Source organism: Coregonus clupeaformis, chromosome 25, assembly GCF_020615455.1.
Source record: "Coregonus clupeaformis isolate EN_2021a chromosome 25, ASM2061545v1, whole genome shotgun sequence".
Lineage (NCBI taxonomy): Eukaryota > Metazoa > Chordata > Actinopteri > Salmoniformes > Salmonidae > Coregonus > Coregonus clupeaformis.
Genome location: NC_059216.1, coordinates 32,805,236 through 32,949,414, shown reverse-complemented (window position 1 = coordinate 32,949,414; position 144,179 = coordinate 32,805,236). Strand labels below are relative to the sequence as shown.

The 144,179-nt window shown below is 43.0% G+C and overlaps 1 protein-coding gene across 3 annotated transcripts; it reads left to right on the top strand.

Annotated features, from left to right (window-relative positions):
• The first annotated feature begins 44,947 nt into the window (after positions 1-44,947).
• On the top strand, positions 44,948-100,921 carry si:dkey-87k14.1 (leucine-rich repeat transmembrane protein FLRT2). Of its 3 annotated transcripts, none has more exons than XM_045207558.1 (2): positions 44,948-45,079; positions 96,588-100,921. In XM_045207558.1, exon 2 carries the CDS (start codon positions 97,181-97,183, stop codon positions 99,224-99,226), a length of 2,046 nt encoding a protein of 681 aa, XP_045063493.1. In that variant the 5' UTR covers positions 44,948-45,079; positions 96,588-97,180; the 3' UTR covers positions 99,227-100,921. The 3 variants fall into 3 exon arrangements, with proteins under 3 accessions (XP_045063493.1, XP_045063494.1, XP_045063492.1); XM_045207559.1 differs by lacking the exon at positions 44,948-45,079 and adding an exon at positions 86,819-87,399; XM_045207557.1 differs by lacking the exon at positions 44,948-45,079 and adding an exon at positions 86,819-87,508.
• The last annotated feature ends 43,258 nt before the right edge of the window (positions 100,922-144,179 follow it).

Below are 144,179 nucleotides of genomic sequence, written 5' to 3'. Positions count from 1 at the left end.
GGGTGCTTTTTCTCCAGTGATGACTCTTAAAGACTGGAGAAGAGGACCCAATATTAATGGAAGGCTGAGATCTCTTCGCTGAATCAAAACAAACAGTGTCTCTAGTGCACCATATCCGACATAAAAAACGAAAAAACACTCCCTTGCTGTTTATTACCATGCAAGGACACATACGATCCACAAGCGAAATAACTTTTTGTACCTTTATGACTTTTTTAGGGAGTTTTAGTTTTATGATCTGTATTATCTGTAAGAGTGTAGGAGAAAAGATGAAAAGGGAAATACGTGTAAAAGGCAGGTGTTTGTGTCTATGTTATTGTCTTGAAATATACAGTGCATTCGGAAAGCATTCAGCCCCCTTCACTTTTTCCACATTTTGTTACGTTTTCAGCCTTATTCTCAAATGGATTAAATTGTTCTCATCAATCTACACACAATACCCCATAATGACAAAGCAAAAACCATTTTTTTGAAATGTTTGCAAATGTATATAATTTTTTTTTGAAATATCACATTTACATAGGTATTCAGACCCTTTACTCTGTACTTTATTGAAGCACCTTTGGCAGCGAATACAGCCTAGAGTCTTCTTGGGTATGACGCAACAAGCTTGGCACACATGTATTTGGGGAGTTTCTCCCATTCTTCTCTGCAGATCCTCTCAAGCTCCGTCAGGTTGGATGGGGAGCGTTGCTGCACAGCTATTTTCAGGTCTCTCCAGAGATGTTAGATCGGGTTCAAGTCCGGGCTCTTGCTGGGCAACTCAAGGACATTCAGAGACTTGTCCCGAAGCCACTCCTGCGTTGTCCACTTTGAAAAGAAGGTTGACGACATCCGATCCTCGTTTGTTAAGTCTAATGACACTGCTGGTCCTACTCACACTGCCCTACCCTATGCTTTGACTTCTTTCTCCCCTCTCTCTCCAGATAAAATCCTGTGACTTGTGACTGCAGGCCGCCCAACAACCTGCCCGCTTGACCCCATCCCCTCCCTCTCTTCTCCAGACCATCTCCGGTGACCTTCTCCCCTACCTCACCTCGCTGATCAACTCATCCTTGACCGCTGGCCATGTCCCTTCCGTCTTCAAGAGAGCGAGAGTTGCTCCCCTTCTCAAAAAACCAACACTCGATCCCACTGATGTCAACAACTACAGACCAGTATCCCTTCTTTCTTTTCTTTCCAAAACTATTGAGCGTGCCGTCTTTAGCCAACTCTCTTGCTATCTCTCTCAGAATGACCTTCTTGATCCAAACCAGTCAGGTTTCAGGACTGGTCATTCAACTGAGACTGCTCTTCTCTGTGTCACGGAGGCTCTCCGCACTGCTAAAGCTAACTCTCTCTCCTCTGCTCTTGTCCTTCTAGACCTGTCTGCTGCCTTTGATACTGTGAACCATCAGATCCTCCTCTCCACCCTCTCCGAGCTGGGCATCTCCGGCGCGGCTCACTCCTGGATTGCGTCCTACCTGACCAGTCGCTCCTACCAAGTGGCGTGGCGAGAAGCTGTCTCCGCACCACGTGCTCTCACCACTGGTGTCCCCCAGGGCTCAGTTCTAGGCCCTCTCCTTTTCTCCCTATACACCAAGTCACTTGGCTCTGTCATATCCTCACATGGCCTCTCCTATCATTGCTACGCTGACGATACACAACTAATCTTCTCCTTTCCCCCTTCTGATAACCAGGTGGCGAATCGCATCTCTGCATGTCTGGCAGACATATCAGTATGGATGACGGATCACCACCTAAAGCTGAACCCTGGCAAGACGGAGCTGCTCTTCCTCCCGGGGAAGGACTGCCCGTTCCATGATCTCGCCATCACGGTTGACAACTCCGTTGTGTCCTCCTCCCAGAGTGCGAAGAGCCTTGGCGTGACCCTGGACAACACCCTGTCGTTCTCCGCTAACATCAAGGCGGTGACCCGCTCCTGCAGGTTCATGCTCTACAACATTCGGAGAGTACGACCCTGCCTTACACAGGAAGCGGCACAGGTCCTAATCCAGGCACTTGTCATCTCCCGTCTGGACTACTGCAACTCGCTGTTGGCTGGCCTCCCTGCCTGTGCCATTAAACCCCTACAACTCATCCAGAATGCCGCAGCCCGTCTGGTGTTCAACCTTCCCAAGTTTTCTCACGTCACCCCCCTCCTCCACACACTCCACTGGCTTCCAGTTGAAGCTCGCATCCGCTACAAGACCATGGTGCTTGCCTATGGAGCAGTGAGGGGAACGGCACCTCTGTACCTTCGGGCTTTGATTAGTCCCTACACCCAAACGAGGGCATTGCGTTCATCCACCTCTGGCCTGCTGGCTCCCCTTCCTCTGCGGAAGCATAGTCCCCGCTCAGCCCAGTCAAAACTGTTCGCTGCTCTGGCACCCCAATGGTGGAACAAGCTCCCTCACGACGCCAGGACAGCGGAGTCACTCACCACCTTCCGGAGACATTTGAAACCCCACCTCTTTAAGGAATACCTGGGATAGGATAAAGTAATCCTTCTACACCCCCCCCCCCAAAAAAAAAATTTGTAAAGTGGTTATCCCACTGCCTATAGGGTGAATGCACCAATTTGTGAGTCGCTCTGTTTAAGAGCGTCTGCTAAATGACGTAAATGTGCCCTTGAGCAAGGCACTTAACCCTAATTGCTCCTGTAAGTCGCTCTGGATAAGAGCGTCTGCTAAATGACTAAAATGTAAATGTAATGTAAATGTCTTGGCTGTGTGCTTAGGTTCGTTGGAAGGTGAACCTTCGCCCCAGTCTGAGGTCCTGAGCACTCTGGAGCAGGTTTTCATCAAGGATCTCTCTGTACTTTGCTCTGTTCACCTTTCCCTCGATCCTGACTCGTCTCCCAGTCCCTGCCGCTGAAAAACATCCCCACACCATGATGCTGTCACCACCATGGTTTACCGTAGGGATGGTGCCAGGTTTCTTCCAGATGTGAGGCTTGGCATTCAGGCCAAAGAGTTCAATCTTGGTTTCATCAGACCAGAGAATCTTGTTTCTCATGGTCTGAGATTCTTTAGGTACCTTTTGGCAAACTCCAAGCAGGCTGTCATGAGCCTTTTACTGAGGAGTGGCTTCCGTCTGGCCACTCTACCATAAAGGCCTGATTGGTGGAGTGATGCAAAGATGGTTGTCCTTCTGGAAGCTTCTCCCATCTCCACAGAGGAACTCTGTCAGAGTGACCATCGGGTTCTTGGTCACATCCCTGACCAAGGCCCTTCTCCCCCGATTGCTCAGTTTGGCCGGGCGGCCAGCTCTAGGAAGAGTCTTGGTGGTTCCAAGCTTCTTCTATTTAAGAATGATGGAGGCCACTGTGTTCTTGGGAACCTTCAATGCTGCGGAAATGTGTTGGTACCCTTCCCCAGATCGGTGCCTCGACACAATCATGTCTCAGAGCTCTACGGACAATTCCTTTGACCTCATGGCTTGGTTTTTGCTCTGACATGCACTGTCAACTGTGGGACCTTATATAAACAGGTGTGTGCCTTTCCAAATCATGTCCAATTAATTGAATTTACCACTGGTGGACTCCAATCAAGTTGTGGAAACATCTCAAGGATGATCAATGGAAACAGGATGCACCTGAGCTCAATTTCGAGTCTCATAGCAAAGGGTCTGAACACTTATGGAAATAAGGTATTTCATTTTTTATTATTTTTATACATTTGCAAAAATGTCTAAAAACCTGTTTTCGCTTCGTCATTATGGGGTATTGTGTATAGATTGATGAGGAAAAAAATGAATTTAGTCCATTTTAGAATAAGACTAATTGTGGAAGAAATTGTGGAAAAAGTCAAGGGGTCTGAATACTTTCCGAAGGCACTGTATAAGCTCAACTTTCATTTTATCGGCATGGAAATTGGCACATCAAAGTTAAATCTTAACCATCCAAAATTAATTCATTTCAATTTGCTAACTGTCTCCTCTCCAAAGAGCCTCTTCAGAACAAAGAAAACAAGATTTACCGCACTTAAGTGGAGTGCTTCCCATAGATTTCCAGAGGATCTTTTCAATCGGCACAATGTTTTTTTTCTTCTTTCTTTCTCTCTTACTGGAAATGTGTTGAAAGGCCAAAAATAGGTGCAACCATTCAATGTGGTATAAATTAAATTCTAAGTATATAGGATTGAAATAATAAAACATACCTCTTACTCTTGACAATTGTATTACGACAGACTACTTCGAAAAATGCCCTTTGTTTACAAAATTGTTTCCAAGATACCCACAGAAGTATAACATTTCAAAGGTGCATTATTCTTCTCCATTTCTGCCTCTTTCTGCTAAAGATGGATGCTAAACAATTGATTCAGGGTGGAAGGAAGAATGTTGTCTTCCAGGTGAACCCCTCTTAAAATGTAATGCTGCATTATTGACTTGAACCTTTTTGAGATTTTCTCAAAAAATGAAATATCCAGAGGGGATAAAATAACAATTCCTTCTCACCCCTGAGTCAGTGCGGCTTTTACAGTGGGGAAAAAAAGTATTTAGGCAGCCACCAATTGTGCAAGTTCTCCCACTTAAAAAGATAAGAGAGACCTGTAATTTTCATCATAGGTACACGTCAACTATGACAGACAAATTGAGAAAAAAAAATCCAGAAAATCACATTGCAGGATTTTTTATGAATTTATTTGCAAATTATGGTGGAAAATAAGTATTTGGTCACCTACAAACAAGCAAGATTTTTGGCTCTCACAGACCTGTAACTTCTTCTTTAAGAGGCTCCTCTGTCCTCCACTCGTTACCTGTATTAATGGCACCTGTTTGAACTTGTTATCAGTATAAAAGACACCTGTCCACAACCTCAAACAGTCACACTCCAAATTCCACTATGGCCAAGACCAAAGAGCTGTCAAAGGACACCAGAAACAAAATTGTAGACCTGCACCAGGCTGGGAAGACTGAATCTGCAATAGGTAAGCAGCTTGGTTTGAAGAAATCAACTGTGGGAGCAATTATTAGGAAATGGAAGACATACAAGACCACTGATAATCTCCCTCGATCTGGGGCTCCACGCAAGATCTCACCCCGTGGGGTCAAAATGATCACAAGAACGGTGAGCAAATATCCCAGAACCACATGGGGGGACCTAGTGAATGACCTGCAGAGAGCTGGGACCAAAGTAACAAAGCCTACCATCAGTAACACACTACGCCGCCAGGGACTCAAATCCTGCAGTGCCAGACGTGTCCCCCTGCTTAAGCCAGTACATGTCCAGGCCCGTCTGAAGTTTGCTAGGGTGCATTTGGATGATCCAGAAGAGGATTGGGAGAATGTCATATGGTCAGATGAAACCAAAATATAACTTTTTGGTAAAAACTCAACTCGTCGTGTTTGGAGGACAAAGAATGCTGAGTTGCATCCAAAGAACACCATACCTACTGTGAAGCATGGGGGTGGAAACATCATGCTTTGGGGCTGTTTTTCTGCAAAGGGACCAGGACGACTGATCCGTGTAAAGGAAAGAATGAATGGGGCCATGTATCGTGAGATTTTGAGTGAAAACCTCCTTCCATCAGCAAGGGCATTGAAGATGAAACGTGGCTGGGTCTTTCAGCATGACAATGATCCCAAACACACCGCCCGGGCAACGAAGGAGTGGCTTCGTAAGAAGCATTTCAAGGTCCTGGAGTGGCCTAGCCAGTCTCCAGATCTCAACCCCATAGAAAATCTTTGGAGGGAGTTGAAAGTCCGTGTTGCCCAGCGACAGTCCCAAAACATCACTGCTCTAGAGGAGATCTGCATGGAGGAATGGGCCAAAATACCTTGTGTGTGAAAACCTTGTGAAGACTTACAGAAAACGTTTAACCTGTGTCATTACCAACAAAGGGTATATAACAAAGTATTGAGAAACCTTTGTTATTGACCAAATACTTATTTTCCACCATAATTTGCAAATAAATTCATTAAAAATCCTACAATGTGATTTTCTGGAAAAAAAATTCTCAATTTGTCTGTCATAGTTGACGTGTACCTATGATGAAAATTACAGGCCTCTCTCATCTTTTTAAGTGGGAGAACTTGCACAATTGGTGGCTGACTAAATACTTTTTTCCCCCACTGTATCAACACTGATAGTGTTAATGGTCATACAGTCAAAATCATGTTTTTCATGAAATTGGATGATATTTGAAGCAAACCAGATCAAAGTATGATGATTAAAGTATGAAAATGACCGTTGCTTCTACTGTGATCCATGTCAAACACTTGGATTCGTTATTAAAGGGACAACATGACATCACCTTTCCCCTTTCATCTGTGTCTGGTGTTAGCTAGTTACTGGCTAGATAGGTCTTCAGCCAGCATGGAACAAAAGGGGGGGAAGGGACGTTCATCAAGTCAACACCATCATCAACTGCTGTGAAACATCAAAACATACATGCCAAACGGGAGATGTATTTCAACAAAATGTAATTGATGCAATTTCAGTGTTGTTTGAGTTGTTTTGTGTATCACCAAATGTCCTTTTGATTATTGTACTGTAACACTGCTCACTGCATTCAAGTTGCTTGACATACTGTAAGTGTTTCAAAGAGCTGTCAGTCAAGGGAGCTTATGAATTATAAACTCCCCGCCCACTAAGCCTGTCTTTTCAAACTTCCTGGTAGTTAGCCATCAGAGCAAGTACTTTTCAGAATAACTGTTCGGTAGTGATGGGGAAACTAAGCTTCCTGAAGCATTGAGCGTTTCCAGCCAATTGTGTCGAAAATAGGTTCATTATGCGAGGCTTTGGTCAACACAGTGTACACTAGTGGCACCTGCTGGTCAAAACAATTTAGAACAGACAACTTACTATAGATGACGTCGCCCACGCCGTAGTGCGTGCGCAGTGTAGCCTTTTTGTCTTCTACCGAAACCAATACCAAACCAATCAGGTGGTTGTTCGACGAAACAAAGCTTCGGACATCATTGATCGCGTGCTTCTAATAAAGCGTTACAAGCATCGGCACACTGTTTCAAAATAAACTGCTTAGCGATTTTGACGCATGCCTCAGAGCGCTGGAATCAAACATAGCATCACTACTGTTCAGGAACTTTAAATTTAACACATATGGGTCCACACGTTTGAGAGTTAAATTAACTCTGTGCTTAGCGCTGACGCTGTTAAACTTTGTCAGTGTTAGGGAATTAACATTTTCAGTGTTGTGTAATGAAACCTCATATAGTATATTTAAATCTGGGACGTGTAGTTAGTATTTTTTACCATTACACCAAGAGAGCTTTATCACCACATGCTCTTTTGTAAGTGTTTATAACAACTTCATAATTGAGAACAGACATGGTTAAACTTTAATTAGCATAAACATAGACCACATAAACTGGTACAACACTTCCACTTACGGATGGCCAAAATAACTAATTGAAAGCCACGCACCCACTAACCCACGCCTCCAATATAATTTCCCAGTGTGCCTTGCCTTTTCGAGTGAATTGTAGTGTTAGCACCCATCACTTTATTTGTTAGTGACATAGACATGGTTGTTGAATTCGTGCATTTTCAGTCCTGTGAACTTCACCAAGTGAGTTCCTACAGTAGGCAAATGTTATCATTAAAATGAAACTGTTCATGACAATATAGTACATATATCATAAGACCTTATTTTCATGGCCAAGTTTTACCCTAACACATTGGTGTTAGGAACCTCCTGGTTTAAAGACCACATCAGGCCTGCAAATCACATTATGCTGGCTTGTAAAGTGATGTGTAGTTCCTATTGAAATCCAGCCAGAGTTAAGACATCCAAGAGTATACATTTTTATTCACCCACAACCTGCATTCAGAATTAATGACAGGGTTGGGAGCATTGATAAAGCAGACTACCTAGACCATTTAAACTGAAACAACCATTTCAGTAGCGGGTGCAATAACTAACTGAAAAATGTATGTTATTTATCTTGGTGTAACATAAGATTAATCAATCAATCAACGTACATGCAAAAACACAGATATTAAAAACAAGCCCCCAAAAATCTAGCTGCAGTAGAGCATGCTGGGAAATATGATAATGATGGTCATTGTTTTGATGGGAACGTTTTACTGTCCACAGAGAGTATTAACACCAACATTATTTATTCTACACCCCTGACTGAGTGTTAATTTCACTGTTAGAGAGTTCATCTAACTCCTGAATAAAAAAACTGTTGCACTGAAAAATCAACACTAGGTAACACTGGCACATTTTCTAGGTAGCATTTTGAACTGAAACTTTTCTATTGTTGTTCATAAATCAAATTAATTGTTTAGTGTTTCTGTATCAAAATTGACTTTTTAAAAGATCCAAGTCCTTTGGACCCCTGCCAAAAACACCAATTCCACCTATATTAATTTGATAGATAGGACCTTTAATTGAATCTAGGTTTCTCTGGAGACAAACTGTAATAAGTTATCCATACCACCACAGAGTGGATGGGGACCTGTATCAGTGTTTTGACCAGATAGACAGATCAATATATAGCTGCCCATGTACTTGCCAAATATTGTACTTTTCTATACCATGTATCGCATGACCGTTTGCAAAACCAAAGATACCTTATTTTTGTACATATAAAAATCTGCCAATTGTATGCAAAGTGTGCCAATAGTATACATAATTGATAGAATAGCAATACAGAGAGCTGTATTGGTGTGTATTCTCCAAAAAGTATAGTTATTCTAGTGCAAATAAAACATAAATAAAAATCTATGTTCCTCTGGAGACCTAATTTTAACAAATAAATATCCTCAGAGGTTGGAGAGGGACATGTTGGAGTGATCTTAACCTGATAGACAGACCACCTGCAGAGATGGAGCACCTTACGTACACGCCTATGGTTATAACTGGTTATATCTAGGTATGACTGTGCACAAAATCTAAATTACCTGAAATGTATGCTTAGTTGCAGTCAAAACAACTCATAAAGGTCTGTCAGTGGTATGAATACTTGGTAGAACTGTAATACAGAAACCAGCTACCCTCTGAATGTACACATACTGCTATATTGGTGTGAATTCTATGAAAAAAAATATTCTACATAAAATGTTATATAGATGCCAAAATTTCTATAATGTCCTCCAACTTGTTGTGGTATTTTGGTTGCTATGGCATTTGTTTTTAAGTGGATTTGAGGATTTGGTCATGCTTATTGAAGCATCCTGCAATAGGCCCTACTATTCCCTTTTTTTCTCTACACAGCAAATTCTTCAGTGTTAAATCAACACTGACAGTGTTAAATTTAATTCTGGTCCAGTGTCTATATGGGGCCACACTTTTCAGTGTTAACACACTGCTTAGTGTAAAGCCTTATTTTCATATTTCCAAATTTGCCTTGCCTTTCTGGTGAATTGTAGAGTTACCACCCATGATTGTATTTGTTAGTGACAGAGACATGGTTGTTGCAGTATTATTTTAATTTTTTTGATGGCATTCACCAAGTTAAGATCCTAAGCGAGTATTACATTTACATCATTTAGCAGACACTCTTATCCAGAGTGACTTACAAATTGGTGCATTCAACTTATGATAGCCAGTGGGACAACCACCTTAAAAAAAAAAAATCATAATAATTATGGGGGGTGGGGGAAGAAGGATTACTTTATACTATTCCAGGTATTCCTTAAAGAGGTAGGGTTTCAAGTGTCTCCGGAAGGTGGTCAGTGACTCCGCTGTCCTGGCGTCGTGGGGTGCCAGAGCAGCGAATAGCTTTGACTGGGCTGAGCGGGAACTGTGCTTCCGTACAGGTAGGGGAGCTAGCAGGCCAGAGGTGGATGAATGTAGTGCCCTCGTTTGGGTGTAGGGTCTGATCAGAGCCTGAAGGTAAGGAGGTGCCGTTCCCCTCACAGCTCCGTAGGCAAGCACCATGGTCTTGTAGTAGATGCGAGCCTCAACTGGAAGCCAGTGGAGTGTGCAGAGGAGCGGGGTGACATGAGAGAACTTGGGAAGGTTGAACACCAGACGGGCTGCAACGTTCTGGATAAGTTGTAGGGGTTTAATGGCACAGGCAGGGAGCCAGCCAACAGCGAGTATGTCATCATTCAATTATACAACACAAGTACTTAATGCCTTATTTTGAGGGCCTAGGTTTTACCTAATGCAGTGGCCTGAAGCTCATGGTTTTCAGGCCTGCAAGTCACATTATGCTGGCTTGCAAAGTGATGTGTAATTCCTGTTGGAATCCAGCCAGTGTGGGTCTTGCAAACACTTCACATTTTTATTCACCCGCCATCTGCAGTCAGAATAACTGCCTGGTTGGAATGACTAAGTTATGAGACTACCTTAAACCATCTAAACTGGAACAACCATTTCAGTAACGGGTGCAATAATTTCAAGTAATTGGATTAGTTTAGAAAAATGTATGCTATTTATATTTGAGTAGTAAAGATGAATAAATCAATCAATTTACATGCAAAGGAAACACTTTGAAGTTTGTGGAAATGTGAAATTAATGTAGGAGAATAGATCTGGTTTTGAATGACAGTCCTTAGTGCTTCACGTTGGTTCTATCACTTTAATTTAAGACCCTCAACTTAGCACACACCGATACTGGCAGAATGTACATTTACATTGACATACAGTATATTCATCACTTGTGGTAATGACAGATTGGTAATGATAAATTACTATACATTTTGCAGTGTGCAGACCTCCACAATCAACATGATGCCCCAAATAAACAATTTTGGAAAAGCCTAAATTAATTACGGGCAATGTTGACCACCCCCCTCCGTCCCGGCACTGATCCTTCTGGCGTTTCTTCATGTTCTTCTTCAGATAGTGTTTCAGTTCGTCTTTTTAATGGCACATGTTCAAAATGGATGGCCCTTGATAATGTCTCTCACCTGAGCCGCCACTGTCCTTTACTGTCCATTATGTCTTGTCCATTTTCCGACCAATACACCAGCAAGTTTGGATGGGATCTCTCTACATGCTCACTCCACATGGACCAATGTCGCACCCCTGAGAGAAAAGGCATGAGAGAAATGGTAGTTGATAGATTCGACTGGATGCTGTGTACAGGTTGCTGGCTCAGACTCAGACTCAGGTCTCACGGTAGAAGTGGTGAAGGACCATCCTGAACGCCATTTTCACATTTATTTCAGCCAGTTAGAGGGGTTCACACTGTTGTTGGCCAAATTATCTTCCATGCATCTAGACACCATCTGTGGTCACCTTCGCCATAACGAGAGAGAGAGAGAGAGAGAGAGAGAGAGAGAGAGAGAGAGAGAGAGAGAGAGAGAGAGAGAGAGAGAGAGAGAGGACAGACCAGAACAACAGTTTAGTTTAGGGCATTTCTGATTCAGGAAATCCAGACAAATGATTTCCTGTATGACAAATTATTACTACCACCAATATTCTTAATACAGATTTCTAAAACAAATGTCAAAGAGAATAACAATACACAGTTGAAACCATCCCCCCCCGCCCTTATGTATCCCATAAGGTAATGGTAAAATAGACTAGAGGCAGGGGCAGCGCTCTATCTCGTTCCTTCTCGTTGTCCGAATCACACATGGGACTATTGATAAATTATTAACTTATTCTATAAATTAGTGTTTACATAGCCCATTTAAATCACACCAAATGTCTCCAGTCTTTCTAGTGAGGGTGATCAGGTCTCACCAGGAAGTCAGAACAGAGGTCAGAGGTCAGTCAGCCCTATTAAGTGAGTGTTTGTTTTCCTGTAACTCAGACATTATTTAAAGATATTTCAAACATTTCAAGCATTTTGTGTATCAGGTTTACATCATTTCAGTATGTTTATTCTAATCAAAATAATTTACTTGTGTGCACCCAAAACTCTGACAATAGAAACTTCAAAACGTTTCATTTGTGTACAGCATCCTTTCTAACTGGTAACCACATACAGTGAAGGAAAAAAGTATTTGATCCCCAGCTGATTTTGTACGTTTGCCCACTGACAAAGAAATGATCAGTCTATAATTTTAATGGTAGGTTTATTTGAACAGTGAGAGACAGAATAACAACAACAAAATCCAGAAAAACGCATGTCAAAAATGTTGTATATTGATTTGCATTTTAATGAGAGATATAAGTATTTGACCACTCTGAAAAACATTACTTAGTACTTGGTGGCAAAACCCTTGTTGGCAATCACAGAGGTCAGACATTTCTTGTAGTTGGCCACCAGGTTTGCACACATCTCAGAAGGGATTTTGTCCTACTCCTCTTTGCAGATCTTCTCCAAGTCATTAAGGTTTCGAGGCTGACGTTTGGCAACTCGAAACTTCAACTCCATCCACAGATTTTCTATGGGATTAAGGTCTGGAGACTGGCTAGGCCACTCCAGGACCTTAATGTGCTTCTTCTTGAGCCACTCCTTTGTTGCCTTGGCCGTGTGTTTTGGGTCATTGTCATGCTGGAATACCCATCCATGACCCATTTTCAATGCCCTGGCTGAGGGAAGGAGGTTCTCACCCAAGATTTGACGATACCTGGTGCCGTCCATCGTCCCTTTGATGCGGTAAAGTTGTCCTGTCCCCTTAGCAGAAAAACACCCCCAAAGCATAATGTTTCCACCTCCATGTTTGACAGTGGGGATGGTGTTCTTGGGGTCATAGGCAGCATTCCTCCTCCAAAGAGCTCGATTTTGGTCTCATCTGACCACAACACTTTCACCCAGTTCTCCTCTGAATCATTCAGATGTTCATTGGCAAACTTCAGACGGGCCTGTATATGTGCTTTCATGAGCAGGGGGACCTTGCGGGAGCTGCAGGATTTCAGTCCTTCACGGCGTAGTGTGTTACCAATTGTTTTCTTGGTGTCTATGGTCCCAGCTGCCTTGAGATCATTGACAAGATCCTCCCGTGTAGTTCTGGGCTGATTCCTCACCGTTCTCATGATCATTGCAACTCCACGAGGTGAGATCTTGCATGGAGCCCCAGGCCGAGGGAGATTGACAGTTCCTTTGTGTTTCTCCCATTTGCGAATAATCGCACCAACTGTTTTCACCTTCTCACCAAGCTGCTTGGCGATGGTCTTGTAGCCCATTCCAGCCTTGTGTAGATCTACAATCTTGTCCCTGACATCCTTGGAGAGCTCTTTGGTCTTGGCCATGGTGGAGAGTTTGGAATCTGATTGATTGATTGCTTCTGTGGACAGGTGTCTTTTATACAGGTAACAAGCTGAGATTAGGAGCACTCCCTTTAAGAGTGTGCTCCTAATCTCAGCTCGTTACCTGTATAAAAGACACCTGGGAGCCAGAAATCTTTTTGATTGAGAGGGGGTCAAATACTTATTTCCCTCATTAAAATGCAAATCAATTTATACAATTTTTGACATGCGTTTTTATGGATTTTGTTGCTATTCTGTCTCTCACTGTTCAAATAAACCTACTATTACAATTATAGACTGATCATTTCTTTGTCTCTGGGCAAACGTACAAAATCAGCAGGGGATCAAATACTTTTTTCCCTCACTGTTTCCTGAGGCTGCATTTATTGTAGCCAGGGATTTTAACAAAGCAAATTTGAGGACTAGGATTCCAAAGTTCTATCAACATATTGACTGTTGTACTCGGGCTGCTAAAATCCTCGACCATTGCTAATCGAAATTCCGGGGTGGCTACAAGGCCCTCCCCCGCCTTCCTTTCAGCAAATCTGACCACGACTCCATTTTGCTCTTCCCTTCCTATAGGCAGAAACTCAAACTGGAAGTACCCGTGCTAAAGACTATTCAACTCTGGTCTGACCAATCGGAATCCACGCTTCAAGATTGTTTTGATCATGTGGACTGGGATATGTTCCGGGTAGCTGAAGAAAATAATTTAGACGAATACACTGAAACGGTGACTGAGTTTATCAGGAAGTGTATAGGAAATGTTGTGCCCACTGTGACTATTAAAACCTACCCTAACCAGGAACCTTGGATAGATGGCAGCATTCGCGCAAAATTTAAAGTGCGAAACACCGCATTTACCATGGCAAGGTGACTGGAAATATGGCAGAATACAAACAGTGTAGCTACTCAATCCGCAAAGCAATTAAACTGGCAAAACATCAGTATAGAGACAAAGTGGAGTCATAATTCAACGGCTCAGACATGAGACGTATGTGGCAGGGTCTACAGACAATCACGGACTACAAAAGGAAAACCAGCCACGTCGCGGACACAACGTCTCGCTTCCAGACAAGCTAAACACCTTCTTCGCCCGCTTTGAGGATAACACAGTGCCACTGACATGGCCCACTACCAAGGCCTGTGGGCTCTCCTTCTCCGTAGCCGACGTGAGTAAGACATTTAAGCATTTTAACCCCCGCAAGGCTGCCGGTCAGGGAGGTAACCAAGAACCCAATGGTCACTCTGACAGAGCTCTAGAGTTCCTCTGTGGAGATGGGAGAAACTTCCAGAAGGACAACATATCTGCAGTGTTCCACCAATCAGGCCTTTATTGTAGAGTGGCCTGACGGAATCCACTCCTCATTAAAAGGCATATGACAGCCCGCTTGGAGTTTGCCAAAAGGCACCTAAAGACTCTCAAACCATGAGAAACAAGATTCTCTGGCCTGATTTAAACTAAGATTGAACTCTTTGGCCTGAAAGCTAAGCGTCACGTCTGCAGGAAACCTGGTACCATCCCTACGGTGAATCATGATGGTGGTAGCATCATGCTGTGGGGATGTTTTTCAGCGGCAGGGACTGGGAGACTAGTAAGGATCGAGGGAAAGATGTACGGAGCAAAGTACCTGCTCCAGAGCGCTCCAGAGCGCTCAGGACCTCAGACTGCAGCGAAGGTTCACCTTCCAACAGAACAACAACCCTAAGCACACAGCCAAGACAACGCAGGAGTGGCTTTGGGACAAGTCTCTGAATGTCCTTGAGTGGCCCAGCCAGAGCCCGGACATGAACCCGATCGAACATCTCTGGAGAGACCTGAAAGTAGCTGTGCAGCAACGCTCCCCATCCAACGCTCCCGAGTGGTGTAGCGGTCTAAGGCACTGCATCTCAGTGCTTGAGGCGTCACTACAGACACCCTGGTTAGTTTCCAGGCTGTATCACAACCGGCCGTGATTGGTAGTCCCATAGGGCGGTGCAGAATTGGCTCAGCGTCGTCCGGGTTTGGCCCGTGTAGGCCATCATTGTAAATAAGAATTTGTTCTTAACTGACTTGCCTAGTTAAATAAAGGTAAGAAAAGAAAGAACAAAAAAAACTGAAAGAGCTTGAGAGGATCTGCAGAGAGGAATGGGAGAAACTCCCCAAATACAGGTGTGCCAAGCTTGTAGCGTCATGCCCAAGAAGACTCGAGGCTGTAATCGCAGCCGAAGGTGCTTCAACAAAGTACTAAGTAAAGGGTCTGAATACTTACGTAAATGTGACATTTCAGTTGTTTATTTTTAATAAATGAGCAAAAAATTCTAAAAACATGTTTTTGCTTTGTCATTATGGGTTATTGTGTGTAAGTTGATGAGAAAAGAAACAATTTCATCAATTTTAGAATAAGGCTGTAACGTAACAAAATGTGGAAAAGGTCAAGGGGTCTGAATACTTTCCGAATGCACTGTATATACATAGTGGTAAAGTGATTAGTCAACAGGAAAGATACAAACAGTAGCAGCAGCGTATTAACACACACATGAAAGTAACCATAAGAAATCATTTCTGATAAAAAACACAAATGCAAAAAATTGGTGGATATAGCATTTTGGGAAATAAACTCTTGTAGTGTGCATCTTCTCAATTCACATTTTGCCCAACACAGTGGCAGGCTCGAATGATCACTATCAAACACATCAGCATGTGGCCGCTCGAATGATCACTATCAAACACATCAGCATGTGGCCACTCGAATGATCACTATCAAACACATCAGCATGTGGCCACTCGAATGATCACTATCAAACACATCAGCATGTGGCCGCTCGAATGATCACTATCAAACACATCAGCATGTGGCCACTCGAATGATCACTATCAAACACATCAGCATGTGGCCACTCGAATGATCACTATCAAACACATCAGCATGTGGCCGCTCGAATGATCACTATCAAACACATCAGCATGTGGCCGCTCGAATGATCACTATCAAACACATCAGCATGTGGCCGCTCGAATGATCACTATCAAACACATCAGCATGTGGCCGCTCGAATGATCACTATCAAACACATCAGCATGTGGCCGCTCGAATGATCACTATCAAACACATCAGCATGTGGCCGCTCGAATGATCACTATCAAACACATCAGCATGTGGCCGCTCGAATGATCACTATCAAACACATCAGCATGTGGCCGCTCGAATGATCACTATCAAACACATCAGCATGTGGCCACTCGAATGATCACTATCAAACACATCAGCATGTGGCCGCTCGAATGATCACTATCAAACACATCAGCATGTGGCCGCTCGAATGATCACTATCAAACACATCAGCATGTGGCCGCTCGAGGCGCTGTGTAATGGGCAGGTCAGTCTCATTGTCTTCGCTTCTACAATTCTCCGTAGGTGTTACAATCCCATGTTAGTGGGCAAGTGGGCATGATTGTGGAAACCTAATTGTTTGACTTAATTAGCTATCACAGGCCCATTATCTATCACTGGCCCTTCGGAGAAGGTGATAGATAATTAAGTAAAATAATTAGGGTTACAAAACTAATGGAAAGGTGGCTCAGCTATGTCATATAACAGCAGAAATTGAAATGTTTCTGTGTCCACCATAAGCAGCTGTCTTTTCAACACCATGACTGCACTGTTTCACATTTACACTTCCTCAGACTTGTGCTCAGGTGGTGGTAGGAAACAGTGCCTTCCTTCTCTTCACAGCAAGTGTTCTCTTGAGTAATACTCTCCTGCCTGCAGGAGACAACCTGCTGGCGATTTAATCTTCCAAAGCATGGTTGGGAGCGATGAAAAAAAAAAAGTGCTTCCGTTGAGGAGGCTGCCTCCTGGTCGAGGCGCTTTCTTCAGACATAGCCCAAACTGTCATCAATCGTCTTCATTGCCTCTTGCTGATCAGGGCGTGAAGGCTGCCGAAGACTCTCTCACCCGGCACCCGGCAGTATTACGAGACTCACAGGTAGGGGCGGACTGTCCATCTGGTATTTCGGGCAAATGCCAGATGGGCTGGTCTATTTTTAGCTCAGTGGGCCTGTCTAACTTGGACTGTTTGCTCAAAATGATCGTTATTTGGCTAATACTGGGGGCCTCAAGGAAAAATATCTACCTGTACTCAGTGGTAGACGTAACATAGTAAAAGTAAATCCGGGACACTCCAATTAATATGATATGTTAAGTTTTGTATGGTATGTATTAATTTGTGGATGTACATCATCCATTTCGTATGATATGTTACAAATTACAATTCGTATGATATGTTAAAAATGCAATTCGTACAATATGTTACGAATCTGCAAAATGTGTGATACACTATATATACAAAAGTATGTGGACACCCGTTCAAATTAGTGGATTCGGCTATTTCAGCCACACCCGTTGCTGACAGGTGTATAAAATCGAGCACACAGCCATGCAATTTCCATAGACAAACATTGGCAGTAGAATGGCCTTACTGAAGAGCTCAGTGACTTTCAACGTGGCACCGTCATAGGATGCCAACTTTCCAACAAGTCAGTTCGTCAAATTTCTGCCCCGCTAGAGCTGCCCCGGTCAACTGTAAGTGCTGTTATTGTGAAGTGGAAACGTCTAAGAGCAGCAACGGCTCAGCCACAATGTGGTTGGCCACACAAGCTCACAGAACAGGACCGCTGAGTGCTGAAGCGTGAAAAATTGTCTGTCCTCAATTGCAACACTCACTCCTGAGTTCCAAACTGCCTCTGGAAGCAACAAGAACTGTTAGTCGGGAGCTTCATGAAATGGGTTTCCATGGACGAGCACACAAGCCTAAGACCACAATGTGCAACGCCAAGCGTCGGCTGGAGTGGTGTAAATCTCGCCGTCATTGGATTCTGGAGCAGTGGAAACGCGTTCTCTGGAGTGATGAATCACGCTTTACCATCTTGCAGTCCGACGGACAAATCTGAGTTTGGCGGAAGCCAGCAGAACGCTACCTGCCCCAATGCATAGTGCCAACTGTAAAGTTTGGTGGAGGAGGAATAATGGTCTGGGGCGGATTTTCATGGATCGGGCTAGGCCCCTTAGTTCCAGTGAAGGGAAATATTAATGCTACAGCATACAATGACATTCTAGGCAATTATGTGCTTCCAACTTTGTGTCAACAGTTTGGGGAAGGCCCTTTCCTGTTTCAGCATGACAATGCCCCAGTGCACAAAGCGAGGTCCATACAGAAATGGTTTGTCGAGATCGGTGTGGAAGAACTTGACTGGCCTGCACAGAGCCCTCACCTCAACCCCATCGAACACCTTTGGGATGAATTGGAACGCCGACTGCGAGCCAGGCCTAATCGCCCAACATCAATGCCCAACCTCACTAATGCTCTTGTGGCTGAATGGAAGGAGGTCCCCACAGCATTGTTCCAACATCTAGTGGAAAGCCTTCCCAGAAGAGTGGAGGCTGTTATAGCAGCAAAGGGAGGACCAACTCCATAGTAATGCCCATGATTTTAAATGAAATGTTCAACGAGCAGGTGTCCACATACTTTTGGTCAAGTAGTGTATGTTATGAATTCCAATTTGTTGTGGCCAATGTTAACTAGGCTAGGGGTTATGAGTTAAAAATAGGGTTAAGGTTAGGCGTTAGGTTAATGTCACGATCGTTGAACGGAGTAGACCAAGGCGCAGCGTGATGAGCGAACATACTTTATTATCAAAAGTGATAACACGAACAAAACAATAAACGAATACGTGACGTCCTAGGTTAAACACAACCAACACGGAACAAACCAAAAGGAACAAGATCCCACAACACCTGTGGGAACACAGCCTGTCTAAATATGGCTCCCAATCAGAGACAACCAGCAACAGCTGACACTCGTTGCCTCTGATTGGGAACCACTCTGGCCAACATAGAAATACAATACTAGAACTACAACACAGAACACAAACACATAGAATCTACACACCCTGGCTCAACATATAGAGTCCCCAGAGCCAGGGTGTGACAGTACCCCCCCCCCCAAAGGCGCGGACTGCGACCGCGCCTCAACATAAACCAAACAGGGGAGGGCTGGGTGGGCATTCCCCTCGGAGGCGGTTCCGGCTCCGGGCTTGCCCACCACCCTCCAATAATCCCCCCGTAGCGCCCCTGGTCCGGTCTGGCCCCGCTGGCTGGAGCTGGACTGGACATCGTAGGAGCGGATTGCTTAAGCTCCGGTGTGGAGCAGCTGACCGGTACCTGACCAGGCACCGGTGACCCAGGCACGGGTTGTGCCTGACTGATGACGCACACCCCTGGCTTGGTGCGTGGAGCAGGAACGGGCCGGACCGGGCTGACGATGCGCACCCCTGGCTTGGTGCGTGGAGCAGCAACGGGCCGGACCGGGCTGACGATGCGCACCCCTGGCTTGGTGCGTAGAGCAGGTACGGGCGGACCGGGCTGACGATCGCGCACCCCTGGCTTGGTGCGTGGAGCAGCTACGGGCCGGACGGGCTGACGATGCGCACCCCTGGCTTGGTGCGTGGAGCGGAACGGGCCGTGCCCGGGCTGGCGATGCGCACCCCTGGCTTGGTGCGTGGAGCAGGAACAGGCCAGACCGGGCTGACGATGCGCACCCCTGGCTTGGTGCGTGGAGCAGCAACGGGCCGGACGGGCTGACGATGCGCACCCCTGGCTTGGTGCGTGGAGCAGGAACGGGCCTTACCGGGCTGACGACTCGCACCCCTGGCTTGGTGCGAGTGGCAGGAACAGGCCGGGCCGGGCTGACGACTCGCACCCCTGGCTTGGTGCGTGGAGCAGGAACGGGCCTTACCGGGCTGACGACTCGCACCCCTGGCTTGGTGCGTGTAGCAGGAACGGGCCTTACCGGGCTGACGACTCGCACCCCTGGCTTGGTGCGAGTGGCAGGAACAGGCCGGGCCGGGCTGGCGACGCGCACCGTAGGCTTGGGTGCGAGTGGCAGGAACAGGCCGGGCCGGGCTGGCGACGCGCACCGTAGGCTTGGTGCGAGTGGCAGGAACAGGCCGGGCCGGGCTGGCGACGCGCACCGTAGGCTTGGTGCGAGTGGCAGGAACAGGCCGGGCCGGGCTGGCGGCAGCGCACCGTAGGCTTGGTGCGAGGGGCAGGAACAGGCCAGGCCGGGCTGGCGACGCGCACCGTAGGCTTGATGCGAGTGGCAGGAACAGGCCGGGCCGGGCTGGCGACGCGCACCATTAGCTTGGTGCGGGGAGCAGGAACAGGCCGGGCCGGGCTGGCGACAGCGCACCGTGAGGCTTGATGCGAGTGGCAGGAACAGGCCGGGCCGGGCTGGCGACGCGCACCATTAGCTAGTGCGGGGAGCAGGAACAGGCCGGGCCGGGCTGGCGACGCGCACCATTAGCTTGGTGCGGGGAGCAGGAACAGGCCGGGCCGGGCTGGCGACGCACACCGTAGGCTTGATGCGAGTGGCAGGAACAGGCCGGGCTGGGCTGGCGATGCGCACCGGAGGCTTGGTGCGAGGAGCAGGAACAGGCCGGGCCGGGCTGTGGAGACGGATAGGAGGCCTGGAGTGAAGAGCTGCCACAACCCGTCCTGGCTGAATGCCTACCTTCACACACTCTGTGTGAGGCATCAGCACAGGACATACAGGGCTGTGTACCCGTACTGGCATAACAGCACGTGACACTGGCGCAGGATATCCGGGACCGAGGAGAGGCACTGGAGGCCACGAGCGCTGAGCCGGCACACTCCGTCCTGGCTGCATGCCCACCTTCGCACGACACGTGCGGGGTGCTCGCACAGGACGTACGGACTATGCCGGACCACTCGTGGCACAGTACGCAGCTCCGCATACCCCGGAACCTGCCCAGCCTCATGCTGCCATGCCTGAGTACGGGGAGTTGGCTCTGCTCTCCATCCAGGCTCCGCCAACCTGCCTTCTGGCCCCCCAAACCCGGTGGCCTCCTCTCCTAATCTCCCATTTCGCCCTGTGGCAGCCTCCTGCTGCCCAGTCGCCCATGCCGTGTGCCCCCCCCCCTAAAAAATTTCTGGGGTTGCCTCTCGTCCGTCCGACGACGACACTGTTGACGCCGTTGCTCCTCTCTCGCCAGGGCCTTAACCTTAGCCCATGGCCCTTTTCCCCCGAGCATGTCCTCCCAGGACCACAATTGGCCCACCTGGGCCATCGCCAACCTCTCCAGCTCCTTACCCGGCGCTTCCTCCCATGTCCAGGCTGCCTGCTCCTGGACACGCTGCTTGGTCCTGGTTTGGTGGGATCTTCTGTCACGATCGTTGAACGGAGTAGACCAAGGCGCAGCGTGATGAGCGAACATACTTTATTATCAAAAGTGATAACACGAACAAAACAATAAACGAATACGTGACGTCCTAGGTTAAACACAACCAACACGGAACAAACCAAAAGGAACAAGATCCCACAACACCTGTGGGAACACAGCTTGTCTAAATATGGCTCCCAATCAGAGACAACCAGCAACAGCTGACACTCGTTGCCTCTGATTGGGAACCACTCTGGCCAACATAGAAATACAATACTAGAACTACAACACAGAACACAAACACATAGAATCTACACACCCTGGCTCAACATATAGAGTCCCCAGAGCCAGGGTGTGACAGTTAAAGGGTTAAGGTTAGGGGAAAGGTAACATGCTAAGTAGTTGCAAAGTAGCTAAAAAGTAGTAAGTAGTTGCAAAGTTGCAAAGTTGCAAAAATGTTAAAGTTGTCCGTGATGAGATTTGCGTTAGACGTTCACATTATATGCCCACCCGTCCACCCTGACCAAACAACCGTCTTTATTATTTAACCATTCCAAAAGTAACATATCATACTAATTTGAGTGCCCCCTAGATTTACATGTACTATGTTACATCTAGTCTATGAGACCAGGCTGAAAAAATGGGCCAGTGTGTTAGAAATGCCAGGGCCAATTTCTGGTCCCAGTCCTCCCCTGCCCACAGGCCACAGCAGGGTTATCTAACTTTAAGATTGCCTGTACACAACTGCTCTCCATAAGGAATAGAGTGCTCTTAGGTTTAAGCGTTGTGTTTGGCATCTATCTCTGAGGACCCCCGTAAGTGGACATCACCTTAAATCATCCAACAATGGTAGATAGGCCTACAGATTGCCTATGGTATTATGATTGTTGCCTACATAACACACATTTTAACCCTGGAAAGTCTATTACTAGGAAGTGGGGGACAAGAAAATGTATGTCACCTATTTTTTGGGTCCTCTTTGAGTGTCACAATATTTGTGCCTACAAAATAATGATATCATGCCCTTGTGAGGGCAAAATAAATATAGTCATATATTTAAAGATTTACTGACTGTAGAGATTAGTTCACTCTTTGAATATGTATTCAATACGTTTGTATCTTTGACTCTATTTCAAAACAATGTAAATGCACCATATTAATCAGACAACAAGTGCTGGGGAGTAGTGAACTACATGTAGTTCAACTAGTAATTTAAATGCATTTTGCTGTAGCTTGGTGGTAGTTCAACTACCACCTTTTCAGTAGTTAATTACTTTTGCCATGTAGTGGTGTAACTAACTACTGGAACTACACACTACTTTTTTTGCAAACATTAAATAAAATATTGGTGAAGTTGGCAAGCATTTCCTTTCTTTTTCGGCATCAGACCTGCCTAATTCTCACTTGAAACATAGTTTTTGTGTTTAATAGGCTAAATTACACATTAACATCTGACTCCAGAGTAATCTATTCTTGCAATTTCTAGTCTATGACATTTCAGATTTAGATATGATCATTTTTCACGAAGTAGTTTGGAAGTAGTGACATACACTTTCAAAGTAAACTATATGCTTTAGGGTAGCTTTAGTGTAGGTTAACTTCTTCCAGTGTGAAGTAATTTGTAGCTTGGTAAATTATATTTTCAGAATAGCTTCCCTAACACTGGTTAACTAAACACTATTAGATCATCTGGGAGAGCCTTTTAGGTCACAGTTTCCCTTCTGAACACTAGTTTAATAAGATGTTAGCTTCCCCTGCCAACAGAAGCTACTCTACAGATCAGCTGTGCAGAACTACAGAACAATAGCACTTACTGTTCAATTATTCACCACAGTAAAAAGCCATGGCGTGCTTGAAAACATTTCTGCTACTGAGAACAATGAGAGGGGTTTACAGATAAAGACACAGAAGAATACACCATCATCTGTATACTGTACACAATTTCAATACTTAAGGGATAATCAACTCTGGGCTCTATGCGTTCTGTGGAAAATAATGCAATACGTGGAAGGTGTGTTGTGCGTTGTTGCACTAACCTTCAATGGAGTTGCATTCTTTTCCACAGAACGCATAGAGCCCAGAGTTGATTATCCCGCTTATACCACGCCTATAATTTAACACACTTATTGCTAGAAATGTGTTCAACATCCACTGAAGTAGCTAGAAAGTTTACTAGATGGCTACAGTAATTGCCTTGGTAACCAAAGAGAGACTTGCTAGGTTAGCTAACCAAACCATCAGTCTTCAATGCCAATAATGTTTCCAATTAAACTTTTGCTTTCAAAAGCAGTTACATTTTACATACGCTCTTATCCAGAGCAACTTACATGAGCAATTAGGGTTAAGTGCCTTGCTCAAAGTCACATCGACAGATTTTTCACCTAGTCGGCTCGGGGATTAGAACCAGCGACCTTTCGGGTACTGGCACAACACTCTTAACCACTAAGCTACCTGCAGCCCCTGTTCAGACATAGATCATGTAAGAATGAACTTCATAGCCGTTGGTTATTGCCGTGCATTACAGATAAATAATGCACACTCTAGTCTAGAATCTAGTCTAGAATCTGTCGATGTGCCCTTGAGCAAAGGCACTTAACCCTAATTTGCTCCAGGGTTGCTGTACTACTATGGCTGACCCTGTAAAACAACACATTTCATTTGCTGCACCTATCCGGTGTATGTGACAATAAAACATGAGAAATAGAATGCCCTCAAAACAATCAGAAATGAGTATTCAACAACGCCGTTGTATAATTAATACTAATGCTTAATTGTGCTTAACTGACTTCCCTGTATAATGCATAACCAGCAGTCTACATCCATCATTACATGAGATAAAGACCATAGGATACCAGTACATATAGAGCAAAACATCATTCTCAACTCAAGAACAACAATCAAAAGGAAAGTTGCAAGAATTGATCCAGAAAATAGGTTTCCTTTTTTCTTATTTTTTACTGCTAAAGAAAGCAAACCCAAGGCCTCACAACCCTCTACATTCTCGTAGATCGAAATACTGAATGACAATTCAACATAAAAGAGTGAGGATGATAGAGCATAATAGGACTTGTTTTCTACTTCATCCACACAAACATAGTTGTCTATATCATCCAAACAGCAGCTCAGACATAACTAGCATTCCAGGGAGTCCACAACAAACACTTCTGACTAAAGGAACAGAAAGAGAGAGAACCTTCTCAGCATCAAGTTATTTGTCATTTGTTATTTGTCACTTCAAGTTATTGTTTCATTTGTGCTTTCATTTCATATTTTGTAGGTCACACAGTTACGAAAACTCTTGCTTCTTCAGTCCTGTTCAGTGGCGGCTCCTGAAAAAATTCTCAGGAGGGGCAATTTTTCTGATGATTTAGGTGACCTACACACATTTAAAAAAAGATATGTCCAGCAACAACATGAAGACAGGGGCAGCATATAAGTCAATACCAGAAGCATTTATTGACTGATCTCAAAAGTGTTGGCTTACCAGGGTTGGTGGAGCCCTCAGTTTCATCTTTGCCTCGCAAAGCTAACTCAAACACTCCGCAAAACTTCACACACTGGATTAGCCGGCTGAGGATGTGGCGGTTCTTGCTAATGTCGTAGTAAATATATTTGTTATAGTGAATATGGAATATGATATGTTGAGTAAAATGTTGTGCTAAGATCTATTTAGGTCAGGAGCTGGTTATAAGTTCTGTTCCTATCCAATAACAATGGACAAAAGGGTCCTATCTTGTCAGCCTTGTCAGCAGGTGGCCAAGGACAACACCCACGCCATAGGCCTCTCAGTTCTTCCAACTCACGAGTTCTTGCTCTGAGGACACACACACACACAAACACACACACACACACACATCATCACTGTTAAACACACACACACACACACACATCATCACTGTTAAACACACACACACACAAAAATCCCCTCTCTTAGGCTGAACATTTGAAGACAGAGAACCCGACTCAGAGCCAATGCAACAGTGACAGTAGCCTGCAGGGGACCTCGCCCAACTCATCAGGACCAATCAGAAGATCAGAACTACTAGATTGAACCTACTTCATTTATTGCATAAAATGTCTGCACACAATGTTTCGGGGCTCTCTTCAGATAATAATAATAATAATAATAATAATAATAATAATAATAATAATAATATGCCATTTAGCAGACGCTTTTATCCAAAGCGACTTACAGTCATGCGTGCATACATTTTTGTGTATGGGTGGTCCCGGGGATCGAACCCACTACCTTGGCGTTACAAGCACCATGCTCTACCAGCTGAGCTACAGAAAGTGGATACTCATGGATGCGCATTGCAATTGTAAAATGTCAACACAATTGGAGACACCACGTCATTTTTGGAGACATGTTATTGACAGTAAACTATTGTAGATGCGACTGCTAACTAACTAAAACATTTTAGCTGGCTAGCTAATCATCTTAGCTAAATGTGGGGCAAACAATTCAGTTATTTACCGTTAATTTGAGGGATTGGGGTGAAAGAAATCGAGTTACATAGTGATACTTTACGATATACTGTATTGACAATATCGCAATATTTTAGCGCTAGTTGGCTGTACCTGCACCAAAACACCATTATTGTTCCTTCATAGCTTGTTCTCAATCTTTTCACATTGGGAGCCAATTTGTTTTCAGCACTTTTATTTCCATGACTGATCAAAACTCGTTCTCATGGCTTTCTGATCCCTCTGCAACAGACATATAGTGCGCAATAAAATCACAGTATCGAATCGCAATACGTATAGAATCATGAGACTCGCAATGCTGATGCATATATCTTATCGTGAGGTTCCTGGCAATTCCCAGCCCAAGTTCATTTGCCACAACAAATCTCTTCGCTAGCAAACGCGATGTCTTCTCCAAAACGGCAATGTGTCTCCAGCAATGTTTACTTTTTTGACGTTCTATGGCATCTCCACTTTCCAAGCATATATGACCACATGTAATATTTTGGTAAGTGATGCAAATAGTGAACTATGTAGGGCCAGGATGTAAAACGAACGGGTCCGTGAACGCGATTCCAGATATATTTACCTCTGAATAAACTGCCTTTATTACACCATATCCACATCCAGTAAAGTTGTGATTATCAACACTAACCTCATCGTTGTGGCGGCGGACAGCTAGCCTGTATCCCTCGTCATCCAGTTGAGTGAGTGGCAATGTCTTTTTTCGTTCGTACCAATTTTTGGAAAATCCTCGGGTGTAGGACTTTCCGCCTTTAGTAGAAACCTGTTGAATTATTAAATTTGGTCTGGGAGGTCCTAATTGTTTCGTTGCCAATTTATCTTCATTTGTTCGCCGACAAAAAGGAACTTCTTTCAAACAATCCACTCTTTTCTCAGTTACGTTCATGGTTACGTAACGTATGACGAAGCGTAAGTGCAAGCCCACAGACACCCATTGAGATTGTATTGAAGGCTCTGAAATTTGAAAAAAATAGATTTTACATGGGAGTCTATGACAGAAGTTCTGGGCGATTTTCAATCTGACTGAAATCGCCCCAAAAGGGGGTGGAGCCATTTGAAGCACGACTTTAGCCTGATTCGACATTTAGTGGCAGTGTGGCACTGTGGCAGATCAGACGTATAGATTACAACACTGATAACTACTGTTGCCGTGATATAATTGATTAGAAAAAAAATCCCTTCCTTTTCCCGTTTGGCAGTGCGTCGCCCATATCGCCCTATTGAACAGGCCGTCCCTGGTCCTGTTTCTAGCATGATGACACTGTTTTTAGGCCTAAACCTGCATTATATATGTAGTTTATTATGGATTGTTTGGTTGCCTCCCACTCCTGTACACGTCAGCCTTGGAGCCCTGGTTGTACCACTGCTTACAACTCAGCCTTGGAGCCCTGGTTGTACCACTGCTTACAACTCAGCCTTGGAGCCCTGGTTGTACCACTGCTTACAACTCAGCCTTGGAGCCCTGGTTGTACCACTGCTTACAACTCAGCCTTGGAGCCCTGGTTGTACCACTGCTTACACCTCAGCCTTGGAGTCCTGGTTGTACCTCTGCATACACCTCAGCCTTGGTGGCCTGGTTGAACCCCTGCTTACCATGAACCCCTGCGGTGTGGCTCCTCTAGGTAATGAGTTAAGCCACTACTCATCTTTAATCGCCATGTTAATACCGTTGATATTTTTGGCGGCATTTCCTCTGAACGCCATGCAACATTACCATCGAGCTGAGTGATGCTACTTGTCGAAAGGTTCATTAACCACACATTAATATGTTTTGCATCTGCTAATATAATTTTTCACTTTTGCCCCCAAACGATCAAATTCCAGATAAATCAAAGAGAGTGTATTATAGTGCCTCACTGTAATTTATATAATTTTCCCATAATCATAATTCATGCTGTCACTGTAATTAGTTAACTATGTTTAATCACACGCAAAATTGATCCCTGGATAAGTCATGTTTCATGAAAATCCCCCCTAACTGCTGGTCTGCTATTCTGTTCATTAATGTGGCTTGCGAAAGCAGCCATACTTAATATATTGTACCACTTATTTCTAACATAGTTATTATTATTATTTACAACGTTACTCCTCTTACACCGTTTGAGCTAGAAACGCCATTCAGACTTCAAAATGTGCTTGCATATAACTTTTTAATACTATTTTTACTTTTTAAACTATTAAACTTATTAAACCATCCACTTGAATGGGATTTATTCAATGTTCTAAAGATTCCATTGTGACATCATGACTTCCAACATTCCATTCTGTGTGAATGCAACAATGCAACTTTTGACACAAATCAGCTACTTTGACCACTTTCCCAACAACTTGGACAAAAGGCTAGAAGATAGGAGTTCTTGGCCTACTTCCCTGCTAACCAAATCTGAAATCAGAACATAATTATCCTGTACCGATCAAACATTAAAGCTGTTTTAGTAAGAGCGTCAACAAAACCTTCTTTAACTTCTTATAAACAATTTGCATTTTTACCACTTTCCCAACAAGTTAGACAAAACGTTAGATGGTAATACCTCTACTTCTCTGCTATTCAAATCTGAAATTAGAACAGAATTATCTGCTACCAATCAAAGGTAAAGGCTGTTTGTCTGAGTTTAGAGTGACGAAAAGTAGCTAGATCTCTCATGTCTCGTCATTGATCAGCCCAAATGGAGCCGTTGCTATGAATATTCACAAAACCTTAGAGGGTATGCCATCTTGGTATACTTCTCTGCTATATAAATCTGGAATCAGAACATAATTATATTTTACCAATCAAAAGTTACAGCTGTTTGTTAGAGCATGTGTCAAACTCATTGCATCCTATCCACTGCCACAAAAATATGTTTAAAGAGCTAAAGCATGTCACACTATTTTTCTTCATGGAAAATTACTATCTAGTTTTTTATGTTGTTCCACTAATGACTATTTAGTGGTCAGTGGGAAAGGGAAGGGGAAACACAGTAGAGGGGGCGGGTGGATAGTATTGTTGTTCTGACTTCACATGGATTCAACTAAGTCATGTTGTTCCTTATCAATAATTCTCTTTGCCTTGTGTTGTGTACCTTTAAGGCAAACAGATGGAAGTTAGTTTATTCAGAAAGAGGGTGTGTGGAGGCTGAAGCATTTCTCATGAGCCTATTTCAGTGTCTTTCTCCCCTTAGTCTACAAATGTTCTATATATACTGTCTGGCATTCACTTATTTTGTTCATTCTTCTTTTTATTTTTCTCTCTCTTTTTCTCTTTCAAGTGCAAAAACAGCAATGACTATGTGACAGAGTTAACGAAAGACGTGCATACCATTGTGCAAGCTGCAACCTCTCAGGCACTGAGGGTTTTCCTTTTTACTCCTTCACTCTCATTCCTCTTTCAACACCCCACGCCTTCTCCCTCTCCCTTTATCAGTTTCAAAACATACAACTAATTAATTAGTCCCAAAAGACTCATAAAAGTCAGAGAGAGTTGAACCACCTCTGGTCTTGTTGGCGAAACAAGAATGCTGCGCATTGCAGATCTTAAGACGCACCTCTTGCTCCTCTCCTCTCGCGGGGCCTCTCTGCCCTCTGAAGTGTTGTCTGTCCCTGGGAAGCATTCCAAATGGCACCCTATTCCCTTAATAGTGCACTACTTAAGAAATAGGGTGCCATTTGGGACACAGATCTGCCCTGTCTGTGATCATAATAGCACTATGGACAAGAGACTGTGCCGGTTTCCTGTACCCTGCCTTCACTACATTCTTCTGCCTATGCTTATCACCCCAAGCACCTTTACAAAGGTGAGGACCTAAGGGGCAGGTCAACCTTTTCACATGGCAGGGCTAGAATGAACCCCAAGCAGGCAGGCAGGACTCCATGGCTGCAACTCCAATGGCATCATATATACCCTATGTAGCACATGAGTAGTACACTATATAGAGAATAGCCATTTGGGACGCAGCGCATAACACCAGGACCCTCAGGAAAAGATCCCCACGGCCCAAACAGCCAGCAAGGTGGGTTATTTATTTACCATGTACATTATAGATAAGGTTACAGTCAATATTATGTATAAATATTCAACTGCATTTTTTTTTGTTGGTGGATATGAAATACGGATTACTAAAATAGGAGTAGCTTTTCACCTGCCTAGTTGTTGGCTGCTGCATGCTCTCTCTTTCTGCGAGTTTTCTTTCTCTTTTTTTCCTCACCAGGGAAAAAGGGGAAACCATTTTGTAGAGCACTTTTCAACACAATACGCTGCTTCCACCGTAGGCTTAAGTTGAGCTCACCCTGAATCATGTAGTCATTTTCCAGGTTTCTTTATGAGCGCTTTGAAACAATATGCTGAGCTTCCTGTATTTTACAGGTTCAAAGGGGCTTTAAGTTAATGACAGTATGTATGCAGTGTGCATATGCACTGACGTGGACAAATTTACACATTATAAAATAGTGTATGGAGTTTGAATGAAGCCTCTCTCCAGGACTAGTACAGCCATCTTGTACAGTGTTTTTTGTCATTGACTGCTTAGACATACAAACACATTTTTGGCGCATACCAATTCAATGGCTAACAGCATGACTTTTCTCTGAGAATCATGAATAGGAATATGAGTTAACTACCCGAAAAAGCAATAGAACAGAAGAGAATACAATAATAACACGACGGACAGAGAATGTAAACAAGACAACCATATTTTTTTTTTTTTTTTTTTTTTTTACACATTATCCTTCCTCTTGCTCAGCTACTCAAACCCCATCGGTCATTGTTCCCGAAATACCCTTTGTCGGTCGTAGTCGTGTTTGTCTTATCTCAACAAAGATGCTTGGCCCTGTGTTGTCTCTGCTTGGAAAAAAACGTAGTCAGGAATGTGATTGTGGGGGAAGAGGTTAGACTGCCTGGAGGTGACTTGTCTGGACAGCCATCACAAACAGCATCAGCTATCTCTGTCTGAAGCACTGAGCAGGACCCAGACAACCAGGGCCTGATACCTCCTACAGGAACAGCTGATACCCCCAGCGCTGGGCTCGGAGCGGAGAGGAGAGGAGCCGGGGAAGCTTGGGACCAGACAGCTCTTGACGTGTTAGTCTCTGTCAGCACCAGGCTCCAGACAGGCCTGTAGCACATAGAGGCCTAGCTATGATGAGCAGAGCTGTCAGCCCCTGTGACTAGTCTCCTTGTCGTCTAGGTGCCTCTGATCTGACCGACGGAGGAGATGATTGGCAGTTTTAGGACTAGAACATACCGCTGCTGATCACCAGACAAAAGAGAGGAGGGAAAGGGGCATTAGAGACTATTTGCACTATTTAACTAGTTAGTAGCTTGTACCTTTGCTTGATGCAATGATCAAGGTGGTGAATGGTGACAGACAATTCAGTCTGGGCACAATTTCTGCCTTCAATGAGCGTGAAGACTAATCCTATATTCACTGGATTTCTTGGAAATTACAAAAAACAGCTATCTGAAATAGGAAAATAGGGCATACAATAATGAGGACTTTTTTATTATTATTTTGTGCCTGAATATAACATTATTCTTGAATCCTTCCCCTGAGCATATTGTCCTCTGAGGACTCTGAATTCCCATGTTACAAATTATGTAAGTTGCTGATGTGACATAATTGTATCCCTCGGCATTGTAAGCAGCATTTTGTGAGCAATCATTCCTTATTCCATGCACAATCGTAACCTGTGTCATACAATATGTACCATATTGTTCAATGAAAAAAAGATAACAGATGAATGTGTTTACAATAACCTCTTCTTGGATCCATTAGCCATTTTGAAGGTCTTGGTAGATATGATTATAGATAGACTGTTAAAATATCTAACATGCAGTCAAATAAATGTATTTATCAAAAGGTTTAGTTTAATGGCTTCCACATTCACAATGGCCTTGACTGCTGAAACAATTTAAACCAAACTGAAATCAAGGTGAATAAAACCAAATGTTATATATTTTAGCAATTTGCTGATTTAGCCCAGAGGGATGATACATTTCCAGCCGTGTGGAGAAATAATAAATGGTAGGAAAATATCTGAGACACAGTTTAAGAAACCAAGAGTGCAGATATAAAAACACAACTAAAAGAAAACACAGAGCGTGATGTACTTCTTGGATACGTTTAAGGCTCCTATCAGTGTTAAATAAGTTGTCTTTCCCAAAACAAACTTTCTATAGACAATACGTTTTATGTGTCTGAATCGTTATGAAAACATTATCTCAGAACATTTTTCTGTCCGTTTTGTGGTCCTGACACCTTAATCCGGGGACATAAAGTATTTATGAGTGTGATAAAAAAAAAATCCCACTGTAAAGACATGAAGTCACCCTACATGATTATGACCTGAGGAGGTTGTAGAGTAATCACTCCCCTGCCTTCCCCTTCCCAGAAATTATACCTTTAGCAAACATAAAGCTGTCCCACATTAGATTTTTCTCAGTTAACATCAATGAAAGATTCAGAACTTGTATCAAAGATAATATATTTGTATGGTATATTTTATCACTGAGAATAATACTAGGTAGCACCTTATAATAACTCCACGTAATACAGCATTTATAATGGATTGGTAAATTGTTTATTTATTAATCATTACTCCCACATTTGTAAATGTTAGTAACCTAGTTGTTCACAAATTTATAAACAACTTTCAAAGTAGTTAATCCTGATTCATCAGATCATTCATAAGATGTTTAACATTGGTCTTTATTAACCATTTACTAATTATTACTTTAAGTCTTTTTGCGTGGCCTAATCTAAAGTGTGGGCTATTTATACTTTATAAATACTTTATGTTTTGAGTGACCAGTGTAATTTCTCACAAAAAGATGGACATGACATTTGTAAATATTCCAGCAGTACCTTAAGCTCCTTTAAGGTGCAGTCAAAAACGTGATTTTCCTGTGTTTTATATATATTTACATAATATGAGATTGGAACAATATTGTGAAAATTATGATAATTCCCTTTTAGTGCTGTTTCAAAAGACTACTTGAAATTTCAGCCTGTTTTGGTGGGAGTGAGTTTTGGCCTTCCATGGTGACATGCAGTAAATTCATTTTTAGTCCGAAAATGCTAACATAAGCGGTTCGTGGTAGTGACTTTTCTACCAAAACAAGTGTGGATTGCAGTCACTTCTTAGAGCAGTCTAATCTCGGTTAACCCAGAACTAAAATCTTGCGTAATTTGGTCAGCTGCGTGATTAAGTTCGGGGTCCAAATGTGTTTGAAATTGGGAGTTCCCCAGTTTGCGAAGTCTCCATCCTCACAAATGGAAACTCTCAGCCAATTTCTCCACACTCGCAAAGCATTCAAAGTTTAAGAATCGCCTTCAACCCAACTCCTGGTAAGTCCAAATAATCAGTGATGAAAACCCAAACACCAGATCTACTGCTGCTCATTATTCCATCCCGTCAGTGACAGATTCTCCAGTTAACGTGTAGAATCTGTCCACAACCGGATAAGTTCTGTCTACTCAAACATTTTGAGAAAAAACAACATACAAAAAAATAAAAAAGTTCATAAACTGAAATAGCTGAAGTGAGCAGTACTACCTTCATATGAGTAATACAAATGCAGTTTTTTTTAGAAAGGTATACTTAAATTTAACGCCCCAACTAAGCCACGCCTCCAAAAAAAATCCAGTGTGACTTGGCTCTTCGATTCAGTCATAGAAGTCATATTTTCTTAGTGACAGAGACATGTTTGTTGAATTCATTCATTTTCAGTCCTGTGGCCTTCACCAAGTGAGTACCTAGGCAAATATTATAATTGAACCATTATATATACAGTTGAAGTCGGAAGTGTACATACACCTTAGCCAAATACATTTAAACTCAGTTTTTCACAATTCCTGACATTTAATCCTAGTAAAAATTCCCTGTTTTAGGTCAGTTAGGATCACCACTTTATTTTAAGAATGTGAAATGTCAGAATAATAGTAGAGAGAATTATTTATTTCAGCTTTTATTTATTTCATCACATTCCCAGTGGGTCAAAAGTTTACATACACTCAATTAGTATTTGGTAGCATTGCCTTTAAATTGTTTAACTTCGGTCAAACGTTTCAGGTAGCCTTCCACAAGCTTCCCACCATAAGTTGGGTGAACTTTGGCCCATTCCTCCTGACAGAGCTGGTGTAACTGAGTCAGGTTTGTAGGTCTCCTTGCTCGCACACGCTTTTTCAGTTCTGCCCACACATTTTCTATAGGGTTAGGTCAGGGCTTTGTGATGGCCACTCCAATACCTTGACTTTGTTGTCCTTAAGCCATTTTGCCACAACTTTGGAAGTATGCTTGTGGTCATTGTCCATTTGGAATACCCATTTGTGACCAAGCTTTACCTTCCTGACTGATGTCTTGAGATGTTGCTTCAATATAACAACATAATTTTCCTTCCTCATGATGCCATCTATTTTGTGAAGTGCACCAGTCCCTCATGCAGCAAAGCACCCCCACAGCATGATGCTGCCACCCCCGTGCTTCACGGTTGAGATGGTGTTCTTCGGCTTGCAAGCCTACCCCATTTTCCTCCAAACATAACAATGTTCATTATGGTCAAACAGTTCTATTTTTGTTTAATCAGACCAGAGGACACTTCTCCAAAAAGTATGATATTTTTCCCCATGTGCAGTTGCAAACCATAGTCTGGCTCTTTTATGGCGGTTTTGGAGCAGTGGCTTCTTCTTTGCTGAGGGGCCTTTCAGGTTACGTTGATATAGGACTTGTTTTACTGTGGATATAGATACTTTTGTACCTGTTTACTCCAGCATCTTCACAAGCTCCTTTTGCTGTTGTTCTGGGATTGATTTGCACTTTTCGCACCAAAGTACGTTCATCTCTAGGAGACAGAACGTGTCTCTTTCCTGAGTGGTATGACGGCTGCGTGGTCCCATGGTGTTTAAACTTGCGTACTATTGGGATGAACCAGACTATTGCAGGTCTACAATTTTTATTTTTTTACTTTTGACCCACTGGAATTGTGATACAGTGAATTATAAGTGAAATAATATGTCTGTAAACAATTGTTGGAAAAATTACTTGTGTCATGCATAAAGTAAATGTCCTAACCGACTTGCCAAAACTATAGTTTGTTAACAAGACATTTGTGGAGTGCTTGAAAAACGAGTTTTAATGACTCCAACCTAAGTGTATGTAAACATCCGACTTCAACTGTATCATAAGGCCTTATTCAGTGGCCTGAAACTCATCATTTTCAGGCCTGCAAGTAGGGTTGCAAAATTCTTCAAACTTCCCCCCCAAAAAATTCCAGTAATCTTCCAACCAGGATTTCAGGAAAACCGGGAAATGTACCAGAATTTTGCAACCCTAACTAAAAATCACATTGTGCTGGCTTGCAAAATGAAGTTTAATTCCTATTGGAATTTAGCCAGCGGTAGGCTATCCAACAGTTGAAATGTGTATTCACCTGCAACCTGCATTCATAATGATTGGATTAGTTTAGAAATAAAAATGTATCTTTGTGTAGCATAGCATTTAATCAATCAATCACTCAATGTACATGCAAAACAACAGATATTAAAAACAATTCCAAAAAAAATCTACCTGCAGTAGAACATGCTGGGAAAAAAGTTAATTTATCATCATATCTTTAAAAAATGTAGTTGGTGCGACTTCTCATTTAGTTTTGAGACAGTACCAAATAAACATTTTAAGTAAACATTACTTTTCATTGACTTTGAGTACAACATACTAGAAGTATTTGAGTTTAAAATGCCTTGGGGTTTACAGTGTGCTTAGGAAGGAGGTAAGGAAAAACATTTCTGAAAACATTATTTTGCTTAACTATCCCATTACGTTTAAAGAGTTACTAACTTTAAATGCCCAGTAAAGGTGCCACCATACAGTTGTGTGAACATAGTCTGCGGTTAAAAGACTGAAGCTCTGGAAGCATTTAAAGGTAATAAATGTAACATTTCTACCTGCAAATCATACATGTAACATTTCTACCTCACTTACATATCAGTAGTAATGAAGGAATAAAAATCCACTACAGAAAAACTGTCCAGTCCGGCTAGCTGTTGTGTGTAGGCTTCATCATCTGTGTTATGATTAGTTCATGTTTGCGAGGTTGACAACATTAGCAAAACATCCACCCTACAACTCTTCCTCAAGTCCTTGCAACAGTTGTTTCACAACAGTTTTTGTGATTAGAATGTTCAATATATTTCCTTGAACATCCTGTGTTGTGTGCTTATTATTTTACCATTTATGAGTTTTATTTTGACCCCAAGTTTTCTGAGCAAAAGATTTACATTGTTGGACATAAAACACTGTAAAAAAAACAGGAAATCATCTCCAAGTGATTTTAATTTTGGAAATCTGTTCCCAAGTATTCCCATGCATAATATGATGTGGTTGTATACAACTGTAAGCAAGGTTTGAAATTATTATGTTTTAGTCAAATATTATATCTGTTTGCAGTCTACAAATTATTTGAAATTACCATCCACTCAATAAAAAATTGACCTACGGCTGAATCTAGTTGATGATCCCTGTTCTAGGCTATTTTGAGACCTTAAGGAGCATCAGGTGCTGTTGGAATGTCTACCAACGGCCCACACATTAGATGAGGCCACACAAAAATACTTATTAACTAATGAATAGTAAATGGTTTATCAGAACCTATATTAAACATCTTATGATTGGAGTATTGATTAATGAATGATCAATAAACGATTTACTAATCCTTTATATTGTTTTATTGGGGCCTGCTGAGTGGCGCAGCGGTCTAAGGCACTGTATTGCTAGTGCTAGAGGCATCACTACAGACCTGGGTTCAATCCCAGGCTGTGTAGCAGCTGGCCATGACCGGGAGACCCATGAGGCGGCGCACAATTGGCCCAGCGTCGTCAGGGTTAGGGGAGGGTTTGGCCGGCCGGGATATCCTTGTCCCATCATGCTCTAGCAACTCCTTGTGGCGTGTCGGGCGCATGTCCGCTGACTTCGGTTGCCAGTTGTACAGTGTTTCCTCCGACACATTGGTGTGGCTGACTTCTGGGTTAAGCAAGCAGAGTGTCAAGAAGCAGTGTGGCTTGGCAGGGTCGTGTTTTGGAGGCCGCATGGCTCTCGACCTTCGCCTCTCCCGAGTCCGTACGGGAGTTGCAGCGATGGGACAAGACTGTAACTACCAATTGGATATCACTAAAAAGGGGTAAAAAAACATGTTTTATTACAAAAAGTGCTACCTAATACAACAATTATATTTGTTGGCAACAAATGTATCTGTCTGGCAAAAAAAAAAGATATGTCCATATCTTCTTTACACGTTATAGATACAGTACGTTATGTGTGAGAAGGCATGGCCATGTTTGGAGATCCATTTGTTTCTGACAAATTAGTTATTACCTCTCAGATTGAGTCTGGTTACCATTTACTGCTCCCTATTCTACAGGTGTTGTAATTCATGGTTAGTGTTGCAGGTAATAAATAAGCTTTTCTCTGCTAGTAAAGAACTCTCATGTCAGTCCCAAATGATGTAATTATCCAGCTATTCTAGCCCTCATAAATATGGCCCTTCATTACCAACCAACTCTCTGGTAGGCCTGCAGGGGCCAACTGCTAAGGACTATAAAGTTGTTTTTCATTTTAACAATATGCAAACTGGACTAATGCCGTACTGAACTATGTTTTTATCTATTTCATATTTATTGCAAACAAATGCATCATGGCAGTATCTCATCAATGAGATACTGCCACGATGATGGCTTACCTCATACTTACTACTGTTGGCTTATTCCTACTGTTGACGATAGGATACTTGCCTGTATCTTCTGTTGCGACTCATTCCAGGAATGGCTAAAGAAGTAGGGAAACATACATAGTGCATTTAGCTACAGTAGTTCAGAATATTCCTGAATAGTACAGCTGAATAGTCTGAAATAGTTTTCAATGCCAAGATGTGGAAAAACAAAGAAACCATGGAAAAAATGTTTGGGAGAAATCTTACTCTTGTTAATTTTCACCATAACATTTAGCCCTCATAATAACGACAGGGGTCATTTTGATCCCAGAGGCATATTTTGTGCATATACAAATCGGCCAATGGTATACAAGGTCTGCCAATGTAAGAATACTTGGTAGTTCCCTGTAGCTCAGTTGGTAGAGCATGGCACTTGCAACGCCAGGGTTGTGGGTTCGTTTCCCACGGGGGGCCAGTATGAAAATGTATGCACTCACTAACTGTAAGTTGCTCTGGATAAGAGCGTCTGCTAAATGACTAAAATGTCAATAGAACTGCAATGCAGAACTCAGATATGCTCTGAATCTACATAGAAAGCTGTATTGGTGTGTATTCTGTGAAAAGTATAGTTATTCTAGTGGAGATAATAAAAAAATATTCCAGGTTTCTCTGGAGACATAATATTAAGTTATACATATTCTTATATGGTGGACGGGAACCTGTTGAAGTGATCTTGACCTGATAGACAGATCACCTGCAGCGATGGAGCACCGTGTGTATTCACCTAAAGTTATAACTGGTTATAACAAGGTATACAGGTGTACAAAATCTAAAATACCTTAGATATATGCTTAGTTGCAGTCAAAACAGCTAATAAAAGTATGTCAGTGGTATGAATACTTCGTATAACTGTAATACAGAAACCAGCTATCCTCTAAATGTACACATCGTTTTTTTATTCTACTGAATATACACCAGAATTCCATTATTACACTCCAACATTCTGTATGTGCAACTTGTTATGGTATTTTGATTGATATAACATTTGGTTTGAAGTGACTTTGAGGATATGGGCATGCTTTTTTAAGCATCCTGCTATAGGCCCTACCACTCCCATTGTGTCACTAGCAGCAATGCTGGCTGTGGGGAAAGTAAATAAAGAAAACTAAGCCATATTTTTGGTTAATATCTGTCAAGATCGATGGATGAATCACTTTTTATCATTAAAATGAAGTATATTTCTCCTTTTGGTGTACCGCCCCTCTACATGGCAGTCATTTTTACCACATACATATGACAACATTTATATTTTCTTCAAAATTCTAAAAACAAAATTATACTACTATAAAATGGTGGTAAATCATCTTTTTATTACTAATGTGGATTGTACTTTGGAAAAAAGCTGCACATTATTTACGGAAACCATTGATATATTTGTTTTACAGATTATGCAAATGACCTGTAATTTTGCTACAATAACGGTCTGTTTTGGTTATTTTTTATTTCAGATATCATTATTTACATGTCTAATGATGTTTTGATAATAATTACTTTTATATTTTGCTATGATTGTTGCTTTTTCCAATTGTTTCTTTTTGGGGTCAAAATGTCCCCAGTTGGTAATCCATGTACAGTGGGGAGAACAAGTACTTGATACACTGCCAATTTTGCAGGTTTTCCTACTTACAAAGCATGTAGAGGTCTGTAATTTTTATCATAGGTACACTTCAACTGTGAGAGACGGAATCTAAAACAAAAATCCAGAAAATCACATTGTATGATTTTTAAGTAATTCATTTGTATTTTATTGCATGACATAAGTATTTGATCACCTACCAACCAGTAAGAATTCCGGCTCTCACAGACCTGTTAGTTTTTCTTTAAGAAGCCCTCCTGTTCTCCACTCATTACCTGTATTAACTGCACCTGTTTGAACTCTTTACCGGTATAAAAGACACCTGTCCACACACTCAATCAAACAGACTCCAACCTCTCCACAATGGCCAAGACCAGAGAGCTGTGTAAGGACATCAGGGATACAACTGTAGAACTGCACAAGGCTGGGATGGGCTACAGGACAATAGGCAAGCAGCTTGGTGAGAAGGCAACAACTGTTGGCGCAATTATTAGAAAATGGAAGAAGTTCAAGATGACGGTCAATCACCCTCGGTCTGGGGCTCCATGCAAGATCTCACCTCAAGGGGCATCAATGATCATGAGGAAGGTGAGGGATCAGCCCAGAACTACATGGCAGGACCTGGTCAATGACCTGAAGAGAGCTGGGACCACAGTCTCAAAGAAAACCATTAGTAACACACTACGCCGTCATGGATTAAAATCCTGCAGCGCACGCAAGGTCCCCCTGCTCAAGCCAGCGCATGTCCAGGCTCGTCTGAAGTTTGCCAATGACCATCTGGATGATCCAGAGGAGGAATGGGAGAAGGTCATGTGGTCTGATGAGACAAAAATAGAGCTTTTTGGTCTAAACTCCACTCGCCGTGTTTGGAGGAAGAAGAAGGATGAGTACAACCCCAAGAACACCATCCCAACCGTGAAGCATGGAGGTGGAAACATAATTCTTTGGGGATGCTTTTCTGCAAAGGGGACAGGACGACTGCACCGTATTGAGGGGAGGATGGATGGGGCCATGTATCGCGAGATCTTGGCCAACAACCTCCTTCCCTCAGTAAGAGCATTGAAGATGGGTCGTGGCTGGGTCTTCCAGCATGACAACGACCCGAAACACACAGCCAGGGCAACTAAGGAGTGGCTCCGTAAGAAGCATCTCAAGGTCCTGGAGTGGCCTAGCCAGTCTCCAGACCTGAACCCAATAGAAAATCTTTGGAGGGAGCTGAAAGTCCGTATTGCCCAGCGAAAGCCCCGAAACCTGAAGGATCTGGAGAAGGTCTGTATGGAGAAGTGGGCCAAAATCCCTGCTGCAGTGTGGGCAAACCTGGTCAAGACCTACAGGAAACGTATGATCTCTGTAATTGCAAACAAAGGTTTCTGTACCAAATATTAAGTTCTGCATTTCTGATGTATCAAATACTTATGTTATGCAATAAAATGCAAATTAATTACTTAAAAATCATACAATGTGATTTTCTGGATTTTTGTTTTAGATTCCGTCTCTCACAGTTGAAGTGTACCTATGATAAAAATTACAGACCTCTACATGCTTTGTAAGTAGGAAACCCTGCAAAATCGGCAGTGTATCAAATACTTGTTCTCCCCACTGAATGTAATTTGAAAAATATATAAATTTGGTTCAGCAGCTGTGAAATGCAGATTAGTTTCTGGGACATTTCGTGTTTCATTTTCCATTTTATTGGGATTAGTAATTAGGTGTACTTCAAATACAGAGGCCACCAGACAATACCCATCAGAACAAACAGTTAAGCCTGTTTAGGGTGCTTAGAAATAATGGGGATTTAATCGCTCATTATCCACTTGGCTAATGTTTCGGAATGAGCACAAGGACATTGTTTTGTCTCACCCGCATACTTAATGAGAAATGATCTGTGTCAAAAGAGTGACAACGGAGATCATAATGTCAATTTTGGCTCAGCGATACTGACTAACAGACAGCAATTTAAACATCACCCATGACACCACTCTCAAATTCTGAAGACAATTAAGAAAGTTATTCTGAAAAGTTAAGCTGGGTAATGTGTTTTATAGTTTTATGTCAATCAATACTGCTTGATGAGTTGATTTGATTTACCATGCCATTTGATGTTAATATTAGTGTAATATTGCCTTCTAATGTGCAATTAAGTTTTATCACTTGATCAACAATAAAGTATGAGCTCTAAATCCAGGATCGAGAAATGTAGGGGAGAACGGGGTTGGTTGTCACACTTTTTAACTCTTGTGTGTATTTCTCAGCACCTGTATATATTACAATATTCTTTTCAATATTAGGAGAAGGACCAAGGTCTTGGGTTGAAATTGGGACCCTACTTATCCTCATATCTTATTCCAACATGGAGTTTTTAGTCATCAAGCACACTTTTTCCAATTGTGACAACCAGCCCCATTGTGGGGTTGGATGTCACACATTATGGGGTGTGACATCCCCAATGCTAATTAAGAGGGTAGTTACCACATGGCTTGACCTAGGAGCTTTCCCTTTCCTTTTTTTCAACAAACATAATTGTTCATGGATACATAATTAAAACATTTACAAATAAAATACAAATATATACACTAAGAGGCCCATCTAGTACTGGGTTGGACCCCCCTTTGCCTCCAGAACAGCCTGAATTCTTCGAGACATGGAAACTTTACTCAAGTATCAAGGGACCTAACGTGTGCCAGAAAAACATTCCCCACACCATTACACCATCGACCACCAGCCTGTACCGTTGACATCAGGCAGGATGGGGCCATGTACTCATGCTGCTTACGCCAAATCCTGACTCTGCCATCAGCATGACCCAACAGGAACCGGGATTCGTTGAACCAGGCAATGTTTTTCCACTCTGCAATTGTCCAGTGTTGGTGATCGCATGCACACTGGAGCCGATTCTTCTTGTTTATAGCTGATAGGAGTGGAACACAGTGTGGTCGTCTGCTGTAATAGCCCATCCGTGACAAGGACTGACGAGTTGTGCGCTCTGAGATGCGGTTCTGCACACCACTGTTGTACTGCACCATTACTTGCCTGTTTGTGGCCCACCTGTTAGCTTGCACGATTCTTGCCATTTTCCTTCAACCTCTCATCAACGAGCTGTTTTCGCCTGCAGGACTGCCGCTGACTGGATGTTTGTTGTTTTTCACACCATTCTCAGTAAACCCTAGACACTGTCGTGTGTGAAATGTCTCTAACGTTCACAGAACTGCCTCCTGGGGGGAGAGAAAGGGGATTCCTGAGATGTTTGAATGAATAATTCTCACACTCGAGCAGAACATCTCTTTTCTTTGAATGCTTCTTCATTGATTCACATGTATAATGTATGTGATACTGTAGCTGATGTTCTCACACATACCACAAGTCAGACACATTCCTGAGGTTTATTAGAATAGTGACAGAGTGATATTTGTTGTATTGCATTTCCTGCAAAGATGATATAATCAAAGGTATGACCTGTCCTATACATTGCATGTGACACTACAACCTCCCTGAACGTCTGGGGGTCCTGCAGACATGTCCCCCAAAAAATATTACACAGATTGGACATTGTGGCGTAGTCGTCAGGATTGAAAACTGTGACATGTATTCCAGTTCTTTACTTTAAGGGGTTTATGACCCGTTGGTTAATTGGTTTTGGAATTTTGTTGATTCCACATTAATAATAACACATTTGATGACATGTCATACAGTTCATTTTAGTCCATTTTATACTTTTCTGAGATACATACTACTTACAATATTTTGTAAAAACATATAAGTTCCTTCTGGGTGACAACAAAAAGCATAAAGATACAGAACTGAAATAGAAATGTATATGGGTTAAAACTCCCTAATGGTTTTAAATGAGAGGACCAGAGAATGCTGGCGGGAGGAGCAATAGGAGGATGGGCTCATTGTAATGGCTGGAGTGGAATTAATGGAACAGAGTCAAACATGTGGTTTCCATATGTTTGATATGTTTGATACGGTTCCATTTATTCCATTCCAGCCATTACAGTGACCCCATCCTCCATACAATGCCTTGCAAAAGTATTCATCCCCCTTGGATTTTTCCCTATTTTGTAGCATTAAAACCTGTAATTTAAATTTATTTTTATTTGGATTTCATGTAAAGGACAAAAGCCCAGACCTCAATCCAATTGAGAATCTGTGGTATGACTTAAAGATTGCTGTACACCAGCGGAACTCATCCAACTTGAAGGAACTGGAGAAGTTTTGCCTTGATGAATGGGCAAAAATTCCAGTGACTAGATATGCCAAGCTTATAGAGACATACCCCAAGAGACTTGCAGCTGTAATTGCTGCGAAAGGTGGCTCTACAAAGTATTTGACTTTGGGGGGGTGAATAGTTATGCACGCTCAAGTTTTCAGTTTTTTTGTCTTATTTCTTGTTTGTTTCACAACAAAAAATATTTTGCATCTTCAAAGTGGTAGGCATGTTGTGTAAATAAAATGATACAAACCCTCAAAAAATCTATTTTAATTCCAGGTTGTAAGGCAACAAAATAGTAAAAATGCCAAGGGGGGTGAATACTTTCGCAAGCCACTGTAGCTCCCCCCACCAGCCTCCTCTGTTGAAGACACATAGCCTGCATCCCAAATGACACCCTATTCCCTATGTAGTGCACTACTTTTGACCAGACCCCTATGGGTCAAAAGTAGTCCACTATATAGAGAATAGGGTTACATTTGTGACAGCCATAGACAAGTGGGAGCCTGTGCTAGCAAGACCTTGTCAAAGCACTTTCTCTCACCCCGATAAATAATAAATATGTGCTAATACCTAATCTGTGGATCCACATGGCTCCATTATTCACATGCACAAACACAGAGAAGACATTTCTAGGCACACTGCCGTCCAGTCCTGTTGATTTTGAATTACAGTATCCCTGTTGACTAGAGATGTATCTCTGTTGACTAGAGATTGAAGAAAACACATTTTCTTTGTCCCACAACTACTAACAAGTCAACAGTGAGATTTATATATGTTCTGTGTGCGTCCCAAATTGCATCCTATTCCCATTTATGCACTGGTTTTGATCAAAAGTAGTGCACTATATAGGGAATGGGGTGACATTTGGAACGTAACATTTGTAATGACTAGTTAGCGTTCTCCAATGAAATACTAAACAGTTCCATAGCCATCAATACTAGGAGGGGTTATGACATGATGTCATTACCTTTAATGATGCAATACAGATGTGTTCCGCAGCATTCAGATGAGACACATGATGTAAAAATAGGTCATAGGTAAGTAATCTGAGATGATGTAAAAGCACATCACACTGTAATGAACCCGTATAAATCCCTTTCTAAATAACAGAGCTAACAAAACTAGCTAGCTACATAATAGACTGCTCACTTTGACCTCATAAAATCGACCGCTTATCTTGAAAAGTTTGTGTACCTCTTTTTTGGGAACCACTCATTGTTCTCAAGAGTACCATTTCTCCTACCTTAAGCTCTGTTGAAGTTGTGATTCTGTTCTAAAGCCTTGGGAGTTTTAGCATGCTGGATGGATCATCACATGGTCTCCATCTGTGAAATACAGAGACTCCTCAACCAGCCTGGCCACTCTCTCTTTTTCCTTCTCCCCTATGTTCTCTGGTCTTCCCCAGGCTCTCCTTCCTTCACGAGGCCTGGAAACCCGACCCTACTGCACCTGTGAGCTCATCACTAGCTGGGCCTAGGGGTTAAATAAAAAGGAGAGGAAGTAGAAATTCCAACTGGAGGTGTGATGCCTGCCTGTGGAGGGCTGGTCCAGGGCTGAGGGGGAGTTGAGCGAGAGGGACAGAGGGAGGGAGAGGGTTAAGTTACACAGGAGGAAGAGAAGGAAACGCTGAGGTGTTGATCTCACTGAAAAGTTGCCTGAGCCGCTGAGCAGTGGCCCCGGTCTCCTGCTCTCTCTCTGAAAGTTTACAAGTCAACTGTGCAGGACGAGGAAGGGGGAACGCCACAGAGGACTGCGGGACTGCATGAATTTAGGGTCCCAGACAGCAGCCCTAGAGAAGGTAAAGAGCCAGTCTACCTAGTTACCTGCTGTAATGATGGCATACCTATATTGGGAACCGTTAAATTGCTGCTGCATGCGCTTAAGGCTGGGCAATTAATTACAATCTTTATGATCACAATTTCAATGTTTAATAAGACACTTTTGGTAGAGGTGAGATAAACCTTATGTATAAGTATGTATAGTGAAAACATAATGAACGACAAAACTATCCTCAGAGTTATATTCAAAGTTACAATACATTGAGATCAAATGTGAAACAAGAAACCATATTCAAAGTTATATTCAAAGTTATATGAAGATCACATATAACACATCATGTATTACAAGGAATAACTCAAGCTGAAAGTGTTCATATATAATGCAATACACATGCAAGGGTAGTTTCATAGATAGTTTGAATTCTTGCTGGGCTGTCATGTATTATGTCCCAAAGACACAGCGTGAAACACATACTGTACTTCTTCAAACGTGTCTTAATATATTGTACAAGCCAGATTTGCCCTGTAGATGGAAATACGGTATCATCCTATCACTTTATTTATTTGGTTGAGTGAATTTCCTTCTCAATTCCATGCTAGTGTTTGGAGAATTTTTATTATGACATGTCTTAATCTGTGAAGCTTATATGGTGCTTGACTACCGTACCATTTGGTACCAGGTTAACATGTAGTTACAAATTTGAGTTCATTTGATGTAAGTACCATTACTATCATAAAATCTCCTATTGGAAACAGTACTGTAAAATACAGTGCTACCACAAAATGTAATTAATTGCAAAGACATAGATGTCATCTAGTCTGATGTAATGTATTGATGTTAGTTCTTTAAATCTGAACATGAATACAGAATAACTACAGACGGGCCGCAGTCCATGAAATCCGTAAAGCTGTTCGCCGTTTCCCCACTTCTGGGAATTTGTTCACTGTAAAGGGGTTACCGTGATTTTGACAGTAGCTTACAGTCAGCTCAGTGGCAAGTAAAATTCTGTATTTCATATTACAGTACATCTACTGTAATATAAGTACGGTATCAAAGCAAGTACTGTGTAATGACACACAGTACAATACCGTAAAATGTACTGTATTATACTGTAAAAAAGTCAATGTTACCGTAATCAGAATGAATGAATGAAATTCATTGAGGAGATGGGTTTGTATTTCACAGTATTTTACTGTAATTATAAGGGATTAGTGCAAGCAGGTTGGTTGCTAGGTAAAGTGTTTACAAACATTACAGCATACTAAAAGTCTAAGCCTTTGGAGGGTGTTTTACCAAGCTAACACATGGAATTGTTTTAAGATGGTCAGACCATGGATCATTTGGCTACTTGATTTAAAATTATTATTATATTATAAAATGTTACGACCCCTGTAGGTATAATTTTTATAATTTTTTATTATTTGGCCTTTATTACTATAGCCCATAAAAAATGCATTGAATAACAAAAAACAAAAAAAAGGTCAAATAGACAGTCAATAAATAAATCATAAGGAATAGGTTTTGAAGTGTCTGTCCTATATGTAGGAGATATAGGAAATATTGTAGTTTTTTGGACACATATTTAACCCCTTTTTTTTGTTGGCACAAAACTACCTCCATACTTCCGTTAATTTTTTTAACTGGTACCAGGTTACGTTCAGACGAGTCCCGTGACAGTTGTGGTGTCACGCTCTGGCTCCGGGACTTTGTGTGTTGAGCCAGGGTGTGTTCGTTTCGTGGTGTTTTGTTTGGTTGGGTGGTTCTATGTGTTGTATTTCTTTGTTGGGTTCAATGACTCCCAATCGGAGGTAACGAGTGTCAGCTGTCGGCTCGTTATCTCTGATTGGGAGCCATATTTATCTGTATGTTTTCCTGTGTGTGTTTGTGGGTTTTTGTTCCATGTTCAGTCATTGTCACTGTTGGACTTCACTATCGTCATTTTGTTTTGTTGTTTCGTGGTTGCTTTAATATAATAAAGTCAACATGTTCGCTCAACACGCTGCGCCTTGGTCCGCTTCCTTAGACGATCGTGACAGAAAAACCCACCATAAAAGGACCAAGCAGCGTGTCCAGGAGCAAAGAGACTGGACATGGGAGGAGGCGCCTGGTAAGGAGATCGAGAGGCTGGCGATGGCCCAGGTGGGCAAATCGTGGTCCTGGGAGGACATGCTCGGGGGCAAGGGACCTTGGGGAAGATCAAGGCCCTGGCGAAAGGAGCAACGGCGTCAGCAGGGTCATCGTTGGAAGGACCGAGAGGCAACCCCCAAAAAGTTTTTGGGGGGCACATGGCTTGACGGCTGGGCAGCAGGAGGCTGCCACAGGGGAGACGTGGAGAGAAGGCTATCGGATTACGGGAGCCATTGGCGAGTAGAGGAAGGGAAGTTGTTGCGGCACGGCGTGAGAGACTGATGTGTGTTACCAGTCCGGTCCGGCCCGTTCCTGATCCCCCAGTTAAAGCCAGTGGTGTGTGTTCCCAGTAATCGGACCGGCCTGTTCTACTCCACGCATCAAGCCCACGGTGTGCGTCGCCAGTCCAGCCCGGCCTGTTCCTGCTCCACGCACAGAACCTACGGTGTGCGTCGTCAGCCCAGCCCGGCCTGTTCCTGCTCCACGCACAGAACCTACGGTGTGCGTCGCCAGCCCAGCCCGGCCTGTTCCTGCTCCACGCACAGAACCTACGGTGTGCGTCGCCAGCCCAGCCCGGCCTGTTCCTGCTCCACGCACAGAACCTACGGTGTGCGTCGCCAGCCCAGCCCGGCCTGTTCCTGCTCCACGCACAGAACCTACGGTGTGCGTCGCCAGCCCAGCCCGGCCTGTTCCTGCTCCACGCACAGAACCTACGGTGTGCGTCGCCAGCCCAGCCCGGCCTGTTCCTGCTCCACGCACAGAACCTAAGGTGTGCGTCGCCAGCCCAGCCCGGCCTGTTCCTGCTCCACGCACAGAACCTACGGTGTGCGTTGCCAGCCCAGCCCGGCCTGTTCCTGCTCCACGCACAGAACCTACGGTGTGCGTTGCCAGCCCAGCCCGGCCTGTTCCTGCTCCACGCACAGAACCTACGGTGTGCGTCGCCAGCCCAGCCCGGCCTGTTCCTGCTCCACGCACAGAACCTACGGTGTGCGTCGCCAGCCCAGCCCGGCCTGTTCCTGCTCCACGCACAGAACCTACGGTGTGCGTCGCCAGCCCAGCCCGGCCTGTTCCTGCCACTCGCACCAAACCTACGGTGCGCTGTCGCCAGCCCGACCCGGCCTGTTCCTGCCACTCGCACCAAACCTACGGTGCGCGTGCCGCCAGCCCGGTCCGGCCTGTTCCTGCCACCCGCACCAAGCTACGGTGCGCGTCGCCAGCCCGACCCGGCCTGTTCCTGCCACTCGCACCAAACCTACGGTGCGGCGTTCGCCAGCCCGGTCCGGCCTGTTCCTTCTCCCCGCACTAGCCCTGAGATGCGTGTCCTCAGCCCGGTACCTCCAGTTCCGGCACCACGCACCAGGCCTACGGTGCGCCTCAGACGGCCAGAGTCTGCCGTCTGCCCAACGGCGCCTGAACTGCCCGTCTGCCCAACGGGCGCTTGAACTGCCCGTCTGCCCAACGGCGCCTGAACTGCCTGTCTGCCCAACGCCGTCTGAACTGTCCGTCTGCCAAGCGCTGCATGAACTGCCCGTCTGTACGGAGCCTGCGAAAGCCGCCCGTCTGCCATGAGCCTTCAGAGCCGTCCGCCCAGACCGGAGCCGCTAGAGCCTTCCGCCAGACAGGATCAGCCAGAGCCTTCCGCCAGACAGGATCAGCCAGAGCCTTCCGCCAGACAGGATCAGCCAGAGCCTTCCGCCAGCCATGAGCAGCCAGATCCGTCAGCCGGCCACGAGCAGCCAGATCCGTCAGCCAGCCATGAGCAGCCAGATCCGTCGGCCAGCCATGAGCAGCCAGATCCGTCGGCCAGCCATGAGCAGCCAGATCCGTCAGCCAGCCATGAGCAGCCAGATCCGTCAGCCAGCCATGAGCAGCCAGATCCTTCAGCCAGCCATGAGCCGTCCAGCCAGGATCCGCCAGAGCCAGCCAGCCAGGATCCGCCATTGAGTCCGGTGCTGTCCCTTGGCCGGTGCTGCCCCTTATCCCGGTGCTGCCCCTTAGTCCGGTACTGCCCTTAGTCCGGTGCTGCCCCTTAGTCCGGTGCTGCCCCTTAGTCCGGTGCTGCCCTTTAGTCCGGTGCCGCCCCTTAATCCAGTGGGGTTTAGTTGGGGGGTGGTCATGTGGAGGAGGCTACGTAAGCGGGTAGTGACTTTGGTGGGGGTGGGGACCACGGCCAGAGCCAGAACCACCGCCGAAGAGGTATGCCCACCCAGCCCTCCCTTGTTTAGCCTTATTGAGGCGCGGTCGCAGTCCGCGCCTTTAGGGGGTACTGTCACGCTCTGGCTCCGGGACTTTGTGTGTTGAGCCAGGGTGTGTTCGTTTCGTGGTGTTTTGTTTGGTTGGGTGGTTCTATGTGTTGTATTTCTTTGTTGGGTTCAATGACTCCCAATCGGAGGTAACGAGTGTCAGCTGTCGGCTCGTTATCTCTGATTGGGAGCCATATTTATCTGTATGTTTTCCTGTGTGTGTTTGTGGGTTTTTGTTCCATGTTCAGTCATTGTCACTGTTGGACTTCACTATCGTCATTTTGTTTTGTTGTTTCGTGGTTGCTTTAATATAATAAAGTCAACATGTTCGCTCAACACGCTGCGCCTTGGTCCGCTTCCTTAGACGATCGTGACATGTGGGGGTTGGAGAGCAAAATGGAGAACACCATCGTGAGAATCTCATATTTCCCTATTAGTTTGTAGCCCAAATGGTTCGGACGCTACTCTACATATTCGTTTGTAGCGTTTTTGTGAGAAGACTGATTTTCGGGATGTCTCATGGTCTGACAAACACCACTGTAGCTCAGCCACCTTCCACCGCAGATGCTGAAGGCCGACATAGGCGGATGCGGTGGATTGAGACGCAGCCAATAGCGTCAATAGACTCTTAAGGATTTTTATGAATATTTAGTGTTTTATAGTATATTACTTGCAAAACAGACTAAAAGGACATGGCAAAATGCTCAACCATTTAAAGAAGCACTATGCAGAAATCGCTCCTCCATTTCCTGCTTGCAAAATGTCTAATAGTTCACCTCATTTCAGTTTATGTGACAAAACAAGCAAGTATAGTGTAGAGAATCATTATAACATTTAAACCGCTGTGAAATATATTTATAATTTATAATAATGTACATGCGCGCGTGTGTGTGGGTTGTGGATGTGTGTGTGCATCTGCATGCGTTAATGCAAGTGTATTTGTGTGTGCATGTTGCATGTCTCTGCTTTACTACTGTGGTTGCTGTCCATCCACTTGTCTTTTACAGTGTATTGATCAAAGGTGAAACCACAGTTATGGTTTCTATCCCATCAGTATCTCTTTTTAGCTGTTTGCCCTGCAGTTCTTTTTACTGACTTTTATGAGTTCAAATACTACCTCAATCATTAAATCCTGGACAGAGCTGTTCAGAGAAATAGTACAATTCAGACAAACCAGAATTGGAATAAATACATCTCACAACTGCATTGTGATTCAATAGGATGGTTGTTGTTTTTCTATGAGGCTGATTGACCAGTGGAAGAGCTTTGAAAACATCTCAAAAACAGAAAGAGCTTTTATACTGTTCCACAAAAATATAAAATGGAATAGAAGGCAACATTTTACCAGCAGTTTTTGTTGGAGATTTAGATTTGTTATATCTAGTGCCTGAAGAAGTTTTGGAAAACGTATTTACTAAAAACAAGCAACAGTTTAAAATGAATCCTATGGCTCCCAACTATTTATATTGTGATGAAAATGCATTTATGTTGGCTACTACTACTCTGTATGTTGAGAAAAGCAACAACCCCTTCCGGGGCTTTCACTTTGCTTATGTCACAGAAGTCACAGTGGATTTATATGTTGTGAGACATGTGACAGTGACAGAGTGCTGACATAACAGTTTCATTGCTGGTCGGGTCATTGTGGACAGGTCACCTACACCACTGTAGTTGTAGAATGATAAAACATTGGAAAACACACACAAACGTTCACATACAGAAACACAATACACATGCATGCGCGCGTGCATGCACACACACACACACACACACACACACACACACACACACACACACACACACACACAAACAGTGAATACTTGCTGAACAAGCCCATTGACAGAAGAGTCATTGGGTACATAATGACTACAAAACTTATAGTACAGAATATATTTAGATCTCCTCTCCCTGGGCAGGGCTGGTTTGATGCTGGTTCCCCTGGCTTTGGAGACAGTTTAAAGTGGCTTACAGACCCAGGACAGAGCTGAGATATGTAATGTAGTAGCAATACTCTGTAGTAAATGAAAGAGAGAGCAACTGAGCAAGGTCTGGATGGTTCCAGGGGTATTCTCTTTCACAAATGAGGGGAGATGTATTGAGGCTAAGCAAGGACTTGGGCTGTTTAACTCCAAACTGTGAACAATGTCAAGGCATTATTTTTTTTTTGTCTCTTGTTAGCTGTTCACAAAGTGCCTTGTCCTCGTTTCCTGCCTATCGTTTATTTTTTTTGTTTGGCAAATTTTACTCCCCCTCAGGGCAGATCTCTAAAATGTACAGATGACTACGCTGAAGACCCACATGAAAAAATACTACAGTATACTATGGTATAAATACTATAGTATTCACTGTAGTGTTTATGCAGATTTTACTGTAGTATTTACTGTTGTATACTGTAGTATAATGTAGTATTTACTATAGTGTTTTGTTTTATTATCTTTGACATAAGTGGAGAGTTTCTCCTTCAGGAAACCTACTAGAGAAACAATAAAAAAGCAAAAAACATTTTCATAACGTATGTGTGTGTGTGTGTAGTATTTACTATAGTTAAATAAGGGTCGTTTTTGCAGACATTACTATAGTATTTACTACAGTGCTTATTTTGCGGATAAGACTAGTATTTGTCCAGTTTAGATGCTTTAGGTGGTCTCACATCTTATACTTCTCAACCCAGCAGTCATTCTGAATGCAGGTTGTGGTTGAAGGAAAATTCCTAATGTCAGATATCCCCACTCTGGCTGGATTGCAATAGGAATTACACATCACTTTGCAATCCAGCATAATGTGATTATCTGAAATGCTTATTGTATTGTGTTAAATAATTGTATTTTAATGATAACATTTCAGATTACAGTCTCTGTGAATTCAACAGCCATGTCTCTGTCACCAACAAATACAGTCACGGTTGGCAACTCTACAATTTACTTGAACGGCAATGCACTCTGGGAAATATGTAAATAAGGCTTTACACTACATTTACATTTTCATTTACATATTTTAGCAGATGTTAATTTAACACTGTATGTTAATTTAACACTGAAAAGTGTGGACCCATGTAGACACTGGACGTGTTGATTTAACACTGGAGAATTGACTGTGTACACTTGATTGAGGGATACTACAGTGTGTAGTATAGCATACTACAGTACACTACAGTTTACTATAGACTTTTATAGTAAGTACTGCAGTATTCTATAGAAAACTGTAGTATTTTTTCAGTACGAGACTGTATAATTTTACACCTAATTTTAGAGAGTTGTCTGGGTTTTTCTATGGAGCATATAGTGAGTAGATATCATCATATGAAGCAAAAATACCGGTCTCATATTTAGGTCTTTACACCTAGATAGAGCGTATCACCTGTAAAATACAAGATTGCTGTTAAATTGAATCGAATCGGCTGAACTGTATTCCATTGAGGAGATAGCTAGCTCAAAGGACCAGTTAATACATTTCTTAGCAGGGGGCTCCAGCTTCTGTCTTCGGTTTTTGGTACAACTATGCATTTATACTGTCAGCACCTCCCACTGAGACCTAGACTGTTGTTCTGAACAACCATTAGCCTTGATTCCTCTAGCCTCCAGAAGGGTTGAAAAATTACTTTAGCTTTCCCCAAATACTGGTTGGATGATTCTGGATTTCCTGCTTATTCCTTCCTGATTCTGGGAATCTTTACATTTACATTTTAGTCATTTAGCAGACGCTCTTATCCAGAGCAACTTACAGTTAGTGAATACATTTATTTTATATTTTATTTTTTTCATACTGCCCCCCCGTGGAAGTCGAACCCACAACCCTGGCATTGCAAACGCCATGCTCTACCAACTGAGCTACATCCCTGCCAGCCATTCCCTCCCCTACCCTGGGCCAATTGTGCGCCGCCCATAAGTCTCCCGGTCGCGGCCGGCTGCGACAGAGCCTGGATTCGAACCAGGATCTCTAGTGGCACAGCTAGCACTGCGTTGCAGTGCCTTAGACCACTGCGCCACTCAGGAGACTTTATCTTCTAACGTTACAGAAATTTGGCAAACCTAGCCGAAACTTAGAACGAGATCAACCCATCCGATGTAGCATTAGCTCTGTAATAACTGGGCAACGTTTAAAAATATTGTTAACGACCGCTGGTGTATTTCAGATTTTCCAAAAGCATGGACTCAGAACTGGTTCCAAGATGGTAAACATTAGACTCTTGCTTCGCTCCTAAAGAATTTGTTGTGGTGTAGGGGCACTTGGCTAAAAAAACATATTAGCATCAGTCCAGAGGCAGAGGAGGAGGGAAATTAAAACAGTAGAAAATGACTAAATTCACTTTAATGGGCATTTCAAGAGGTCTGGGAGAGTAGGGATTGGCAACTGGTGGGTTGTATTCTACTTTGTTTTACATGATGCTGCCAAGAAACAAAGAAAATTGGAAAAGTTGAGGTCTGCCAAGTGGGTGTGATGCTCTGCATCTTTATTAAAAGCTTATGTCTAAATCAGCTCCATTTGGATGAGACCTCATTCCTGCAGGCCACAATTTTTAACCCCCATTAGTGGTTAAACTTAACTCCTACATATGTTCAGCCTGTTGGCATCCTTGGAAACAGATTCAAAACTATAATTTAAACAATTTTATGGAACAAACAAAATGATGCAATGGTCTATAAGCAACATTTCCATTTTTACTTCCAGGCAAGAAAAAATAAAAACAACAACCACTAAGAGACAAAGGGATATAGAGATAGCCAAGATTAGAACAGTAGAGGCCACACTAAATAGAAAACATCTCGTGCAAATTCCCATTGACGGAGTTGCTGAGGATCTAGGGATCTGGTCAAAAGTAATGCACTAAATAGGGAATACGGTACCATTTGGGACACTCACAGGGCTTTCTCCTCCTGTCTTAAAGGGAAGGTGTGGGCCTGGTTGACCCAGGTCAAATTGCAATGCCATGCTTAGTTGATTACCTGGCGGAGGCTGCTGCTGTTTAGTAAGTGGATCCCCTAACCTTGTGTCTTTCACATTAAAGGGGCCTAGCGCTGGTGGCAGACCAGGCGGAAGACAAAGCATCGACCTCAACTGAGCTTGGGGGAAAAAATAGAGAAAAAAACATTGCTAAAGCTCTCTCGCAAGCACACACAGAAACAAACTCGCACACACCACACACGCACCAACAAACACACACACACAATCTCTGGTGGGACGTCTCGCTCCGCTCTCCTTTTCTCCTGTCATCAGGATTATTAACAAAAAAAATCCAGAATAGCCAATGAGAGCTAACTGTCAGTTGTGAGAGGGCCACACAAATGGTTCAGCCCTGGGTATGATATAATGGTGTAGACAGAGCCAGTGGGGGACAATCAGTGGTTTAAGAGAGTTACTGTGCAGCTAAGAGTATAATAATGCTTATTTTAGGTCCGTTTTAGTACATTATCGATCCCAGTTTGAACAAAATAACCTGTGTAAATTACTACATATGAAACCATTCAATTACGCAACCCAAAAGCATTATTGTAACAGGTCATGTAGTAGGCTACATTAATCTCTGAGAGGTAATCATTTTGATTGTGATTTGTAGCTGAAGGCAGTTGTTAGGGAGCAACGTGTACATAACATTGCACACTCCGTGGGGCATGTGGAGATGATTATGTTGATAGAGAACATCTATAGCCACATCTGAGAAACCAGATGTAATATATGGGTGTGGTTGTTGGCTCAATGGCACTGTTTGGTTGTTTTATTTATTTATACTGTACACACAAGAAAGCAAGCAAGAATGTACACACGAACACACATGCACTGATGCGCGCACACACACACACACACAACTGCATGTTCCGTAAAATGACATACCACAGAGAATGTTTTTGGGAAAAGCGTTGTTTGTTTATGCTTGTAAATACTGTTGTCTGGACAGAAATTAGAAGTTTGAAATAGTTGGACAAATTGAACTGTGAGAACCTTTTCAAAATATATCTCTGTTATTGTGGCACAGTTAAATCTTATCCACACCCACTGTTAGACCCTTATGAATACAGGGAGGAAATTATGGAATAGTAGGAAAATAAAGAATAAAAGCCACAACACATGTAAAGCAAATTTTCAAACTTTGTATTGTTCTGATTATATGCACATTTGTGCCAAATCCGAACTTGAGATTTGGAAGCATAACTCAGACTCTGAATTCTCCAATTGACATCAAAGATTCACGCAAAGGTCTAAGTTACATGTGCATATCTCAAGATACAATTTGGCCCATTAGACACGTTCATTTTTCTAAAACCTTTTAAAAGTTTGTTTTACCTCAGCATAAGTCCAGGATGAGATAAGTGTTGCCGAATTGACTTGCCAAAGTCTATGGGGGGATCACACACTTGGCTTACATCTCTTTTTTTGGTTATGTTCTCATGACTATTCAGTCATGTTAAGTATCAAATCATTAAAAGTCCATATCACAGTGTCAATATTAAGTCAAACTATATTATAATGTAATGACTTCAATATGGTATAATACAAGCCAGACTATGGCCTATAGCAAGTTCAGAACTACCTGGACCAGTGAAATTGTGAAAGTCTGCTCTGAGTTAGTTTGTACTCCCTTTTGCACTGCATTGCTTGTTAGCCAAGTAATTTGTGCTAGCCGAGGGTGGCTTGTCAGAACATAAGTCACAAAAGACTCTTGTGCGTGGTGCCCCAAACTGTCCTATTCCTATCTCATCCTCTGTTTGACGTAGTGCACACTTCCACTCTATTCTTTAACACGTTTTGTGAAGTAGTTCATACGTGCAGCAGCTCGTATATCTCGTGTCACGCATGTGCTGGGATCGGTCATGCCTGTGTGTAAGCCACTCACAGGGATAAGAGCAGAAGTGGGAACAACATCAATCTCCATTTGTTCAGCTGCTGGGAGACATGATTAAGTGGCACAGATATGATCCAGAGAGACGCCTCACTCTGAGCCCCCTAGACCCAACACACAAGCACATACACACACACATGCATGCACGCACACGCAGACACACACACACATGGACACACACACACTGTACCCACACATGTGCACGCAGCACACACACACACGACACACACACCAGCCACACACACAATGTGACGGCTTGAGTTTCAGACCCTTGGTAGATTGGCTGGCCGCTACTCCCTGTCCTGATTTATTGTTGCAAATTGAAAGATTCCAAGAAGTGAGTCAGTTTTTGTTGGCAAGGCAACTGGCCAGATCTGTTACAGGCTGCACCACGAACCCCCGCTCCTCACTATTTTCATGGTACACACTGTATCAGCCATGAATGATACCGCCACTGAAACAATATTAATTAATTGAGATTGCTGCAATACCTCAGGGTTTTGGCTCTGGGCCCTGGACCCTGGGGCTGTCCGGTTGGACCTCCAGTGAATTCTCCCAGGCCCTAGCCTGAGTGATGGCTGGGCTGGCAGGGATCAAAGCATAGGATTGTAGCTAATGTTGGTGAGATGTAGGCTACGGTACAGTAATCTGACCTCACTGCCAACACAGGTCATCACAGAAATGTTCCTAACACTGGCTGGGGGTTTCTGATTATATTGAGTACAGCTTAGCACAGCTTCCCTCCATGGCTCTCCACTGCCAGGACCTTGCTCTGCCCTGCCTAGGGCTTATGATGAGGGACAATAAAATAAGTAATGTCAAGTTTTTCCATGCAACATCAGCAACAACAAACAAATGGTCATAGGCACAACTCCTGGACCTATTTAGGACCACTCCCTGGTAAAACATTTTTTTTCAGCTTTGTTTATCCAGATTTGTTTGATTTCTTTGGTGATCTTGAACAGCCATAGTACATTAGTCACGTCCCTGGGTGTATCTGCTCTCACCAGGAAAAACTCTGGACCTTAGGCTACAATAAGAGTTTTACCCCATACGGTTACATTCTCAGGGATAACTCATGGAACTACTCATGGCCACTCCTAAAAAACACATTTGTTTTCAGCTTTATTTGTTTGTATTTGTTTTATTTATCTCCTTCTATGTATAAATACAGTTGTGCTCTGCAAGTCGAGTCCCTGGGCATTCTGCTGTGCAGAGAGGAGAGGCGAGGAGAGGAGGACCAAATCTGATTCAATCATCAACATCTATTTTTCACAAATTTGGACAGCACAGTACAGTACAGTAGAGCACATCAGAGTACAGTACATTACAGTGCACAGTACAGTAAAGAAAAGTATAGTATAGTAGAGTACAGTACAATACAATACAGTAGAGCACACTAGAGTACAGTAAAGGAAAGAAAAGTAAAGTATACTGTACTATATTGTTCCCTGCTGTACTCTACTGTGCTCTTCTCTGCTGAATTAAACTCTACTGTATTGTACTCTACTCTACTGAATTAAACTATACTGCTGTCACGATCGTCAGGGAGAGACCAATGCGCAGCGTGATGAATGAACATGTTTTACTTTATTTAATTAAAGCACGAACAAAACAACAAACGACTCGTAACGTCCACGGTAACAAAGACCGAACACGGAACAAAAACCCACAAACACAAAGGGAAAACATACAGTTTAAATATGGCTCCCAATCAGAGACAACCAGCCAACAGCTGACACTCGTTGCCTCTGATTGGGAGTCACTCAGGCAAAACATAGAAATAGACGAACTAGAACCCCCAACATAGAAACACACCACATAGAACAAACACACCCTGGCTCAACAACTAGAGTCCCATAGCCAGGGTGTGACAACTGCATTGTATGGTACTCTGCTCTACTGAATTAAACTATACTTTACTGTAGTGTTCTCTACTGTACTGTACTCTACTGTACTCTACTGTACTTTACTGTACTCTACTGTACTCTACTCTAATGAATTCAACTGTTCTGTCCTGTACCGTACCATACCGTTCCATGTTGTACTGTACTGTACTCTTCAATGTTCTACTATGCTCTACTGTACTAAACTGTGCCATGATGTTCATACTTGTGAAACATACGCTAGATGTCTATGATTTGTTCAGATTTGGATCTGGTCCACACCGACCAAATTCATACTTGTTTGGGGGCGGTGCTCATTAGAATAATACCCAGCATGCTTTGCAAGTGTTTGTTTTTGCATTTATATTTTGGTCATTCAGCAGACGTTCTTGTCCAGAGTGACTTACAGTCAACACATTCAACTAAGGAAAATAAACAACAACATATTACAGTCATAGCAAGAAAAAATATTATGTTATTGTAGTTGAAGTGGTCTGTTGATTTATTCTGTATGTTGGACTACTTTGAACATCATCGCTTACAGTTTTAAAGCTTTTGAAAAAGCTAACATACAGTAAGAGCATGTGATAGATGGCCGCAATAATAAATATTTTGTTGCAATCTTCAGTTGGCTCCTCTTTCCTATAAAATAATTATTGTGATATAATTCTTATTTAACTGAGAATGTATAGCAGTTAAATTTGGCCATAGAATCAATGACCAAAAAATATGTATTTTCAATGTCTGTAAAAGACATCGTTTCAACATCTGGAAAACAAGTATTTTTACACTTCATTCAGTACGCAAAATGCACCTGATTTCAACGTCCAGAAAATATGTACAGTATGTTCAACGTCTGGAAAATAAGTATTTTCAACATCCAGAAAATATGTATTTTTGTCGTCCGGAAAATACGTCTTCTTACCTTACATTCAGCACCTAATATGCCCGTGATGTCAACGTCTGGAAAATACATATAAAATATATTTTCAACATAATTTTGCTTATTGGGTCTTGGCTGCAGGTATAAAGATGTGGCCCAGGAAGCTACAAATCTCCAGTTACAAACTGGTGTCCATCACAACCTGGTCTATTAAATACCCCTGGAATGACATGGTGGAGTGCAGCTAGCGGAGACCAAGAGGGAGGACCGTGACCTCCCTCTTTATCGCCCGGAGGAAAGTGCTCCTGTTAATGCCATTTGTTTTTTTTTCGTCTTCCCTTTCCTTTCCGCCTGATGGAATGATATGAGTGGACACCAGAGTCCTATCAAAAGTAGTGTGCTCTATATAAAATAGGGTGCCATTTAGGTGCAACCCCAGGCAGAGTGACATGATGTATGGTGGTCTCTGAGAGGCAGGCTATTTTAGGGGGAGTGTGTCCATTAGCAAGGCTTTACTGACTGTGTCGTAAATTATGACACGGGGTCAATGCAAGCCATTTTATGTACAGGTAATCTACACGCACACAAATGAGCTAGCTAGCTAAACACAGGCCAGCTCTCTGTGTTTGCTGTCTACGCATTCCCATTGTCTGGGAGAGGACTATAAAAATATAACCTTGAAAAAGTGGGAAGAGCAGTCCACATTTTGAAGAGTAAGGGATTTTAGTTTGAAAAATCTTCATTTGGGAAACAAATAAATTCTGGTATGCATATCTAAGTAACTGTCCAAACAAAGTACAAGTTTTCAGTAGAGACACAGATTGAGAAGAGGAGAGTTGTTGCCTGTGTTCTCAAGCCAATTCATATGTGTTACAGGACATGGAAACAAACTCTGGTAAGCCACTATTTAAATAATTAAACCTTTCACATGTAAAACACATTGTAGAAATATTTTATTAAAAGCTAACCCAACAGCTCTTAGTCCATGTCCTGGAAATAGCTTTACTGTGACATATTGTAGATGAGATAAATGAATATGCATCTTGGCAGACTCAACTCAGTATGATTAAGTTATCTGCAGTGGCAGGATATTATCTGTGTTCTTAAAGGCCCAATGCAGCTGTTTTTATATCAATATCAATTCATGTCTGGGTAACAATTAAGTACCTTACTGTGGTTGTTTTCAATTAAAATGAAAAAAATTAAACATAAGGCAATTTCTCAAGCAAGAATTTTGCTAGGACTGTCTGGGAATGGTCTGAGTGAGGAGGAGAACATTGAAAATGAGCTGTTATTGGCAGAGAGGTTTGGAACTCTCCTTCTTATTGGTCTAATTTATCACATGGTGATGTCACATGTGACCAGAAGTCCCCACAACAATAGTAAACAAACAAAAAACTGAACAACTGGGGACATTTTGTTAGTCCCCACAAGGACAAATGCTATTTCTAAGGGGTTTAACGTTAGAATATGTTAGGGTTAGAATTAGGTTAAGCATTAGGGTTGGGAGCTAGAGTTCGTTTTAGGGTTAGGTTTAGGGTTAGAGTTAAGGTTTTGGGGTTAGGGTTAAGGTTAAGGTCAGGGTAAGGGTTAGGGTTAGGTTTAGGGTTTGGGGTTAGGGAAAATAGGATTTTGAATGGGACTGAATTGTGTGTCCCCACAAGGTCAGTTATATAAGACTGTGTGTGTGTGTGAGAGAGAGAATGGTGGAAGACAGACAGAGAGAGACAGTAGTAGAGAGAGAAAGAGAGAGCTATTCTCTCTCCATCAGGGGGAGATCCTAATCTCACCCTCGTTCTGGAAAACAGATGATTTGTCTGTTTTCATCTCAAAGTATAATCTCCTAGCTCGCCCTTTGCATTGTGATGAAAGCATTTTGTCTGCTTTGCTGTGCAGCATACTGATGAGAGAGACTTAGGCCTTGGCCATGCGCCTTGAACTGCCTGGAAGTCCCTCAGAGTGGAGAGTGAAAATCGTTAGGAATCTACCAGTTCGCTTGCATGACTGTAAGCAGAATGATAATCTATCCTCAACCCAAACTGTGGTATGGAGGAGGGAGAAGTATACCCAAAAGGATGTAGTTCTGTGTGTGTGTGTGTGTGTTTGTGTGTTTGTGTGTGTGTGTGTGTGTGTGTGTGTGTGTGTGTGTGTGTGTGTGTGTGTGTGTGTGTGTGTGTGTGTGTGTGTGTGTGTGTGTGTGTGTGTGTGTGTGTGTGTGTGTGTGTGCTGCGCATATTGATTGGTTTGGTAGAGTAGAGTGGTCTAAGGTCAGAAGTGGTAGAAAACCAAGCTATAAGCTGACAAATTAGTTTGCCATTTTGAGAACTTCAAGGGCAGCAGGGACAGTACTGAGACTAGAAAATAAGATCTCTGGCATATATATATTTTCCTCCATCTTGCTCCGCTTAGGGAAACTTTCTTGGCATAAAATTATTTCACAATAAGTTATGCTCTTTCCACCTTTAAGTTCTACCTCTAATGTTTTATGTAGAGAATTACACTTGATAAAATACACAGTGGCTTTCATGCATATGAAATAACCAATTTTACAACTTTAAGAACTGTGTGACAATTTACAGATAATCATGATACAAATTACAGTGTTTCCACCCACTGACAGGTGTTTGGTATGCGAGGCTGTATCTGAATACTTCCATAAGGTAGGAGGAAGGTAGTGCCACGCACAGACTGCTCTGTACAGAGTTATGTCAAAATATTAGTACGGGGAGTCTGACAACATCCACACTGTCAGGGGCGGGAATTGGATTCCAAATGTAGATGTACAAACTGGCAAAGAGAATGATTTCAACATCAGATGTTGAGAGAGAGAGAGAGATAGAGAGGGAGGTGAGGGGGAGGGGTGGGGGAGGTGAGGGGGTCGGAAAAAAGGTTTCATGACATGGCTGGCCATGTTTGTAATTACATGCTGTCATATAAAAACAGTTCATTAGTGGATGCTGTTGAAAGATGACTGGGGTATTACTTGCCTCCGCTGCCAAGACGGACTCTGATGGGAAATGTGGTACCCCCCTTCCCTCTCTCCCTCCCTCCCTCTTTCTTTCCCTCCGTTGGAACACAAAACACAATACCTGCGCTTGTTTGAGGCATTTAGACACCAGCCAGAGTGTAGAATAATAATAACACTACAGCTAAGCCCAGAGCCCAGTGATGTGGAGAGAGACAGAAGACAGGGGGGCTAGGGCTCCAGGTCTGGGCCTGCCTACGAGGTCTACTGTCAGAAAGCCCAAACTTAATGTTCCCACTACGCATGCAAAGAGGCCATTCTTTAAAAACAAGTCCTTCTTGTTATGAGGCCTAGCTATCAGTTGGACTGGACACAAGCCAATCCCTGACCCCCAGGGGGATTTTAGCCTGTCCCAGGAATGTGCCATGACTGGGAATGTGGAGTTCTAGCGTACCCCAACTGGAGTAGTCTAACGTTTCTATGGAACACAGAACACGGAACACACAGAACACATGGAACACGTCAGTGCATCCAGGGCAGCTATGGGTGCATCCCAAATGGCTCCCTATTGAAAATATATTGTAGTGTACTACTTTTGCACTGTGCACCTTATAATATAATAATAATATGCCATTTAGCAGACGCTTTTATCCAAAGCAACTTACAGTCATGTGTGCATACATTTTTACGTATGGGTGGTCCCGGGGATCGAACCCACTACCCTGGCATTACAAGCACCATGCTCTACCAATTGAGCTACAGAGGACCACCTTGTAGAGAATCAGGTGCCATTTGGGACGCAATCTATGTATTCCTTCCTGAACATGGCTAATGCATGTCTGAAACTCCCTGCCCTCCCTACTACATTGAAATACAGTATGCCACATGCAGTGTTATACTGTACGTCTAGATGTATGAGTCAATTTCTCTGTTGGCTGGACTTTAATATGAAAAGCCTGGATTGTGTTGATGTATGGCACGCTGTCTGTTGGACTTAGACTGTCCATGTTTCAAATGTCAACTTCGTATTAACACATACAAAATCGGACAACACTATTCCAGTGTAAATCCTCCCCACCAAATTTACCACCATGAATATAATTATAGTTACAAAGAAGCCATTTAGTATTTTAGTTTGTTGCCCTTGATACCATTTAAAAATTACATTTTGCAGTCATTGGACATACATTAATATTGCTCTCGAGCTAATCTTTCTGATCTGTAAATAATTACAGAAACATAACAGAACTTTATGAAGCCCTTTCAGAACCCTTTTTCCTCTTGCGATTCAGGTGGGCTTTAAACACACATTTAAATGGTATTCTCTCCACAGCTCCTGCAGCACTTTGGGGGCCTTATGGGCATTTAATGGGTCTGATAAATAGTGATCGCGGAGGGCTGATTTCTTAATGCTGATGTATGGTTGTGACAGGACAGGTGCTGGCTCCTCAGCTTCCTAACACCACTGTAATTAATCTCATGTGTCATGTGATGAACCTAAAGGCCAGGTGGAGCCCAGAACAGCCCGGAACACATGAATTATACAACGGAAAATCTCACTGGTAATGATTTCACACCCTGGAAGCGCACAAAGACACGTGGGCGCATGCGCAAGCACACACACACACACACACACACACACACACACACACACACACACACACACACACACACACACACACACACACACTCACTCACTCACTCACAGGTAGATGACTTGGGGCTCCTTGATTTACATTTCTCTTTCATCTCCCTTTTCTTAGAAGAACCAAGTACCAGGCCACACTTTGAATCATACTTTAGAATTGAAAAAGAAAAACATCCTTGATACTTATGCATTTTCATGGTTAATTCGTGCAGAAGGACATGTGATTCATTTGCGGCGGTATCCTTCCATTAATCTGCTGTGTGGGGTGGCAGCGTGACAGCCGCTGGTGCTCGGCCCTGTGCCACCTGAAGAAGAGTTATCTACTCAGGTCCCACCCTCTGGTTCATAATTGGAGAAGAAAGCTGTCCTGTTCATTAATATGCCTCACATTACCATCACTCACTGGCCTAGTTAATGTTTAGTGTGATGTACAGCAGGCCGAACCATAGCAGAGAATGTCCGGATTGATCCTGGATTGTCATTAAGCTGTGTTTACACTTGATATTGGATCATCATTTAGCTAGTGACTGTGTGTGAGAATTGAGGGAAAGCCCCTCGATTAGTTTCAGATTTTGTTCTGTTATTTAGCTGTGTTGATCCTGCATTGTCATAGCTGTGTTCATTCTGGATCGTCATTATGTTGTGTTGGTCCTGGATGGTCTTGTGATATCCAGCATTTTCAGGAAGTAAAAAATACAATAATGTTACTGTAGAACTGTAAGTAATGGATCTACTGTGCTGCACTGACAGTGGTGTCGTTGATTTAATTAATCTTGAGTTGGCCTGAGAAGAGAGCAACATGTTTGTTGATTTACATTTTCTCTCTCATGCTGGTGGTGGTAACATGTGGGAAGGTTTAAGGTCAGAACACAAACCGTCCTTCCAACTGCCCAGATGGGGCCCACAAACTGAGCAGGCTTTTACTGCTCCACTGACGCCATATGGAACAAGGAACGGAAAATGACTTATTTACAAATCAGCAGGTTTTCGTCCCTTTGGACACATCGTTCTGACGAGCTCCACGTTTCTTTGAGGTATAGTGAGGATAGAAGTAGGAAGTGTGATGGAAAGTTGACTGAGAAAGTTGTAACAGTTTAATGGAATCTAGAATCTGAGGTTTGCATCCCAAATGTCACCCTATTACCTATATAGTGCACTAGTTTTGACCAGAGCTGTATGGGCCCTGGTCAGATAGAAGTAGTGCACTAAAGGGAATAGAGTGCCATTTGAGATTCAGCCTGAAAAAGAACCAGTCAGTCGTATGAATCTGACTGGATCATGGAGAGAGAAAGGAACATTATGTCAGAGAAGAAAAGAGCCTATTGTGACTTCACTTCACTAGCACTTCACTTAGAACTGCAAAATCCATGAAAGTCACCAACTGACATTTTGGAACAGTGTAATTATGGGGTGAGCTGTTGCAACTCCTCTGTATTTTTAGTGGAAAGGAGGAACATGATGGAATGCTGTTTCCTTTGGCTAAAATTCCTTTCTGTATGATGCATGCATTTGATGCTAGTGCATGCATTTGATGCTAAAGGAATGATAATTGACAATGATAATAATAAATGCATCCATTTGAAGATTCACTAGGAGACAGCATGTTCTGGTTTCTTCAGTGTCTTGCACTTTCTCTAGCTTCCCCATTGCTTTCTTCAACTTTAATATAGAACTGATGTTCTCTCCCACACTCTAAAAATGTGGGGTTCAACAAGGGTTCTTCTAAGATCCTCAAAGTTATTCAAAGAACCTTAGGGTTCTTGGCACTGAAAAGGGCCCTCAAAAGGTTCTTCCATGAACCCTATAGGAGGTGGGGTTCATCAAGGAACCTCCTTCGTTGGTGGGGGTTCTTGCAGGAACCTAAATGCCCAACTGAAACATTTGGATTTGAATTTGAAAGGCCTGCAGGTGCAGGCACTTAACTGAAAAATGTAAAAATCTCCTCAATTTAAGGTAAGGTTTGACCCTTATGTGATCTAAATTGATATTGTTTTATGATACCATCTATCTTTTCATATTTGTGCAAATCTTTCTACAACAGAAAATTTACACAATTCAATGGATATCAATCAACAAAGAGGTAAGAATATGTATGCTATAAGTATATGTTGAAGGCTAGCTGTATTGGGTGCAGATGACTGAACTGCTCACTTTTGTGTCTGTAGGTATACAGACGAGGAGGCATACAAAGGTATGTCAATTGGTATTGGTATGTTATGCAGACCACATGTACCATCCTCCTCCCTTACCTCTTCAATGAATACCCCATAGGCCTCTACATTATGGACAGGATATATGTATGAAACCCATTATCAAAACAGTTTTTTTTTCATTCACATTTACCACAAAAACAAAGGTATGAATACTGTCGTGTGCATGTTTTGTTAAACATGTGTATCATTACTACTTTTTGGATTTACAGACTTCACCCTCATCAATACATTAACATAAACACGCCAGAGGATATATCCATTGGACTTGGGGCTCTGCTGGGAGTTTACCACATATTTGGATTTGTTTTCTTCTGCTTTGCCACTAAAATCATAATTAACACAGACAACTAAAATATTGTGTTATTGTTGTTATTGTTATGCGTATTATTATTAATATTATTAATTAATAATAATAATAATAGGGGAGAGGGGGTAGTTCAAAAATTAACCCCAAAAGGTTATTCAAAAGGTTATTTGAGGATCCATTAAAAGGGGTTCTTTGAAGATCCCTTTTAAAGGGTTCTTCGAAGAACTTATAGGGGTTCAATTTGAAGAACCCCTAAAGGATCCTCCAGGAACCTTTACTTTTTAAAGTGTAGCAGGCAGCAGGCAGCAGGTAGCAGCCAGTGTCTTCAATGGTGTGAGAGAGAGCACAGCTGACAGAGAGCCCAGCCGAAGGGGAGAAACCTGTCCATTGCTTGAAGCTATTTATCTGTTTACTCAACCTTCTTTTGAGAAGGCATGGCATGATTATAACAAAACCGCCATCAATCACAATACTGTATGTTCAGCGATTATCAACGACAATAGCACTTGTCGTTGGGCCAGTATGAAAAAAATAAAAAATAAATGTATGCACTCACTCTGGATAAGAGCGTCTGCTAAATGACTAAAATGTAAAATGTAAAAAAATTTAATGTTTGTATCATGGGGTGAAATGACATTACAACAACTGACAAAATAATTAAGCATTAGATTGGGCTGAGGAGTGTTGTTGTGTTCTAGTACATGGATTTCTGTGGGCCAGCCTGAGGGTGATGTTGGTAAAGTGGACTGCATGGTATTATTACTGTAGCTTACTTCTCATTCCATTACAACCAGTAGAGGTTGTATCTATTCAGAAAGGCTTTGTGTTCGGAACAGACCTCCATGTACTCAGGCTAGAGATAGAGTCTGTGTCCCAAATGGCACCCTATTCCCTTGATTCAACTTGTCAATAAGTCTACACCTGTTGTTTACGAAACATGTGACAAATACAATTTTATTTTATTTATAGTGCAATGCTTTTGAGTCAAACCGATGATCTGAGATTGAAGATGATCTAAGATAGATCTAAGATGGAACACACACAGCAGGGAACTCCTTTGATGTCGGGTGATGTCGAAATGGGTCAGACAAATAATGGTAATGGTCAGAAGAGAGCACAGAGAGAAAAGACACTGGCAGTACTACAAAGGATTTAGGATGTAAACTCAGAGTGGAATATTCCCAATCAGACTTGATATCAAAGACAAAGTATGGTGAGGAGATACAGAGAGAGCTTTTTTTGGAGAGAGTTGCGGCGATAGAGATGCGGGCAGAGATAGAATTCGACAAATAGGAATAGACATAATGAGTTGGAGAGAATGAGAGATGAATGAGAAAGAGGGATGTGTGGAGTGTTGGATAGAGGGGGGCGAGTTTGAGAGGGGGTGGTAAAAAGTTGATGCATAAAATTAAAAAAGAGAGAATTGAGTAGAGGGGATAGAGATTTGTAGAGAGGGAGTAAGAGTCGGAGGGACAAATAAAAAGAGAGGAGTGGTAGATGTAGTGAGAGAGAAAGCTAGAGAGAGAGAGACATGCCCACACCCCATTTAGGCCCCCTCAGATCAGACATATGCCCCTCCTACCCACCCCATGCCCCCCACTCCCGCAAAGAGGGCCTCAACAAGAAAGTCACACATACGCCCAGGCCGTGAGCAGGCAAACAGGCCCAACACCCACTCTTACACTAGCCCAAGCCAATGGCATGTACCAGATGCTCAGCAGGCTCTGCTCACAATTACTGGCCTGAGGCCAAACCACACGACCAACAACATTAGAAACTTTATGGAACACAAAGCCTTCACTATTTCATCCTGGAATATCCAAGGCCTGAGGTCATCTGCCTTTGGCGTAAAGAGCAGAAACCTGGACTTCACCAAAGAAATCGGAAATACAGACATTGTCATCCTACAAGAAACATGGTATAGAGGAGACGGACCCACTGGTTGCCCTTTAGTTTACAGAGAGCTTGTAGTCCCATTCACCAAACTATCAGGTGTGACTACCGTGTAGTTCAGTTGGTAGAGCATGGCGTATGCAATGCCAGGGTTGTGGGTTCGATTCCCACGGGGGGCCAGTATGAAAAAAATGTATGCATTCACTAACTGTTAGTCGCTCTGGATAAGAGCGTCTGCTAAATTACAACAAAAAAAAATAAACAGCGAAGGGACTCAGGAGGTATGCTAATTTGGTATAGAGCAGACCTAACCCACTCTATTAAATTAATCAAAACAGGAACATTTTACATTTGGCTAGAAATTCAAAAGGAAATTATCTCAACAGAGAAACATGTCCTCCTGTGTGCTACCTATATTCCCCCACTAGAATCCCCATACTTTAATGAAGACAGTTTCTCCATCCTAAAGTTTGGTCGCAAATGGGTCTTCCCTCAGCACACAGGGGGACAAACACCTACCTGGAGGTGACAACATTCCCTCCCCCATATGCCCCCCTAGGCACAACTACGACAACATAACCAGCTCTGTCGCACGCTGGGTATGTACATAATCAGTGGTAAGCTTCGAGAGGACTCCTATGGTAGGTACACCTATAGCTCATCTCTTGGCAGTAGTACTGTAGACTACTTTATCACTGACCTCAACCCAGAGTCTCTCAGAGCGTTCACAGTCAGCCCACTGACACCCCTATCAGACCACAGCAAAATCATAGTCTACTTGAACAGAGCAATACTCAATCATGAAGCATCAAAGCCAAAGGAACTGAATAATATTAAGAAATGCTATAGATTTACATTTCAGTCATTTAGCAGATGCTCTTATCCAGAGTGACTCACAGTTTTAGTGAGTTCATACATTTTTCATACTGGCCCCCCGTGGGAATCGAACCCAAAACCCTTGCATTGCAAGCGCCATGCTCTACCAACTGAGCTACAGGAGGCCTAGATGGAAGGAAAGTAGTGTCAAAACCTACCAAAAAAACAATTAGGCAACAACAAATTAAATCCCTTTTAGACAACTTCCTGGACAAAACATTCCACTGTAATAGTGAAGGTGTAAACTTGAAAGTAGAAAACCTAAACAGTATATTTGACCTCTCAGCTTCCCTATGAAATCTAAAAATCTCTAACAGAAAACCGAAGAAAAGTGACAATGGTGACAAATGGTTTTATGAACAATGCAAAAACCTAAGAAAGAAATTGAAAAACATAGAGACCCAGAAAACCTGACCCTATGCCTTCACTAAGGTGAATCACTAAAACAATACAGAAATACACTACGGAAAAAGAAGGAACAGCATGTCAGAAATCAGCTCAATGTAATTAAAGAATCCATAGACTCTAATCACTTCTGGGAAAATTGGAAAACACTAAACAAACAAGAACACGAAGAGCTATCTATCCAAAACGGAGGTGTATGGGTAAACCACTTCTCCAATCTTTTTGGCACTGTAACAAAGAACAAACAGCAAAAAAATATACTTGATCAAATGCAAACCTTAGAATCAACTATTAAAGACAACCAGAACACACTGGATTCTCCAATTACATTGAATTAACTACATGACAAAATACAAACCCTCCAACTCAAAAAGGCCTGTGGTGTTGATGGTATCCTCAATGAAATGATAAAATATACAGACCACAAATTCCAATTGGCTATACTTAAACTCTTTAACATCATCCTTAGCTCTGGCATCTTCCCCAATATTTGGAACCAAGGACTGATCACCCCAATCCACAAAAGTGGAGACAAATCTGACCCCAATAACTACCGTGGGATATGCGTCAACAGCAACCTTGGGAAAATCCTCTGCATTATCATTAACAGCAGACTAGTTCATTTCCTCAGTGAAAACAATGTACTGAGCAAATGTCAAATTGGCTTTCTACCAAATTACCGTACGACAGACCACGTATTCACCCTGCACACCCTAATTGACAAACAAACAAACCAAACCAAAGGCAGTCTTTTCATGCTTTGTTGATTTCAAAAAAAGCTTTTGACTCAATTTGGCATGAGGGTCTGCTATAAAAATTGATGGAAAGTGGGGTTGGGGGAAAAACATACGACATTATAAAATCCATGTACACAAACAACAAGTGTGCGGTTAAAATTTGCCAAAAACACACACATTTCTTTCCACAGGGCCGTGGGGTGAGACAGGGATGTGGTTTAAGCCCCACCCTCTTCAACATATATATCAACGAATTGGCGAGGGCACTAGAACAGTCTGCAGCACCCGGCCTCACCCTACTAGAATCTGAAGTAAATTGTCTACTGTTTGCTGATGATCTTGTGCTTCTGTCACCAACCAAGGAGGACCTACAGCAGCACCTAGATCTTCTGCACATATTCTGTCAGACCTGGGCCCTGACAGTAAATCTCAGTAAGACAAAAATAATGGTGTTCCAAAAAAGGTCCAGTTGCCAGGACAACAAATACAAATTCCATCTAGACACCATTGTCCTGGTGCACACAAAAAAACTATGCATATCTTGGCCTAAACAGCAGTGCCACAGGTAACTTCCACAAAGCTGTGAACGATCTGAGAGACAAGGCAAGAAGGGCCTTCAATGCCATCAAAAGGAACATAAAATTCGACATACAAATTAGGATCTGGCTAGAAATACTTGAATCAGTTATGGAATCAGTTATGCCCTTTATGGTTGTGAGGTCTGCGGTCCGCTCACCAACCAAGAATTCACAAAATGGGACAAACACCAAATTGAGACTCTGCATGTAGAATTCTGCAAAAATATCTTCAGTGTACAATGAAAAACACCAAATAATGCATGCAGAGCAGAATTAGGCTGATACCTGCTAATTATCAAAATCCAGAAAAGAGCCATTAAATTCTATAACCACTTAAAAGGAAGCGATTCCCAAACCTTCCTTAACAAAGCCATCACCTACAGAGAGATGAACTGAGTCCCCGAAGTAAGCTGGTCCAGGGGCTCTGTTCACAAACAAATACAGACCCCACAGAGCCCCAGGACAACAACAACAACAACACAATTAGACCCAAACAAATCATGAGAAAACAAAAAGATTTGATAAGAATTAACAAAAAAACAGAGCAAACTAGAATGCTATTAGGCCCTAAACAGAGAGTACACAGTGGCAGAATACCTGACCACTATGACTGACCCAAACTTAAGGAAAACTTTGACTATGTACAGACTCAGTGACAATAGCCTTGCTATTGAGAAAGGCAGCCATAGGCAGACCTGGCTCTCAAGAGAAGACAGGCTATGTGCACACTGCCCACAAAATGAGGTGGAAACTGAGCTGCACTCCCTAACTTCATGCCAAATGTATGACCATATTAGAGACAGATATTTCCCTCAGATTTCAGAGATCCACAAAGAATTCGAAAACAAACCCAATTTTGATAAACTCCCTTATCTACTGGGTGAAAAACCATAGTGTGCCATCACATCAGCAAGATTTGTGACCTGTTGCCACAAGAAAAGGGCAACCAGTGAAGAAGAAACAACATTGTAAATACAACCCCTATTTATGTTTATTTATTTTCCCATTTGTACTTTAACTATTTGCACATTGTTACAACACTGTATATACAGTTGAAGTCGGATGTATACATACATTTAGGTTGGAGTCATTAAAACTAGTTTTTCAACCACTCCACAAATGTCTTGTTAACAAACTATAGTTTTGGCAAGTCGGTTAGGACATCTACTTTGTGTAGTAATTTTTCCAACAATTGTTTACAGACAGATTATTTCACTTATAATTCACTGTATCACAATTCCAGTGGGTCAGAAGTTTACATACACTAAGTTGACTGTGCCTTTAAACAGCTTGTAAAATTCCAGAAAATGATGTCATGGCTTTAGAAGCTTCTGATAGGCTAATTGACATAATTTGAGTCAATTGGAGGTGTACCTGTGGATGTATTTCAAGGCCTACCTTCAAACTCAGTGCCTCTTTGCAAGCTGAAGAACAACATCCCAACCGTGAAGCACGGGGGTTGCAGCATCATGCTGTGGGGGTGCTTTGCTGCAGGAGGGACTGGTGCACTTCAAAAAGTATATGACATCATGAGGAAGGAAAATTATGTGGATATATTGAAGCAACATCTCAAGACATCAGTGAGGAAGTTAAAGTTTGGTCGCAAATGGGTCTTCCAAATGGACAATGACCCCAAGCATACTTCCAAAGTTGTGGCAAAATGGCTTAAGGACAACAAAGTCAAAGTATTGGAGCGGCCATCACAAAGCCCTGACCTCAATCCTATAGAAAATGTGTGGGCAGAACTGAAAAAGCATGTGCGAGCAAGGAGGCCTACAAACCTGACTCAGTTACACCAGCTCTGTCAGGAGGAATGGGCCAAAATTCACCCAACTTATTGTGGGAAGCTTGTGGAAGGCTGCCCGACAAGTTTGACCCAAGTTAAACAATTTAAAGGCAATGCTACCAAATAATAATTGAGTGTATGTAAACTTCTGACCCACTGGGAATGTGATGAAATAAATAAAAGCTGAAATATATCATTCTCTCTACTATTATTCTGACATTTCAAATTCTTAAAATAAAGTGATGATCCTAACTGACCTAAGACAGGGAATATTTAGTAGGATTAAATGTCGGGAATTGTGTAAAGCTGAGTTTAAATGTATTTGCCTAAGGTGTATGTAAAATTCCGACTTCAACTGTATACATATGACATTTAAAATGTCCTTATTCTTTTGGAACTTCTGAGTGTAATGTTTACCGTTAATATTGATTGATTATTTCACTTTTGTTTACTATCTACTTCACTTGCATTGGCAATGTTAACATATGTTTCCCATGCCAATAAAGCCCTTAAATTGAATTGAAATTGAATTGAATTGAGAGCTCCTCTTTGAACTGACCCGCCCTCTCCTTTGCTCTCCTGTCTGTCTGTAGCCCGGCAACTAACAGCCTGCCACCCAACTCACTGTCTGTTGTACCCAGGGCTCAGTTGGTGGAGCATGGTGTTTGCAACGCCAGGGTTGTGGGTTCGATGTAAAATAAGTTGACTCTGACTGAGAGAACTGGCATATTAAATCAATCAGCTTCTGATTGAACACTGCCACCCTTTCTCTCCTACTCCCCGGGATTGACACACGTTTGTTGTTTTTCCCTTTGAGGGGGCTGATGAGGTGTTATGGCTGTCTAGGTGTGTTTGCACAGCAAATTATCCAGTGTTACATCAACACTGACAGTGTTAAATTTAACACTGGTCCAGTGTCTTTTCAGGTCCATTAACACGCTGCTAAGTGTAAAACCTCAACTGTATTCCTTTATCCCTTTTTCTCGCCAATTGGAAGTTACAGTCTTGTCCCATCGCTGCAACTCCCCTACGGACATGGGAGAGGCAAAGGCCGAGAGCCATGTGTCCTCTGAAACACAAACCTGCCAAGCCACACTTCTTTTTGACACACTGCTAGCTTAACCCGGAAGCCAGCTTAACCCAGAAGCCAGCCACACCAATGTGTCAGAGGATACAAGGAGTCGCTAGAGTGCAATGGAACAAGGAAATCCCAGCCGGTCAAACCCTCCCTAACCCGGACAACTCTGGGCCAATTGTGTGCCACCTCATGGTTCTCTCAGTCACGGCCGGCTGGTGACACAGCCTGGGATCAAACCCGGGTCCGTAGTGACGCTTCAAGTATGGCGATGCAGTGCCTTAGACCGCTGCGCCACTCGGGAGGCCCACTTGGCTGTATTTCTTAGTGACAGAGTCATGGTTGTTACATTCATACATTTTCAGTCCTGTAGCCTTCACCAAGTGAGATCCTAAGTGAATATGTTATCATAAAAAATGAGTTATTTAACAAAATACAACACATATTTCATAAAGCCTTACTTTGTGGGCTTAGTTTTACCCCAATACAGTGGACTGAAACTCAAAAGGCCTGCAAGTCACATTATGCAGGCTCGCAAAGTGATGTGTAATTCCTATTGGAATCCAGCCAGAGTCGAGATGGCCAACATTTGGAATTTTTATTCACTGGGACCTGCATTCAGAATAATTGTTGGGTTAGGAAGATTAAGTTATACTGAAAAAAATATAAATGCAACATGCAACAATTCCAAAGATTTTACTGAGGTACAGTTAATGTTTTGAAATAAATTCATTAGGCCCTAATCTATGAATTTCAAATGACTGGGAATACAGATAAGCATCTGTTGGTCACAGATACCTTTAAAAAAAGTAGGGGCATGGATCAGAAAACCAGTCAGTATCTGGTGTGACCACCGTTTGCCTCATGCAGAGCAACACATCAACTTTGCATAGAGTTGATCAGGCTGTTGATTGTGGCCTGTGGAATGTTGTCCCACTCCTTTTCAATGGCTGTGTGAAGTTGCTGGATATTAACGGGAACTGGAACACACTGTCTTACATGTCAATCCAGAGCATCCCAAACATGCTCAATGGTTGACATGTCTGGTGAGTATGCAGTCCATGGAAGAACTGGGACATTTTCAGCTTCCAGGAATTGTCTACAGATCCTTGCGATATGAGGTCGTGCATTATCATGCTGAAACATGAGGTGATGGTGGCGGATGAATGGCATGACAATGGGCCTCAGGATCTCGTCACTGTATCTCTGTGCATTCAAATTGCCATCGATAAATTTCAATTGTTTTCGTTTTCTGTAGCTTATGCCTGCCCATACCATAACCTCACCACCACCACGGGGCACTCTGTTCACAACATTGACATCAGCAAACTTCTTGCCCAGATGATGTCATACACATGGTCTGTGGTTGTGAGGTTGGATGGACGTACTGCCAAATTCTCTCAAACGATGTTGGTAGAGAAATGAACATTACGTTCTCTGGCAACAGCTATCTCTGGTGGACATTGCTGCAGTCAGCATGCCAATTCAACGCTCCCTCAAAACTTGAGACATCGGGTGGCATTGTGTTGTGTGACAAAACTGCACATTTTAGAGTGGCATTTTATTGTCCCTAGCACAATGATAATGGTCATGCTGTTTAATCATCTTCTTGATATGCCACACCTGTCAGCTGGATGGATTGTCTTGGCAAAGGAGAAATGCTCACTAACAGGGACATAAACAAATTTGTGCACCAAAATTGAGGGAAATGTGTGCATATGGTACATTTCTGGGATCTTTTAGTTCAGCTCATGAAACATGGGACAACCACTTTACATGTTGCATATATATAAATGTTTTGTTCAGTATAAAAGACTACATAAACCATCTAAACTGGAACAACCATTTCAGTAACGGGTGCAATAAATCCAAGTAACAGATTGGATTAGTTCAGAAAAAGCTATGTTATTGATATTTGAGTATTACAATATTAATTATTCAATCAATGCAAGAACATGGATATTGAAACAAACAATAAAAAAAAAAATCAACCTTCAATAGAGCATGCTGGGATATATTATAATGATGGGCATTGTTTTGGTTTAACATTGGTTATTAACACCAACACTGTTTGTTTTTTTACACCAATGAGAGTTAATTTAAAATGTATGCACTCACTACTGTAAGTCGCTCTGGATAAGAGCATCTGCTAAATGAAAAAAATGTAAAACATTTAATGTGTGTGTGAGCGCGTGTGTGCGTGCGTATGTCTATTTAGAAAAACAAGAGAAAGAGAAAGGCACAGGGGAGCATTCATAGCGTTGACTCTCGTCAGAGAGACATAGAGCAATATGTCATTAATCTTCCCAACTCACATATGTACAGACAAAGAAATTAGGGTTTCTCAAGGGTTCTTTGGCAAGCGTGATTGTTGTACGTGGAACAATAATTGCTCAAATAACCATTTGAGCTCTTCAATGGTTCTTTACAGTTCACAAAAGGGTTCTTTGCTCTTTTAGTGATAATTTAAATTTACGGGAGGCAGCTCTTTTTGTGCATCCGGGAGTGAGTGTCATTCCAGTTTATCTAATGTGTTGTGTTATGCTGTTTCAAATTATATATGACTATGGCAAGTGATGGTGTTTTGTGAAAGACTCATGTATGGCCTTGTGTCACCTGGGAATGGTTGATTAAATTAGTCAGTGGTTCTCAATTTCCATCTCAGGTACCCCCAGCTATTCCAGATGTAGCTCACTTGATTCAACTTCTCAATTAACACAATAATAATGGCTATAGAATTTGAACAATATAATGAAGCTGACCAGAATCAAAAAACCTTCTATGGTTCTTTTAAAGCCCTCAAACTCAACTCTGGACGTCGAAGCCAGTTCCACTGCATTTTTTCATTGTTCCCCTCTAATCAGGGACTGATTTAGACCTGGGACACCAGGTGTGTGCAATTAATGATCAGGTAGAACAGAAAACCAGCATGCGCCGGACCTCGTAGGGTAAGAGTTGAGTACCCCTGTTCTAAAGGATCTACAAATAACATTTCAGATTGATAAAGGTTCTTTATAGAACCATTCTCCATAAAGGTTATAAAGATCCATAAAAAAGTGTTGTAACCATAGCGGAACCCTTTTTGGGGCTATATAGAACCTTTTTTAAATGGTTGTTTATAGCAGGGTTTCCCAAACTCAGTCCTGGCCCCAAAAACCATTTTACAACCATTTGTTTGTGTGTGTAGCCTTGGATGAATGGATTGTACACACAAAAAAATTAGAATTCCTCAAGTGTTCTTTGGGAAAGGTGATGGTTATACGTGGAACCATACTGACCCAAAGAAACCTTTGAGCCCTTCAATGGTTATTTGCAGTTAAAACATTTTTTTGTGATATTTCAAGTGTAGGGGCAATCAAATATTTTGGGGCGTGGTTTGTGCTCAGCTCCTTTTTGTGTCACCGTGAGTGAGTGTCATTACAGTTTATCTAATCTGTTGTGTTATGCTGTTACATGCAGTGTTGCCATGTTTGCATTTTTTCCACCAAATTGGGCTACTTTGAAAATTATGTCTCTTGTGAAAATGTATTGGTTGTGGGTTTTTGGACTATTTCTAAGTTGCACTGTGGCTGCCATGGCATTTCTCTTAAAAAAAAGATATTTCACTGTGACCTGCTGCTGACTGGCAGACAGTCAGGCAGGCTGTTGCTGAGTGGTGGGGAGGACCGGAGGAGTGTGGGTGTGTTGAGAGAGCACTACAGTTAGAGTCATGTGAGGGAGAAGAGGGAGAGCAGCACACGCACACGTTGTGACAACTCTTTACCAGTTGTAGGTAGGCTATTTAGATTGTCATTATGGAGACACCTATTTCCAAACCTTTTTCCATATTAATACGCTAGAACTGATGCACATCAAGAAATAATGCAGACAAAGCACTGGAAAACGACTTTGGGCGCACTAGAGCACATTACATAAATCAGCTCGGAGGTGGTTGCTGATTGGCTGAATGCCATGGTATATGAGACCGTATACCATGGGTATGACAAAACATTTATTTTTACTGATCTAATTAAGTTTGTAACCAGTTTATAAAAGCAATAAGGCACCTTGGTGGGTTGTGGTATATGGCCAATATACCACGGCTGTATGCATGCATAAGAACAGCCCTTAGCCATAGTATATTGGCCATATACCACATCCCATCGTGCCTTATTGCTTAATTCTAATGTTGACTGCTTAAAGAAAACGGTATCAAGCGAAGTGCTTTATGCATGCTCAGTTCTTGGGTCTTGGGGTCTGCCAGAGTGGAAATTTGAAATGGAAGTTATGGAACTCCCTCGAATGGTTCTTTTTATGCGGATAAGTCCTCAATGAAACTGACATTAGGCTAAATGTGGAAATTATACATCTGCCTTATCTTTTCTCTTGCCACATATTCAAATGTCTTTATTATGTCATGTCATGGCTTGCAATAATTCTTATTTTGAGGAAACCCGAATTTTGCTTCTAACGTCGTTACAAGTTCCTATGATATTCCTTCTTAATTGGCTCGATAACGTTATAGGAAAAGGGTTTATTGTATAGGTATGGCAATTAGATATGTAACATTTTATCTTGACCTGGCAACCCTGGTTACGTGTTATAGATGACTATGGCCAGTGATAGTGTCTTGTGTTAATTGAGTAATTCTCTTCTCAGGGACCATATGCTGTTCCAGTGCTACCACCTGATTACATTTGTTTAAGGTCCTGAACAGTCATTCTGATTCCCATGTAAAAAAGCCTTTTGAGTGACTAAAATATAATATTTTGGGGGGATATAAATGCTCAAAATAACTACCAGGAAGTAGTGATGGGGAAACGAAGCTTCATGAATCATTGAGCATATCCTGCCAATTGTGTTGAAAATAGGTTCATTACTCCAGGCTTTGATCAACACAGTGTACACTAGTGGCACCTTCTGGTCAAAAGTATATAGAACAGCCAAATTATTATAGATGACGTCAGCGAGTACACATGGTAGCCTTTTATCTTCTACCAAACCAATCAGGTGGTTGTTCGACAAAACGAAGCTTCGGATGTCATTGATCATGTGCTTCTGATAAAGTGATACAAGCATCGGCACACTGTTTCGAAGCAAACTAATTAGCGATTTCGATGCATGCCTCGGAGCTCCGGTATCAAACGTAACATCACTACCAGGAAGTTTGAAAAGACAGGCTGAGTGGGAGGGGAGCTTATATTAATCAGCTCGCCTTGACTGACATATCTTTGAAATGCTATGTCAAGCAACTAGGATGCAGTGTTGCAGTAAAATCATATCAAGTAAATTTGGTGATACACAAAGCAACTCAAACAACATTGAAATTGCATCTCCTGTTTGGCATGTCTCTTGTGATTCAAATTCTTTTGACCAGCAGGTGCCACTACTGTACACTCTATTGATCAAAGCCTCAAGTAATTTACCTATTTTTGACACAATTGACTAGAGAACCTCGATGTTTCAGAAAGCTTCATTTCCCCATCATTAGTTCACAGAAGCATTGACGGATGTGTTGCATGACAACTGAGTCCGAGTTTTGAACGACCCTTCCCCCCATTTTGTTCCATGCTGGCTGAAGACCTAGCTAGCCATTCACCAGCTAACACTAGACACAGATGAATGCTGAGACATATTAGTTTATTTACCATAGATTAATAGTGTAAACTTTTAAGTATATTTGCTGACACCCTACAGTACATTTTGGCATTATTTAGCTATATAAACCATGCCACTCCGCAAATAAGCCTTTTTCTGACGTTGGTTACAAGGCGGTAGTTATTTAAATTGGGTAAGAAAATGTCATCTTACCATTGGTGTTTTAAAATGAGAGTTAGGGTGATGTCACCCTTTCCCCTTAATAATCACACCTCCTGAATCTAAGTGTTTGACATGGGGGAGGGGACCAGTAACTTTATGATCAAACTTTATCAACGTAGAAGCAACAATCGTTTTTCATACTTTGGGCATCATACTTTCATCGGGATTCATCCAAATATCAACCAATTTCATAACAAACTTGATTTTGGCTGTTCATGAACTTTAATAAACACTATAATACAACAACCTATGTAATGTTAACACTATAATATGGCTATTAAACCAGAATAAATATAGAACCATTCTCCATTAAAGTTCTATAAAAAAACATAAAAAAGGGTTCAATATAGCTCCCAAAAGGGTTGTAAATATAGCGGAACCCTTTTTTGGTGCTACAGTTGAAGTCGGACGTTTACATACACTTAGGATGGAGTCATTAAAACTTGTTTTTCAACCACTCCAAAAATGTCTTGTTAACAAACTATAGTTTTGGCATGTCGGTTAGGACATCTACTTTGTGCATGACACAAGTAATTTTTCTAACAATTGTTTACAGACAGATTATTTCACGTATAATTCACTGTATCACAATTCCAGTGGGTCAGAAGTTTACATACACTAAGTTGACTGTGCCTTTAAACAGCTTGGAAATTTCCAGAAAATGATGTTATGGCTTTAGAAACTTCTGATAGGCTAATTGACATCATTTGAGTCAATTGGAGGTGTACCTGTGGATGTATTTCAAGGCCTACCTTCAAACTCTGTGCCTCTTTGCTTGACATCATGGGAAAATCAAAAGAAATCAGCCCAAAATTGTAGACCTCCACAAGTCTGGTTCTTCCCTGGGAGCAATATCCAAATGCCTGAAGGTACCACGTTCATCTGTACAAACAATAGTACGCAAGTATAAATACCATGGGACCACGCAGCCATCATACCGCTCAGGAAGGAGACGCGTTCTGTCTTCTAGAGATGAACGTACTTTGGTGCGAAAAGTGCAAATCAATCCTAGAACAACAGCAAAGGACCTTGTGAAGATGCTGGAGGAAACAGGTACAAAAGTATCTATATCCACTGTAAAACGAGTACTATATCGACATAACCTGAAAGGCCGCTCAGCAAGGAAGAAGCCACTGCTCCAAAACTGACATAAAAAAGCCAGACTACGGTTTGCAACTGCACATGGGGACAAAGATCGTACTTTTTGGAGAAATGTCCTCTGGTCTGATGAAACAAAAATAGAACTGTTTGGCCATAATGACCATCGTTATGTTTGGAGGAAAAAGGGGGATGCTTGCAAGCCAAAGAACACCATCCCAACCGTGAAGCACGGAGGTGGCAGCATCATGCTATGGGGGTGCTTTGCTGCAGGAGGGACTGGTGCACTTCACAAAATAGATGGCATCATGAGGAAGGACAATTATCTGGATATATTGAAGCAACATCTCAAGACATCAGTCAGGAAGTTAAAGCTTGGTCACAAATGGGTCTTCCAAATGGACAATGACCCAAGCATACTTCCAAACATCCTATAGAAAATGTGTGGGCAGAACTGAAAAAGCGTGTGCGAGCAAGGAGGCCTACAAACCTGACTCAGTTACACCAGCTCTGTCAGGATGAATGAGCCAAAATTCACCCAACATATTGTGAGAAGCTTGTGGAAGGCTACCGAAACGTTTGACCCAAGTTAAACAATTTAAAGGCAATGCTACCAAATACTAATTGAGTGTATGTAAACTTCTGACCCACTGGGAATGTGATGAAAGAAATAAAAGCTGAAATAAATAATTCTCTCTGCTATTATTCTGACATTTCACATTCTTAAAATAAAGTGGTGTTTATATACATTTACATTTACATTTACATTTACATTTACGTCATTTAGCAGACGCTCTTATCCAGAGCGACTTACAAGTTGGTGCATTCACCCTATAGCCAGTGGGATAACCACTTTACAATTTATTTATTTATTTATTTTTAGGGGGACCTTATGAGCATGGTTCTTTATAGAACCTTCAAAAAAAGGTTCCATATAGCACCAAAAAGGGTTCCACTGTGGTTACAAGCCAAATAACCATTATTTGGCACTATATAGAACCATTTGTTTTTAGTGTGTAGTATGGAAAACATGAGACAGTATAGGGTACAGTATATTGTTGTTCAAAAACGAGTGGAACATACATAATTTGGTTTCACATCAGAATATAATGTAATTTAAAAGTAATAACTTCACCCTTCATAGACATTGAACAAAAACGGAAAACATTTTATAAATCATCATCCTTAGTGTTTACTTTTATAGCAGATGTATATATTTTCTGGCAAGCTATTTTTGTCCTGATAAATAGCTGTGTGTCTCTACGTACTTGCAGGGTCACAATGATATGTTTTACAAACTGTTCATGGCACAACACTTCAAGGGGTCAACGGGAAGGTCTATGTCCATAAGGTTCGGTGTCCTTCAAGTGTGACATACTGTACCATGACTCTCCCTCTCTCTCCAGAAGTGGTACAATCCAGTACACTACTGCCACCTTCATATAGCATGTTGAACTTGCAGTACCTGTATATAGCCCACATACTGGCTTTATGTTCATGGTTCACATACAACCTTTGTCACAGATCTTCCTTTACCACCTCAAACCCTGTAGTCTCTCACATAAGAAGTGCCATATTGGTCTATATGAAATGTACAAATACCAGCTTGATGATGTTTCATTTGAAGTTGTGGCACACTTAACAAGACAGAAATCATTCTATAGAATCATTATGCTTTCTTGTTTTGAGTTAGAGAGTAAATAATCAATTTATTTAATATCAGACAGTGCTTTGAATATTGGACCCTGTGTTCAGCACCACTGTGTTGTTCATTTAGCAGCTGCCTCCGTTCTTAAAGGGGCAATCTGCAATTCAAACAACAGCAAGTTATAATATCATTAATTTAAACGTTTTAAAAAATGAACCTACCAATCCCAGATTGCCCCTTTAAAGCTTTCATTCTGTAGGCTACATAGTCTCATTATAACACAGATTATACCAACACCACCCAAACAAACTACCATGAGTGATTATTGTCAGTGAGGTCCTGATATGGCCCATCATCTCATGATTTAATAACCAACAGCCAGATTTTGATATAATTGTAATTATGGAAGTGGTCGGAGAGAGAGAGCAGATGTGCCGTTTGGCAGTTGAATTTAGTCACAAAGCCCCTGATAATGTCACATAGAGGCAGGGAACACATAATACTAATGATGATATTGACAGGTTAAAGACCTGTGTGTATGTGTGTGCCTGTGTGCGTGCATGTGTGTGTGTGTGTCATCTACATATGGTGAATGATCACACATGTATCAGATTGATCAATCAGTCTGCCTTTTGCATTGGTTATCCATATACCCTATCCATTGTCCCCTTCTCTACCCCTTGACATGATGCAATTGTATCTGTATTGATACCAGTAATTAAAAAGCAATGGCAACCATTTCCAGACAGGGTCATGTGGGGATGTAAATTGGGCTGGCAAAGCAGCATCAAGGTCACAGGAAATAGTTGCTTCATATCTGGTAAAACTACATAGGTGGAAATTTAACTGTGTTAAGCCAGGGAAATGCCAATGATAATGCTAATGAATTATGATTCGTGGATATTTGCCATTGGAATTGCTGATTGAGTGCCTAATCCAGAAATGATAGTAATACAGACAAGCGTCTCTTCTCTGCACTGTGGTAAAGGGATGTACACTGTTGGACATGAAGCTTTAGAACGGAATGTTTCTATGTGGAACTAAGAATGGGGCCATGTGGTGCTTCTATGACATGGGATTCTACTGACTATGTGTGTGAGGGGGCTGAATCAGTGCTGTGCAATCCAGGCAAAACTGGATATGGATCAGTCTTGGTCTAGTACTAAAATACTAATGTATTTGGATGTATCCAAATTACCCATGCCATTGGATTCTATGGTCTCCAGCAGTGCAGGACGCTTCTCAAGCCATCTAGTCTATAATAGAGCCTGTGTGCGTGTGAGCATCACAAGAGTCCCATGTTGCTAAGTTGGTAGAGCATGGCGCTTGCAACGCCAGTGGGGACCGACACAAAAAAGTACGGAACTGTATTCACTCACTACTGTAAGTCGCTCTTGATAAGAGTGTCTGCTAAATGACTAAAATGAAAAATGTAAGAGACATGCCATGCGAGAGATGAATAAAAAGGTCCTGAGCTGTCATTCTGAAAATTACTTTTTCTCTCATGGCTAACTACCAGGATGTTTGAAAAGACAGGCTGAGTGGGTAGGGAGCTTATATTCATGAGTTCACCTTGACTGACAGCTCTTTGACACGCCTATGTCAAGCAACTTGGATGCAGTGAGCTGTGTTGCTGTAAAATCTAGTGATGGGAATCCGAGACTTTCACCAAATTGTGCCGGAAAACGGTTCATTACTTGGAGCTTCATTATCTGTTCACAATGCACATTAAATAGCAGTGATTATTAGATAGATGTTTTTTTCTCCACTGTTTCTATCAAGACTCCATGGCTCAGCGGTTAGTCTGTAGCTTTAGTAGACTATAATCAAGTTGAATACCAGGTTTGCATCTTACATCATGCTTCCCTTTTTTGCCTTCAAGTTGACTATTTTTCAAAAACTGAATCTATGGCATTATTTAGGATGCTTAAGGCAGAAGCTTATACTATACTAAATAAAGCAAAGTATTTGAACAACAGTGCAGAAAGTGTGGTTTCACATAAAACAGTTTTCTAAATATTGTGTCTTGAACGGGATTCAACCTCATGTCCCTGAATGTTCCTTAGTTTGCTAATCTACCTGCTAAACTACTGGTCAGATTAATGTGTTTGTACAAAATCCTAACTACACTGCTCAAAAAAATAAAGGGAACACTAAAATAACAAATCCTAGATCTGAATGAATGAAATAATCTTATTAAATACTTTTTTCTTTACATAGTTGAATGTGCTGACAACAAAATCACACAACAATTATCAATGGAAATCAAATGTATCAACCCATGGAGGTCTGGATTTGGAGTCACACTCAAAATAAAAGTGGAAAACCACACTACAGGCTGATCCAACTTTGATGTAATGTCCTTAAAACAAGTCAAAATGAGGCTCAGTAGTGTGTGTGGCCTCCACGTGCCTGTATGACCTCTCTACAACGCCTGGGCATGCTCCTGATGAGGTGGCGGATGGTCTCCTGAGGGATCTCCTCCCAGACCTGGACTAAAGCATCCGCCAACTCCTGGACAGTCTGTGGTGCAACGTGGCGTTGGTGGATGGAGCGAGACATGATGTCCCAGATGTGCTCAATTGGATTCAGGTCTGGGGAACAGGCGGGCCAGTCCATAGCATCAATGCCTTCCTCTTGCAGGAACTGCTGACACACTCCAGCCACATGAGGTCTAGCATTGTCTTGCATTAGGAGGAACCCAGGGCCAACCGCACCAGCATATGGTCTCACAAGGGGTCTGAGGATCTCATCTCGGTACCTAATGGCAGTCAGGCTACCTCTGGCAAGCACATGGAGGGCTGTGCAGCCCCCCAAAGAAATGCCACCCCACCCCACACCATGACTGACCCACCGCCAAACCGGTCATGCTGGAGGATGTTGCAGGCAGCAGAACGTTCTCCACGGCGTCTCCAGACTCTGTCACGTCTGTCACATGTGCTCAGTGTGAACCTGCTTTCATCTGTGAAGAGCACAGGACGCCAGTGGCGAATTTGCCAATCTTGGTGTTCTCTGGCAAATGCCAAACGTCCTGCACGGTGTTGGGCTGTAAGCACAACCCCCACCTGTGGACGTCGGGCCCTCATACCACCCTCATGGAGTCTGTTTCTGACCGTTTGAGCAGACACATGCACATTTGTGGCCTGCTGGAGGTCATTTTGCAGGGCTCTGGCAGTGCTCCTCCTGCTCCTCCTTGCACAAAGGCGGAGGTAGCGGTCCTGCTGCTGGGTTGTTGCCCTCCTATGGCCTCCTCCACATCTCCTGATGTACTGGCCTGTCTCCTGGTAGTGCCTCCATGCTCTGGACACTACGCTGACAGACACAGCAAACCTTCTTGCCACAGCTCGCATTGATGTGCCATCCTGGATGAGCTGCACTACCTGAGCCACTTTTGTGGGTTGTAGACTCCGTCTCATGCTACCACTAGAGTGAAAGCACCGCCAGTATTCAAAAGTGACCAAAACATCAGCCAGGAAGCATAGGAACTGAGAAGTGGTCTGTGGTCACCACCTGCAGAACCACTCCTTTATTGGGGGTGTCTTGCTAATTGCCTATAATTTCCACCTGTTGTCTATTCCATTTGCACAACAGCATGTGAAATGTATTGTCAATCAGTGTTGCTTCCTAAGTGGACAGTTTGATTTCACAGAAGTGTGATTGACTTGGAGTTACATTGTGTTGTTTAAGTGTTCCCTTTATTTTTTTAAGCAGTGTATATTTGTAGGTACGGTGTCCAGGTTGATGTTGCAAAGCAGCTTGGAATTGAAGAAAGCACCGGAACCACAGCAAAATCAGTGGGATATCGCATTTTGCAAAACACGGTTTAAAAAAGAACCTGATCAAACGAAACTTCAGATGTCATCGTTGACGTACTTCTGATAAAGCGATACACGCATAGGCACACTGCTTCGAAGTTAACTGCTTCGAGATTTTGATGCATGCCTCAGAGCTCCCGTATCAAACGTAACATCACTAATAAAATAATAATATGCCATTTAGCAGACGCTTTTATCCAAAGAGATTTACAGTCATGCGTGCATAACAAAAAAAAAAATGTGTATGGGGTGGTCCTGGGGATCGAACCCACTACCCTGGCTTTACAAGCGCCGTGCTCTACCAGCTGAGCTACAGAGAACCACAATTAATCTCAAACTAATTTGGTAATACACAAAGCAACTAACACAACATTTAAATTGCCTCAATGATATCATTTTTTTTGTATCTACCATTTGGCATTTATTTTGTGATGCAGTTCACAGCAGCACTGACGGTTGTGTTGACTCGCCAACTGCATTAGAGTTTTGAAATACCAAATATTCTAATGAGCCGCTTCCACTACATTTTAATTATCACTAAAAGAGCAAAGAAGACATTTGTGAACTGTAAAGAACCATTGAAGAGCTCAAAGGGTCTTCAATGGTTCCACATAGAACCATCACCCTTCCCAAAGAACCGTTGAGGAACACTAATTTTTTAGAGTGGACAGCTAGTCATCTTGAAATGGTGGGAGAGACAGTGAGAAACGCTTAGGTGTGTGCGCGTGCGCCGGGTGTGAGGAAGTGAGAGTGTGTGTGTGTGTGTGTGTGTTTGTGTGTGTGTGTGTGTGAGAGAGAGAGTGAGAGTGAGTGTGAGACAGAGAATGAGAGTGAGTGTGAGACAGAGAGAGTGTGAGGGAAATAGATTGTGTGTGTGCTTGAGAGAGAGAGAGTCAGTGCATGCGCTCTGAGAGAGAGAGAGAGAGAGAGAGAGAGAGAGAGAGAGCAGTTGTGAAAGATCGCTATCAGCTGAATTCATTACAGTTAACGTCTCCCATGGGTTTCAAGGGGAAAACGCAATTCTTGCATTAGCAATAAACAATCCGATGTTAGTTGTTTATGGCTAGGAGATAAAGACCGCTTTCTTGGGAATTGCGCGCTGCCGCTGCTTTCGTGTGTACACGAAGGGGTTGGAGCCAAAAGTCCCTCGCTCTTCGCCAAATGTAATCCTTTAATCTTTTGAAGGCAGCGCTGAACTTGGTGGCGCCTCTGAACCAGCCCGGGAGGCGAAGGACTGCTGCTGTGGCATCGTCAGCGGAGTACCGGAGCATACCGCGGATGAGCTGAATCGTTGCCTGGACCAGCATGCCCCCAGCATGCCCCCCTCAACAACCACCCGCCTCCGGGAATTCTCGGGCAGAGCCGCTAGGACCGTGGAGTACACCAGTCAAGCTGTGGAAGCCTGAAAGCCCGAGAGCGTGAAAGCCTGCGCTGGGTGTCATTTACGGGGGAAACGGACCAGGGATAGTTCACCATGCCCCATGGATATACAATAAAAGGACTTTCAGCATTCCCAAAAAAGGTGAAGTAAGACCATCTTACTGCCTAAAACCAGTTGTATCGCTGACATCTGGATATGCGTTATGAAATACCTACAGCGCTGTCCACTATAGCCCAATAACACTACGATGGTAAATATGCATATGTTTTAAAACTTTAACTAAAATAGGATTAATTTGATTTTATGTATATGGTTTGTGTTTTATGCACAAGATAGCCTATTGTTTTGTATTTTATTTCGAAATGGAAAACAAGCCTATATGAAACACTGACTGCATATTTTCAAAACATTTACTTTATATGTATTTTCCATTTGATTTAAAAAAGGTAACTTACTTCAAGTGAGCCGTTTCAGACAAATCTATTGGCATTGCGAGTCTCGATTTTCCCTTTTTGCGCAGCGTTTGAAATTCACCTGCGGTTCGTGAAAAATTGGTAATGATGAGGAACTTTTACCTATGCTGCTGTTGACAGCTGTAACCAACATTTATTTAAATTGTTGGCTATATTGACACATCTGCTCAGGATTCTATTTAAAGATGTTGCCTGTCCGGTGTTTCACCTGGATTAGGGACAGAGTTAGTTATTCACTACCCAGTTTAGAAGCTGGTGATCTGTGTTACACAAGTACAAATGGTTCTATATATTGCCAAATAAGGGTTATTTGGCTTGTAATCATAGTGGAACCCTTTTTTGGTGCAATATAGAACCGTTTTTGAAGGTTCAATAAAGAACCATGCTCATACGGTTCTAAATGGAACATGCATGGTGCTTTGAAGAACCCTTTCTTACGGTCCTATAAAGAACTATAAAAATGGTTCTATATAGCACAGAAAAAAGGTTCCACTATGATTTGAACCCTTTTTAATGGTTCTTTATAGTATTTGTATTTTGTATTTGTATTTATTATGGATCCCCATTAGCTGCTAACAAGGCAGTTACATACAGTTTAAAATACTACATGACATTACATTTCATAACACCTTACCCAACACATTCAGTGTGTTCCCTCAGGCCACCACTCCCCCACCACATATTTACAATACAACATCCATGTGCACGTGAGTAGAGTTTGTGTCTTATCTGTAAGTGTGTCTGTGCCTGTGTGTGTGGAATAGAGTTCCATATAGCCATGGCTCTATGTAATACTGTGCGCCTCCCATAGTCTATAGGTTCTATAAAAAAAAAAAAATTCTCAATCTCAAAGGTTCTACAAAGAACCTTATGAAGAGCCATACAGGGTTATTTTTTCTGGTTAGCCAGAAAGAAGATAATTTATAAACACTGATTTAGTCCACAGTTCATTATCGACAAAATATTATAGTAAAACACAACAGATTGGATAAACTGGAATGACACTCTCACTCAAGGTTGCACAAAAAGAGCAGTGAGCAAACCACACCCCAAAATATTTGAATGAGCTGCCATCCCAACATTTTAATTACTTCCAAAAGAGGAAAGAACCCTTCTCTGAATTGCAAAGAACCATTAAAGGGCTCAATGGGTTCTTTGGGTCAGTATGGTTCCACATTGAACCATCACCCTTCCCAAAGAACCATTGAGGAACACTAGTTTGTCAGCCAGGCTTCTTCTCCTCCTGTCCTGGCAGGGTAAAAAGTAGCAGGTTATACTACCTCATCAGATAATGTTTTGGACATTTTGGATGGCATTTGAGGAAATGATAGCCAGCCAGGTATACAGTCAGTACATGTCCCCATCTCTCTTCTCTACCGTTATAATTAATGTGGTCATATCTGGAGCTCAGTCCCAGAGTCGTCATGCCCATAGGGGGCACAGGGACACATGCCCCCTCAAATTAGCCCAGTTTTTTTTTCTCTGTAATACTACTAGCCACCTAGCAATTACTGTTGAAGTCGGAAGTTTACATACACTTAGGTTGGAGTCACTAAAACTTGTTTTTCAACCACTCCACAAATTTATTTTTAACAAACTATAGTTTTAGCAAGTCGGTTAGGACATCTATTTTGTGCATGACACAAGTACTTTTCCAACAATTGTTTACAGACAGATTATTTCACTTATAATTCACTGTATCACCATTCCAGTGGGTCAGAAGTTTACATACACTAAGTTGACTGTTTCTTTAAACAGCTTGGAAAATTCCAGAAAATGATGTCATGGCTTTAGAAGCTTCTGAATGGCTAATTGACATCATTTGAGTCAATTGGAGGTGTACCTGTGGATGTATTTCAAGGCCTACCTTCAAACTCAGTGCCTCTTTGCTTGACATCATGGGAAAATCAAAAGAAATCAGCCAAGACCTCAGAAAGAAAATTGGAGACCTCCACAAGTCTGGTTCATCCTTGGGAGCAATTTCCAAACGCCTGAAGGTACCACGTTCATCTGTACAGACAATAGTATGCAAGTATAAACACCATGGGACCACGCAGCCGTCATACCGCTCAGGAAGGAGACGCGTTCTGTCTCCTAGAGATTAACGTACTTTGGTGCGAAAAGTGCAAATCAAACCCAGAACAACAGCAAAGGACCTTGTGAAGATGCTGGAGGAAACGGGTACAAAAGTATCTATATCCACAGTAAAACGAGTCCTATATCGACATAACCTGAAAGGCCGCTCAGCAAGGAAGAAGCCACTGCTCCAAAACCGCCATTAAAATTCCAGACTACGATTTGCAACTGCACATGGGGACAAAGATTGTACTTTTTGGAGAAATGTGCTCTGGTCTGATGAAACAAAAATATAACTGTTTGCCCATAATGACCATCGTTATGTTTGGAGGAAAAAGGGGGTTCCTTGCAAGCTGAAGAACACCATCCCAACCGTGAAGCACGGGGGTTGCAGCATCATGCTGTGGGGGTGCTTTGCTGCAGGAGGGACTGGTGCACTTCACAGAATAGATGGCATAATGAGGAAGGAAAATGATGTGGATATATTGAAGCAACATCTCAAGACATCAGTCAGGAAGTTAAAGCTTGGTCGCAAATGGGTCTTCCAAATGGACAATGACCCCAAGCATACTTCCAAAGTTGTGGCAAAATGGCTTAAGGACAACAATGTCAAGGTATTGGAGTGGCCATCACAAAGCCCTGACCTCAATCTTATAGAATGTTTATGGGCAGAACTGAAAAAGCGTGTGCGAGCAAGGAGGCCTACAAACCTGACTCAGTTACACCAGCGTTGTCAGGAGGAATGGGCCAAAATTCACCCAACTTATTGTGAGAAGCTTGTGGAAGGCTACCGAAACGTTTGACCCAAGTTAAACAATTTAAAGGCAATGCTACCAAATACTAATTGAGTGTATTAAACTTCTGACCCACTGGGAATGTGATGAAAGAAATAAAAGCTGAAAGAAATAATTCTCTCTACTCTTATTCTGACATTTCACATTCTTAAAATAAAGTGGTGATCCTAACTGACCTAAGACAGGGAATATTTACTATGATTAAATGTCAGGAATTATGAGAAACTGAGTTTAAATGTATTTTTCCAAGGTGTATGTAAACTTCCGACTTCAACTGTATATGAAGTTGCCTTTAGCTAGCTCAAATAGGTTCCTGATCTCCAAACCTCATAACTAGCTACCAGGAAGCCATTTCAGGCTATCAATCAAGTTCAAGTAGCTAGCTTGCCTAACTAGTTTACATGGCATTCCTTCTGGCAAGGTTGGAAGACGTAAGAAAAGAAAGCAATAACTAAATGTACTGAATAAGACTCACATTCCTTCAACCTTTAACCCAGACTTTAGTAGAGATGCAGAGAAACATATTTAGTTTCTTAAAAAAAAGAACCACCAGTCAGGAGGATACAGACAGCTCAAGAGGTATGCTTAGATATGTAGAAAAATATGCATTTTTTTAAAACGTAGAATTAAGCTTAATGATTATGGCTCTAGATGGCTGGAAAAAGCAGTTTCAGTTGTTTGAAAAATGCTACATTCTTCAACTTCAGGACGGAGGGGGGGGCTAGCCCCTCCGGACTATCCCCCAGCCATCCTCATGTACTATGTGCCCCCTCAGAGTTTTGGGGTGCATGACGCCCTTACTCAGCCCCTTCAGCTTTAAATATTGATATTGCTTGTGGTTGCATAGCGTAGATATCATCAGTAATGGGAGGTGGATTGCAAGTACATTTTTACTGCTTGAATACAACTGGAATTAGTTCACTCATGTTTAAATGTGAATCATTGTCTTACATGGGTCGTTCTTGAATTGGGGTGGCATTTGCCTTTGCAACCAAAAAAAAACACGTTAAAATGACAAATAGTTAGACATCAAACATGTTTTTGTTTATATTGAACTGTTTATCGATGATAAAACATAATGCAAGTCCTTTACTGCAAGACTTTATACTTATTAATTGTTTAAAGTACTTAGGGCAAGCAAACTGGCTTGTCCTAGTAGTAATGTGTAGGGTTGTAGTGTTTTGGGGATTTATAGATATCTATTATTTTGAATGCTAGAAAGTGAACAAAAGTATTTAATATGTTGTACAGATCAATAAAAACAAAGAAGGCAATTTAAATAAAAAATTACTAGTATAATGTGTGTCCGTCGGTTTTATGTCATTGGTGTTAGCGCCTTGAAAATCACTCATTACAAAGATATACAGGGTCCTTCAGTCTTTTCTCCGGTGGCAAACTGTTATCGGAGGAGGGGTCTATATTACATACAATTATTAGCTAATCACACCCTTTTAGTATGTCATACATTTGAGGATTCCATTCATCATTTGGTGTGTCTAAATCCAAAGTGTCACTTAGTTTTACTCAATTTAAATGAAGGGAGATAACATTGTGAGCAAAATTATTAATCATATCACTTTAACAAAATATTTTTAAAGTATTGATAAACTTAGAGTTTAACGTTTGTGACCTCCATTTCAGAAAATCCTAATTTACCTAAAATGTCTCATTGGTATTACCATCATTGATGTTACTACTCTTACTAGTGGCACAATGTTATCATAGTGGTCAAAATGATTTCACGTCATTAAGCTACCATATTATTTGGTTTAGAATAGGATGCCCCCAAATACTTATATATATATATATATATATATATATATATATATATATATATATATATATATATATAAATGAAGTAAATTTTTTCTAAAATGCCATGCCCAAATGCCACCTAATACAAGAAGGACCCACATGCTCTTTTGTATCTGGAATGTAGAGAGCATAACAAGTTAAAGATGTCAACTCTCCAATGTATGTTTTAGAGCATAATCGTCATCAACTGCATATATAGGCAAATCAACTTCACTGGAGTATTGTTGCCCATGTTCATCATGTCCAGCTTTAGCCCCAGTTGCAAGATGCTGTTCCCCCTCCTGACTAAAACAACTGAATCACAACATTTTGAATTTAAGTAGAACTGATGTTTTTACTGAAGAATCTGTGTCTGTATGTGTGTGTGCATGCATGTGTGTTTTGAGAGAGAGAGAGAGACATATTATGAAATGTAATTCTTTATGTGTCTCTCTCTCTCTCTCTCTCACTCTCTCTCATTACTATTGGAGGACTGTGCTGTGCTTCTTGTGAGTGCAGTGGAGCAGAGCTCTGTCCATCACCGTGGCATTTGACAGATTAAACACCTCAATGCCCTCTACAAGTTTGAGTGCGCAGAGCCAGTGATCTCTTTAGCATCACTCACTTCACGACTGTTCATAAGACATTTGGCAGCTTGTCTTTATTCCTAACTCAATTTATTTATTGATCTATTTATTTATCTATTTATTCATTTATGTATGCATCTGTTTTTCTATTTATTTCTCTCTCTGATTATTTCATTCAGCATTTCTTGCCAACTTCAGTACATGCAGTAGAACATTGTTAAATACATTATAAAAAGTTAAGAATGTACAGGTAACTGCCAAAATAAAAGAAACACTTGAGTAAATGAGGGATACAACGTATATTGAAAGCATGTGCTTCCACACAGGTGTGATTCCTGAAGCAATTAACATCCCATCACGCTTAGGGTCATGTATAAAAACGCCCAGTTGCCCATTATTTTGGCTACCATGGCTAGAAGAAGATGTATAATGTGACTTTAAATGAGGGATCTCAAAGGTGCATAGAGGGTTTGAAGTGTGTGTGTGCGCGTCTGCGTGCAGACCTTTCTGGTGGCAGGTACCCCCCCGCTTGAATTTAGTTTTTGACTTTCATAATTAATATCTTGAAATTGGTAACGTACCAATTAGCTCTATAGTGAATATTTAAAAAAATATTCAGCACAGGCCTCTTTCTTTCTGCAACAACACACTCACTCATCATCAAAAATTGTAAGCAAGCTACACTGAACAATAATATACATGCAACATGTAAAGTATTGGTCCCATGCTTCATGAGCGGAAATAAAAGATCCCAAACATTTTCCATTTGCAAAAAAAGCTTATTTCACAATTTTTTTACATCCTTGTTAGTGAGCATTTCTCCTTTGCCAAGATAATCGATCCACCTGACAGGTGTGGCATATCAAGAAGATAATTAAACTGCATTATCATTACACAGGTGCACATTGTGCTGGGGACAATAAAAGGCAACTCTGAAATGTGCAGTTTTGTCACACAACACAATGCCACAGATGTCTCAAGTTTTGAGGGAGCCTGCAAGTGGCATGCTGATGGCAGCAATGTCCACCAGATCTGTTGCCAGAGAATTGAATGTTCATTTCTCTACCATAAGCCGCCTTTTACGTCGTTTTAGAGAATTTGGCAGTACGTCCAACCAGCCTCACAACCACAGACCACATGTAACCACGCCAGCCCAGGACCTCCACATCCGGCTTCTTCACCAGCGGGATCGTCTGAGACCAGCCACCCGGACAGCTGATGAAACTGTGGATTTGCACAATCGAAGAATTTCTACACAAACTGTCAGAAACCGTCTCAGGGAAGTTAATCTGCATGCTCATCGCCCTCACCAGGGTCTTGACCTAACTGCAGTTCGGCGTCGTAACCGACTTCAGTGGGCAACGGCTCACCTTCAATGGCCACTGTCACGCTGGAGAAGTCTGCTCTTCATGGATGAATCCCGGTTTCAACTGTACCGGGCTGATGGCAGAAAGCTTGTATGGCGTCGTGTGGGCGAGCTGATGTCAACAGAGTGCCCCATGGTAGCGGTGGGGTTATGGTATGGGCAGGCATAAGCTACGGACATCGAACACAATTGCATTTTATCGATGGCCATTTGAATGCACAGAGATACCGTGACAAGATCCTGAGGCCCATTGTCGTGACCATTTATCCGCCGCCATCACCTCATGTTTCAGCATGATAATGCACAGCCCCAAGTCGCAAGGATCTGTAGACAATTCCTGGAAGCTGAAAATGTCCCAGTTCTTCCATGGACTGCATACTCACCAGACATGTCAACCATTGAGCATGTTTGGGATGCTCTGGATCGACGTGTACAACAGCGTGCTCCAGTTCCCGCCAATATCCAGCAACTTCACACAGCCATTGAAGGGGAGTGGGACAACATTCCACAGGTCACAATCAACAGCCTGATCAACTCTGTGCGAAGGAGATGTGTCGCGTTGCAAGAGGCAAATGGTGGTCACACCAGATACTGACAGTTTTTCTGATCCAGGCCCCTAACTTTTTTTTAAAAGTATCTGTGACCAACAGATATGTATGCCCAGTCATGTGAAATCCATTGATTAAGTTCTAATGAATTTATTTCAATTGTCTGATTTCCTTATATGAACTGTAACTCAGTAAAATCTTTAAAATTGTTGCATGTTGCATTAATATTTTTGTTCAGTGTTGTTACAGTGCCTCCTATAGACATGATTGACATCGGGAGAAGAGGGTGGGCTATCAGCTGATCATTGATGTTGATGATTGATGCAAATCTGCTCTTTAGCTAGCTCGATTACTTTTACTGATTGTGATTTACCTCTCTATGTCTTTCTGCCTCTCTCTGCTGCACGTATCAGCCAACTAGTCCGAATATTGATGATGTAGGGTAAATCAAGTGTTATCAAGTGTTAATCAAATGGTATGCTGCTGTGGCTGTACTGTTGATACTTAAACTGGGTAGCTACTTACACGCACTTGACCGGTGACCACATCTCTCAAGCCATGAATGTTTGGATACCGGGCACGCATTCTCTGTACAGGGCATACTGGGAAAAAGGCACAGGATGGGATGGGGTGGGGGGTGGCAAACGTTATGACGACTTGCGGGCAGTGAATTGATACAACAACAAAAAAACGCAGCGACATTTGTGGGTTTTCAAGCATGAACTGCTCAAACCCACAAATGTTACTGAGTTAAAGCAATTCTGCATGCAAGTGTGGGCCAAAATTCCCCCACAGCGACATGAGAGACTAATCAACAACAACAGGAAGTGTTTGGTTGGAGTCATTGCAGCTAAAGGTGGCACAACCAGTTATTGAGTGTAAGGGGGCAATTCCTTTTTTACACAGGGGCATTGGGTGTTGCATAAATTTGTTTATGAAATAAATGAAATGAGTATGTAATTGTTGTGTTATTTGTTCATTGAGGTTCCCTTTATCTAATATTAGGTTTTGGTTGAAGATCTGATGTCATTCAGTATCAAAAATATGCAAAAGTAGAGACAAGAAACGGGGCAAATACTTTTTCACAGCACTGTACATTGAAAATGCACAACTCTACACAATAATGTGTCCATTGTTCCATTATTATATGGCCACAATTGGATTAAACTTACAATGCTTCATGGAGATTTTCATCGACACTTCTACCTGCGATTCATTTGTACAACTATGTTACAGATCACAATTACCAGCTGTTTCATGACGTAATTACAGCTGTAAGGAAACTGTAATTTAAAGCGTTACATTCTTTTTACAAGAGCATGATTCAATGTTCACTGTTTTATATAACATCCACTGCTGCAGTACATGTCTGGTGAGGAATATGAAATAAATGTGTCTATCAGACTTATTACCATGCACTAGTCTGTCAACATGATATCATTGAAAAGCATCAGTCTGGTAAGCTTTTGTTAAAAGATATGCTTCACGAGATGTGATGTATAAGTCAATTCTTTGCATTCAATGCGAAACGATAAAGTACTCAAATTGTTGAGTCTGTTCTCTCTAATTTACAATGCTTCAGGTTGTATTTGAGGGATACAAATTGAAGTCTTCCTTTCTGTTTATTTAGAGGGAAAGCATGCATTCTAAGATCATCCCACTGATTTCTCTATTTGTCTCTTTGAAAATAGGCCTCTGGATCCAAATGTCAATTCCAACGGAGGCAGCATCAGTCTGGGCCCAGCCGTGTGTGACGTGAGAGAGAGAAACAACGAGAGAAAGAGAGAGAGAGAGGAAGAGAAGGAGGAAGAGGAGGGGGGGATCTCTCTGATGATAACCCTGAGTATACCTTACATGGCTCTCTGGTAGCCACCATTTTAAATTTGCCCTTACAGTGCACCGCGGCGGCTGACTGACAGTGAAAATGTGATGAGCTTTGCTATCGTCCCCGTAGCAAGCTAGTGAGTGTGGATGGTGCCTGGCGAAGGAGGCACATTGCTTAATGAGACCATTGCTCTTGTGTTGGGAGGCTTAGGACAGGCAATTACTGAGGAATTACCACCAGAGGCCTCCTCCAGCACTGCTGCTGCTGCGCTCCACCACTGCTTACTGCTGGAGCAGGGAACTAAGCACCCACAGCTGGTTACATAACTTTTTTTTTCTGATGGATTTTTACTATTTTTGTTCTTCCTTTTTTCCTTTTTTCAAATTTGCTACTGGTTGTTGTGATTGTCATTTGTCGTTCTTTTAAGACAGCTCGATCAGTTCTGACCTATCGTTTATAATGGAGCTACATCCATCGCGTGTGTGGAATAAGGACTGGGCCTCTTTCCTCAGGCCGTGGATACCCATACTGCTGGGCCTGCACATGCAGTTCTCCCGGGCGTCTGGCTCAAGCTGCCCAGAGGAGTGCCGCTGTGACAGGACCTTTGTTTACTGCAACGAGAGGAGCCTGACCTCGGTGCCTCTAGGGATCGGAGAGGGCTACAAGACCCTCTATTTCCACAACAACCAGATCAACAATGCCGGCTTCCCCTTGGAGCTTCACCACGTCGCCTCCGTGGAGACTGTCTATCTCTATGGTAACCAGCTGGATGAGTTTCCCATAAACCTGCCCAAGAACATGCGGGTACTGCACCTGCAGGAGAACAACATCCAGACCATCTCCAGGGCTGCGCTGGCTCAGCTGTTGTGGCTGGAGGAGCTCCACCTGGACGACAACTCCATCTCCACAGTTGGGGTGGAAGAGGGGGCGTTCAGGGAGGCCGTCAGCCTCAAGATGCTCTTCCTTACCAAGAACCACCTGAGCAGTGTCCCTATTGGTCTCCCGGAGGACCTCAAAGAGTTGCGATTGGACGAGAACCGTATTGCAGTGATCACTGAGGAGGCGTTCAGGAATGTGACGAGGTTAGAGCGCCTCCTGCTGGACGGGAACCTGCTGACGGACGAGGGCGTGACCCCTGGAACCTTCCAGGACCTGGTGACACTCCGGGAGCTGTCACTGGCGCGGAACTCCCTCACCTACCCGCCCCCGCTTCTCCCAGGGAATGTTCTGGTGAAGCTGAACTTTCAGGATAATCAGATGAATGAGATCCCTGTGACGGCCTTCGCGGGGCTGAGAAAGCTGGAGAGGCTGGATATTTCCAACAACCAGCTGCAGTCCCTGACACAAGGGGTCTTTGATGGCCTCGTCAGTCTCAGACAGCTCACTGTTCGGAACAACCTTTGGCTGTGTGACTGCAGCATTAACTGGGTCATACTGTGGTTAAAGTCTCTGCCAGCCTCCCTCAACGTGCGCGGCTTCATGTGCCAGAAGCCCGAAACTGTCCGGGGCATGGTAATCAGAGAGCTGAACACCGAGCTGATCCAGTGCCCTCGCAGCACCACGGCTGCCCCGTTGCCCACCCACTTGCCCCCCACCTCGCCAGGCCTCACCACCCGCTTCCCTCCATCCTCCACAGGATACCCCTCAGACACGGAGTCTCTCTCTCCCCCATCCAGGCTCCCCTCCTCACCCACACATCACCCCCCTCTCCTCCCCTCCTCCCCTCCCAGAGATGGGGAACAGAGGACTAACTTGCCGCCCCTGGACCCTGAGCGGGAGACCCTGCAGATAAAGTTTACCATACTCAATGGTTCAGCCATCCACGTCAGCTGGGTGGCCTCCTTCCCTGTCACAGCCTACAAGGTCACATGGGCCAAGATGGGTCCCAGCCTGTCGGGAGACACAGTTAGGGAGAGGATGGTGGGAGGGGAGCACCGGGGCATACGGTTGGTCAACCTCAAGCCGAAGTCCACCTACCGGATCTGTGTCATCCCCTTAGACGCGTTCAATAATTACCGGCCCAAGGATGATACAGTGTGTTCAGAGGCTGTGACTAAGCCGGTCTCCTATGGCCAAGGTAATAATACAGGGCCACCGGGGCCGGAGCAGGCCACCCAGCAGGACCCCAGCTCTCCCTTCCTTCTGGCTGGCCTTATTGGAGGGGCCGTGATCGTAGTCCTGGTGTTTCTCCTTAGCATATTCTGCTGGTACATGCACAAGAAGGGCCGGTCGTCCTCGGCCAAGTGGAAATACAATAAGGGCAGGAGAAAAGACGACTACTGCGAGGCAGGAACCAAAAAGGATAACTCTATACTGGAAATGACTGAGACCAGCTTCCAGATAGCGTCCCTAAACAACGAGCAGCTCCTCAAGGGAGACTACCGCATACAGCCCATTTATACCCCTAATGGGGGCATTGGCTTCAGAGACTGCCCTCTGGGGAGCAATAGCACAGTATACTGCAAGAACAATGTTCAAGCAGAAGCAGACTTTTGCTGTACATGATGGTTTTCATAGCAGAGCATTATAGAACCCCCTTTGTATTAACAAATACACTTAACTACATTCAGTACACTGAACAGTATATTTCAAAGACCTCCGTGTCTGCAATGTAATTTATACACCGGCTGGACTATAATGTTGAATTCAGCTACCTTTTATATTCCCTTAGTAAAGAATGCTAATTGATTTATAAGTTATTGGTTTTTCTCAGTTCTGTGCAGTCAGATTTTTTACAATCAGAGCTTTCTCTCATCACCTTATATTTTGAGCTCCATAAAGATTGGGCCATTTGGAAGATATTTGATGTTCTACTCATTGCTATAAAAATAGCCTAGCCAGTAATGAGTCTAACATGCACAATGTCCATAACAGATATAGCTACATACCATGTTTTGGCAATGGAAATTAAAACAAATGGGGTTTATGTCAAAGAGACTTGATGTGGCAACTCAATGTGACAGAGCGAACCAACCATTCAGGAAATGATCTTTGGAGATAAATATTTTCTCACGGTAAGGATTTGAGAGAGAATGGGAGAGAGAGGCTGGGAAGGAGGGAGGAAGGGGAGGGGAAGAGAGATGGAAAGAGCGAGATAATCTGTGCATTCAAATATACCACAAGAGGGCAGAGTTTTACCTGACTGTCAATGATTAATTCATGATTCTTTACCTTTTTATTTTCTTGGACATTGCTGAGTACTGAATAGCAGCTCTGCCTATGTAGTAATACTGCAGTGAGTGTCTCTCTTTCATCATCTCATCTACATAACAAAGACACATTTCTATGAACACGGTGTTGAGAAATGTTGGTCAAACAACTGCATGGATTCCAGGGCTGGTATACATAAAGCATCTCAGATTAGGTGTGCTGATCTAGGATCAAGTCCCCCTCTGTCATCTTATACAAAAGGCTACACTGATCCTAGATCAGCACTCCTATTCTGAGATGCTTGATACATACGGCCTCTGATTCAAGTATGCATTTCAATAACAACCGACTGTTAAGTTGTTGGCCAGCGGTCATTCACCACAACTTGGAAATACTGTTTCTGAAATGGTAGTAGGCTACTGTAGTTATGGAGTTTGTTGAACCTTTCGATTGTTTCCCAAGCTGTTAAAAAACAGATTTGTTTTCTCATGGACTTGACTCAGCAAATCATGCACAGGTCATAAGTTTGCGTCTTATGCTTTCCAAAAATTACAATTACAGCATAAGGAAACTGTACATTGATAGTTGAGAATGAAAGATCAACAAGCACATCTGTCAAGATAGCTGGATACTAAGCAACTATTTCAGTTTTTGTTCAGCAAAAAATAATGTTATGGTAATATATTATATGTGCCTTGAAATTATCAGCTCATAATGTATAGTAAAGTATTTTGAATCCATGTGTTTTTGCACAAATGTGTACTGTATATACATTCAATTGACATTGAATTGTTGTTGAAAAAAACTCTTGGCTTGTATTTGATTATTTATTTGTATCTTATTGCTTTATCAGTCTTATCGCATCCCTTTATCGCTTAAGACATTTTTATCTGTGATGCTACTGTCTTCTCTGGGAGAAATACACAAATTATGTTGAGAGTCTATTTCATCGATGCTTTGAGTTATTTTCTACCAAAATGTCTCCTCAGCTCACAAAGTTTGGGCCCTAACTTGGAAGGGACTTCACACGTGTAGGCTGGATAATAAATAAAAAAGTCTGAAACACTGAATGTTGCCCTTGAGAACAAAGTCTGAGAAGATGATACTTCAATTCGTTTGTCACAAAATGTATTGTGTCCCATATCAAATCGCTTGTTCCAAAATGATATACATTACTGTAGTAAGTTGCATCCCTCATCCTCCGACATTCCGTTTCATGAAGCTTCTATACTAGCATCTATTTTTAACGAGTCTCAAGTCTAGTGAAAGGTAATTTATACTTTGACCAAACTCTGCCCACACTGAAGATCACACAGACTAGTAGTCCACTTAGGCTCTCTGACACCTTTTCTACTTACGGCTGCAATTACATGATCCAGTACAGATCCAGGTCATGGCTCGGCTGTTTTCCTCATTGGTCTTGTGCTGTGAGTCTATGTGTGTGCAGCACATGGGGATGTGTGAAACGTACTCCTCAGCCTGAAGTGTCACCACTTGTGCCAGCAAACAGCTAGCTTTTCATGTGGCGCTGACTGGTAAGATGCTTCAGGAGGACAGTCATGTGTGCTAGCAAGGCAGAGGTCCTGAGTTCGCGCCAGGTATGGGCTGAATCTGGAGGAATTGGTACTCGCTAAGCAAGCAGCATGATGTCCTTTACATGGGCACACAGTATACTATAGTGTGTGTGTGTGTATACACATACTCTCCTGTGATTCCTCTGAGAGCAGAGGAATAAATGAGGCCTATAGACAGTATACCTCTCTAAATGATCTCTAACCTATGTCCCTGGTGGGCCGGTGGAGACAGTAATCAGACTTTAAATTCACACTTCTGTGCCCTTCAGTTGTGTGGTCATCTATACAAGAGCTCAACTTCCAAACAAATGATCCCTCTCTGGGGAGACCAGTGTCCGTGAGTGAGATACTTTCATTTTGAGGACAGATTTGAAGGTAGTGGACTTATACTATATGTGTGGTACTTTTTCCAGGTCTGCCATGGGCCCAGTATGGAGGAGACATTGAGGGATGAATGTGACATTTTTCTAACTTTTGTAAATCATGCATGGAATAATTTCCACAGAAGTTTGTTCTTCATGCATATCTCAAGTAAGGTTTCAGCCCTTAGTGAATGTCGGGCTCAGATCCATGAGGGGCAAAAGGGGGCTTAGCCCCCTCAGTTGAAACTTGTGCCTCCTCAGTTTTAGTTTTATGTCCCTGTATAAAAATAGCAAAAAAAGTGATTGAGTGACAGGTTGGCACAAAATCTGTATCTCCGCTGCGCAGCTTCAGGCACCACAGCCATTTTGAAATCTCTGCAGTGATTTACACACTAAGGAGGTAAACATATTCCACTGAACAGTCCCTCTTCCAAGGGAACTTTTCACAATATATGTTCAATCAATCCTGTCTTCCTCCCCCATTCTCCCCCTTTCCTTTGCATCTTCTCTTTACCAATCGTGAGGAAAGTGTCAACTATGTTCTGTCTCACCATGCAGTGACCTTCTGGTACTAAGACTGTTTGTGTCCCAAATGGCATCCTCTTTCCTACATAGTACATACTGTTGACCAGAGTCCTACAGTAGTGCATTATATAGGGAATAGGCTGTCAGTTGGGATGCAACCACAGTGTCACCCATGTGATGTCCCACCCTGCGGTGACCCTCTGGTACTGAGAGAGTCAGTTTAACAGTGGCCTGACTATTAGTTGCCTGGCCAGCACAGTTGTTCTGTGCTCAGGGATGACAATGGACAACCAATGACATGATCACTTAAAATACAGAGTCGATAGGCTACAGAGTCCAAGATTAAACTTGAATGTGCTATTCCAATATGCTAGTATTCACCTGTATTTTAGATATTTGTTCTGTGGTTGTGGTAATAGAAATACAGAAATATAGAAAGTATAGCGCATTGGGAATGCTATTTGATTGATATACAACCAACTAAACAGAAAAGTATTTTACTCATACCAAGTAATATGATCCGTTTGCAATCAATATTATTTTCATTCAATAGTAGTCAACTTGTCCTAGAGTCATTCTGTGGCGTGACTAACAAACAGAAAAGAAATCTTAAAACTTAAAGCAATGGTCCTTGAAAACACTCCCTCTAAGCACACACTCTGTAAGAAAAGCAAACCTGATTGCATGCGCTGTGATTTAAAAAGGAATACAGTGGATCAATTGTAATTATACCATGGAAATGGAGAATATAAAACCTCATATAAAACCTCAACTGATAGTTGCTCCCAGGCATTTATGACTGAAGAATGATGACCATGCAGCATGGCTACTGCATGCACTGTCTGAGCTTCTGTTGGTCCAGAAACTAGTCCTTGACATGATAACGTTCACACCATAAACAAAACTAAGCAAACAATACAGGGGATCAATCAAGGACATAAATCGGTGAGGGGGCACACTTTTGGGGGTTTCTTGCATTGGAATTACATTGAATTCTGCTTATACCACGCAATAAACATAAAGTTCAAATGTCGAGACTCCGAGACCATTGATTGAGTGCTTTTGAATTGACAGGTTGGAGCGAAATCTGTAGCCTATCTCCGTTGCGCTGTATCAGCACAATGGACAGCACCCTACTCCCGAGTGGTGCAGTGGTCTAAGGCACTGCATGGCACAATTGGTCCAGCGTCGTCCAAGGTAGGGGAGGGTTTGGCCGGCAGGGATGTGGGTTTGTTTCCCACGGGGGGCCAGTATAATAAATAAAATAAAAATGTATGCATTCACTAACTGTAAGTCGCTCTGGATAAGAGCGTCTGCTAAATTACTAAAAATGTATATGTAAAATGTACATACTAGAGCAAGGCTGTTTTGGTAATGAATATAGGCTACAAGATAGATAGGGTAATTCACCTATTACAAACAGCTTATGTGAATGCAGCCATACACAGGGCTGGTTTACCAATATAATGGCAACTAAATGCTGAAAGTAGTAGCCTGGTTATTCATGCATGCAAACAAAAATACTGAATAGCAGTTTAGCTTAGAATACCAACACATCAGCGAATGCGAACGAACGTGAACAGAACAAAACGGAGGTACCAAGTGTAGGCCTAGTAAACAAAATATCATATCAATAAAGGCATGACACAATCTATATTTAGGCTAGTTATATTAACGGTAAACAAACACAGTAAACAAAAGGCGAATGGAGATCAAAATAACCAAAACGTAGCCTACAGCCTACTACAGTGAGATGCAGCCATGCACAGCTGTCTTGCCAAATGAATAGGGCTATAGGCCCGCTTCAAACTCTAGGACAAGTTGACTACTATTTGAATGAAAACTGATCATATTACTTCGTATGAGTAAAATACTATTTAGTAATCTATTTAGTTGGTTGTATATTAATCAAATAGTATTCCCAATGCGCTATACTTTCTATATTTCTGTATTTCTATTACCACAACCACAGAACAAATATCTAAAATACAGGTGAATACTAGCACGTTGGAATAGCACATTCAAATTTAATCTTGGACTCTGTAGCTTATCGACTCTGTATTTTAAGTGATCATGTCATTGGTTGTCCATCGTCAACCCTGAACAATTACAGCAACTGTGCTGGCCACTGTTAAACTGACTCTCTCAGTACCAGAGGGTCACCACAGGGTGGGACATCAGTGGTTGCATCCCAACTGACACCCTATTCCCTATATAATGCACTACTGTAGGACTCTGGTCAACAGTATGTACTAGGTAGGAAATAGGGTGCCATTTTGGATGAAAACCCTGCCTTAGTACCAGAAAGTCACTTCACGGTGAGACAACATAGTTGACAGTGCGTTGACACTTTCCTCATGATTGGTGAAGAGAAGATGCAAAGGAAAGGGGGAGGATGGGGGGGGAAGACAGGATTGATTGAACATACATTGGGATAAGTTCCCTTGGAAGAGGGACTGTTCAGAGTTTTACCTCAGTGTGCAAATCACTGCAGAGATTTCAAAATGGCTGGAGTGTCTGAAGCTGCGTCACAAATGGCACCCTATAACAACACATTTCACTGCACTTATCCGGTGTATGCGATATATTTTTTTTTTTTTGTATATACAGTACCAGTCAAAAGTTTGGACATACCTACTCATTCAAGTTTTTTTTTCATTATTTTAACTATTTTTTACATTGTAGAATAATAGTGAAGACATCAAAACTATGAAATAACACATATGGAATCATGTAGTAACCAAAAAAGTGTTAAACAAATCAAAATATATTTTATATATATTTGAGATTCTTCAAATAGCCACCCTTTGCCTTGATGACAGCTTTGCACACTCTTGGCATTCTCTCAACCAGCTTCACCTGGATCGCTTTTCCAACAGTCTTGAAGGAGTTCCCACATATGCTGAGCACCTGTTGGCTGCTTTTCCTTCACTCTGCCATCTGACTCATCCCAAACCATCTCAATTGGGTTAAGGTCAGGTCATCTGATGCAGCACTCCATCACTCTCCTTCTTGGTAAAATAGTCATTACACATCCTGTAGGTGTGTTGGGTCATTGTCCTGTTGAAAAACAAATGATAGTCCCACTAAGCCCAAACCAGATGGGATGGCGTATCGCTGCAGAATACTGTGGTAGCAATGCTAGATAAGTGTGCCTTGAATTCTAAATAAATCACAGACAGTGTCACCAGCAATGCACCCCCACACCATAACACCTCCTCTTCCATGCTTTACGGTGGGAACTACACATGCAGAGATCATCCGTTCACCCACGTCAAATTTGGACTCCAGACCAAAGGACACATTTCCACCGGTCTAATTTCCATTGCTCGTGTTTCTTGGCCCAAGCAGGTCTCTTATTCTTATTGGTGTCCTTTAGTAGTGGTTTCTTTGCAGCAATTTGACCATGAAGACCTGATATACGCAGTCCCCTCTGAACAGTTGATCTTGAGATGTGTCTGAGACTTGAACTCTGTGAAGCATTTATTTGGGCTGCAACTTCTGAGACTGGTAACTCTAATGAACTTATCCTCTGCAGCAGAGGCAACTCTGGGTCTTCCATTCCGGTGGCGGTCCTCATGAGAGCCAGTTTCATCATTGCGCTTGATGGTTTTTGTGACTGCACTTGAAGAAACTTTCAAAGTTCTTGAAATGTTCCATATTGACTGACCTTCATGTCTTAAAGTAATGATGGACTGTCGTTTCTCTTTGCTTATTTGAGCTGTTCTTGACATAATATGGACTTGGTCTTTTACCAAATAGGGCTATCTTCTGTATACCCCCCCTACCTTGTCACAACACAACTGATTGGCCCAAATGCATTAAGAAGGAAATACATTCCACAAATTAACTTTTAACAAGGCACACCTGTTAATTGAAATGCATTCCAGGTGACTACCTCATGAAGCTGGTAGAGAGAATGCCAAGAGTGTGCAAAGCTGTCATCAAGGCAAAGGGTGGCTATTTGAATAATCTCAAATATAAAATATATTTTGATTTGTGTAACACTTTTTTGTTTACTACATGATTCCATATGTGTTATTTCATAGTTTTGATGTCTTCATTATTATTCTACAATGTAGAAAATAGTAAAAATAAAGCCCTTGAATGAGTAGGTGTGTCCAAACTTTTGACTGGTAGTGTATATATAGTCACTACTTTTAACCAGGGCTCTGGTCAAATGTAGTGCACTATATAGGCAATAAGGGTGCCATTTGGGATGTATACTTGGTGTTTCTCCTGCCTGCTGTGGCTTGGCTTGGGTTTCTAGCCAGCTGGGAAAGAAATGAGGGAACACCATTATTGGCATAGGTTCAATCTAGTAACTGACTAATAACTATATAGGTTAAGTCAATAAGCAGAAAAAACAATAGTAGTGGACTATCCGTGAACTCAGTGTTTAATGCCCTGCAGCAGTAGCTGGATATATTGGTCCCAAGCTCCCAGGAACATTTGGGCTCCATGCCTCAAGGTCATTACCATGGTCCGCTTCCATTCAATTAAACACACACACACAGACAGACACAGGCACACACACGCACATACACTGACGTGCACACACACTAACACTGGGTGCAGTTTCTATTGAGTGAGGGACCCCTGAATGATGGTCTCCCAACTCGCCAGAGGTATAATTATCAAGTAAACACACACACACAAAATCTATTTCCCCCACACACTCTCTTACTCACACCCCGGCACACACACACACACACACACACACACACACACACACACACACACACACACACACAGGAGATTATTGATCGAAGGGGTTCCACTGGATTATGAAAAATGATTCCCAGCCCTAATGGTGTTTGGCCTGAGATAGACTGCCTCTTCTGTTCTAAGTAAATAAGAAGGTGCAAACATGAGCAGAAAATATCAAATCTGTATTAAATGTTGTCTTGGGTTGTCCTTGAATCTTCTCGCTCTAAAACCGAGTTATTATGGCGTAACGGTGCTTTCCTGACTTATAGATGGTTTCCTTGGGAGAGGAACATTTCAGTTACTTTACTTTACAAGCACCACATGACTGTGATTTTCTAATCGCTGTCAATAATCATGTGAGACAATCAAAAACATGCTCAGACATAATCAAGGACACGTCTGGTCTAGCTGAAAAGCAACCATCCACTGAGATAAAATATGGAGAATATGAACAGATCAAAACAACATGACATTGATGGCTTTTTATACCATTTAATGAAAATCTATCCAAACATATATATTTTTTACTGAATTCAATCAAGTTGCAATCAGTATAAATATCAATAGAGTATTTGAGAGTATTAGAGACATTGCTGGCTGAGATAGGCTTACTTGACATTGACATAAACCCTCCATCTCCCCTTCTATGAAAGTTGGTGACCACACTTCAGTGCAGTTTGACTTTAATTTGACCTTGACACCATTGCCTCTGAGCCTCTCTCCTTTAATCAGGTTCAGGCCCCGCATTAAGGCTATGTCCATTGTTACCAGATAGTGTGTGTGTGTGTGTGTGTGTGTGTTTACACCCTTGTGTGTGTGTGTGTGTGTGCCTGTGTGTAGGTGTGTGTCTCTGTGTGTGAGTCCCTATGCAGACTAGATAATAGTTATAGGATGCCTAGCTGGGAGAATGTGTCCTATAACCTACAGGAATAGAGGGTTCATTACTCATAACGTTGGCTCCCACCCAACACTCTCTCAGCCCTTTCTTCATTATCACTACCATTATTGCAGGCTTCAGATCATGACAAATTGAGCTCAAATTTCAGAGAGAATTTCAAACCACTTAATTAATGAAACTTTATATCTGCTATTCATTCTCGAGTGAAATAGCATCATATGTGTTTCTCAGAAATGAATGTAATGTGTTTGTCTCAATACAGGTATCATGGCTTTCTTTAACCTTTCCATGACTGTGAATGGATTACTTTGGTATCAGGGTACCACTATTGATCACGAAACTGTACTGAAGGTGCTGAGAGATTTGGATTGAACCACAAAATCAGACCCTGGATAGAAACAGAGCCACAGATAAATAAGCTACAGTATACAAGTAAAACTCAGTTTAGATTGAGTTTTAATGACAGGCATCTTGGCAAAGAAAGTTCTACAACACATTCTAGTTAGAACGCATATTAGAATGTTATTGTTATGGGATGGTTGGTGCCAACATGGAGGATGCTTTGCTAAACTCTATGTGTATACACACTAAGAAAAGAGGGTTCATCAAGGGTTCTTTGGTGAGGTTGATGGTTCTATGTGAAACCATAATGACTCCAAGAACCCTTAGTGTGTACACTGTCTTTGGATAGCTCCTTTTCATCTAGAGAAACTGTGAGTATGAGAGAGAGAGCGAGAGAGAGAGAGAGAGAGAGAGAGAGAGAGAGAGAGAGAGAGAGAGAGAGAGAGAGAGAGAGAGAGAGAGAGAGAGAGAGAGAGAGAGAGAGAGAGAGAGAGCGAGAGAGAGAGAGAGAGAGAGAGAGAGAGACAGAGAGAGAGAGAGAGAGAGAGAGAGAGAGAGAGAGAGAGAGAGAGAGAGAGAGAGAGAGAGAAGAGAGAGAAGAGAGAGCGAGACTCCTCCACCCAGCCCTGTTATATCTAAACACCTCATGATGGATCTGACCGTAAATGTTAAACATGAATGTATGTTGGCCGCTGGAACGCGACAACAGTGGGATGAATTGCTGTGGTGTGTCGATTGATTCTCCAATCTAATGTGAGTTAGCCACTGCACCCTCCCACATATAGACAGACTGGCCTGATAGATGTAGCAGAATTGCATATTTTCTGATTTATTACATTATTATCTGTAATTTCTCCGCTCACTGGGTAAGTGGATTGGAGGGGTGCTGCTATGATTTCCTGCTCTGCCATCTCAGTCAGGGAATGCGTCCCAAATGGCACCCTATTCCCTATATAGTGCACTTATGTTGACCAGGGCCCATAGAACTCTGGTCAAAAGTAGTGCACTATGTAGGGAATGAGGTGCTATTTGGGACGCAGGCAGGCTTACTGGCTTGCCGAGGCATCTTTAACGCCATAATGAACATGTACGCCTGCTCTTGGAGAGATCCATGGTACTTACGTTATTGACACTGGGAATAGAAGCGTCTCATGTATCCCTACAATCGTCAATAATCCTGCTGATTGCATTCTAACTGGGTTAAAAGCCATGTTAATCACATTAATAATGCACCACCTAACATTATTACAGTCATAGGATAGCACTCAGACAGACATGGATATAATCTATGATTTGCATAGACATAACATTAAAAACCAACATTACAATGATAAGCCATTGTTATATACATTCCTTAAGAGATATGATTTTGGTGTTGCATGAAGATACAGTATATCCACTAATAATTTACTCAAGGTATGATGTAGCTGGTATTAGGGGAATAGTGATGTAAGTCAATAGCATTATCAATGGGTCCTACTAATCACCCCAAACAACACCAAACAACACCAAACAGCAAACAGGTATCCCAAACAACCCCAAAGAACCCTGAACAACCCCAAGCAACCACAAACAACCACAATCAACCCCAAACAGTTACCCCAAACAATGACAAACAAGTATCCTAAACAACCGCAAACAACCCCAAACAACCACAAAAAAACAAACATCCACAAACAACCACAAACAGGTACCCCAAACAACCACAAACAACCACAAAAAACACAAACAGGTAGCACAAACAACCCCAAACAACCAAAACAGGTACCCCAAACAACCCCAAACAACCACAAACAGGTACCCCAAACAACCACCCAATAGAACCCTAAACAACCACAAACAGGTACCCCAAAAAACCACAAACAACCACAAAAAACACAAACAGGTAGCACAAACAACCCCAAACAACCAAAACAGGTACGCCAAACAACCCCAAACAGGTATCCCAAACAACCACAAACAGGTACAAACAGGTAAATTATGGAGGTAAGGCAATACATAGGCCATAGTGCAAAATAGTTACAATTTCGTATTAACACTGGAATGATAGATGTGCAAAAGATGATGTGCAAATAGAGATACTGGGGTGCAAATTATCAAAAAAATAACAATATGGGGATGAGGTAGTTGGGTGGGCTAATTTCAGAATGGCTGTGTACAGGTGCAGTGATCGGTAAGCTGCTCTGACAACTCATGCTTAAAGTTAGTGAGGGATATATGAGTCTCCAGCTTCAGAGATTGTTGCAGTTCATTCCAGTCATTGGCAGCAGAGAACTGGAAGTAATGGCGACCAAAGGAGGTGTTGGCTTTGGGGATGACAAGTGAGATATACCTGCTGGAGCGCAGACTACAGGTGGGTGTTGCTATGGTGACCAGTGAGCGAAGATAAGGCGGGGATTTGCCTAGCAGTGATTTATAGATGACCTAGAGCCAGTGGGTTTGGCGACGAATATGTAGTGAGGGCCAGCCAACAAGAGCGTACAGGTCACAATGGTGGGTAGTATATGGGCTTTGGTGACAAAACAGATGGCACTGTGATAGACTACATCCAATTTGCTGAGTAGAGTGTTGGAGGCTATTTTGTAAATGACATCGCCGAAGTCAAGTATTGGTAGGATAGTCAGTTTTACGAGGCATGTTTGGCAGCATGAGTGAAGGAGGATTTGTTGCGAAATAGGAAGCCGATTCTAGATCTAACTTTTGATTGGAGATTTATTTATTATTATTTTTTTATTTTTTTTATTTTAATGTGAGTCTGGAAGGAGAGTTTACAGTCTAACCAGACACCTAGGTATTTGTAGTTGTCCACATACTCTAGTTCAGACCCGCCGAGAGTAGTGATTCTAGTCGGCACCCCAATAGAGACTGCCAGAGGTCCAGACAACAGGCCCTCCGATTTGACACATTGAACTCTATCTGAGAAGTGATTGGTGAACCAGGCGAGGCAGTCATTTGAGAAACCAAGGCTATTTATTCTGCCAATAAGAATGCAGTGGTTGACAGAGTCGAAAGCCTTGGCCAGGTCGATGAAGATGGCTGCGCAGGACTGTCTTTTATCGATCGCGGTTATAATATCATTTAGGACCTTGAGCGTGGCTGAGGTGCACCCATGACCAGCTCGGAAACCGGATTGCATAGCGGAGAAGGTACGGTGGGATTCGAAATGGTCGTGATCTGTTTGTTAACTTGGCTTTCAAATACTTTCGAAAGGCAGGACAGGATGGATATAGGTCTGTAACAGTTTGGATCTAGAGTGTCTCTCCCCATTTGAAGAGGGGGATGACCGCGGTAGCTTTCCAATCTCTGGGGATCTCAGACGTTACGAAAGAGAGGTTGAACAGGCTGTTAATAGGGGTTGCGACAATTTCGGCGGCTAATTTGAGAAATAAATGATCCAGATTGTCTAGTCCAGCTGATTTGTAGGGGTCCAGATTTGTCAGCTCTTTCAGAACATCAGCTGACTGTGCCTTTAAACAGCTTGGACAATTCCAGAAAATGATATCATGGCTTTAGAAGCTTCTGAATGGCTAATTGACATTGTTTGAGTCAATTGGAGGTGTACCTGTGCATGTATTTCAAGGCCTACCTTCAAACTCAGTGCCTCTTTGCTTGACATCATGGGAAAATCTAAAGAAATCAGCCAAGACATCAGAAAAAAAATGGTAGACCTCCACAAGTCTGGTTCATCCTTGGGAGCAATTTCCAAACACCTGAAGGTACCACGTTCATCTGTACAAACAATAGTATGCAAGTATAAACACCATGGGACCACGCAGCCGTAATACCGCTCAGGAAGGAGACGTGTTCTGTCTCTTAGAGATGAACGTACTTTGGTGCGAAAAGTGCAAATCAATCCCAGAATAACAGCAAAGGACCTTGTGAAGGTGCTGGAGGAAACAGGTACAAAAGTATCGATGTCCACAGTAAAACAAGTCCTATATCGACATAACCTGAAAGGCCGCTCAGCAAGGAAGAAGCCACTGCCCCAAAACCGCCATAAAAAAGCCACACTACGGTTTGCAACTGCACATGGGGACAAAGATTGTACTTTCTAGAGAAATGTCCTCTGGTCTGATGAAACAAAAATAGAACTGTTTGGCCATAATGAACATCGTCATGTTTGGAGGAGAAAGGGGGTACTTGCAAGCCGAAGAACACCATCCGAACCGTGAAGCACGGGGGTGGCAGCATCATGCTGTGGGGGTGCGTTGCTGCAGGAGGGACTGGTGCACTTCACAAAATAGATGGCATCATGAGGAAGGAAAATTATGTGGATATATTGAAGCAACATCTCAAGACATCAGTCAGGAAGTTAAAGCTTGGTCGCAAATGGGTCTTCCATATGGACAATGACCCCAAGCATACTTCCAAAGTTGTGGCAAAATGGCTTAAGGACAACAAAGTCAAGGTATTGGAGTGGCCATCACAAAGCCCTGACATCAATCCTATATAAAATTTGTGGGCAGAACTGAAAAAGCGTGTGCGAGCAAGGAGGCCTACAAACCTAACTCAGTTACACAAGCTCTGTCAAGAGGAATGTGCCAAAATTCACCCAACCCATTGTGAGAAGCTTGTGGAAGGCTACCCGAAACGTTTGACCCAAGTTAAACAATTTAAAGGCAATGCTACATAATACTAATTCAGTGTATGTAAACTTCTGACCCACTGGGAATGTGATGAAAGAAATAAAAGCTGAAAAAATCTCTACTCTTATTTTGACATTTCAAATTCTTAAAATAAAGTGGTGATCCTAACTCACCTAAGACAATGAATTTATACTAGGATTAAATGTCAGGAATTCTGAATAACTGAGTTTAAATGTATTTGGCTAAGGTGTATGTAATCTTCCGACTTCAACTGTATCTAGCTAGCTCTGGTCCACACTAACTAGCTCTGGTCCAGGGAGTAGCTAGTAGCTAGCTAGCTAGTACCTAGCTAATAGTACAATCTACCTACTAGCTAAGTAGCTAGCTAGCTACTAGCTACGCCCTGTACCAGAGTTAGTGCGGACCAGAGTTACTAGCTACACCCTGGAACAGAGCTAGCTTATGTGGACCAGAGTTAGACCAGTCTATTTGCCATGCAGTGCATTTGGAAAGTATTAAGACCCCTTCCTCTTTTCCTCATTTTGTTATGTTACAGCCTTATTCTAAAATTGATTAAATAAAACATCTTCATCAATCTACACACAATAACCCATAATGGCAAAGCGAAAACAGGTTTTTTGAAATGTTTGCAAATATAGATACCTTATTTACATGAGACTCGAAATTGAGCTCAGGTGCATCATGTTTCCATTGATCATCCTTGTGATGTTTCTACAACTTGATTGGAGTCCAGCTGTGGTAAATTCAATTGATTGGACATGATTTGAAAAGGCACACACATGTATATATAAGGTCCCACAGTTGACAGTGCATGTCAGAGCAAAAACCAAGCCATGAGGTCGAAGGAATTGTCCGCAGAGTGCCGAGACAGAATTATGTTGAAGCACCTTTGGCTGCGATTACAGCCTCGAGTCGTCATGGGTATGACGCTACAAGCTTGGCACACCTGTATTTGAGGAGTTTCTCCCATTCTTCTCTGCATTGCTGCACAGCTATTTTCAGGTCCCTCCAGAGATGTTTGAACGGGTTCAAGTCCGGGCTCAGGCTGGGCCACTCAAGGACATTCAGAGACTTATCCCTAAGCCACTCCTGCGTTGTCTTGGCTGTGTGCTTAGGGTCCTTGTCCTGTTGGAAGGTGAACCTTCTCCCCAATGTGAGGTCCTGAGCACTCTGGAGCAGGTTTTCATCAAGGATCTCTCTGTACTTTTCTCCGTTCATCTTTGCCTCGATCCTGACTAGTTTCCCAGTCCCTGCCGCTGAAAAACATCCCCACAGCATGATGCTGCCACCACCATGATTTACCGTAGAGATTGTGCCAGGTTTCCTCAAGACGTGACACTTGGCATTCAGGGGATCTGACCTAGGGTCAAATTGCTCGCTCTTACCTAATCCATGGCTGTCTTACCTTATCATATACTGAAACCAGATTGTTGCCTAATGCATCTCTCCTCAGTGCATAATAATCATGTAGGCAGTTAATGCAAAGGATTGTTACCTCTAACCAGGATTGCCATTACAAAAATTACATTTTTGGCAAGCAATTATTATTTTAGCAACTAATTATTGTGATTGATACTATATTGTCGCTAACATCTTTACCTTCTAGCAACAGTTGTGGGATACATACACAAACACTCATACACACTCAACCCCTTTCCCCACAAACAACCATAAACTCAGATGCTCAACAGTTGCTCCATCCCAGAGCCCAATTCAAGAAAGGACTTGATTTACAAATGCATATAGAGTTGCAGCTGTTTGAGAAAGCATGCAAAATTGAGCAAAAACTGGTAAAAATTGGGTGATTTGATTAACCATTGTCAAGTCCTAGGTGATGGATATCAGATACACCCCCTTCCCCTGAAACACACACACACTGGTCCCCCGTTGTGACCATTTTCCCAAGCATCCCTGTGCAGTCAGACCTTTGATTATTTAGTGCCACCAGGGCCACTATAATAAGCCCCCTCTCTGAATGTCCGAGTGTGACCCCCTCCCCATGGGTTACTGCAGCTAGTGTTGCCAACAAAAAAAATGTGTTTGACCAGATAAAATGCTATTTTACAGTAAAGAAATTGACAACAGACTTTCAGCACACTTACAGGAAAGGACATTCAACAAGCACAGCACTTACACAAATGGCTGATGATTGGCTGAGAGAAATTGATGATACAAAATATTGTGGGGGGGCTGTTTTGTTTGACTTCAGCGCGGCTTTTGACATTATCGATCGTAGTCTGTTGCTGGAAAAACGTATGTGTTATGGCTTTACACCCCCTACTATATTGTGGATGAGGAGTTACCTGTCTAACAGAGCACAGAGGGTGTTCTTTAATGGAAGCCTCTCCAACATAATCCAGGTAGAATCAGGAATACCCCAGGGCAGCTGTCTAGGCCCCTTACTTTTTTCAATCTTTACTAATGACATGCCGCTGGCTTTGAGTAAAGCCAGTGTGTCTATGTATGAGGATGACTCAACACTATACACGTCAGCTACTACAGCGACTGAAATGACAGCAACAATTAACAAAGAGCTGCAGTTAGTTTCAGAATGAGTGGCAAGGAATAAGTTAGTCCTAAATATTTCAAAAACTAAAAGCATTCTATTTGGGACAAATCATTCACTAAACCCTAACCCTCAAGTAAATCTTGTAATGAATAATGTGGAAATTGAGTATGTTGAGGAGACTAAATTGCTTGGAGTAACCCTGGATTGTAAACTGTCATGGTCAAAACATATTGATACAACAGGAGCTAGGATGGGGAGAAGTCTGTCTATAATAAAGCATGGCTCTGCATTCTTAACAGCACTATCAACAAGGTAGGTCCTACAGGCCCTAGTTTTGTTGCACATGGACTACTGTTCAGTCGTGTGGTCAGGTGCCACAGAGGGACTTAAGAAAATTGCAATTGGCTCAGAACAGGGCAGCACGGCTGGCCCTTGGATGTACACAGAGAGCTAACATTAATAATATGCATGTCAATCTCTCCTGGCTTAAAGTGGAGGAGAGATTGACTTCATTGCTACATGTATTTGTGAGAGATATTGACATGTTGAATGAACCGAGCTGTCTGTTTGAACTACTGGCAGGCAGCTCGAACACCCATGCATACACCACAAGACATGCCACCAGAGGTCTCTTCACAGTCCCCAAGTCAAGAACAGACTATGGGAGGCACACAGTACTACATAGAGCCATGACCACATGGAACTCTATTCCACATCAAGTAACTAATGCCAGCAGTAAAATTAGATTTAAAAAACAGATTAAAATACACCTTATGGAACAGCGGGGACTGTGAAGCAACACAAAAATAGACACATGCATCCAAACACACAATAACATACGCACTATACACACGTACACATGGATTTTGTGTTATAGATATGTGGTAGTAGAGTAGAGGCCTGAGGGCACACACATAATATGTGGTTATATCTTTTATGAATGTATTGTAATGTTTTTTTTTAATGTATAACTCACTTAATTTTGCTGGATCCCAGGGAGAGCTGCCTTGGCAGCAGCTAATGGGGATCCATAATACAGTTGAAGTTCGATGTTTATATACACCTTAGCCAAATACATTTAAACTCTGTTTTTCACAATTCCTGACATTTAATCCTAGTAAAAATTCCCTGTCTTAGGTCAGTTAGGATCACCACTTCATTTTAAGAATGTGAAATGTCAGAATAATCGTAGAGAGAATGATTTATTTCAGCTTTTATTTATTTCATCACATTCCCAGTGGGTCAGAAGTTTACATACACTCAATTAGTATTTGGTAGCATTTTATTTAAATTGTTTAACTTGGGTCAAACGTTTCGAGTAGCCTTCCACAAGCTTCCCACAATAAGTTGGGTGAATTTTGGCCGCTTCCTCCTGATAGAGCTGGTGTAACTGAGTCAGGTTTGTAGGCCTCCTTGCTCTCACACGCTTTTTCAGTTCTGCCCACAAATGCTGGTTCTAATCCCCGAGCTGACTAGGTGAAAGATCTGTCGATGTGCCCTTGAGCAAGGCACTTAACCCTAATTGCTCATGTAAGTCGCTCTGGATAAGAGCGTCTGCTAAATAAATAAATAAATAATAATAATAATAATAAATGTTCTATAGGATTGAGGTCAGGGCTTTGTGATGGCCACTCCAACACCTTGACTTTGTTATCCTTAAGCCATTTTGCCACAACATTGGAAGTATGCTTGGGGTCATTGTTCATTTGGAAGACCCATTTGCGACCAAGCTTTAACTTCCTGACTGATGTCTTGAGATGTTGCTTCAATATAACCACAAAGTTTTCCTTCCTCATGATGCCATCTATTTTGTGGAGGTCTACACACAACAGACTTGTGGAGGTCTACATTTTTTTTCTGAGGTCTTGGCTGATTTTGTTTGATTTTCCCATGATGTCAAGCAAAGAGGCACTGAGTTTGAAGGTAGGCCTTGAAATACATCCACAGGTAGACCTCCAATTGACTCAAATGATGTCAATTCGCCTATCAGAAGTTTCTAAAGCCATGACATCATTTTCTGGAATTGTCCAAGCTGTTTAAAGGCACAGTCAACTTAGTGTATGTAAACTTCTGACGCACTGGAATTTTGATACAGTGAATTATAAGTGAAATAATCTGTCTGTAAACAATTGTTGGAAAAATGACTTGTGTCATGCACAAAGTAGATGTCCTAACTGACTTGCCAAAACTATAGTTTGTTAACAAGAAATGTGTGGAGTGGTTGAAAAACGAGTTTTAATGACTCCAACCTAACTGTATGTAAACTTCTGACTTTAACTGTAAATACAAATACCTGGGTGGGGGTACCCCACCGGAATCCCCACTGGCTAGGTACAAGGTCGTCAAGGTTCTCATTAGCAGCTTTGAGAATTTCCTTCTATATAATGCTCTCCCATCAGGGGGCTTTGGCTTTGTAGGACATAACCCTGCCAGGCAGGCTCAGAATCTTGAGGAGGTAGTGCTGTTTTAGGAGGTCTCTGACCGCATTCACTTCTCCTTAGTGTATGGGTCGCTCAGGTCGGTGTCTAGGGTATAGGGTTGGGGTCCATTCCATCATGATAGGACAATAAGTACAGTGGGGAAAAAAGTATTTAGTCAGCCACCAATTGTGCAAGTTCTCCCACTTAAAAAGATGAGAGAGGCCTGTAATTGTCATCATAGGTACACGTCAACTATGACAGACAAATTGAGAAAATAAAATCCAGAAAATCATATTGTAGGATTTTTTATGAATTTATTTGCAAATTATGGTGGAAAATAAGTATTTGGTCACCTACAAACAAGCAAGATTTCTGGCTCTCACAGACCTGTAACTTCTTCTTTGAGAAGCTCCTCTGTCCTCCACTCGTTACCTGTATTAATGGCACCTGTTTGAACTTGTTATCAGTATAAAAGACACCTGTCCACAACCTCAAACAGTCACACTCCAAACTCCACTATGGCCAAGACCAAAGAGCTGTCAAAGGACACCAGAAACAAAATTGTAGACCTGCACCAGGCTGGGAAGACCGAATCTGCAATAGGTAAGCAGCTTGATTTGAAGAAATCAACTGTGGGAGCAATTATTAGGAAATGGAAGACATACAAGACCACTGATAATCTCCCTCGATCTGGGGCTCCACGCAAGATCTCACCCCGTGGGGTCAAAATGATCACAAGAACGGTGAGCAAAAATCCCAGAACCACACGGGGGGACCTAGTGAATGACCTGCAGAGAGCTGGGACCAAAGTAACAAAGCCTACCACCAGTAACACACTACGCCGCCAGGGACTCAAATCCTGCAGTGCCAGACGTGTCCCCCTGCTTAAGCCAGTACATGTCCAGGCCCGTCTGAAGTTTGCTAGAGTGCATTTGGATGATCCAGAAGAGGATTGGGAGAATGTCATATGGTCAGATGAAACCAAAATAGAACTTTTTGGTAAAAACTCAACTCGTCGTGTTTGGAGGACAAAGAATGCTGAGTTGCATCCAAAGAACACCATACTTACTGTGAACCATGGGGGTGGAAACACCATGCTTTGGGGCTGTTTTTCTGCAAAGGGACCAGGACGACAGATCCGTGTAAAGGAAAGAATGAATGGGGCCATGTATCGTGAGATTTTGTGTGAAAACCTCCTTCCATCAGCAAGGGCATTGAAGATGAAACGTGGCTGGGTCTTTCATCATGACAATGATTCCAAACACACCGCCAGGCAACGAAGGAGTGGCTTCATAAGAAGCAAGCATTTCAAGGTCCTGGAGTGGCCTAGCCAGTCTCCAGATCTCAACCCCATAGAAAATCTTTGGAGGGAGTTGAAAGTCCGTGTTGCCCAGCGACAGCCCCAAAACATCACTGCTCTAGAGGAGATATGCATGGAGGAATGGGCCAAAATACTAGCAACAGTGTGTGAAAACCTTGTGAAGACTTACAGAAAACGTTTGACCTGTGTCATTGCCAACAAAGGGTATATAACAAAGTATTGAGAAACTTTTGTTATTGACCAAATACTTATTTTCCACCATAATTTGCAAATAAATTCATAAAAAATCCTACAATGTGATTTTCTGGAATTCTTTTTCTCATTTTGTCTGTCATAGTTGACGTGTACCTATGATGAAAATTACAGGCCTCTCTCTTGTTTTTAAGTGGGAGAACTTGCACAATTGGTGGCTGACTAAATACTTTTTTCCCCCACTGTATGTATGTATGTATGTACGTGGCCAAGAAACGAGTGGCGTTTGGTAACACAAAGTGGCTTCTGCACACCTGTCCGGGAGTCAAGTTTGGCCTCTTCTTCCCAGCCAAGCTCAGGATCACACTACCAAGCGGAGCTCTTCACAAGTTCAACGACCCGACCGCTGCAATTGACTTGAAGGAAACTGCTCCCCCAGACTGACCAGAGCAACGAGATGGATATTTACTACAGTGCAGTGTTTGATAGGTAAGGCCCGACACATGTAGCCTACTACAGTGCCTCTTGTTTGTTTTTTTTTGCATTATATGTAAATTTTCCTAATTGTTGGCTGAAATAGCAAGCCTCTATTCATATAATATATATATATAATTTTTAGTTATTTTGTCATTGTTTTCTATGTAGGCTTGTGGAACAGGTTCTCTTTTATTTTATCGAGGCCATAAGCTGTAATGCTGCCTATGGTATTTGATTCAACACCCTGTTGGCACTATTACTTGGCACTATTGGTAAACTGTGCTTCCAAAATTGTTGTCTTATATCTTATAAAAATTATATATTTTTCTCTCTTTTATAATATATTTGTCACAATGCTCCACTTGGTAAGAGTCTAGCTTCTGGAACCACTATGTTTCCTGGAGAGTATTTAGGCGCTTGCAAACTAGGGGGGATGCGCGCGTCTTGTTTGGGAAGACGCTTCAGCAGGTGGGTGGAAGTTCAACTGTTTTTTTGTTTAATTTTTTCTCGTATGTAAGGTTCAGTCTTCCACTTACATTTTTTCCAAAGGATGACTCAACAATCTAATTTAATATGGCAGTTTACTGGGAGTATACTTACATTTTCTAGTTGGAACTGTAAAGGTTTGAACCAGCCAGCCAAAGGTAGTAGAGTACTTCATCATCTTCAACATCTGGGAACACAGATAGCTTTTTTACAAAAGACCCATCTGAGAGTTTCAGATCACTTTAGATTGTGAATAGGCTGGGTAGGCCAACTTTATAACAATGTTATTTCAGATGCCAATGGCAGATACATTATTGTCACTGGCAGAATCTATAATACTCCATTGATCCTTGCCAATGAATATGCGCCAAATTGGGATGACAAAAAAAAAATGGCTTCACTTCCAGATATGACCTCACATTTATTAATCTTGGGAGGCGATTTTAATTGCTGGCTTAATCCTACTTTGGATCGTTCCTTCAACAAAATTAACACACCTTCTAAGATGCTAAGGTTATCCAAACTTTTCTTGAAGTGTTTGCCATTACAGACCCCAGGCGTTTTTTCAATCCAACTAGTAGGGAATATTCATTTTTCTCCCATGTCCATCACACTTATACCCGCATTGACTACTTCTTCTTAGACAACAGACTTCTTTCCTCTGTACGCTCATGCTCATACAATTCCATTGTCATGTCTGATCACGCCGCTCTGACTTTAGAGCTATCAGTTGGTGGTGGGACTGAGCCTTGTGTACCTTGGCGTTTTAATACGAACTTGCTGTCTGATTAACTTTTTGTCAATGTTCTGACTAATCAGAATTATGTTTGTATAGCTACTAATGACACCACCGACGTTTCAGCATCGGTTCTGTGGGAGACTTTAAGGCCTACATTAGAGGTCAAATAATTTCATACACTAGTTTTGAAAGAGACTGAACTGACAACTCGTATTTTACAGTTAGACACTACCTCACCATCCCCAAATGTGTACAGGGATCAACTCTCTTTACAAGCTGAGTTCAATACCTTGTCAACAGGCCAAAACACTACTCCCCCTATCATTAGTTAAAATGAATACCCTTCCTAAATACTCCTACCTCTTTCAATGTATACCTATTTTTATTCCCAAATCTTTTTTTCCGCAAACTCGATGGGATTATCTCACACTTCATCTGGAATAAAAAAATCCAATGATCCAAACCCTTAGGGGTCATGGCCCTACCTAATTTCCAGTTATATTATTGGGCTACCAACTTCTGTGTAATTCAGTACTGGATCCGTGCAGATACCCCACATATCATTCCAGCATGGTTTAAGATAGAATCTTCCTCACTGGATGCTTTGGTACATTCCCCTATTAATTCTGCTACATCAATTATACCAAAAACATTTTAGTAAAAACCACTCTCAAGATCTGGAACCAGTTTAGACATCACTTTGGTTTGCAAACCTATTCATTAAGGGCCCCTTTACTCAGAAATCATGTTTTCCATCCATCCCTAGTAGATGGATGCCTTGGCATCAAATCATTCAATGATTTGTATATTGACGGCACGTTTTCATCGTTCCAACAACTCTCAGCTAAATTCCACCTTCCGAATAGTCATTTCTTTAGATATCTACAAGTGCACTGTTTTTTTTTTTTTATGATCAAATTTACTCTCTTCACAGTCCTTCATTCGCAGCTATTAATACTTTATGGGAACAGGATCTAGGTGATGACTTTACTGATGACACATGGGAAGATATTCTGTACCGTGTCCACTCCTCTTCTATTTGTGCCAAACATTGTTTGATCCAATGCAAAATCCTACACTGCACTCACTGGACTAAACTCAGGCTTTCTAAGATCTATTCTGATGTCGACCCTGTTTGTGAGAGCTGTCGGCTCCTGCTTAATTAATACCTATGTTTTGGCCCTGCTCTTCTCTACATAACTATTGGTCTGCCATCTTTGATACCATATCTAAAGTATTACAAGTGCCTTTTGCTCCTACTGCCATAACATAATTATTTGGGGTAATACCTGATACTATAACACTACCAAAATACACATCTGACTTTGTAGCCTTTGTGAGTTTCTTGAAGGAAGGTTGATTTTTTCTTCTGTGGAATTCACCCTCTCCTCCCTCTCATTTTGTGTAGATTAAAGATTTCTTACACTTGAGTAAATTGGAGAAGATAAAATATACCCTACGGGGTTCTTCTGACAAATTCTACCGAATGTGGCAACCTTTCTTTACCTGTGTAGAGACACTGCAATTTCCCTCTACTCCACAGTAAACTGCCTACCTACGCTTTGTATTTAGTTGATCTTCCTTTGTGAGTGTTTAGTATTAGCCTCTTATTATTATAATTATTCTATTCGTTTTGAAGACTAGGCATGTTTTTTGTGTGCACTTTGTTGTTTCTAAGTCATGATCAAAGAATACCACTGCCTTTTAAATCAGTTAAAGACTCTCAGACAAAAATATGCAGCGAATGCCACGATTACCTTGTCATACAAGCCCTCGCAGGTTGACTCAGCGCAGATGAAGCAGGATTCATGTGTCAAAGCCATCTCTGCTCTGCTCTGCATGCATACATTCATGTCTCCCTGTTCCTTGCATGCATAACAGCCGTTTCAATGCCGCCGTGACCTTTCTTTATCTGCATCACAAATGTCACCCAATTCTCTATTTAGTGCATTACTTTTGACCAGGGCCCATTTGACCAGTGCACTATATAGGGAATAGGGTGCCATTTGGGACACAGCCTTGTTTACCAAGCCCCTTAAACAAAGTGCTGCAAAGGCAAAAGCGCAGATTAATCACAATGCCACCTTGACACAGCTGTTTGATTCCAGTCAGAATGACAGAAAGGGGAAATATGTTTCTGGCTGCAATCCTCAGAATCTGATTAAGTTCCCTGTCCCTGTTTTATCCCAGCAGCTTTCTGGGATCAGGGTGACAGCAGCATACAGGAGCATCAGTTGGCGCTACAGCTCCATGCTACTATAATGCAGATGTTCCATTGCTGCCTCCCTGATAACAATGTCATGTTCGATCTTACAGAGGATTCCTCATGTCTGCAGTTGGAGCTGCTGCCGCTCTAAATATGCAGCGCTCACACAACGTTGTGTTTTGAGGTCATTTCATAAAGCTGTTTTTCTGGAGTGCTATTATATTACAAAAGTATGCAAGTACATTTAAATGTTTTGGTCATTTAACAGACTCCCTTATCCAGAGCGACTTCAAGTAGTGAGTGCATACATTTTCATACTGGTCCCCATTGGGAATCGAACCCACAACCCTGGCGTTGCAAGTGCCATGCTCTACAAACTGAGCCACACGGGACAGTAAAGTTTAATTTCAATGTTATAGTGCAGTGAGTCTGCTCTCCAAAGGCATAATCTGGGATATTTCCTACTGTCAAATGGTCAAAGTGATGGGGCGGTCTTGTGGCTTTAATCCTAGCCACAGGATTGTGGCTTTAATCCTAGTGTCACGATCGTCGAACAGAGATGAGGACCAAGGCGCAGCGTTGCAGGCAAACATACTCTTTATTAGAGACACGATCAAAACAACAAAACGAAAACGTGACAGTTCACGGTCTAACACAACCGACTAGAAACAAGATCCCACAAACTCTGTGGGGAAACAGGCTGCTAAAGTATGGTTCTCAATCAGAGACAACAAGCAACAGCTGAATCACGTTGCCTCTGATTGAGAACCACACTGGCCAACATAGAACCACAATACCAGAATGTGAAACCTAGAACAACACACATAGACTTTGCACACCCTGGCTCAACATATTAGAGTCCCCAGAGCCAGGGCGTGACAGTACCCACCCCTAAAGGCGCGGACTCCGACCGCGCCCACCAAACACCACAGGGGAGGGACCGGGTGGGCACTCCGCTTAGGCGGCGGATCCGGCTCCGGGCCTGATCCCCGCTCCCTCTCCAACCCCCCAAAGTACCCCTGGTCCGGTCTGGCCCCGCTGGCCGGAGCTGGACTGCACACTGGTGGAGCGGATTGCTCTAGCTCCGGCGTGAAGCATCTGACCGGTGCCGGACCAGCCACCGGTGGAACAGGCACGGGCCGTGCCGGACTGACGACGCACACCACTGGCTTGGTGTGGGGAGCAGGCGCGGGCCGAGCCGGGCTGACGAAACGCACCACTGACTTGGTGCGGGGAGCAGGAGCGGGCCGGACCGGGCTGACGAAGCGCACCACTGACTTGGTGCGGGGAGCAGGAACGGGCCGTGCCGGGCTGACGAAGCGCACCACTGACTTGGTGCGGGGAGCAGGAACGGGCCAAGCTGGGCTGACGAAACGCACCACTGACTTGGTGCGGGGAGCAGGAATGGGCCGGACCGGGCTGACGACGCGCACCACTGACTTGGTGCGGGTAGCAGGAACGGGCCGGACAGGGCTGACGAAACGCACCACAGACTTGGTGCGGGGAGCAGGAACAGGCCGGGCCGAGCTGGCGATGCGCACCGTAGACTTGGTGCGAGTGGCAGGAACAGGCCGGACCGTACTGGGAACACACACCACTGGCCCTACGTGGGGATCAGGAACAGGCCGGACCGGACTGGCAACACACGCCAGTACCTCTCGCCGTGCCTCTACATCCTCCTTCCCCCTGCTGCCCCGTCGTCCACAGCGTTAGCCCCCCCCTAAAAAAATTATGGGCTTCACTCCTACCCGTGGACCAGGTCTCCATGCTCCTCGCCAGCCTTTCGCCCTTCTGCCTCCACGTCAAGCCCCTCTCTTCCTCACATGGCTTGACCCAGTCGAGGAGGCGAAGGAGATCCGCTAGAGATCTCTCAGGCGCTGGCTCCTGGACTTGCTGCTTGGTCCAGTCTTGGTGGGATCTTCTGTCACGATCGTCGAACAGAGATGAGGACCAAGGCGCAGCGTTGCAGGCAAACATACTCTTTATTAGAGACACGATCAAAACAACAAAACGAAAACGTGACAGTTCACGGTCTAACACAACCGACTAGAAACAAGATCCCACAAACTCTGTGGGGAAACAGGCTGCTAAAGTATGGTTCTCAATCAGAGACAACAAGCAACAGCTGAATCACGTTGCCTCTGATTGAGAACCACACTGGCCAACATAGAACCACAATACCAGAATGTGAAACCTAGAACAACACACATAGACTTTGCACACCCTGGCTCAACATATTAGAGTCCCCAGAGCCAGGGCGTGACACCTAGCCCTTGAAATGCTGGCATTCATTGTGTTGAGTTCAGTTATCATCTCTATTATGGCCCAGTGTCTCTGTCTCAGCACTAAATAGGGAATAGGGTGCCATTTGGGACGTAGCCTGTGTGGCTCTGGTCAAAAGTAGTGCACTATCAAGAGAATAGAGTGCCATTTGGGACACAGGCTGAGCCTCTATTCAAAGAACTGAATTATTTACAGTTCATTCCCCATTCTGAGGATAATAGGTAAGTGTGCTTTTTACAGGATCAATTCTTAGCTGCTAGATAGTGAGAGAAGAGGACATTTTCAAGCTGAGAACGTGTGGTAATTAATGAAGTGCAGCAACAATATTTGTAGTAGTGGGGAGCGGGTCAGCTTCTTGTTCACCCGCACACACTAATAACCCATCCGCAACCGCCTGACTATATGTGATAAAGTGAAAATCTGAGTTTCGCACCCGACCTTAACCCGCTAATATAGAAAATGTGCTCTAGGCTAGTCAGGGACGGCGGACCAATTTTTTTGACAGGGGGTGCAGGATTTTTTTAGAATGATTTAGATATGTTTTTGCTTATAATTTCTGACATTTTGGTAGACTATTAGATATTGAGCTTGTCTATAATTAGATACTATCACGTTTCAGGAGAAGACCCAGATTTAGACAGTGTCGAAGTAACAAAAGTTTATTACAAAAACAGGGGGCAGGCAAACGACAGGTCAAGGGCAGGCAGAGGTCAGTAATCCAGATCAGAGTCCAAAAGGTACAGAACGGCAGGCAGAGGTCAATAATCCAGGGTGGTGTGACAAGGTACAGAACGGCAGGCAGTCTCAGGGTCAGGGCAGGCAGAATGGTCAAAACCGGAATAACTAGAAAACAGGAACTTGAGAAAGACAGGAGCAAGGGGGAAAACGCTGGTAGGCTTGACGAAAACAAAACGAACTGGCAACAGACAAACAGAGAACACAGGTATAAATACACTGGGGATAATGGGGAAGATGGGCGACACCTGGAGGGGGGTGGAGACAATCACAAAGACAGGTGAAACAGATCAGGGTGTGACAGATACATGCAGCTTCTTATCTGTCATTATATGTTGGCTTAGAAAACTAAATACACCCTTGCTCACCATAATGTCATAAATGATAGATTGAACTCTTCAATCTATACTGAACAAAAATATAAATGCAACATGCAGCAATTTCTAAGATTTTACTGAGTAACAGTTCATATAAGGAAATCAGAAAATAGAAAAACATTAAATAAGCCCTAATCTTTAGATTTCACATGACTGGGAATACAGATATCCATCTGCTGGTCAAAAAGGTAGGGGAGTGGATCAGAAAACCAGTAAGTATCTGGTGTGACCACCATTTGCCTCATGCAGCGTGACACATCTCTGTCGCATAGAGTTGATCAGGGTGTTGATTGTGGCCTGTGGAATGTAGTTCCACTCCTCTTGAATGGTTTTGCGAAGTTGCTGGATATTGGCGGGAACTGGAACACGCTGTCGTACACGTCGATCCAGAGCATCCCAAACATGCTCAATGGGTGACATGTCTGGTGAGTATGCAGGCCATGGAAGAACTGGGACATTTTCAGCTTCCAGGAATTGTGTACAGATCCTTGCTACATTGGGACGTGCATTATTAGGCTGAAACATGAGGTGATGTTGGCGGACAAATGGCACGACAATGGGCCTCAGAATCTTTGTGCATTCAAATTGCAATTGATAAAATGCAATTGTGTTCATTGTCTGTAGCTTATGTATGCCCATACTATAACCCCAAGCCACGATTGGGCACTCTGTTCACAACATTGACATCAGCAAACCGCTCGCCCAGAAGACGCCATCTGCTTCGGTACAGTTGAAACCGGGATTTGCCCACTGAAGTCGGTTACGATGCCGAACTGCAGTCAGGTCCTGGTGAGGATGACAAGCAAGCAGATGAGCTTCCCTGAGGCGTTTTCTGACAGTTGGTGCAGATATTCTTCGGTTGTGCAAACCCACAGTTTCATCAGCTGTCCGGGTGGTTGGTCTCAGACAATCCCGCAGGTGAAGAAGCCGGATGTGGAGGTCCTGGTCTGGCGTGGTTACACGTGGTCTGCGGATGTGAGGCTGGTTGGACGTACTGCCAGCATGCCAATTGTACGCTCCCACAAAACGTGAGATAGCTTTTGCAAAACTGCACATTTAGACTGGCCTTTTATTGTCCTCAGCATTACTGTAGCCAGCAGAATACCACCCTGCATCCAACTGCTGGCTTGCCTCTGAAGGAATGGATGGGAGACCAGATGCTGCTGGAGGTGGTGTTGGAGGACCAGTAAGAGGCAATCTGTTCTCTGGTCTAAAAAAATATCCCAATACCCCAGGGCACTGATTGGGGATGTTTCCCTGTGTATGGTGCTGTCTTTCGTATGGGATGTGAAATGGGTGTCCTGACTCTCTGTGGTCACTAAAGATCCCATGGCACTTATCGTAAGAGTAGTGGTGTTAACCCCGGTGTCCTGGCTAAATTCCCAATCTGACCCTCATACCATCATGGCCACCTAATCAACCCCAGCTTCCAATTGGCTCATTCATCCCCCTCCTCTCCCCTGTAACTATTCCCCAGGTCATTGCTGTAAATGAGAATGTGTCATCAGTCAACATACCTGGTAAAGTAAGGGTTATTTAAAAAAGGTGCACCTGTGTAATGATCATGCTGTTTAATCAGTTTATTGATATGCTACACCTGCCAGGTGGATGGATTGTCTTTGTAAAGGAGAAATGCTCAGGGTTTCTCTGTCATCTCTTCTTATTTCGTGGAACAAAAATAATAACTCCCAAAACAATTGAACGATTTTCAATACAACATTTTCAAATGACATCAGTTTGACCGGTTGTACAGAAATTGAAAGCAATGAAAACGACCCACCATGTTCCTTATAAGATTTCAGTTCGGCTTGGATGCATATTTTATGTGGTTGAAATACTATCAGCTTTTATAACGCTGATAAAGATAGCACCTCTACAGACAATATCTAACTGCGCATTCGCATTCTCTCAAGATGCTGAAAGAAAGAAATCATGTTTCTCCACTCCTGTTCCCGAGTCAAAATTTTGACTACATTTGTTGTATAATTTTACTGCAGGAAATGCTTAATTCTGCAGGAGTTAATAGTAAGGCTATGTAAGATGTTAGACCTAGAGTCAGTGTTCAGATTTCAGTTTCCATTAAACCCATCTGAACAGTAGCCTATAGGCTGCAGTTCCCTTGACGTGCCATAGGACAATTTGAAGTCCCCGTCTTGTGACTGTCGAATTTGAATAGCGCCTCAGACCTTTCTGGCCCTCCCTTCTCTTTATTTACAACTCTCCTTTTTGCAGCTTTTCTCTTATTTAATTAAACTCTGACATTGTCCTTTTTGCCTCTGTGGATCGATGTTAACTTTTCTGCCCGTTCCCAAAAGCATTTGGTGATTGGCGTGTAGGATATTTGGCGTGTGTACAGTTAGCCTACAGTTAGGCCCTAAAGCTTAGTCTTACGAACTAATGCCAGATAGCCTATAATAATTAAAGAAAAACCTAAATGTAGCCTATAGATATAATTTGCACAAGAATGATACATTTATGGATTTTTTAAGGTTTTGTTTTCTCTTTATTTAGCCCACCCGCCCTTCATCCACACAATATTTAATAACCCTAAACCCTCCCGCCCCGCGGACTGTAGGTTATGGGTCAACCCCACACATCACTAGCCTAATTTGTAATTGGTAGATTTATTTTTAATCAGGGAAAATCCTTTTTTTGTATCAATTGTTTTATTATATGTTCAAGGAAACTAATTGGCAGAATAAATGCAAGCTTGTCTCAGGGCCTGTGTGGTCCTATGGTTACATCTACTGATCTTGGAACACTTGTGCCAGATTTGGCATGTGCCCTTCACAATCCCCCGACCTCAACCAAATTGAGATGATTTGGGATTAGTCGGACCGCAGAGTGAAGGAGAAGCAGCCAACAAGTGCTCAGCATACAGTTGAAGTCGAAAGTTTACATACACTTAGGTTGGAGTCATTAAAACTCGTTTTTCAACCACACCACAAATTTCTTGTTAACAAACTATAGTTTTGGCAAGTCAGTTAGGACATCTACTTTGTGCATGACACAAGTCATTTTTCCAACAATTGTTTACAGACAGATTATTTCACTTATAATTCACTGTATCACAATTCCAGTGGGTCAGAAGTTTAAATACACTAAGTTGACTGTGCCTTTAAACAGCTTGGAAAATTCCAGAAAAGTATGTCATGGCTTTAGAAGCTTCTGATAGGCTAATTGACATCATTTGAGTCAATTGGAGGTGTACCTGTGGATGTATTTCAAGGCCTACCTTCAAACTCAGTGCCTCTTTGCTTGACATCATGGGAAAATCAAAATAAATCAGCCAAGACCTCAGAAAAAAAAATGTAGACATCCACAAGTCTGGTTCATCCTTGGGAGCAATTTCAAAACGCCTGAAGGTACCATGTTCATCTGTACAAACAATAATACCCAAGTATAAACACCATGGGACCACGCAGCCGTCATACCGCTCAGGAAGGAAATGCGTTCTGTCTCCTAGAGATGAACGTACCTTGGTGCGAAAAGTGCAAATCAATCCCAGAACAACAGCAAAGGACCTTGCGAAGATGCTGGAGTAAACAGTTCAAAAACATCTATATCCACAGTAAAACAAGTCCTATATCGACATAACCTGAAAGGCCGCTCAGCAAGGAAGAAGCCACTGCTCCAAATCCGCCATAAAAAAGCCAGACTACAGTTTGCAACTGCACATGGAGACAAAGATCGTACTTTTTGGAGAAATGTCCTCTGATCTGATGAAACAAAAATAGAACTGTTTGGCCGTAATGACCATCATTATGTTTGGAGATAAAAGGGGGTTGCTTGCAAGCCAAAGAACACCATCCCAACCATGAAGCACGGGGGTGGCAGCATCATGCTGTGGGGGTGCTTTGCTGCAGGAGGGACTAGTGCACTTCACAAAATAGATGGCATCATGAGGAAGGAAAATTATGTGTATATATTGAAGCAACATCTCAAGACATCAGTCAGGAAGTTAAAGCTTGGTCGCAAATGGATCTTCCAAATGGACAATGACCCCAAGCATACTTCCAAAGTTGTGGCAAAATAGGACAACAAAGTCAAGGTATTGGACTGGTCATCACAAAGCCCTGACCGCAATCCTATAGAAGTTTTGTGGGCAGAACTGAAAAAGCGTGTGTGAGCAAGGAGGCCTACAAACCTGACTCAGTTACACCAGCTCTGTCAGGAGGAATGGGGCCAAAATTCACACAACTTATTGTGGGAAGCTTGTGGAAAGCTACCTGAAACGTTTGACCCAATTTAAACAATTTAAAGGCAATGCTACCAAATACTAATTGAGTGTATGTAAACGTCTGACCCACTGGGAATGTGATGAAAGAAATAAAAGCTGAAATAAATAATTCGCTCTACTATTATTCTGACATTTCACATTCTTAAAATAAAGTGGTGATCCTAACTGACCTAAAACAGGGAATTTGTACTAGGATTAAATGTCAGGAATTGTGAAAAACTTAGTTTAAATGTATTTGGCTAAGGTGTATGTAAACGTCCGACTTCAACTGTATGTGGGAACTCCTTCAAGACTGTTGGAAAAGCATTCCAGGTGAAGCTAGTTGAGAGAATGCCAATAGCGTGCAAAGCTGTCATGAAAGCAAAGGGTGGCTATTTGAAGAATCTCAAAAATAAAATATATTTTGATTTGTTTAACACTTTTTTGGTTACTACATGATTCCATATGTGTTATTTCATAGTTTTGATGTCTTCACTATTATTCTACAATGTAGAAAATAGTAAAACATAAAGAAAACCCCTTGAATGAGTAGGTGTTCTAAAGCCTTTGACCGGTAGTGTATATTTAAACATATATATATTTGCCTTTATTATTTATTCCTAACCCTACCACCCCTCCCCTAATTGGATTAAACTAGTGGACAACAACACTTCCGTTTCTACTTCCAGCTTATACATACTATATCAATTTTACAGACACAGCATATTTTACAATAGTTATGTTTATTTTTAGTCCCATCCTTCAGCTACTTTCAACCCCTCCCATCCATCTCTGAAGACCATCCAGTTTTGATTTCTATTTGCCATATACAGTGGGGGAAAAAAATATTTAGTCAGCCACCAATTGTGCAAGTTCTCCCACTTAAAAAGATGAGAGAGGCCTGTAATTTTCGTCATAGGTGCACGTCAACTATGATTGAGAAAAAAAAATCCAGAAAATAACATTGTAGGATTTGTTATGAATTTATTTGCAAATTATGGTGGAAAATAAGTATTTGGTCAATAACAAAAGTTTCTCAATACTTTGTTATATTTACATTTACATTTACGTCATTTAGCAGACACTCTTATCCAGAGCGACTTACAAGTTGGTGCATTCACCCTATAGCCAGTGGGATAACCACTTTACACATTTTTTTTTTTCATTTTTTTTTAGGGGGGCGGGGGGTAGAAGGATTACTTTATCCTATCCCAGGTATTCCTTAAAGAGGTGGGGTTTCAAATGTCTCCGGAAGGTGGTGAGTGACTCCGCTGTCCTGGCGTCGTGAGGAGCTTGTTCCACCATTGGGGTGCCAGAGCAGCGAACAGTTTTGACTGGGCTGAGCGGGAACTATGCTTCCGCAGAGGAAGGGAGCCAGCAGGCCAGAGGTGGATGAACGCAATGCCCTCGTTTGGGTGTAGGGACTGATCAGAGCCTGAAGGTACAGAGGTGCCGTTCCCCTCACAGCTCCATAGGCAAGCACCATGGTCTTGCAACAGATGCGAGCTTCAACTGGAAGCCAGTGGAGTGTGCGGAGGAGCGGGGTGACGTGAGAGAACTTGGGAAGGTTGAACACCAGACGGGCTGCGGCATTCTGGATGAGTTGTAGGGGTTTAATGGCACAGGCAGGGAGCCCAGCCAACAGCGAGTTGCAGTAATCCAGACGGGAGATGACAAGTGCCTGGATTAGGACCTGTGCCGCTTCCTGTGTAAGGCAGGGTCGTACTCTCCGAATGTTGTAGAGCATGAACCTGCAGGATCGGGTCACCGCCTTGATGTTAGCGGAGTTATATACCCTTTGTTGGAAATGTTTGTTGGAAATGACACAGGTCAAACGTTTTCTGTATGTCTTTACAAGGTTTTCACACACTGTTGCTGGTATTTTGGCCCATTCCTCCATGCAGATCTCCTCTAGAGCAGTGATGTTTTGGGGCTGTCGCTGGGCAACACAGACTTTCAACTCCCTCCAAAGATTTTCTACGGGGTTGAGATCTGGAGACTGGCTAGGCCACTCCAGGACCTTGAAATGCTTCTTACGAAGCCACTCCTTCATTGCCCGGGCGGTGTGTTTGGGATCATTGTCATGCAGAAAGACCCAGCTACGTTTCATCTTCAATGCCCTTGCTGATGGAAGGAGGTTTTCACTCAAAATCTCACGATAAATGGCCCCATTCATTCTTTCCTTTACACGAATCAGTCGTCCTGGTCCCTTTGCAGAATAACAGCCCCAAAGCTTGATGTTTCCACCCCCATGCTTCACAGTAGGTATGGTGTTCTTTGGATGCAACTCAGCATTCTTTGTCCTCCAAACACGACGAGTTGAGTTTTTACCAAAAAGTTATATTTTGGTTTCATCTGACCATATGACATTCTCCCAATCCTCTTCTGGATCATCCAAATGCACTCTAGCAAACTTCAGACGGGCCTGGACATGTACTGGCTTAAGCAGGGGGACACGTCTGGCACTGTAGGATTTGAGTCCCTGGCGGCGTAGTGTGTTACTTATGGTAGGCTTTGTTACTTTGGTCCCAGCTCTCTGCAGGTCATTCACTAGGTCCCCCCGTGTGGTTCTGGGATTTTTGCTCACTGTGATCATTTTGACCCCACAGGGTGAGATCTTGCGTGGAGCCCCAGATCGAGGGAGATTATCAGTGGTCTTTTATGTCTTCCATTTCCTAATAATTGCTCCCACAGTTGATTTCTTCAAACCAAGCTGCTTACCTATTGCAGATTCAGTCTTCCCAGCCTGATGCAGGTCTACAATTTTGTTTCTGGTGTCCTTTGACAGCTCTTTGGTCTTGGCCATAGTGGAGTTTGGAGTGTGACTGTTTGAGGTTGTGGACAGGTGTCTTTTATACTGATAACAAGTTCAAACAGGTGCCATTAATACAGGTAACGAGTGGAGGACAGAGGAGCCTCTTAAAGAAGAAGTTACAGGTCTGTGAGAGCCAGAAATGTTGCTTGTTTGTAGGTGACCAAATACTTATTTTCCACCATAATTTGCAAATAAATTCATTAAAAATCCTACAATGTGATTTTCTGGATTTTTTTTCTCAATTTGTCTGTCATAGTTGACGTGTACCTATGATGAAAATTACAGGCCTCTCTCATCTTTTTAAGTGGGAGAACTTGCACAATTGGTGGCTGACTAAATACTTTTTTTCCCCCACTGTATTTTCCAACTGTGCTGTTTCACAAAAGTTCTGAACCTTTCTATTCTCATAGTTTCTAAAGATGGTAAATTAAAGATAAACATTTTTGCTAAGAGTATTATTATATTATTGATCGATTGACTATGACTTTTCAAATCCCCCAGCAGTGCTATTGCAGACTTAGGTCCAGGTAAATGTTGCAATTCTACAGCCATTCCTGAACCTGAGACCAAAAACAAGCTAGATATGGACAGTACCAAAACAAATGATCTGATGATTCTGTCTCTTCGCAGCAAAATCTGCAGAGCTGGGATGGTTGTATTCCCAATAAATATATAACATTCTATTGATTTCAATAATTTTGTATAATAATTTAAATTGAAAAACTCGGCGTCGTTTTGTGTATCAGTTCATAAATCTCTTCCCACCTATCTTGCAATTTATATGGCACAGCTGTCAATTGTTTGGTCCTTAAATGAAACTGGCATACTTTTTTATTTATCACATTTCTTTAACCAATTTTGGTCTTTAATGCAGGGCCAATAGACACATTTCTTACTTTCTCCATCTTCCACTTGCCTCTTCCATTTTTGTGGTAATTCTGCAATTAGTTGGTTGTAATTTTGGGTAGAGCAGACATTGCCATATATTTTTGTTGTCACGGTTTCGGCCGAGGCTGCCTCTCTCCCTTGTTCGGGCAGGCTTCGGCGTTCGTCGTCTCCGGAATTCTAGCTGCCACCGATTGATGTTTCATGTTCGTTTGCTTTTGTCTGTTTGTTTCTACACCTGTTTCTGTTTTGTAGTAATTAGTGTCCTATAAGTTTCTCGTTGTGTTTGTCTTGTGTTGTGTGTGATTGTTACCGTCAGTCTGTGTATTGCTCGGTTGAGCGTTATTTTCTCCACTGTTTGCTGGAGCGTTCGTTGCACTTGTGTGTGCACTTATTTCATCCTGACGCACCTGTTTGTGCGCATTGTCTTTTCGCCTTCGTGCGTATTTTGCTGTCAGGCTTATTTTCGTCCTGTTGCCTGTGTTTAGGCAGGAATACAGCTTTTTGGAATTCAGTCTGCTTCCTGCGTTTGATTCCTACACCACACCTACAACACGACCTGACAGAATCACACACCCCACAGTATGGAATCAGCAGGAGCCGAAGCAGCACATTCAAGACTGGAAACCCAGGTTCGGGAACAGCAAGAGCAGCTCCTGCAGATGGGGGCCGCCCTGCAGGAGGTGATGACCACCCTCCGAGGCTGGGGTCCGCCTCCACCGCCAGCCGCCCTGCCAGCACCATCGGCCAGCCCACCCAGTCCAGCGCCGGAACCTCGCGGAGTCCGACTATCTCTCCCGAGGTCCTACGACGGGACCGCAGCTGGGTGTCAGGGATTCCTGCTCCAGGTAGAGCTGTACCTGGCCACAGTACATCCGGCACCTTCAGGGCATGAGAGCGTGTCCGCCCTGATCTCCTGCCTGGCCGGTAAAGCGTTGGAGTGGGCCAACGCGGAGTGGAGGAGGATCGACGCCACGACTATTACATACACCGAGTTCTCCCGCCGCTTTAGGGCGGTGTTCGACCATCCCCCGGAGGGGAAAGCGGCGGGGGAGCGTCTGGTCTTCCTCAGGCAGGGGAGGAGGAGTGCCCAGGAATTCGCACTCGAATTCCGTACTCTAGCGGCAGATGCAGGGTGGAATGAGCGGGCCCTCATCGATCTATACCGATGTAGCCTCAGAGAGGACGTCCGTCGGGAGCTGGCCTGTAGGGACACCAGTCTCACTTTCGACCAGCTGGTCGACATGTCAATCAGGTTAGATAACCTATTGGCTACCCGCGGACGTCCTGAGGGGGTCCGTCCATTCCATCCTCCAGCGCATCCGAGCCGTGTCCTATGGAGCTCGGGGCGCTGGCGCTAGAGATAGGAGGAGTCGGCAGACTAGGGGGTCCATCCACTGCACCAACTGTGGTCGGGGGAGGACACACCGCGGCTAGGTGCTGGGGATGGCCTCCAAGGGGAGATGACGACAGGTCCCGCACTGGGGATTCCTTCCAGGTGAGTAGGCGCCCCACTCACCCAGAGCTCTCTGTTGCCCATTTCTGTATGCCTGTATGTTTTCCACAGGTAGCACCTCATGCCCAGCATAAGGCGCTGGTAGATTCAGGCGCAGCTGGGAATTTTATTGATAAAAAGTTTTGTTTAGCGTTAGGGATTCCCCTCATTCCTGTTGATGTTCCTTTTCCCGTTCACGCCCTAGATAGTCGTCCGTTGGGTACGGGCTTGATCAGGGAGGTCACGGCGCCACTTAGGATGTGTGCGCAGGGGGATCATCAGGAGATGATTCAGCTGTTCCTGATTGACTCTCCTGCGTATCCGGTGGTGCTGGGCATGCCCTGGTTGAGTACCCATAACCCAGTGATTTCGTGGCAGGAGAGGGCTCTGATGGAGTGGTCTGCTCAGTGTGTGGGTAGATGTTTGGGCGTTTCCGTAGGGGCTACCTCGGTGGAGAGTCCAAACCAGGTGCCCGCATTGCACATTCCACCTGAGTATGGGGATTTGGCTATCGCGTTTAGTAAGGCGAGGGCGACGCGGTTGCCACCCCATAGGCAGGGGGATTGTGCGATAAACCTTCAGGCAGGAGCTGCGCTCCCACGGAGTCATGTGTATCCTCTGTCTCAGGAGGAGAAGAAAGCTATGGAGATTTACATAGACGAATCGCTGAGACAAGGATACATACGGCCGTCCACTTCCCCGCGTCCTCGAGTTTCTTTTTCGTGAAGAAGAAGGATGGTGGTTTGCGTCCGTGCATCGATTACCGTGGTCTCAATCAGATTACGGTGAAGTATAGTTATCCACTCCCGCTGATTGCGACCATGACTGAGTCGTTGCATGGGGCGCGTTTCTTCACGAAATTAGATCTCAGGAGCGCGTACAACTTGGTGCGCATCAAGAAGGATGATGAATGGAAAACAGCCTTTAGTACCACCTCGGGCCATTACGAGTATCTAGTCATGCCATACGGGTTGATGAATGCTCCGTCGGTTTTCCAATCATTTGTGGATGAGATCTTCAGGGACATGCAGGGACAGGGAGTCGTTGTGTACATAGATGACATTCTCGTGTACTCACCTACCCGTGTCGAGCATGTGGCCCTGGTGCGCAGAGTGTTGCGGAGGCTGGTGGAGCACGACCTGTATGTGAAGGCAGAGAAGTGTCTGTTTTTCCAGGAGTCTATCTCCTTTTTGGGGTATCAGTTGTCAGCGTCAGGGGTGAAGATGGAGGTAGACCGAAGGCGTCGGCCGTGCGTAATTGGCAAACACCAACCACTGTGAAAGAGGTGCAGCAGTTTTTGGGGTTTGCGAATTACTACCGGAGGTTTATCCGGGGTTTTGGGCAAGTGGCAGCTCCCATCACGTCTCTCTTGAAGGGGGTCCGGTGCGTCTGCAGTGGTCAGTCGAGGCGGACAGGGCGTTTGGGAGGCTGAAGGACCTGTTTACCTCGGCTCCGGTGCTGGCGCATCCGGATCCCTCTTTACCATTTCAGGTAGAGGTGGACGCGTCTGAGGCCGGTATTGGCGCCGTGCTTTCACAACGGTCAGGCGCGCCACCTAAACTCCGCCCCTGTGCCTTCTATTCCAAGAAGCTCAGCCCGGCGGAGCGAAATTATGACATAGGGGACAGGGAGCTGTTAGCTGTGGTACAGGCCCTTAAGGTGTGGAGGCACTGGCTTGAGGGGGGCTCAACACCCTTTCCTCATTTTGACGGACCACCGTAACCTGGAGTACATCCGGGCAGCGAGGAGGCTGAACCCTCGGCAGGCTAGATGGAGTATGTTTTTGACCCGTTTCTCTTTTAAGATCACCTACATCCCTGGGTCACAAAACGGGAAGGCAGATGCGCTGTCTCGGCTGTATGACGGGGAGGAGAGGTTCGTGGAGCCCACTCCCATACTGCCGGAGTCGTGTCTAGTGGCACCGGTGGTGTGGGAGCTCGATTCTGAGCTCGAGCGGGCATTACGCACCGACCCTAGTCCACCACAATGCCCGGAGGGTCGGAGGTATGTTCCGCTCGAGTGTCGGGATCGATTGATCTATTGGGCTCACACGTCACCCTCCTCTGGACACCCGGGTATCGGCCGGACAGTGCACTGTCTTAGTGCCAAATATTGGTGGCCCACGTTGGCCAGGGATGTGAGGGTTTATGTTTCCTCCTGCTCGGTGTGCGCCCAGTGTAAGGCGCCTAGACATCTGCCTAGGGGTAAGTTACTGCCCCTGCCCGTTCCATAACGACCATGGTCCCACCTCTCGGTGGATTTTATAACTGACCTTCCCCTCTCTCAAGGGAATACTACCATCCTGGTCGTTGTGGACCGGTTCTCTAAGGCCTGTCGTTTGCTCCCCATGCCGGGTCTTCCTACTGCCCTGCAGACCGCCGAAGCTATATTCACCCATGTGTTCCGGCACTACGGGGTGCCCGAGGACATTGTGGCTGACCGAGGTCCCCAATTCACCTCCAGAGTCTGGAGAGCTTTTATGGAGCGGTTGGGGGTCTCGGTGAGCCTCACCTCGGGTTACCACCCGGAGAGTAATGGGCAGGTGGAACGCGTTAACCAGGATGTGGGTAGGTTTCTCAGAACGTACTGCCGGGATCGGCCGGAGGAGTGGGCGAGATATGTGCCCTGGGCCGAGATGGCACAGAACTCTCTCCGCCACTCCTCCACCCAACTAACCCCTTTTCAGTGTGTTTTGGGGTACCAGCCGGTTCTGGCACCATGGCATGAGAGCCAGATCGAGGCCCCCGCTGTGGATGAGTGGGTGCGGCGCTCGGAGGAGACGTGGGACGCTGCACACGTCCATCTGCAGCGTGCCACGTCTCCTCCGAGCGCCGACCTACACCGCAGTGAGGGGCCAGTGTACGCACCTGGAGATCGAGTCTGGCTCTCTGCCAGAAACCTGCCCCTCCGCCTGCCCTGTCGGAAGCTGGGTCGGCGGTTTGTAGGGCCATTTAAAGTCCTGAGAAGGTTGAACGAGGTATGTTATAGATTACAGTTACCAGTTGAGTATAAGTGTATTAACCCCTCGTTCCATGTGTCCCTTCTCAGGCCGGTGGTAGCAGGCCCACTCCAAGAACATGAGATCTTGGAGACCCCCCGGCCCCGTTGGACATCGAGGGGTACCGGCGTACACCGTGAGATCCATCTTGGATTCTAGACGTCGGAGAGGGGGGTCTTCAGTATCTAGTGGAGTGGGAGGGGTACGGTCCGGAGGAGCGGTGCTGGGTGCCGAGGAGAGACATCTTGGACCCGTCGCTCCTGACGGAATTCCATCGGGGGTATCCGACGCGCCCTGCGCCGCGGCCTCCGGGTCGTCCCCAAGGCCGGAGTCGGCGCGCGTCTGGAGCCGCGCGTCAAGGGGGGTACTGTCACGGTTTCGGCCGAGGCTGCCTCTCTCCCTTGTTCGGGCAGGCTTCGGCGTTCGCTCGTCTCCGAATTCTAGCTGCCACCGATTGATGTTTCATGTTCGTTTGCTTTTGTCTGTTTGTTTCTACACCTGTTTCTGTTTTGTAGTAATTAGTGTCCTATAAGTTTCTCGTTGTGTTTGTCTTGTGTTGTGTGTGATTGTTACCGTCAGTCTGTGTATTGCTCGGTTGAGCGTTATTTTCTCCACTGTTTGCTGGAGCGTTCGTTGCACTTGTGTGTGCACTTATTTCATCCTGACGCACCTGTTTGTGCGCATTGTCTTTTCGCCTTCGTGCGTATTTTGCTGTCAGGCTTATTTTCGTCCTGTTGCCTGTGTTTAGGCAGGAATACAGCTTTTTGGAATTCAGTCTGCTTCCTGCGTTTGATTCCTACACCACACCTACAACACGACCTGACATTTGTTAGCTGCATGTGTGACATAACTCCAGCAGTCCTATTTATATCATTTACAAAGATTATACCCTTTTTTTTTTATATACATTTTTTTACAAATATAATATGTTTTTATCAATTAGTATTATCGTCTTTTTTGGCGTATTAAACTGAAATTGCAACCAACTTTCTATGGCTTGTTTTAAAAATAGCAATATTTTGGAGATTATTTCATTTTCAAATAACCGAAAGTGAGAGGTTGTAATCTGAATAAAGGGAAAAATGCCATTCTTGAACATGGGGTGAGACATTCTTACTAATCTGCTAAAGAACCAGTTCGGATTTAAGTATAACTTTTGTATGACTGAAGCCTTTAGTGAGAGGTCTAATGCTTTAATATTTAATAATTTCTGCCCTCCGAGTTCATATTCATTATATAAATAGACCCGTTTAATTTTGTCTGGTTTACTGTTCCAAATAAAATGGAATATATTTTGTTCATATAATTTTAAAAACAAGTCGCTAGGTGTAGGCAAGGCCATAAGCAAATAGGTAAACTGTGATATGACTAAAGAGTTTATCAGGGTGATTTTTCCACAAGTATACAGGTATTTTCCTTTCCAAGGTAGCAAGAGCTTATCTATTTTAGCTAACTTTATATTAAAATGTATTGTAGTGAGATCATTTCTTTCTATGAATACCGAGTATGTCCATTTTCAGAACATTTTACTGGTAAACTACACTACTTTTTTTTTTTACATGAATAGACAATATTGGTTCCCCTTTACATCTGTATGAACATTTCACAACATCTTGACCAATTTAATTTATTCAAAATAGCTTGTCATCAAAACTCTTAAGTCTATTGGCTCTCAATGTTATACGTCAAACCCCATATCTACACCACAACGCATGTTTTCACTCCTGAGGATCATTTTCTTCTTGGGTTCTTATCCAGACACGATCAGAGGTAAGTTGCACTTTATTCACCTTCTGCCGTCATAATATTATATATTTTGGGAGTAAGATGAGTATTTATAAGATGTTGAAATTGTTTTTTGAGGGCGAATACAAATCAAATGGCTAGGTAGCTAGCTAGTTAGCTTTGGCTAACACAGAATCTGACAGACAGAATTTAATCTCCTGTTTTTAGCATCCCATATGATCTCTGTTTGTTGGCTAACTAGCCACTTTGTCATTGGCATAAAGAGTGAACAGATTAATAAAATGTGTGTGGCAATAGCTAACTAGCTATCACATTAGGTTGCCACTAGATAAGCTGGCTAAGATAGCTTGCTAAATCTTGAAACTTGAAACATATGATACACTGACTGTATGACAAATGTGCTTATAGCCCTTGTCATAAAAACAGAATGACATTTAGACACACACACACACACACACACACACACACACACACACAGAGGGAGAGAGAGCAATGTGTGGGAGGATATTGTGATGGACTGACCCATCTATCTAGCTAGATAAATGGGTCAGTCTATCGCAACATCCTCCCACACATTGCTCTCTCTCACTCTCTGTGTGTGTGTTTGTCGAAATATCATTCTGTTTTTATGACAAGGCACATCTGTCATACAGTGTATCATCTCAAGTTTCAAGTTTCAAGATTTAATGTCTGATGCCTTTCTTGCAAACTCAAAACCCAACAATGCAATAATCAATAACAATGCATAACTAGAAAAAAACACACAAAAAATAAGAGTAAGAAATTTGAAATACACAATAAAGTAAGTAAGTAAGCACACTATATACAGGAACATTTTAAGAAGTCAGTTCCAATACCATATTTATATGTACAGGGATACTGGAGGGATGGAGGTAGATATGTATAGGGGTAAGGGGACTAGGCAACAAGATATAAGATAAACAGAGTAGCAGCAGCTTGTATGTGAGTGGGTGTGCGGGTGTGTAGAGTCAGTATAAATGTATGTTCATATTAGGTGTGAGTGAGTAAATGATGGAGTGTTTGTGTGTGTGTTGGAGTGACAGTGTGTGTGAGTGTGTAGAGCCCTGTGAGTGTGCATAGAGACAGTGAAAAGATTGAAATAAAAGGTCAGTAAAGATACAAGGTTAACTCAGATAGTCCATGTAGCTATTTTGTTAGCTATTTATCGTATTGCTTGGGGATAGAAGCTGTTCAAGAGCCTGTTGGTGTCAGACTTGATGCACCGATACCTCTTGTCGTGCGGCAGCAGAGAAAATAGTCTATGGCTTGGGTGGCTGGAGTCTTTGACGATTTTCCGGGAATTATTTTCACATCGCCTGATATAGAGGTCCTGGATGGCAGGGAGCTCGGTCCCAGTGATGTACTGGGCTCTCCGCGCAACCCTCTGAAGCCCATGCGATCAAGGCCGGTGCTGTTGCCATACCAAGCAGTGATGCAGCCAGTCAATATGCTCTCAATGATACAGCTGTAGAACCTTTTGAGGATCTGAGAGCCCATGACAAACTTTTTCAACCTCCTGAGGGGGAAGAGGCACTGTTGCACCTTCACGACTGTGCGTGTGTGTTTGGACCATTTTAACTCTTTAGTGATTTGGACACAAAGGAACTTCAAGTTGTCTACCTGCTCCACTGCCACCCCGTTGATGTGGATGGGGGCGTGCTTGCCCTCCCCTTTCCTGTTGTCCATGATTAGCTCCTTAGTCTTGCTGACGTTGAGGGACAAGTTGCTGCTCCGGCACCACACTGCCAGGTCACTGACCTCATCCCTGTATGATGACTCATCGTCGCCAGTGATCAGGCCTACCACCGTCGTGTCGTCAGCGAACTTGATAATGGTGTTGGAGTCATGCATGGCCACACAGTCGTGGGTGAACAGGGAGTACAGGAAGGGACTAAGTACACACCCCTGTGGGGCCCCTGTGTAAAGGGTCAGTTTGGCGAAGGTGATGTTGCCTACGCTCACCACCTGGGGTTGGCCCGTCAGGAAGTCCAGGATCCAGTTGCAGAGGGAGGTGTTCAGACCCAGAGTCCTAAGCTTGGTGACGAGCTTGGAGGGGACAATGGTGTTGAACACTGAGCTGTAGTCAATGAACAGCATTCTCTCATAGATATTCCTCTTGTCTATGTGGGTGAGGGCAGTGTGGAGAGCAATTGGGATTGCGTCGTCTATGGATCTGTTAGGGCGGTATGCAAATTGGAGTGGGTTTAGGGTGGCTGGGATGGTGGATTTCATGTGTGCCATAACCAACTTCTCAAAGCACTTCATGATTACAGAAGTGAGTGCCACAGTGCGGTAGTCATTGTGGCATTAAACCTTAGAGTTCTTAGGAACAGGAATGATTGTGGTCATCTTCAAACATGTGGGGATTACAGAGAGGTTGAAAATTACCGTGAAAATGCCTGCCAGCTGTTCTGCGCATGCTCTAAAAAACGCACCCTGGAATACCGTCAGGGCCTGCGAGCTTGCGGGTGTTGACCTGATTAAAGACCCTTCTCACGTCGACTTCGGAAAGCAAGATCACCCAATCCTCTGGGTCGGTGATGGCCCTCACACCCGGCTCATATTTTTGTTGTCAAAGCGTGCATAAAATGCATTGGGTTTGTTTGGTAGAGAGGCATCGTTGGGCAGATCACGGTTGGGCCTTCCTTTGTAATCCGTAATGGACTGTAGCCCCTGCCACATGCGGCTGGCATCGGTGCCTGTGTAATTTGATTCCACCTTATTCCTATATTGTCCTTTTGCTCATTTGATGACTTTGTGGAGGTCATAGCGGCCTTCTGGTACTTATTCCTGTCTTCGGCCGTAGCATCAGGGTTGTCTACGATAGCTCTGTGTGCGGTAGCCCTGTTCTTTAGATTAGCACCAACATCAGTGTTAATCCAAGGCTTTTGATTGGGGAAGCAGCGAATCCTCACCGTGGGTACAACTTCGCCAATGTATCTTCCAATGAAGCCGGTGACGGAGGTGGTTAGCTCGTCAATCTTATCGGCAGAGTCTCGAAACATATTCCAATCAGCGCTAGCAAAGCAGTCCTGTAGCATAACATCTGATTCTTGTGATCAAAACTCAACGAAGCGAATCGCAGGTACTTCCTGTTTCAGCTTCTGCTTGTAAACAGGAAGCAAGAGTACGAAGTCATGATCAGATTTTCCGAATTGCGGATGAAGGATGGCCTTGTATGCTTGCTTGTGGGTAGAATAGCAGTGGTCTAGGACTTTATCACCACTAGTGGCGTTGGAGATGTGTTGATGGAAGTTGGGCATCACGTGTCTTCGTGACGCCAAATTAAAATCTCAGGCACCAGAAAGGCAGCCTCTGGGTGTAGATTTTCCTGCTTGTTTATAGCCTTGTACAGTTCATTAAGCG

What these genes read in the sequence shown, in the direction of transcription:
- si:dkey-87k14.1 (XM_045207558.1), top strand. Translation starts at nt 97,181, where the DNA reads ATGGAGCTACATCCATCGCGTGTGTGGAATAAGGACTGGGCCTCTTTC.